Raw genomic sequence first — 126055 nt, 5'->3', positions numbered from 1 at the left:
TTCTTTTCCTAAGTCAAAATTGAGGTGGATATTTCATATACTGTTTGGAGCAGCAGAGAATAAGACAAATGCCCAGAGAACTCCCTTGTCGTTCAAAGTTTCAGTCTCCTTACTTTTCTCCTGGCAAGCCTAAAGCTCATAGTTAAACAGAAGATTGGCAGTCTGTACCAGTGAAAGTGGTGCAAATATTAAATACCAAAGAATGAAACTCAAAATAGCTCTTCACTGCACAACAGAAAACAAACAGTTCAACCCTATAAACCTGATTTATTTTCAGGTGCTTCCCCTCCCCAGAACTCTCTAGTTCTTTGTGATAGTTCGCCTGAGTATCAGCAGAAAACCACTTTGTTTTCCCATGCTCCACACTGTTACATAGTTTCGTGCCACTCCCACCCTGGACTGGGAACCTTTCTGTGCCATGAAACCAGAACTAGAGGAGCAAATGTCCATAAGTAAACAAAGTTCAGCTTCAGGCCTTACATTCCTCCAGAGGGCTTCTCACCTTAGGAGTTTAAGGCTTTCAGGGATGCTTTTATTAGACCCTTTAGCCCTTCTGAAAGAGCTGGAGGCTTTTCAGGTGGATGCAAAATGCACACATGACTGTAATGTTTTCCTCTGCATAGCTGCAAGACAACATTTTTCTTATCTAATACAAACTAACTATTCCAAGTTGTCTTAATGATACTTTTAGAGCTATACATAACAAGATTTACAGCTCTGTCATCTGCTGAGGGAATGCTCAGGTTTCTTCTTGAGATAAGCTAAGTGCTGTTTGTCAACTTGTGCTTAAGCTGACACCCCCCCGAGCTGCAGCAGGCACAAAACCTGCATGTCTTGGCTGGTTCTGGTCAGCTGCTGCTGGGGAACAGTAAAAACGATAGTGTGTCATGGTACAGGCTCTGCCTTGTTCCTCTGTGAATTACAGAACAGATCCTCCCGGCTGCAGCAAGGCGGATGTCTGCTCCACTCCTTTTGTAATGCTGGGGGCAGGGAGGAAAGTTGGTGATAGCTGTCACATCTGCTAAGCTGTCAGAGCAGAGAGGAAGCTGATCAGTCATTTTCTGCACCACCTAAAGAATGTTTTCCAGCTTACCTGGAACTTTAAATCCAGTGCTGACTCTATTAATGCTGTTCCTACCAGTTTGACCTTGGTTCTTGTAGTGTCTGATCAGAAAAATCCCTTCCCCTTGTGCTTTTTGCTCTTCTCTGAAAGGCTGTATGGGACCAGATCCATTTTCACGTGGGTTTTTTCTTTTCCCCCAAGGCTTGAAGATCATTTCGTGCCTCAGTTACCACCAGAAATTATGAATCTGATTTCTCTCTTGCAGTCCCATTGAGTGGATGAATCAACCCTGAGCAGTCAAACACAACTGCTCTAGAATGGCTGTATTAGAGGTTGTTTCTTGTATTTAATTTTGTTCACTTCAAAACAGTAGCATTAGGCTTTGTTTTTTGATAACTAATTAATTTCCCCAGTCTTTTGTTCAGGGAATATTCCAGGAATAACTTAATACCTCTGTCTGCAAACTTACAAGCTTCAGTTGCTCTTAAACCTATTTTAGTAATGTTTTTCATCTCTCCCTGCTCTCACATCCCTGGTACAGAAGGTGTCAACAGTCCCTCTGAGATGGGATTCTTAGTCTTTAAATAAAATTCAAAACTTAGGTATCAGAAAGGACTGAAATGTGCTCCTGAACTTCAGACTGAAGGAAAGACAAGGCACCTTGAGCTGAGTGTGCACAAAAGAGGTCAGCAGCTGTTTGGTGATTAAGCAGGGGTTTATTGTGGTTTTCTGTTGGGGCCTGCAGATTTCCTTAATGACCTGACACCAGTGGCCACTTGCTGCTTTAGACACCTCAAAGACAAAGCACTTTTTTCCAAATAAGTAAAGGTACTACTGCCTGTAATCACTTGTCTATTTGGCATCTTTTCCCATCCATGGCTCCAGATCTATATATCCAAATGCCTTTCCTTTATTCACTGTTGGGTTTGAATTCAGAGCTGTAGCCCTGCTTTCACAACTGTAGGCAGGCAAGCAGGAGCCCCAGGCAGCTGACCAGTAAGTGAGCTGCAGCCAGCCACATGCTGTCACTTCAGCTGGGACTTTTTTATTGTGTGGAAACACACCCAGGAGCTGGAGAAAAAAAGCCTTGTGGAGCAATTTCAGGATCACTGCAGTAGTTCTGACCTCCCTGGATAGAAGCATGGGGATGAAGGGCAGATTGGTGATCCAGGATACTCCTCACTCTGTCCTCCCTACAGGAACTGGGCCAAGCTCTGCAGAAAGAAACAGGAGAACAAATGCTAAACCTGCCTTGATAGGGCGCACAGAGCTGCTTAAAAGGGAAGTTTGGCAGTCTGGACATCTGGAGAGCAGGAAACATCTTCATCTGAAGTGAACTGACACCAAGTGATGCTGAAGATAGGGAGTGCCAAGGCTTTGGCAGAGTATAGAATCAAATCTGAGCTCTACATGTGCTACAAGGTAGAGATGTGAGAAGAGCAGGGGATGGAGGCCATCAGAAACCATAGCTTGGATGCCTTTGAAAGAGTGTAAATGACTTCATTTTTGATGCGAAGATCAATCATAAGGAGTCAGCAACTCTCCTGTGAGCATTGCCTCTAGGCTGGCCATACACTCACCTGAGAGGTCAAGGTGATGCAAACTCCAGTGAAGTGAGGGTTCCTTGTCCAGGAGAAGCAGCAAGATCTTAGCAAACAACACTTGGGGTGGGAGGGCAGCAGGGCAGAGAGACCATCTGTCAGCATTGTGCAAGGAGCTGCTGTAATTGCTGGGTCCTGAGAAGGAGCAGCAGGGCCTGTTCCTCCACATTTGGCTGTAAGCAAGGAGGTGCTGCTGCCCTGCCAGAGCAATCTCTGGCTGTAGCTTCACACAGGACCCAGACCCACCCTTAGATGTGGTCCTGGCACCCACAGCTCCTCCTTGGAGCAGATCTGGAACAGTCACCTTGCTTAGGGACAGATCATCTTTTAACTTGGCACTTATGTTCCCAGCCAGGTCTGTCTGGATGAGATGCTGCTGGGTCCAGCAGAAAAGCTCCTTCTGTTCCCCCTTCCCTGCCAGGAAGGGGGGATGTAGAGAAATTTGAGACAGAAAAAAAAAAACAGATCAAAACAAAAAACCCAAGAAATTTGGAGGTGGAAGACCCCTCTCTACTTTAAAACCCTGAGAGCAGGATTTGTTCCTCTCGTTTGCCCATGGCAGTGTTCCATCTGAATGTTTTCCATGTAAAATGTAACCCCTGGTAATGTTTATTTAATGGGGGCTGCCAGGGGTCATCGCTTCCCTCTGTCTGTAGAGCAGGAGCCTGCTCTGCCCGTGATCCCCAGCTTTAGCTGCTTGCCTGGTGGAATGTAAACAAAGGCACCAAATGAAGTACTTCTGTATAGGGGTCCCAATACCTATGGGATTTCTCTGCACACCAGCCTCACTGCTGCCCAGGTCTCCATCTGCTTTGGGCAAAAGACAGGACTTGTAGCCATTGTGGCAAGACCTGGGCCTTGGGGGCTGCAGAGTGAATCAAAGCATCACAGCCCCCCACCAGTGAGTAAAGCTGGGAAGAAAAATGCCATTTAGAGAAATTACCTTAAGACGTGTTACCCACACCTAATCCCTGTCCCTTCCTGAAAGGGATTGATAGTGCAGGAGAACAACAGCATCTGTTGCTGGAGGAAGAGCTTCCTGAAAAGCAGATGGAGAGGCTGTGTCCTGGGGGGACCCTCACTCCTCCTGCAACCAAGATGTCATCAGTTGTCAACAGGATGGAAAAGATGAAGAAGAAATAGAACAAGGTGCCTAAGAGATGGCACAACTGCTCTGGACTCTGAGTGTAGCTCTAGAGATGGAAGGAGCTCTTGGGGTTTGAAGGAAAAATTAGGCCTTGATGAGTTTTTCTTTGATCTTCCAAAGCTACTCTTACAGACAATGTCTCACTGAAGGGTCTTGGCTGCCAGGCTGGATAACCAGGCTGTGACCAAAGCAGGGACACCACGTGCATTTGGAGTTGCCAACAGCTCTGTCTCAGAATGTTGCTCCTTCCCCGGGCAAAGCCTGCAGCCCCAGGTGCTGCTCGGGCCAGGGCAGCTCCAGCAGAGCCTGCAGCTAGGAGGCTGGTGGCGATGGCTGGGTTTTGTTACACACCTTTGAAGCCTGCAAGGTGCTCCGGCATGTGCCTGCTCCCTTTCCATGGCTGCAGAGCCTCGCCCGTGCTCGGCTGTGCTGTGTGTGCGGCCCGTGAGGGCAGGGCCATATCGGCTCCTCACGAAGGGTCTCTCTTGGCTCCCCGGGATGGATGTGGGGGCTGATGCCAAGGCTCTGACCTGTCCCCATCCTTCACTCCCGGCCCGGGGGCGTGAGCCCCCTGTGAGTGCCGCTGGCCCGCGGGGGCTGCCCGGAGGAGCCGCGGCCGCTGCCCTGGGGCGGCGGGGAGGGAGCTCGTGAGGGGCCCGGGGATCGGGGCCGGGCGCGGCGAAGGTGCCGGGGCCGCCTCTCCCTCCCCCCGCGCCGCTTCCTTTTATATCGATGCGGCACCGCCGCCCGCAGCCACAACCTGCGGCCGTGACGCCGCCGGCAGCCGGAGGGACGAGGCTGCGCCCCGTGCCCAGGTAAGGGCTGCCCGCGCCCCCCGGGCGGGCGGAGCGGGGCGCGGAGGCAGCGGCGAGGGGCGGCTCAGCGGGAGCGAGAGGGAGATGGGGATCGCCTGAGGAGCCGGGAGGAGCCTGAGCGGAGCCGTGGGGTGGGCGCCCGTGGGGAGCCGCGGGGCGGAGAGGAACGGGAAAGGAGCCGGGGCAGCCCCCGCCCCGCTGTCCCCCATCCTCGGGCGGGAAGGCGCAGCCCCCGCAGAGGATGCTCAGCACTGCCCGGGCAGCCCCGCGCCTTCCCGGCCGCCTCCCGCGGGCAGGGTGTCTGTGGGGCCGCGGAGAAAGCACCAGGGCGGCCGGAGGCAGCTCTGGCCGAGCTCTGCTTCCCCCCGGGCACGGGGACTGCGAGGCCGCCCAGGCCGGGAGGGGCCGAGGCGGATCTGCTCCTGTGTGTGAGGGGTGACAGGCCGGGCTCGGGAGGTCCTGGCAGATCCAGCGAGCGCTGTCACAGCCCTCACACCAGCCCACACCATCTCCAGTCAGTGCCGATGGAAGCCGAGCAGCACACGCCGGGCTGGCCGGCCTCAGGAGGAAGCCATGGCTCGGTCCTGTGTGCCATGGGTGCTGTGTGGCCGTCCTGGGCTGGGAGCAGCGCCGAGCATGTTAGATGGAGGCTGCTCCCAGATGCTGGGTGCCAGGCCGAAGACTTATCATGCGTCCTTGTTCATGCAAATCTTGTGCCTAAAAGTTCAACCCAGCAGGCAGAAATGTGCTGGACTGGCTGGTGAGAGGGTGAGCACTTCTGCTTTGGGGGATCTGGTACTTCCTCATCTGGGCAGGAACGGTGGTGTGGTTGTGATCGTGACTGTGTGAAAACTACCCCTCTCTTGAGCAAGCTGTAGAGTTTCAAAAGGGTTAGTGCTGAAGCAGAATAGCACAGAGCAGCCCCTAAACAGTGAAGATTACCTGGCTGTATGGTTTGGAGCAAAGTTACCCTTCTGCCATTTAAAAATGAACTCTTATCCCTAATAACCATTTTTCATATACATAAAAATGTGTACATTCTTTAATTTAAGACCCAAAAAGCCATGAGGATGATGCTCATTCAGTGTTTTGTTAGATATGTAATTAAAACAGTAGAAAGGCCCTTTTTTAAAATTCAGACAAAGAAAACCCTGCATCTGCACCCCAAACTGAGAAGTGCTTTGAAGAGATGTGGGATTTTGGTGGAAGTTTAATGTCCTCTTTGTTTCAGAGCTTGACTGAAAACGAGGTTGGCAATGGCTGCTGCCTGTTTAATGTTGAGGAGGACAGAACTGATGCTGTGGGGAGTTGGGGAGTGTTCATGGTGCCTACATGTGCTCTGAAGGACTCTCTCAGATGCACACAAACACCCTGGGTCATTTCAGAGCTTGGCTTTGCTCAGGGTCATCTTGCCTTAGAGAGAGGCAGCATTGGCTGCATGGCTCCTCCTGGGTTCCCGGCTCAGCAGGGATCAGGAGCCTGTGCCTGTCCAGGCAGCAGGATGCTCTCAGCTGCTGCTGCAGACAGCAGTCCCTCCCTGCTGCTCGCTCTTGCTCTCTGGGAGCACTGCTCAGGCCAGGGGCCTCACCAGTGCATTCTCTGAGAGTTGTCACCGCTTGCTTTCCCAGGGTGGGTGATGTGGTTTCCTCCATGGCTCAGCAGGAGCCCCTGGCATGAAGGAGCTCTGGAGCAGGTCTGAGGCAGTGCTCTGCAGGGACACTAGGAAGCAGTCAGCATCCAGTAGAACAGTTGTACCAACAGGACTTTTAAAGACAATTCCAATAAAGTCCGGAGCATCCTTTTCTCTATCTGAGATCAATAGTTCAGGCTGCTCAGCAAAGAGTGTGTGTGATGGATTTGCAATAATCGGCACAGCACAGCTCAGGCTTGAGGAAAAAATTGTTAGGCCTCATTCTGTGCCTCTAAATGTGAGTGTGCCCAGCAGGAGCACTGGGAGAGGATGATGCACTGAGGGGAGTTAAAAAACATTAATACTGCCTCTGAGCATGGAAAGGCACAGCCACTCTCAACTCCTACTTATTTCTTTGTACTCAAAGGTATCAGAGGATACGCAGTGGCTCACAAAAATAAAGACTGGTATTTGAGATACTTCCTGTGCTTGTTGGAGGAGAACAAGGCCCAGAGTATTTTGAAAGTAAAAGCATATTTCCTGTGAAAAACTGCTGAAGTGACGTGCGAGATTGTTTCGGAGCTGGAGGCACAGGCGATGATTCAGGCCAGCAGCGCTGGCAGCTGGGCTGGTGTGGGGCTGAGGGGAGGGTACTGAGCACCAGCCTGTCTAAACCTGCAGATAGGCACAGCCTCATGTGCTCCTCTTGCTGCCCTGGGAACAGGAAGACAGGCTGTGTCCTGTGTCCTCTGGCTGCAGACAGCCTCAGGGGCTTGACTAGGGACTAGAGTTTGGTCTGGCAGCAGGTATAAGCAGACCTGCTCTGGTTGAGTAAGTACATGCTCCAGAGGCTCCATAGAGAACCAGTGCAGGTCTCTGGGCTACCCAAGCACAAAGGTGATTCCATTGTGGTATCAGGACTGCTTCTGTAAGCTGAAGGTCATTCCTGCATTGTTTTCTCTACCCTGACTTAGAAAGACTTGTCTCTGAGGTTAGTTCAGTCCAAGACCTGTCCTCCTGATAGTCTGGTTTAGGTTTTCATTTAGTGCTTATCATGGCTGCAAGCCTGCTTATCAGCTGAATCACTGCCCCCATGCAGACCTGCACGGTTCCACAGGGAGCTGAATCCAGCTCTCTGGCTCCCAGGAGCCTTCTCTCCCCTGCAGCAGCTCAGCTCTGAGGGAGGAGGTGGCTGGGAGCAGAACACAGCCCTGACAGTCTGCTGGAACACAGTTGCTGGAGCTGGTTTTCAAATCTGCAGCAGGGCTGTATCTCACAGTGGGTAGGAAGCACTTTGCATGGTGTCTGCAGTTACTCAGCTGTTGGAAACCTTTGTTCTGTGCTGCTCTGTGTGGAGCTTGATATAGCTTGGATTTTTTTTTCTTTGAGTTCTATTACTGTCCTTGCTGGGTATATTTTAAAACAAATACTACACAGATGAGTTTATTCCCTTGAGGTCTTTCTGCACTAGAGATGCTCAAACTGAGTGTATGTGTGACCTTGTGGTAATAGGTGGGATAAGTCTAATAGGTAGCTTTGGTTTCCATTCCCAGCAGTTTTTCAGGTGGTGCAAGCTGCTTTTCTATCATAAAAATTCATTTCCCCTAAAGTTCTTTCTAGAGCTGGGTTTGCTATCTGTTTTGCAACGATGCTCTGTGATTGATCTACCCCAGGGTATCTAGTGGACAAACTAATTTCTCAAAGGCTTGCTGGATAGAAAGGGAAAAAACCCAAGTCTTCTGACTGCAGCAGAAAACCAGGCATTTTATCTGAGTCTTGCTAAGATAGTCTTTGTCTCAACTGAGAAATAGGACCCCCCCAATCCCAAGCATCTGCCTTGTTCCCAATCTTGAGGTCAAACCTCCTGGCCACAACCCTCTCTATTTAAGAAAAAGATGTAGACACAAGTTGTAATCTGTGCTATGAAAATCTAATCTGTGACCTAATTTGTTGTGATACCATGAAGAACCTGTCAGCAGCAATCATCGTAACCCGTGGCACGGATGCACTGCCGGCTTTCCAAGGGAGCTCGCTCGCCATAGCCCCAGAGGAGAGGTGTCATGCCCAGTCAGTACATTTGGGCTCCTCCACTGACAAATCTGGGAATAATACAACTCTCAGGTCACTTTTGTTATTCTTTTAAATATAGAAATGGTATGGGCAGTCTTACTACGTGTGAAGGGAACCTCTTCTGAGGATCCCTGTGGAGCAGGCTGGTTTGAAACATGTGGGAAGGAATGAGGTGCAACCAAAACTGGACAGATTTCTGTGCATGCCATAATAGCTGTTTACCTGTCTGTTGTTCATTCTCCATGGCCATGGCAGCAGCTTGGATGAAACCAACTCATTGGGTGAGTGGTTAGAGGAGGGACTTGTCTGAATAACTTCTCACCAGTGGGAGCTGTGGTTGCGTGGGCTGATTCTCACAGGGCAAAACTGGCTGGCTTCTGGTACAGCCCCTTTGGGCCAAGTTTGTTGTCCTTTAAGAAGAAAAAACAAGATCTTTTTTGGTGTACTGCTGAAAATACAGCACTGTCAATCTTGCTCTGCAAGACTGGAGAAGGAAGGAAAGGTTTGCAGGTCAGGAATGCACATGTAATAGGCTGAAAAAGTGGGAACTGTACTCCTAGGTCCCTGCATGGCTACATCTGTCAGGGAGAAATCTTAACTAAAAAACTACTGCTGTATCAGAAACAACAGAGCTGGGCTTCCATTTTGATTGTTCTAGAAATTGCTGTTTGATTTTTTTTTAATATTATCCTTCAGATGCTTTACTTGAACATACTAAATTAAAATTTACAGGGGCATGCAGTCTGTTGACAGCTGCTAAAATCCATGTCTGGCTAGTGAGACCATTAACCCATTTGGACTTTGAGATCCAGTAACCTAGATCCAGTAAAATGCATGTGCATAATCTGCTGCCTCCCTTTCTTGCCCTCACTGGAGCTACCTGTGCTGCTGTTAAGGCATTAGATCTTAAGACATCTTTACTTTGAGCCTCCCTTTTATTTTCAGTGCTTTGTTCCCTAGCATACATTAGGTGTATGTTAGCATAGAATACTTGCATTCTGGTAGTAATTTGTGTGTTCTTTTTTTTTTTGTGTTTATGTCAGTGTACTTTTACCCACCATGAGCACTCAGAGCTCAGGTTTCAATGTGTTATTTGTTGATTTTTGTTCACTCCAGACTTTTCCCTCCACCCACTCACTTCCTCTCACAAATGTTTCCTCATTTCACCACTTTTTCACACCCATTTCTAGCACAGGGTTGCCTCCCACTGCGAGCAGGCTCAGCACTTCATCTACCTCAGCACTTCATCTACTATTCACCTCTGCAGGAGATGGGTGACAGTTCCAGGTGTGAGGGGAGGAACAAAGAGAAGAGAAGGTGTTTGTCCATGTCAGGGGAAAGGCACAGTGGCAGGGAGAGTGACTGGGTGCAGGTGTATTTTTGGGCAGCAGGACCAAAAGCATGTAAGCAGGGTGGCTGTATGGGTGGAGGGAATGAAGGTAGAGAGTGCAGGTGGTTTTATGTGTGTGCTCATGATGGGGCACAGCACAACCTCTGTGTGTGCACAGCTGGGAGACTGCTGGGCATGCTGGGCATGCTGGGCATGCTGGGCTGGGACCTCTGAGGTTTGAGGATGGTGCATCTCCAGGCCACAATGCAGCCTGGCCAGAGGCCCTCAGCGAAGCACAGGCAGCTGAGGTGGCACTTGTGATAGCTCCAAGTTTTAATGTGCAATTTTGTTCCGTCTGCCTTTTATTTTTAACAAAAGGTTTCTCACCTCCCCTTGGACAGCACCAATTTCTTAACCACAAGGAGTGCATCTGGCAGCTTACAACCTGTTAAAAAGAGGAAAAAATACCATGGTGAAAATAGCATGTCTATAGTTTTAAATTAGGTAAGGGCTAAAATTAGTAGGAACAGGCCTGTCTGTGTCTGTGCAAACCAGCAGAGAATTAACATTCTGAGCAAGGCAAGCAGAGGTTTGCAGCTCACACTTCCTTCGCCTTGTCCCACTCCTGTCCTTGCAGCTTCGCTTCCCCGCAGGGCTCAGTCACCAGTTAGCAGAAAGCTGCGCAGATACCACTAACCTTGTGCCAATACTGAGTGCTACTTTCAGCACTGTGAAGTGTTAGCAACAGGCAGAGCATTTTTACCACACTCCTTTAATTTCTTTGCTCATGCTGTGAGTGCAGCTTTGGCTGCATCGTGCTGAGGTCAGAGCCCTGGATGTGGCCTGAGTCCCATGCTGGGGCCCAGATCCACCCACCATTTCCTCAGTGAGATAGGAGCCCCCAAGACACCTGTTTTCTCTTCCCAGCTGTGGTTTACTTTCCTCTTCTGTAATTGTGTTTCTGTTAACAGGGCCGCAGTAAAAAACAGTTGCTGAATTATTTACCTCACTAGAATAACTCTCGGGTGGTTTGGTTCTTTGCAGACTATTTTTCATCTCACACCCTGGCGTCGTTTTCATTCGCAGCATGACCCATGCAAACAGGTTTATTGGTGCAAGCTAAAGTGTGCAGCAGACTGGTGGGGTGATGTGTTTGAGGGATGGAGAACAGCCAGAGCCTTCACCTCTCCCCCTCCTTCCCTGGAAACTGCTGTGCTAGGCCCTTTGCCCACTGCCTAAGTCAAACTCCTGGGAGTGAATGTTCTTTCCCCCTTAGCATATCCAGAGGAATCAGAGGTCACTTGGAAATCAAAATTAGGCAATGCCTTAGTGCAGCTTTGAAAAGTTTACTCAAAGGGCTGGCATTGCTCCAGTGTGGTGAAACTGGTGACCTCCCTCCTGTAACAGCACCAGAGAGGACTCTGGTTTGGCTCTCAGTGGTCAGAGGTGGCTGCTGAGCTTCACCCTGGGTGGCAGGGCTGGATTCCCACTCCTTGCACCATGCTCCCAACCAGAGCATGCATGGTGCAAAACCAGGGAGGGCTGGACTGTGTCAGGCTTGTCGCTGCCCTGAAACCTCTGCAGGTGTTGTAGTGGAGGCTTGTGAAGTGCCCAGGCTGCTTCAGGCAAGGGACAGGGACCATCCCCAAATGGGAAAAGCCACAGAAGGCCTGGACTTGGCTTGTTTCTCTGGGTTATGCATCCTCTGAACTATCCCATGGAGGCACAACTGGAAGCTGTCTCTGCAGGTCTCATGCAGCAGCATGCTCCTGGCAGTGGACAGCTATGTGATGCATGATTTATGTTCCACCAACTCTGTGTCTTGACAGATACACAGGGATAGAGTGATGGGGAGTATCTCTGCAAGCTCTAGGGATGATTTGGGCTTCCATGGTGGTTTGTCTGAATCAGTCAACAAAAATCATAGATAAAAACTAGGAGCCCCATTCCCAAGACTCTTTTGGCAATCCCAGAATTGAGGAGAGCAGGTCCTCCTGCCTGTGAATCCTAACTCCCACTGAAAGACTTGCTGATGACCAAATTCCATCTTCTGTGCTTTAGTGGGTTTGTCAGGCATCCTGCTTACATTGAAGCATTAAGAAATATTTACTGTCCATGTTAGTGTTCTCTTGTCAGTGCACTCTGAGTATCACAGATATCACTGGCAATGGCCTACTGGAATCCCTCAAATATGAATGAAGAAGCCACTCCCATCTCTATTTAAGGACTGGGACCATGTTTCTTTCCCAGGATTACTGCTTTGAAAGGAGATGGTTTTAGGAGCGCCTCCAAGTTGCAAATCTTATACCAGGACTTCTTGTGCCGAGGATCCACAGCTGATACATCCTGGTTACTGGTGTTACTACAATTGCATTTATGAGCAAAACCTGCTTTAGGTCCACTTGCACCCATTCTAAGTCTGCTGCTACCCCCTGTATGTCTGGACATGACATGAATCACAACACCTCTAAAATACATTTATGCATTGAGGTATAAATGCACCTAGGACCTGCAGCTGCTGTTCATACCAAAAAAAAAAGCCTTTCAAACTTTGTGAGGTTCTGTTTGGTCTTTTTTTTAAAAAACCAAACTACCTGGTGTGAGAAGCACTTGGTGGATGTACTCAGAACTCTTGTTCTGTGGGAAAGGACCTCCTGTGTGGGGACTGTGTCACCCCACGTGCTTTGCACAGGGCTCCCAGATTACATAGCTGGCACAGGAACAGTACATTCTTCCTCCTGCAATGCCAGTCAGTTTGAGGAAGCAAGAAAGGAGAGCAGGGGCCCAGAAGGACAGTACTATGTTCAAGCAAGCACGCAGAAAAGGACTGATCCTGATAACCTTGAGTGCCTGCCGAGCCGTCTGGCAGGCTAAAGCACTTATCCAGAGCCCTTGGAGAGGACCATCTGATCCAAGGCCACCAAACAGGTCATTCCCTATCAGCACATTGCCTGGTGCTGCATGGGTTTGGAGCTGTTCCTGGAAGTTTTCATAGACTTGAATATAGTTATTTGCATGTTGAACAGTGTCTGGGCTTTTCCTCTTCCTGTGAGCTCTGTTGGGCACTGCTGTACAAGTGTCTGCAAGGGAAGTTGTGTTCTCAGTCAGTGCCCAAATTGGTGTAACTTCCCCTGGACAGTGGCTCCCAGAACTGCAACCCTGTCTGCACCAGCCCTGCTGGGGAAGGGGAAGAGCAGAGGCTGCTCTGCAGGGGGACTTTGGTGAGGAACTTCCCCTGTGTTTGTTCTCCTCCCCGAGTTCCTCATGCATGAGATGATACGAGTCCTCATGTTCCCCGTCAGGTGACATTCACCAGCTGGGGTTTCTGCAACAGGGGATGCTTAAGTCCACTGGAGAGGGCCATGGGCTTCCTGTGAAATCCCCTGTGGAATAACAGCACACACCCCACCCACATTACTGCCCCTGTGTCCTGCATGCCTCAGCCTCTCGTCAGCCCTGCTGCTGGGAGAGCTTTGGGGGGCAGTTAGAGGTGTCCTTGCTTCTGGGGGAAGCCAGAGCCAGCCCCTGCTGGTCCTGCCTGCTGGGGTTCAGCACAGGGAGCAGATCCCCTTTCACTCCCCTCTGAAGGGAGCTGCAGCACCTGCTCAAGTCCAGGGAGACAGGAGGGAGCTGAGCCATGGTTCTGCCCCCAGTGCCCTGCCTGCAGCCATGGCAGTGCCCCCCAAGCCTTGGTCCAAGGGCAGGAGGTGTAGTTCCCACCCAGCTCTGACCCACCAACTTGCCAAGCTGGTCTTCCTCCAGAGTTGCTCCATATCTGCTTTACCCTCTTCTGCAGGATGGAGCCCAGACCAACATTCGGGCCTTGCTGTGTTCCCTCAAGGTTTGACCTGCTCTCTCTGTCAGCCAGTTGTGGGTGTGTTCTAAATATTTATTTAGCTCATCCTTCTCATATGTGCTGAATAGTTTCTGAGCTGGAAGAGCAGGCAGAACATTGGCTTGGGAACAAACTAAGCTACCCCTCTTGGTATGTTTTTACTTTGTTTTGTTTTCTTTCCTGCACTATTTTGTTGGGGTCCAATCCTGCACATTTCACTGACATCAATAAAACACTGACAATTTCCCCAGTGGATCTCAGCAGGATCAGAACTCTTTGGAGATGGAAGCATATCAGATTGTGTGAAAGAGATATTTTCAGAGGTCACTGAAATTTGGTCCCTTGTTCCAGAGCCTCCTTTTGCCTTAGACACTAATATTGCAAGTGCAGTAGGTGAATTTAGGTTCCAGCCCCATGGGAAGATACACTAGTTAATACAGAGAACTTTAGAAATTGTCCTTACTCTCTCTGATGTAATTTTTATCCCTTGAGTGTACAGAGATTAAAAGATAGTTGATAAGCATACTAAACATTCATTGCACATTTCTCTTCCAGTATCCAGCTGACCTCAAATCTAGAATGAAATGAATTTGCATTTGTTTCTAAAAGTATCTTATTTTGTGAATCAAAATGTCAACACATTTGAAAATGGTCCCACATGAGACATTTGTATCTCTTGGAGTTTAAATTGCTGGATCAATGTCCCATTAATACTAAGGGTGTTTAAAGGACAAATTCTCTGCCTACTGCAGTGAAAATTTACCCCGAGGTATGACATTTCACCTGCCACTGAGTATAAGACTGTTGAATATAATGGACCGGAATAGCAAGATCTGCACATGCTGCTAACAAAAACGGGTGAGCAGCAGATCCCATTACAGAAACCTTCCTCTTTTTTTTTTCCCTCCTCCTTTTTCAGACATTTAACTTGCATGCTCTTTGCAACCTAAATTACTGCACTATTAAGAAGCTGGGTACAGTTTAGTCATGTAACATATGAGTGGATAAAGAGACCCCCGAAAATCTTCCACTCAAAAGGGTGCAAGGAAATGAGAGCACCAGGGTACGTGCAAGGTCTTGTGGCACAAAGCCTGGCTCCAGCCAGAGCACAGAGCTATGAGCCCCTTCACATGCTGTCCTGGTAGCAGCTCTGATGATGGACAGGGCTTTGCCACAGCTCATCCCTGCCCTCACCATGGCTCTGTTCTGGGGGAACAGAGGACAGTTGGCAAGTCTCAACCCCCCCCTCCTCACATGAAATACGGAGACAACTGGGCAGAGCTATCAGCAAACTAAAGCACTGCAAATCCTCTGAAGCCAGGGGCCCAGTGAAGCTGAGCCTCAGGCGAGGCATGTTTACCCCAGGAAGTGCCAGCATAGCCCAGGAGAACATACCAGAAAATTGCACCACACTGTCCCTCCCTTGCGCTGCCACGGAAACCAGATGCCAGGATGGAAAAGCACCAGGAGACGAATCAAAAAGCTTCAAGTGCCAGAGAGCCCTGCTCAGCCCTACCTTCTGCTGCAGGCCATCTATGCTTCCCAGCATTCTCTGGTCTCCTGCCAATTCCCATCAACAGCTGTGGTTTGTGGTTGTAATGCTCAGCATTTGTCTCCTCTTTCTCCTAGCAGACCTGCCCAAAGCTGGATGTGCAGCATGTAGCAGTTCAAGAGTCCCAGGACTCCCAGAACTGGCCTCTAAGTATGAAAACAAATCTTTCTTTACTCCTTTATCTTCTCCAAGGCCTGAGACATTGCAAGTGTGGGTTTGTAAGGTTTCTGGGTCCTTCTGATGGCATTTGTGAGGAAAGATTACATAACACAGTGCTTTATAATACATAATTTTCTTTCTTTTAAAGAACAAGAAAGTGCCAGCAGTAAACCTAAAGCTGGATTGCCAGCCCAGAAGCAGCCTGCTTACTGCATTTAGCAGATGAAATGTTCTTCACTCCATCATGCTTATTCCCAGTTTCTGTGTCTGTGTATTGCTGTTGAGGCTGCAGCTTGGGTAGGAGCGGCTCCAAGATGTTAGCAAGTGTCTGTTAGGAATCCCACTCCCTGTTTCAGGAGGCCCCAGAAGTTCATTAGATGTTTAATAGCTTCCAGCCACTGCTGTGCTGGATGGACCTGAACTGGTGACCGAGAGGGGAAAGGTTCTCTCACAGATTTACAAACCCTGAGGCATCTGTTCCCCAGACACAAATTTGTCTAATTCCCCTAAACCACTGATGATCTGCCCTGAAATGATACTCCCATTCCCTTAGGAAATACCTTGGGTTGATATCAAGTAGATAGTTATTTTTGGATCCTTTCCCAGAGAGAGTGCACTGTATTGCTCTGAACCCTACACCCCAAATAAATATATCATCCTACTGTAGTAAAGGTTCAAAAAGTTTTATTGAAGGGGAAACAGATTATTAATAATTAAGGGTAGTTCACTGTATTGGTTTTGAGCCAAGCAAAGCTAATAGAGCTTTTTTTTAGAGCAGAGATAAAAGTGTATAATATTGAGACTGAATTGATTGCAGCATTTAATGCAACATAAAGTCAATTAATGAATTTCAAGGGTTAACTCTGCATTAAAGTGAAACATGAAGCCCACAAGCAATGTATTAAGCATTTTTAAAGATTGGCAAAAGCAAACAAGCAAACAAAAAACAAACCCACCCCTTTTTGATTAGTAAATGCCTGTATTTTTTCCTTCCTGAGGGAGAAACTCATATTATCAATTTTACTTCTTTTATCCTAAAGCTCTGGGTTGTTATATGTACTTGTGTACTTTTCCCTCACCCCCTTTTAGAATAGAATAAAGCCTTTAGAAGAAGGTGATCAGTGATTAATTCTAACAAAATCCTCCTACATCTGCCTGCAATATTCTCGTGGCAGGGATGGACAGAAGTGTCTCTACGCTCCCGTAGAGGAACAGTATTGGACAAACACTTTTGTAAGAAAGGTGCTAAATGAGGAGAGTTATAAATTGTTACATGTTTGGATCACCCCATGTTGTTTATTTACAATTTCTTAATTTAAAAGTATATTTTCTATTTCTCTGCAATAACAGAAGAACATGACATGGAAAAGAGAAAACAATCACTGGGTGATTAGCTGTACTAATGAGAATGAGGAAGGTTTTAAAACATTCTGCACTGAACAATTTCAATGTCTATCACAGAATAAACCTGCAGCCATTCCTTTTCACTGACAGACATTATATTGTAATGTTGTTCCTTTGCAGTGTTTCCCAAACCACCCACTTCTTCTGAAACCTTTGTCCAAGTCCCAATATGACATGAGGTCTTTTTCTGCACTGTGTTCTCCTACTCTCTGCCTTATTTCTTGGTAGCCATGCAGTCTTCCAGTGGGCACACGTGCCCCTCTTTGCCATCTGGCCACATTCAAGTCCTGAGTGCAGCCCCCTCTGCACTAAACCCAGGCTTGTCACACTCAGCTGCAAAACCTTTCACAAGCTCAGGGGCAGAGTCTGTCATCCAAGCAGCAGCATGTTGTGCCTTAGGACAGAAGTGACCCCATTAAAACCATTTAGAAGCATGCACACTTATGACTGGCTCACTGCCCTTATGCCTCTCCTTGCTCTCACATGGTTCCCCAGGCCCTCTCACATCCCTGCTTAAACTGGTCTTTGAGCAAACCACAGAAATTTTGTATTCTCTACATTTGCCCCTACCAGCCTTTTAAAGTAAAATTCAACTGATAAACAATTAAGATTAAAATAATAATGGCAACATAATGGGAGCATGAAGGAGCAGGTACCATTTGTCTTTTTTTAGAAGAGAAGAAAATATAATTGAAAAATAGAGTCCTGTGAACACTGTAACTAATGAATTGTAATTTTTTCCTGATTTGCATTCTGTGTGCCCTGCATTTCCCACTGGATCTTTTACAGTGCAAAACTTCTCAGCTCCTCCCTGTTTCCAGCTCCCTCCTTCTCTGCTAAGTTCCCAGTGCTTCTACTGCAGCTCCCCCAGTGTCTCTCTTACATCTTGCCGGGCAGGCAGGAGATGACCCAAGCAGGCTGACTGGGCAGTATACACGTGCTGTTGGGTGTCCAGCACCACAGACCTGATTTCCAGGGTAGTGCAGGCTGTGTGTCCTGGGACAGGAAGAATGGCCACCTGTCGTAGGCCAGGGGCTCACAGGCAAGCTGGAAAACAGCTCCAAGTGATCAGCCTCACTGCATAACACATTACTGTGCGAGACACTGTGCTGCTCCAGCTTTTGTGCCCAGGTTTGTTGGTTTAGGACTAGCTTGGTTGTAGAAAGCCAGTGTGTACAGCAGATCTCAGCATTTGTGTTTTCCTCTCATCTACAGCTTAGTCTTCAAGCTGCTAAGAGCAAGAATTGCACCAGTGGGTTTTTAAGGCATTGTACAAATATTTCCAATTTAGCTTTTTGCATATGAAATTACTGAAGTTTAATGGCCTCATTTTAGGCACTTAGAAGTTTTCAGAATGGGAGGTACCACTGCCAAGCTTCGTAGCCTTCTTGCTTAAAGTCATACAAGAAGTCTAAGGTCAGAAATATGGTCTAAGCTTCAGAGTTACAGCCTAGTACCTCACAAGAGAAGGCTGTTTTGCTTCTTTCAGGTTTTTAGCTTGTTCACTGCCTGAGGCAGGAATAATTTAGAATCGGGAGAATATGAGCATGTATTTAAAAAGTCCTGCTGGTTTGTGATGCAATCCTGCAGAGGTGGTGTGGTCATGGGGAAAGCTGTCTAGTCTGATCATTAACATAATAGGTACCTAAGCTGTGACTCCAGGAACCCAGATGTCTCAGACGGGACTGGATCCAGATTGCTATAAACAGGCACAGAAGGTTTCCCAGCTCATGCATGGGGTTTATCAGCTGGACATTAAAATATTATCTTTTAATCAATTGGGAAAACTCAGAATAAGTTTAAGCAATTACAATGTGCAATACAAGCTTTACTGTCTTTTCTTGCTAACTGAATATTAAACAGCTGTATCTGGTGCTATATTTAGCCCTAGGTGCCATATTCCTGCTCAGGAAAAAGGAAGAGAAAGACGTCTGGTGTGCAGTGTTGCAGTTCCTCAGCAGAGGAAGTGTTTAAGTGCCTGCCTAACTGCTTTGTTTCATCGAAGTGTTCATCTGCACCCAGTCTGTCTCTCACAGATTACAGCACAGGAAAGTCCTGGCTTTCCATTTCCTCTGCTAGCAAACTCTTCCTTGCAGCTAGAGGGACTTGTGCCTGTGGGACCAGTAAGGACTCTATTTCTGTCCCTCGAGCTGCCCAGGCATCTTAAAATGATTGTGCTCAAAGATTTTGCTTCATAACCCAAACATGCCTACTATGAGGGTGATGGGTGATGGGAATTTTTTATCCTACAGAAAAAGAGTGCTACCTAACCACTGCATATGAGGTCATGGGAGAACCTACAAGAAAATGTGTGTACTGATGAGAAAAGGGTTTCTTCAAAGTTCTTTACAGTCAGCAATTTGGTACACTAAAATGAATTTAATGTCTGCTGCCCTTTGGAGCATATTGATAGCATTGCAAGAAGGCAGAAGTATAAAGGTAAACAACAGATGACTGCATCAAAAGAATGTAATTTTAAAGAGGTAGATGTAGTTGGTGAGCTAGTAACCAAATCATTGTCTATTTTTTCTCTCATTATTCAGTAAGCTTGTACTCAATATCACTTAGATCACACACAAAGATAAATTTGGTTTATAGAAGTTCAAGTGAATGCTGCAGAACCAGTTGAGGTTTTGATTTACTAAATTGAATTCTAGTTTTCAGAGGGGACCAAACAGTCAGGTCCTTTCAAACTGAAATAGTGGTACAAGGGCCGAACAGCAGCACCAGTGACACTGCAGTGCTGTGAGGTGCTGAGCCCCTCAGCTCGTGGTTGTGCCACTGGAGCTCAAGGAACAATCCTATGGGGCACAGCCTTAGATACTGTCCTTGCTCTTGTCTTACCCAGCAGTGCCTAACGCTGTTGTTCCATGAAGTTCACGTTTACTCACTGAATTTTGTAATTGTCCCCTGAGATTGATGCTCTGCAGAGCCCTTCCCTGAGGTGCTTTCATTAAGTTACCTATTTCCCCAACAGAAGATTGCAACTTCCCCTGTGATGTGAAGAGGAAACTAAGAACAGCTGTAGCAGAGGAAACAGCTGAGGCAAAGTGAAATGGTCTCTTGACAACATCCCCTGGTAACACCTAGACACAGCCCCAAAATCACTTATGAGCCAAATGCTGTTCTGAGGGCTTCTAATAACAAATGGATTAAGCACTTTGGGGAAAAAGAAAAAAACCACCCACCAATAAACAAAATCCCTGCAATGATTACATCACGTCAAAGGATGGGATCAAAGTAAAATACCAGTCTCATGCTCCTGAGGTAGGCAGAAATCTCAATGAGATCAATGAATATTTGTTTCCATCAGGGAAGCACAACTGCGTCAAAAACTCCCAAATCAAACCAAACCAAAAAACTGGGTTCTCTTCCAGAGAGTCATGAGACAGTCTAACTCTCTGGGACATTGTCTTCCCTGTTCTCTGGAACATTGATTCTGTCCATTAACTGAATACTATTATGCTGCTGATCTGAAAAATTCTGTGGAGAAGAGAAGAAAAAGAAAAGATAATGTTTGTGAGAAAGTTCCAGTTCAGATATATATTTTATTTCCTCCTGTGGCCCTGGGGGTTTACTTTGTTTAATAAACTGGCTTGACTGGGACTAAAGGGAAGTCAAGTGAAACTCTGCCACTCAACACCACCTGATTTGCAGCCTCCTCTGACTTGGTGAAGCCCTCACTTTTAAGTAGCACTGACTGCTACTCAGAGTGAATAAATACAGCAACATTTAGGAGTTTACAGTGACATTTAGGAGTTTTGCTGGACAAAGGCACCTCTCAAATGAGCAAAGGTGATGGCCCAGCACCGGCTGAGGTGATCACAGCTTTTCCACTCCCCAAGCACAGACACACAGGTGCTTCTGGGGCTTTTCCTCCACTGACTGCTGTAAGTTCAAAAGTGCAGTCTGTGGCCATGACCTCCTAAACTTGGTGATGCTGGATTATCTCAGTTGCTTTGCAGGCCTCTTCCCTTGCCTGTGTGCTACCAGCATAGGTTCACCACTGCAGCCCCTCAAAGGCTTGTCAGTGCAATGGAGTCCAAGTGAGATCACTGAAGAAATTATGTATTTCACAAACTTTTATAAGCAGCTTAAAGATCTCAGAATCTAATACTGTGTTCTGCTCTATTCTGCAGCAGGTCTACTACTCTAATTTATCTTTCTATTTTCCAGTAGAGATAAAACATGATTAAAATAGCTGCAGTTCCTCTTTCCACCTTCCTCTATGCTTACTGGTCTGTAATCTTCTTTTAATGCAGGCTTAACACCTGACATTTTCTCTTTTTTCTTTCTTTTTTCTTCCCTGTCTCTCATATAGGTGAGCTATATTTTTGAGGTAAGGCAGCAAAATGTGAGAATGTGGGAAAAAAAAAGAGCTTTATTTTGTAAAATCTCCATTATTCTTGATCACGATCCAACTGACATGGCACTGAACCTTCCTGTGTTATTTGACTTAAAGAAGTGTTCATTAATTGAGAGCATGCTGTGTGTTTTAGCTGAGGTTCCCCACATGAAGGGGCCATGCTGATCGTTTGTAGGGAGCAACTGCATCACCAGATGAGCAAACTCTGAAATAATCTTGGACCTTGTAATGGCAAAAGAGGAGATGACTGATGCAATTAGTCACGTGAAGTGACTGGGGCATAGCATGAGGAAATGACAGGATTTCACCAGGTCTGTCAGCGTAAAAAGATTGAACTCCAGAAGCATTTCAGTTTTCCCACTTGCCACCCAAATATCAAAATGACCTTTTTTTGAGGTGGAGGGGGGAGGCATCCTGAGATTGTGAGTGCCTGTGTCCATGCAAGTGTAAAACATTCTAACTCTGGCATGACAATATCTGGAAGCACTTCAGGGATCCTTATGAAGTGATTTGACCTTGGCTTTTTGTTTTGTCTGCATTTCTGGAAATTTATGTAGATCATTCACATTTTGTTACAACTGTTTATATTCTGAAGAGTGACATTCATATCAGAGGATTTGTACTATCTAAGTGAAAGCCCTGGAGGACTGTGTGGTATAAATGTGACTGCCTCTGCACTCTCTCATCTACTACTGTGCCACTTGAGAATGTAGGGAAATCTGGGCAGGGGAGGGCAAAACCTGACGCTGGTTTTATCTGAACTGAAAGGTGCTATGAGCCACAACCGTGTAACAAGGGAGCCCTGCAAAGCTGCATTTCTTCCATTCTTCACATTTTCCATAAGAAGTTTCATCTTTAACCATTTCTTTAAAAGAATAATCTTTAGCCATAGGATGTTTACTTTCTATTTTCATCCATGTAATGGAAGAGCTATTGCTGTCCTCCCCCCCAGAACAAACAGGGCTGCTGTCAGTGGTCAGGGCACTCTATTGTCCCTGCTGAGTATACATGGCCAGGGTGATGGTCACTTCTTTTTCCCTTTGGACTCTCTCCCCTAGGCTACCATTAGGTTGAAAAGCAACCCAAGTATTCCAACAGTGCATGGCACCTAAGGGCAGCTTTGCTCCTGTGGCTTTATTTATCCATCTGGCCATCAGTATATAAAGTCAAGTCATCTTTTGTCACTGGTATATACACACATATATGCAATACATATACATCCAAGAGTAATTTTAGAGCTTATTAATCTCTTCTTAATGAAAATGCTCTGACCTGTTTTCTTTCCTGTCAGATATACCTACCTGGTACCAACTAACAAAATCCTCAGGCATTTAGCAGAATAGGAACAGTTATGTTCTGTTACCACTCTTTTATTCTATGATACTAACCAAAAAATATAGTCTTTAATTCTGTTTTATTGTTGTTGTTTTGGGGGTTTGTTTTTTTGGGGAGAGTTTTAATATTTATTGCAGTGATAACCTGGTAAAATAATTTTGCATTCAGAAGAAGCAATTAAGAAATTAAAAGTGAAGGCAGAACAAATAGAAAATTGCTGGGTTTTTTAGTCATGCAGCATTTTCTACAGTGTTCAATGATTTTTTATGCTTCAATTATTATGTGGGATGTGGATGTCTTAGCGTGCAACTGCTGTTAAAGCATCAGTGACGCTCAGCATCTGGGCATTCTTGTACTTGTGAAAGATGTGAGATCCAAATCAAAGGTATCTTACAATTTTGGAGAACACTGAGGACTATATATTATGATAAACCTGCTCATGGTTTCAGTAGGAAATTTTCTTTGTCTAACCGCACCCTGCCAAGCCCCAAGTGCTTTATAATGTTATGAGCAACAACAACTGCTCATCCCTGAGGCTGGTTTTGTGTAGCTCTTCAGTTCTGTGCAGAAGGACAAAGCTCTATAGTATGACAGGTGAGACCCCTGGTTTCTATTAAGCCCAAATGGTAACGAGTCCAACATTAACTCAGAGCACAATCCTGCTTCCCCTGAATGCAGTTCTGCCTGGTACACAGACCTGTAAAGCCCTGTAGACTTTAGAGAAGATGAGGATGTGGTGCCTCATCTCAGGAAGGAGTGTGCATCAATTCACACCTCAAAATTTGTATCCACTGCAAAAAAATCCTTTCTGTGGCAGAAGTGAAAAGCCATGTCAAGCATTTGTTCAGCCACTACACAAATTGCATGCAGCAGAACTGGAACTTCCATCATTCTGCTAAAGGTGCTGCTGTGAAAATCTTTTTTCATATCTCCTTCAACATCTCCTCTGTTTGCTCCAGCCTGTACAAACCTCTCAGAGCCTCCAGAGCTTGTCTGAGCACTCCCTTCTCCCTGCTTAGGTGAAGGTATGTGGTGCACCAGCCCTGGTCTTGCCTGACTGCTACCCAAGGACCAAAACTCAAGTGTGGTGATTTCCTTTGAGTTCACCAAACAGGTTTTGCAGCTGAACTATACTCACAAATAGCTTCCTTCATATCCCAGGATACTCTTTTAGTTAGAATACTTTGAAGTTATTATAGTCGATCCATATATCTTGAATCCTAATAAGTTAAAGACAAACTAAGTTTATCAGGTTAAGTCAACATATACATAGGTATGATAATAATAAGAGAAATACATTGACATATAAATAAATCTCTGAGCTATTTTCCATTTCTGTGCTTCCTCAGTGGGCTTAGGGGTACCTGATACTCACTAATATTTGGCACTTAACAAACTGCTATCAGGCTTCTGAAGAGGAACTAGTAGAAGTGGTTGGACTGTGAGGTGGTTGGTTTGTCTCTTCCAGACTGAGAAATACCCTTTGATTAGAGCTGTGTTGATCATGTTTTACTATTGGAGGGTGCAGGTTTTGCACTGCCCTGGCTGCTGCTGGGTCTCTGAACCACTCCCGGTGCAGCCTCACTGAACGAGCTGTGAACTGCCCGTGGTGTCAGAACAGCTCAGTGAGAAGGCCAGGGGAGACTTCATGGCAAAATTTAGAAAAGCATTGTCTAGATTCCAGATTACTTTAAGAAAACACAAAACAAAACAAAACAAAACAAAAAAAACCACAACCAAAACAAAGGCAAAACAAAACCAGCAGAACTTTTAATTTTTTTCTTTCTAAGTAGGTCTATGTGGAATTTTACTAAAGCAGCAAGCCCTGAAACAAGGTGTTTGTGCAATCCCTCTGCTTTGGCAAATTTATGCACAGCAGGAGAAGCAGTTCAGGGTGTGCTTTGTCCCTGTGTGAGGATACCAAAATCCAGGGTGTGATATAGAAGGTGAAACCTTCATAAAATCAGAGAATCATAGAATATGCCAAGTTGGAAGAGACCCACAAGGAAGATTGAGCCCAAATCCTGCCCAAATTATGGGCACAGAAAGCCCATAATTAAGTCCATGGGATGTGCTTAAAATATGTTTTTGTGTTTGGAGTCTTTTGGAATCATTTATGCTGGAGAAGACCTTTCAGATCATTGAGCCCATTCATAAACCCATAGCAAAGTCACCACTAAACCACAACCCCAAGTGCCACATTTACGTCTATATTAAACTCCTCCAGTGATGGCAACTCCACAACTTTTATGGGCAGCCTGTTCCAACGCTTGACAACCCTTTCTAAGAGGATTTTTCTTCTTGAATATCCAATCTAAACCTTCCCTGGTGACACTTGAGGCCATTTCCTCTTGTCCTGTCTTGTCACTTGGGAGAAGAGACCGACCCCCACCTGGTGACAGCCTTCTGTTAGGGAGCTGTAGAAAGCCCTAAGGTACGCCCTGAGGCTCCTTTTCTCCAGGGTAAATGTCCCCATAACACCATGTGGGGGTTTTGTGATTTTTCAACATATTTTGTATGTCTTTTGCATTTTTGGGGAGATGGAGGTGGAAAGCATCCCAGGATCAGCCTGAGTGCAATGGTATGGGGTTCTGGCACTGCTCACTGAGGGATGGAACTTTCCACATTTTTTTAAATTATTTCTTTATTTGTGCTTTGATCCACCTTGGAAGACATTTCTGAACGGCTTTAAGCCAGCAGCCCCGCTTTTCCCAGACAAGGAGCACCCCATCTCCCTTCCCAACCTGGCTCTGCCAACTGCAGACACTTCAATCCCCTAGCCCGGCCCTAGAAAAGCCCCGGACCCACACAGTTGGCTCAAGCACCGATGGCTAACGCTGATGGAGTGAGTTAATGAGCTGTGCCTGGGGCTGCGGGAGCACCGCGGCCCCTTTAAGGGGCTGCCCCACTCGCCGCCTCGCCCGCCCGCCTCTCTTTCGCTCCCCCGCCCGTGCCCGAGACACTGGGAGTCGAAGCAGGTGCATGCGCAGTGCGCCGGCGGCCGGGCGCGCTTGCGCAGTCACCTGCTGCTGGCCGCCCCCCCCCCGGTACATCCGGGTCAGCGCACGCCCGCCCGCACGGCCGGTGCCCGCGGTGCTGTGCGCCCGCTTCCCCCCCCCCCCCCGCTCCCCCCTCCCCGCGCGCGCTCCCGCTGCCCGCGCGCGCTCCCGGCGCGCTCCCGCCGCCCGCGCGCGCCGCTCCGTCGCTGCTCCGGCCGAGCGGGGAGGCGGCGGCTCCGTCTCCGCTCCCGATCCCGGTCCCGCTCCGGATCCCGGTCCCGCATCGCCGCGCGCGGGGCGGCTCGGTGAGTGCCGGGAGGGCGGGAGGGGCCGGGCGGGGCGCTCGCCGCTGCATCCCTCGCGTTCCCTCGGCGCCGGCGGCGCGACCCCCGCCCCGTTCCCGCGGGGCCCCCGCTCCCCGCCCGGCTCCAGCTGTTGCTCTCCCCGCTCCCTCAGCGCTTCGCAACTTCTCCCGTCCCGCGGCCGCTTCCCCCCGCACGCCGCGGAGGGGCCCCGGGGCGCGGGGGAAGCGGCGGCCGCTGCTCCCTCGCCGGGGAGCCACGCGGGTCACCGGCGACCGGCCGCCCTGCCCTGGGCTTCCCCGGCGGCTCCTGCTCCCCGTGGCGGGCACAGGGTCTGGTTTGCGCCCGGTGCGGGTGCGGGCGGCTCCCCGGGATGCAGGTAGTGCCGCGGGATGCGGGGTGGAGTGACAGTGTTCATGGATAACGGGAGGGGAGAGCTCCTGGAGGGATATCTGCAGTCCTTGCGAGTGCGGCTGAACATGCAGCGGGTTAAGCGGAATCCAGGGATTTGGAATGCAGTGCCAAATTTGTCATGGTTAAGGTGTATCCTGCAGGTTTGTGTGCAGCGCTGTGATGCTGGGGCTCTAATTCCAGGTGGGGTTAAGGTGAATTTGGAGTCTGTAACAAGAGAGTGTTGTTTCTAACCTATTCATTATATAGCCGATAAAATCAAAATTTAATTCCATTATAATTTTCTCTCATGTAATTCAATGATAAGGATGCCTGCAACTTAATTTTTTGTTACTTTTTAATCTGGTGTCATATCTCACTTGGTAAAAAAATACAAGAAGTTTATTCACAGAAACATTTGAGACTCTGAAGAAAGCAAGAGACTGTGTGTTATGAAGGTTTTTGAAGTTTTTTTTCTCTATCTGTTCCATAGCATCAGGATCCTGGATCCAAATGTCAGCAACAGTGTGACAGCTGTCATACTGCTGTGATAGTGGAGTATTGCTAACATGTAAAATCTGTCATTCTGAGTTTCTGGTAACATAGTATGGAAATACAAGTGTACATTAGTATGTATGTTAATCTTCAAACCAGTAAAACATTTTCTAGATTGATCTGATAATCTGGGTTCTTCCTTATTACTGTTTGTAGTGGTAAAAATTACAAAGTCTCTTTTGCTCAAATTCTCTCCCCCCTCACTGACGTAGAACTTTCTTTCTTTGTGCTTGGACTTTAAATACAGCTTTTAGTTAATCAGCATTTTCTGTTGTAGGGTGTGTGTTGGGCAGCCTGTGATTACTGTTGTCAAGGTTGGAACATGGGCTCAAACTTAAAAGCTTCCCCCTGACAAATATCTTTGTTCAGCAAGGTGTGTTGTTTTGCAGAATATATCTTTGGTTCTGTGTGGCAAGCTTAACAGCAAAATCCTAAACCACATGAATAAGATACTGCTGTTACATGAAGTTGGATTGTTTTTTGCCTGGCATACAGAGAGTGCTCTATTGTTGAAACAGAAGCTTTGAGTAGGAGAGAAGATAGCTTTTTATCCCAGTCAGACTGTCAGATTTGTTATTGCATATATTGGCTGTCTGAGAGTAGGGGCTGTGGAAGAAGTGATCCCGGGATTGTTCTAAAGTATCCCTGTCAAGAAGTACCATGATTATATGAAAGTGAGGAATGAATTTGATCCCATCTGTTATACAACTTCCATTTGTCATCAGGTGCTCTAGATTTTCTTCCTTGTTTGCAGTTTAGCTGGGGCCACCTGAGGGGACAGGTTATAGAAGAGTTTGTCTTCTGAAAGTCCCTGCCTCTTCCTGTGACAACCTTCCCTGCTCTGGCTGTGGAAACCTGGTGTCAGCCAGTTCTCTTCTTGCATACAAAACTATCCTGTCCCTTTATCTGGGTTTTTTGTGAGTCTTTCTCTTGATAAAGAGAAAAAAGGAATCCATTTTTTATTGTGTACCAGTAGTTATATATATTTCCAAAAGAATCGATTGTTAAATTAATTGAATGCAGTATTTAAAGACACTTACGGGGGCACCTTAAGGTATCTGTCACCAGACCTCTAACACTGCTTACTAAACACTTGGAATTAATACTGTAAAGAGACAGAAGGGCAGGGAATATTTGTATTGCAAACTACTGAATTATTGAGTAATACAGTAACAGAAATTGTCTCTGTCATTTGGAAAAACATATGTAGGGGCCACTTTGGATTTCTGCAGCTGCCTTGGCATGGTAAGCATAAATGCAGATTTTTTTTTCCTCTCGCTGTGTATCTTGGAGAATACAGACACACAAACAGCCTGCAGTCCCCTTTTTCTTGTTCCTGCCTGCCAGCTGGGGGCATAGATGGAACCAATGCATGTCTTGATGTAGTAGAGACAGGCAAAATTAAAGCCTGTGTGCAAGGAGTTGGATTTGTTTTTTAAGCAGGTTTGTGTGTGGCTGTTGTAGTTCATTTGGTTGATGTTTTTTAGGAAATGATGGCACTAGTGCAAGTCAAGGTTGTCACCTTTGCCTGTCCCACCTACAGGCTTGTTCTCTTTAATGATACCAAGAGTTTCTGCCATTGATGTAGATGGGCTTAAGTTGAGAAGAATGACTCCTGTTAGTTAAGTTAATGTTAGCTACCCTGAATACATTACAAATCAGTTTTATGAGACACATTAATCGTAAAAATGTTTGAAAATGCATCTTCAAAGCTGAAATATTTTAAGTGTTGTCAAACTGCATCTCATGGATTATCAGCTGTCAAGCAAATGTGCTACAGGCAAGGCATGCAGCTCATGTGAATATATGTGCTTAATCCACACAAGGCTTGAATGTCAGCGCCAACTCCTGTGCTTAGAACCAGGATGCAGAGAGTCATCCTGGTGGTCATTTTGGTCCAGCTGAATCCCTCCAGTCTGTCAGCATGGCTTCAGAGGTGATGGGAGTGTGGGGACTGGGGATATGAAGGCAGCTCTGCTTGTGTTGGAAAGCATTGAGTGCTGGGAATCCTGAAGCCTTGGCCCTGCATACCAGCTGTGGCACCTGAAATATGTGCATCAGTTAGGCAGGGTAAGAATTATTTCAAATAGTTTTCCAGCTGTTAATGTTGGCCACTTGTACCATTCGATGTTTTTTCTACTCCCATTTGTTTGCATATATCAAGAGCACTTTAAGAGGTGTGCAAGAAGACCATCCATTTACTTAAATTTTCCTGTGTTATTAATCTTTGGCTATATAAACTTTACTAAGTATCAGTATTTTCTTCCTTGTGATCGTGGAAAATTTAACACCTCTACCCAATACAGAGAAATCTGCATTTCTCTCCATGTTTACAAAGACAGGGACTTACTTGATTGCGTTTAATTTCAGGATCTCATATAAAATCACCTCAGTTTCCCCATCTGTGATTCAGGAATGTTCTCTCGAGTGCCACAAGTTGGCTGCTGCAGCTGGCAGAGTGTTTCCAACTGTCTAAAATTTGCTGAGAGCAATAGGCTCTTACATAGGCACTGTTTTACATTTGCAGTTCCAGTGCTTACTGGGGATACATGTATTGCAATCATATAAACAGCAGAGCTTAACAGAAACCAATGACAAACAATGAGCAGTTTTAGAATTGACTAGGTAAAGCTGAAAGTATTTTTAGCTGCAGCACTTTCTCCTGTGTTCCCCATCCCCTGTGGTTTTAATTGCATTCTGCTTTTTAGAAATGGCATTTTGTCCTCCCTGTCACGTGAAAGCCTGATGTATGGAGAGTACCTTCACTGTGGAAACAGTGAAACTAGTTACTGGCAAAGCATAATTGAAAGGTGTAGGGAAAATGATGCATTTTTGGCCTTTGACTCATGATCATTTGAGTTTCAGGATAGTTGTAAGACAGTCATGGTTGTGAGGTAAGGACTGACTCTGTCCTGCTCAGTATGTTTATGTGGCTTATGAACTCAGATCTGTTGTTATAACCCTTGTTGTCTGGTTATGCTGCCCTCTTCATTTACTGTTGCTCTTGAATATGGTGATATTGATGAAATGTTTAGTAATTGATTTCTGGTTAACTCTGACAATATCAATGTTGTTCATGTAATTGATTTGTAAAAGTATTTTTGGTTCCAGACTTATTATCTTTGAATGTTTTTTAGGATTGCTTTTTCAGCACCTAGAAAAAGAATTTTTTTTATTCTAGTACCTAGACTAATGTCAATACCTAAAGTGTTGACTAATTTGTGTGTCTTGGGAAAGGCTGTTTTTAATCTTCTTTGCACTAACCTAAAGTTCTGATGCTGCATTTGCAGAATGGTGTCTGACTGACCAAACCTGCCTTTTTATTTTTCTACTACATGAAATCATTGCAGGACTGTAGAAAAAAATTAGGACTAAATATCTCTGAAATTAGGAGATTGTACATAAGTACAGTCTTCAAGTGTGTAAAACTAGTCTTCTGTAATAATGTTTGTGTGGGAGGATATAGTTTTATTCGTCTACTCCTGTTCACTGAAAATGCTGTATGCTTTGTGGTCTTGATTGCTAAGTGTTCGACTGATTCTCTGGCTTATATCTGCAGCACTTGGGATTCCCAGGTGGTCCCTGTGCAAATAGTGTGACTGGGTCTGGGACAGCTTAGCTTGTGAGATTTGAGTGCTTTCAGTTTGGTGTGGCTGTAGCTACAGAAATAGCTTGCCTTGCAAAACAGGCCTTCTGTCTGCCACCCACACCAAAACCTAAAGCTTGATCCTGTAGGCAGTTAATACGTTTATCTGGGAGGCTGATTCCATCAGCAAATGCTTTACCTGAAATTGGTGTCCACCAGGCAAAAAAAAAATCTTATATTGGTAATCACTTTATATATAAGAAAGTGCAGCAGAACACTGTCCTAGATACATTTTTAAAAGCACTTTTTACTTCAGACTACAGGGCTTAAATGTTCCCCGGTAGCAGGAGGCAGTTCTGTGAGCAAATTCTGTTTAACTGGCGTAGTTCAAAAGACTCTTAAATTCAGCCATGAGGCAATTCTGGTTCCCCTTCAGTCCTAGATGATTAAATTAAATGGAGTGTTAGCGTGAGTAACTTTTTCTGGTGTACTACACAAGGTAATAGATGAGTTTCTAGGAGCCCTAGTTGTAAATTAGATGACTGGAAAGCCCCGTTTCTGTGTCTAGTGGCTGTAGCAGTTGAATAACTTCAAAAGTTGGATCTAATTGCGTATTCTCCTAGTCAGGTGTGGCACTGGATGATGGCTCCTTCTCCTTTTTATTACAGCAGTCTTGAGGGTAACATCCTCAGGGAAATGGATTTCTTGCCTTTTTGTGTTGCACAACAAAGGTGTTTGTTTCAGCCTCTGATGTACAAATCAGTTTGACCCTCTACTGAATAAAAAAAAAACCCACCAAAAACTAGACAGTCTTCTGAATTCTACCACTGTTATTCTGGGGGGAAAAAAGCTATAAGAATTAATAATAAATACAATCATTGCAGAGTTTTTTGTTGTTTTGTTGGTGTTTGGGGTTTTTTTGTTTGTTTTTTGGGGGGAGGGGGTAGGTTTGTTTTTGTTTAAACAGAACCTTCCTGTTTAGTGTCCTTGAAAGTGAAAATTCTTAGGCAAAATGCATTTTGGGCATGAAAAGACAGTTAATTTCTTGTTGTATTTGCACCTTTTATGTGCTGAGACATATGGTTACTTGAAACTGTTCCCTTCAAAGGTGGAAGTGAAATAAGTAACCACTAGACTCCATGAGGCTTCATTTCAAAGATAAAATTGCTGACCTTTTACATAAATGAAGATCATACAGACAAGAGAGAGCATTGTGTAAGGGTTGCTTATGGAAGCAGTTAATTGATTTGGAGTTTAGATTTCCTGCTTCTGTGTGGGGAGATGTGGATTTGTTAGCTGAACTGGCAATTGAATTGTAATGATGGTTTTGAAGTTTTTTGCTATAGCTACTTTGCTTGTTCCCATGTATAACTGACTGAAGTCATGTTCTCCTAAGCACTAAAATAGTAAATGCTTTATCTGTTCTTACCTTTGCATCTCAGAGTTCAGAACTAATTAATTCAGAAATAATTTCTTAGCAGAAGCAACAGAATAGCATAATCTAATTGAAGAACCTTGAAGTTTGGAGGGCAATCCTACAAGAACTTTCAACTAGAATAACAAAGCCCAATTTGTTTTTTTATCTCTTCTGAAGTTTATGGTTTTAGCAGTGTTCAAAGTTTTTATGGGGAAATTCACCATTATTCTGTAACTCTGGCTTCTTAATAAATGTGGGGTAGAATTGTGTCCCAGTAGGAAACGCACTGTAGTTGTGACTGGCAGTAGAGTCTAGTAAATGGCAGTGTAAGACGCTATTGATTAAGACCTAATATTTTGAATGTGACATAATATAGATGTTAATATTGTGTCAGGTTTTCAAAGGAATTTCAGTCAAACGACTTCAGTAACTGCCAAAACTGAAGCTTGGGAACAGATGTTGTAATGGGAGTCTTAAAATTTGACAGCTCTTCAAATAACTCCTAGTGTGCCTCTGCTTTAGAGCAGTGTTTTTGCAGGGCTGATGCCTCTAGCTTTGCTTTTCTCCCTGTCCCTAATCCAGAACGGGCCTCAGCTTGACCCCATTACAGTCCTATGAAAACTCATGCTCTAATAAACATGTATCCAGTCAGGCAGCATGGAAGAAGAAATGGGTTTGGATGGAGAGAACAGCTGAGGTGAGGAGAGATGGCAATTAACTAGGAGGACAAGCAACTTGCTTTGAATTGAAAGCAGGGAAGAATATGAATTAGAATCTGAGCCTGAATTGGGTGCAGGTTGATGATGATCTAGCAGAGAGATTGAGTTGTGAGCTCTTTGCCTGTGTGGAAAGTATTGGTCAGTACTGAGGAGTGTGTAGAAATGATGCTGCCTCTCACCCAGCATCTTGGGGACATCAAGGAAAATAAGGACTTGCTGGACAAAGAAAATGCATAAAAGAGAGCTGATGGGAAAGGTAGACAGGAGTAGTAAGGGTAGAAGCTAGGATTTTGTAAAGAAGGCAGAGAGGTCTATTCGACAAGGAACTTGTGAAGGTTAAAGTAGAGTTAGAAAATGTGCAAGGAAGGGACTACAGTGAAATAAACAGAATTTTGTGCATTGCTATTAGTAGCCAATGTGTCTTTACCACTTTAGCTTAATATGTATCTCTGAGTGGTAAAAACTGATTGTGAGCAAATGGTTCTGATTCTGGTCATGAGCCATGTAGTTACAAGGATGAATTGTCTGGGCTCATCTCCTGGTTAAGAATTTATACTATTTGGCTGCAAAGCAGTGCTCAAAAGTCCAGAAGTTGCAGAAAGCAAGCAGCCATGAATACATATTTGTAGGCCATTTCTTCCATCAGTACATTGCTTCCTTGCCCCAAGTGTCTGGTGCTAGTTCCGTCAACACAGTGTTCATTCAATACTATGTCTTCATTGCTTTAGGCTGCACCATGCTCTTGCTAGATTGCTCCAGAGAAGCAGTTAATTTCCTCATGGACAGTGGTGCTGCTTTCTGTAAAGTTATTTATTATCAGAATGGTCTAGTGAGATGAGGAAGTAGTTTGCTTCCTATTTCACAGGAGGAGTGAAGGCTCAGAGAACTTCAGATAGTTTTGCATGGTTAGAGATGACGGTAACCTGACTTCTTTTTGACTGCTTTACATATTGCAGCCACATCCCCATAGAACTTGCTACTTTTCTCTTACTATGATTCCCTTTTAATAATAAATTCTCACATCACACTTATTTCTTGTGTTTGTGGTCTCTGGGCATGTAGCTGCCCTAATCGAACTGGAGAGCAAGGCAGTGCTCTAGATCCTGGTTATTGCAGCAGCAGGACATGGCCATTCAGAAAGGCAAAGTTGTTTCTAGTTTCTTCTTTTGTAGCTATGTTGCTTGCTGAGAGAAATGAGGAAGTGTTAATTCCGGCATCGGGTGACTCTGGAGAATTTGTACTCTGGTGTTAGTAGCTCCTTGAAGCATTTGGTATTGATGCATTCCTTCTCTGTGCTGTATTCACACAGCTCTGGGGCCAAACTGGCACATGTTGTGAAAAGACACCTACTTGGTGTTTAAGTGTTATGGAGAAGTTGGAGTGCTGTTGCAGCCTTATTAACAGAATTGTGGGCAATGAATTCCTTCCTCTGCTTCATGGCGCGGGAAGGAGGGATGAGCTGTCTTTTCTTTTTCAGGTGGGAGTCTCTCAGTTGTCCACATTGCTCAGCTTATCTGTTTAATTTGACAGACAGTTCTGTCCTGCTGTCACCACTGCACTCATAACTTCTTTCTGTTTTGGAGACCCTTGTGGCTTCTTGAGTTTCTCTATAGAAATGAAACTGTATCAACCAAGGTAAGAAGTATAAAACTGCTGTTTCTTCTGTCAGTAGAAGGAGTATTAAAAAAAGCTTTTGCTACCCTCTTGGGGTTTTTGATGGTTTGTTTGTATGAGTTTTTAATTTTTTTTATTTATTTTTATTTTGAATCATGCTCATCACTCAGTTTTTCTTGGAAGCTTCTTTTTCAAAGAGAAACACTATGAATTATGTTCATTCTGATTAGAAAACTATATAGTTTAAAAAAGAAGAAAAAAGGAGTAATGTTTATGCCTTGGTAAAGAAAAGACCAGTAGCCTCTGCTGGTAGAGTCGTGGTGTTTTGCCTTTTCTTATGTTGGCTTATGTTCAGTTAATATTTGGCTGACCAGCTTTTCAGCTTGGAGGACTAGAAATACTTCTGCTATAGAATAAATGTGGTGGAAACTTGCTCTCTTGAAAGTGTGGCATTCATTGGTAGCAAATCTCTCTTCAGTCTTAGGTTAGAGAAGGGAATGATCATGGGAGTGCTTTTGATCTCAAGAGTCAGTCTGGGTTTCTTAGAAGCACAGCTGGCTTCTGATGTGATATTGGGAATGTGACAAACATTGGTCTTGAAACCTGAGGTACTTTCATGTGGAAAAGGACACATAAACAATGATTTTAAACAATTAGAACCCCAGGTGCTGTTTCTGGCCTTATGTAGGCTTTTTGTGTGTTTAGTTATGTGATCTGTCAGCTCTGCCCACCTTTACCTCTGTGGGTGGATTTATTCAATTTAAGTCTCTCCAGTTCAAGTAAGAATTGTAGTGACACTTTATAAAAGAACATGAAGTGCAACATGCTGAAGCACAGCTACGTGTGGGTGAGTCAGGAGAGAGCTGGAGTAGCAGCACTAGAAAGAAAAGGAAGTACAGTCATGACAAAACTTTATTTTAAAAGGGGGGAAAAAGCAACCAACCTAATGAAAAAAAGCAAGTCAAAAGCCATCTCTCTCCAGAGGATGGAATGCAACAGTGATATAGTTTGTATCTTGGTTACTCTATGTGCATAGGGTTTTGAGTCTGTATAAATCTGTAACACCACACATGCACCCATTGCTTGTTGTGTCTGCGCACTGCAGGGAGTCAGCTGGACTGTGTCTCCAGACACTACTCAAGGAGGGCCGTTTATATCTAAAGCAAATTTGAGCTGATGTAGAACCCACATGTACTTTAGGAAACTAATATTTTAATTGCTGGTCAAAATACTTAGTGGTTTTTAAGCCCCTGTTTTGGTGTACAAGTGATACAGCCTTTGTTCATGCTCATGTTCCATCTGTTGAGGGCAGGTCCTCCCTGCCAGGGGACAGGCATGCACACATTCCCTCACCAGGGCACTTTGTGTTGCTGACAGTTGTCAGGAAATAAAAAAAGCTATGTACAATAAAGTTCAATTTCTCGCAATGTGTTGGATTTACAACACTGCCAGAATGGTTCAGTACTGCATGATTTTGTGGTTTTGATGTATATGCCATAGTTTCAGTGGAGGAACTAAAAATCACTCACTAAGTTCCAGTAATTTGTCTTTAGCTTCTACAGTTACATGGCTTTTACTTCCTCAGAGAACATGTCATCTTTGGTCTTAGCATTTTAGCATGTTAAAAAAGAAGTTGAAAGTCCAATGCTTTCTTTAAAATGAAAAGCACAATTGTTGTGCTTAGAAATGGTCTATTTCCTGGTTCTGAATCAGTCTTTAAAAAAAAAAAAGGCCAACAAAAAAAACCCCAACCAAATGTATTTACTTGATAAAATGTTGTTCTGCAAAAGGATTGGTGTTTTGTTTTTGTCATGTGTTGTAAATGAGCACAAATTTCATTTCACAGTTCAAGATACTTCTTCATAACTTAATCATGAGAAAGATAAGGTATTTTATGTTGGTACTTCAGGGTATCTCTTTTCAAGGACAGTGCTCTATCTTATGCTACAACTTTTTGAAAGTCCAGAGACAGAAGAAAATTGAAGACAGTGAGTGAAAGCCTTGTTTGATATGTCTGAGCAGTCATCATAGGGCTTTATAAATACCCTAATTCCTTGAAGTGCTTGTGCTTCTGTGTAGTTTTTTTCTTGATTTAAAGCTGGTTTATTTAAGGTATTTTTTTTCTCCTTGCCTTAGGCAATCCCAGAGTATGAATTTCTACACTTCATCTGCTGCCCTTCACTGCAGGAGGGCACCTCATAGAAGTATTTTCTCTCTTATCAGGCGGTTATTGTGTGTAACATCATCTCTGCCTTGCTGCTGTCAGCTGTGCTCTGCCTCAGGAATTGCTGAGGCTGCTCTTGCAGGGCTGGCTCCTAGAGGAAATGTGGAGGCTGTGTCCTGCCTGCAGTGCTGTAACACAAGTAGCTGAAAGCTGGGGTTCATGCTCTTGGTTTAGGTCTGCTCAGATAGTTTCACTCTCACTGCTCTGTCCTTCCTTATCATCTTTTATTTAGCACTTACGTAAAAGGCTCTTCTTGCTTGTACTTCAGGAAATATCTGACATAGATAACATTCTTTGTGTTTTGTTTTGCTCTTACCAGCCATACTTTTCTCTACTTTATGCTTCCCCTGAATGCTCCTATACCAGAAAGTTTAGAGTAACTAAAAAGAGCTATTAGTAGAGTCTAATTGAGTAGTACAGTAGGTCTGGTTGTTATACTGCTTTTTTCATTTAGCATCATTAATGTTTGTAATCATCTCTGTAAAGCTGAGGCTAGAACTGCCTGTAAAGGAAGTTGTTTGAATTTTTCATAGAAATCATAGAATGCTGTGGGTTGGAAGGGACCTTAAAGATCACCTAGTGCCAAGCCCCCTGCTCCTGATGGAGAACCTGTTTATCAGTTCTGAATTCAGGGCCAGGCAGGCCAGGAGTCCAGAGAGGTTTTCTTTGAATTGTGTTTTGGAATTGGGGATGGCTTGTTGAATAGGACATGGCTTCCTTTCTTTCTTTTTTGTTCTTTCTTCCTTTATGCTGGTTCTCAAGGTTTCTCAGTACTTGTAATTGGGGCAGACTGTAGTAGTCTGCTTTGCATTTCTGACAAATACTCCTTTTGGGTCTGGGTAAAGTCTATAGTGCAGAGGCAAACTTTTCTTCTTTGTGAGGAGCCATGAGACACTACTCTTTTCCAAAGCAGTGCTTCTAGGGGAAAAAAAAAACTTTTGCAGTGAAACTGATCTTCAAGGTCAATACTTCAAACTTTTCTAATATCATTTGAGAAGAACTAAATTCAGCATCTACTGCCTGAGATTTTACACTGGAATACATGTATGCATTTCTTGGTTATATGGCAGGAATTCTAAAAATCTGTCTTGGCTTTTGTTGTTTTTCTTGAGCAAGTTTGAAAAAGGTAGGCTTTTTTTTTCATTAGGCAGGTGGAGTCAATATCCTTCCTCCTCCAAATTTTGTAGGTTGCTTACAAAAAGAAGCCTGTAGGTGAAGTTTGTCTCTGACACAAGAGCCCTGTCCTCAGCCTGGAAACTCAGTGATAGTTCCTCTTTTGCCTGTAGCATCTGTGACAAGTAGTTGACTCTTTGTACTTTATGAAGTGGGACTGATTTAATCTTTAAATAGAAATAATATGGTCATGGTTTTGAAACATGCTGCATTGTTGTTTTAATAGCTAGCTACACTTCAAAGAAATTGTTTTGGAAAACACTTGTGGAGGTTCAGCCCCAGAACTATCCCATCTTAATGAGACTTGCACCTCTTGCTATTGACTTACATGTATTTTATCTAACCTGTGTTTATAGAAAACTGCAGCACATATAAAGATTGAAACAGTAATATTGGTACCTTTGACTTACCCAGAACAGAAAAGATGGAAATGTGTTATCTAGTCCATTTGCCTGGTAATAGGGGATCTGTTCTATCTGTTTATCATATTTATAAGAAAATGATTATATTTGCATTTGTCTCATGGACCAGCTTCTGACTCACTGTGCATATTCTACTACATAATACTTGGAAATATACTATTTAAAATACATCAATATAAAATATATATTTAAACACATGATATTAAATACTCTGGGATATGCAAATTTTTTTTCAGAATTCAGTAACTGAGTATGCAATAGAAAAAGCTGTACCAGCTGATCTGAGATTTTTTTTGTTGTTGTTGTTTATTTTGTTTTTGTTGAGTGAGATGCTCTAATCCCAGTTGCTTAATTGTTCTGGTCATACAGATGTGCAGGGCAGGTGATTTGAAAAGGTCCATGTATTTCAGTGTGATGAAAAGAACTGCAATTGTCTATTGCATAAATAGAAGTAGTCATTTAAAGCTTGGACTTAGCTAAGTTCACAGTTCTGCTTGCCCCAGCCTGTGTACTGGTTGGGCCACACACAACAGGTTTGTGAAACTGGTCCGGACTTCAAACAAACAACTTGTGGGCCTGTAGTAGTTTTAACCAGTGAACTTAGCCATGTTAGCCCAGTGGTGTTGCTGCTGGTAGAGCACAGGAAGTAAGGCAAGAACTGTTTCATCTCTGGCAGTCCTGGCTTAAAATATTTTATTTAAAGTGCTAGAGAGAGCAAAGGAAATAAATACAGATCTTAATTTTATACTTTTGAACTTGCTGTGTAAAAAGGCTTTGTCGTTCTAGCTAGTTGAACTATCTGCTTTCTCCCATGTGAGGGCGGTTGGGTTTGTTTTTTTTTTTTTATTTTAAAAATGCATTAAATAGAGTAATTTGTATTCCGAATGAGGAATTTGTCTGCATTATTCACTCATAAATGTTAACGCCTTTCATTTATCTTGGAAATCCTTTGAGAAAGTTGTCTGGCGGTGAAGAGCATCAGGTTTTGCTTTGAACAGGAAAAATGGTGTGCAGTTCTCTTGTCTGACACAGCAGAAGATGAGCCAAAGAATTGAGCTGTGGCCTTTGGCAGTTCTGTATCTTCCCCTGAATGCGAGGCTTTTCTGTTACAGGTTTTATTTTTTTCCTTTTACCATGGTTTTTTAGCTTTCTAAAAGGAGACCTAAGGATGTGACTCAACCTTGCAGAAGGAAGGAAACATGAAATGTAGGCTGCTCTCCTGTTCTGAACTTAGAGCAGACCTTTGCAGAGGGCTCTGTATTGTTGCTAAAGAAGTGTGGAGCTGCTGTACTGTGCATGACAGACAGGGAGAGCACAGCAGTGTGAGTGTTCTGGCTTCATGGGAAAGACACTGCATGTAATGACGTCTTGTGTGTCACTGCAACAAAAGTAGCCTACCCTCTCATTAAAATCGTCTCAGTCCAAAGGAGTATCAAATCCCATTCTTCCTTCCCCATGTTTTTTTGTTTTGGGAACAAAATGTTCTATATCCTTGCTGGTGTGAGAGGAGAGTTTGAGGTGGTAGAGTCAGGTGTGCAAACAGGAGAAGTGTGGATAGGAGGATGATAATACTGCTGGTTCTCCATTTTTATAGATACTTTAATCATTTTGTCACTTAAGAGGTCTGAATATGGTTATTCCTGTCATCTGTTGTTCCAAAATAAATTTGTATTCAATACAAATTTAGAAACCGAAGTTGCTATCATTAATATTAAACTTCTTGGTTTATGGTAGTTTTCTTTGTCTAAAATAGTATGCTAGCTAAGGAACAGAAGATGTCTTTCTTTATTCCACTTTTTTTAATATAGTCTATAGTCCCAGGAAAGATACCTTCTTCATGGCATTACTGTAACTGGTTTTGCTTTCCCCTGACTGGGAGGATGGAAAATGAACTGAAGTAAAGTTTTATAATAAGTAAAAAAACAAGAAAAAACTCCAAAAAGTCAGCACAAATCACAACTGGTGGTACCTCTGAGCCAGGGGAGAGACTTGCACAGCCACACAATGCAGTTTCTCATGGCGACTGAGGCCAGTGGTGATTCCCAGTACTTTGGTAGTAGGAACAAAATTTTGGGAGGCAACTGAGACCTGGTTGATGGCCGATCCAGGACTTCTGCACTACATTCTTGCTCTTGGTCTGTTGTGCTCCACCTGGAGCTACAGGGTAAGTGAACAAGGGGAGACCTTCAGGGAATTGAGATGGAAGGAGAACAGGTGGCAGAAGATGGACTTTGTTAAAGCTGCAACCTTATGGGCTCAGTGTTGGATTAATGATCTGTTCAGGTGCCATTTAAAAAAGTATAGTCATCCAGGGCTTTAGGAATAGATCAGAGAAATTCCTTGAAGCTTCTGTAGATCAGCCTTGTTCTGATAAAGGTTGAGGAGTCCAAATGAACCAAATAAAACCCTACCACACCATCACTGCCTTTTTCTGCTTGTTTGCAGAGATTGTGTCTGCATGGATTTCAGTAAATGGTTGACCTAGTTTCTTGACTAGCAAACTAACATATATGTCTGCTTTTTGTAAAAGCTGGTTATAGACCAAGCTAATGTAAGGTGATTGGAAATCTTTGCATGTAAATGTAGTTTACTAAACTGAATACCTTAGACCTTGATTTTAAGGACATTGAAAGGAAATGTGGTAAAGGTATATTTAATAAATGATACAGCACTGGCTGACAGAATCAGGAACTTTTCTTCACAACACTGGAAGTTGGCACCCAATTATCAGGCAATATCTCTAGTATAAATCAGGCTGTTTTTTCCCCCTCCCCTCATACAGTACCTAACTGGGCTGTGACACTTGCTGTCCCTATTGGTTGGAGAGGCTGAAGATGTTCATATCAAATGTGCAGGGGTAACTTGTAGTTCAGGCAGTCTCTGCATTACCTCTGAAGTGGTCCCAAGGATAGTTCCCTAAATACCTGCTGTTGGACTAGGTGAGTACTTTGTGTGAACCATTTTGACTGTTTATAAGTTTCAAAAAACACCCATTTTTATTACGTGTGAGTGTAATAGGTAATAGTCTGTGCTCAGTGTCAAGTTCCTTTAACATTTAAAGAGAAAATTCAGGGCTTTTCTTTGTCTTAGGATTTTAGCAAGTATGGAGACAAAGAAAGGATATTGCACGAAAAAATCTCATTACAATGAGGATATTCAGATTTAAATAATGCTTGAGTTTATAATTTTTGAAAAATAGGAAGATGTCTGTACTTATTCTTGTATCAGTGCTGAAAATCAATCTATTTAAAGCTAGTGGTAGTGCTGTTGTGATACTGATGGTGAGTTGGTTTTGACACCAAAGAACAGAGAGTGAAGGAAGCCAATCACTTTTTGTTATTAAAGGCCACTAGATACAAAATCCTGTAACTTGAGAGCTGTTTCTGAAGTAGCCCTAAGTGAGGATCTCATATCATTCCTGTGGTAGTCTTCAATACAAAAGATGCTGAATGATTATTTATGTATCACTTTTCAGGGTGGAAGGTGATTTTCTAAAGCTGCTGATGTGGGGCTGTAATCAAAACCCTCATCACCTACATACTGGCATCAGTCAACTTGTTTGCATTTCTGCTCTGCAAATCCAAATTTTGTGACTGGGTTAAGCTTCAATTGGATTTTTTGGGTTTTTTTTTTTTGCTACTGTGTACAGCAGGAGGAGCAGGTTAACCTGCTGAATGGAAAAGAAACAAGTTCTCCCTCTTTTGTTTGTGTGATGCTAACAGTGCTAAAAGTGGAGGGAGAGAAGGGCAGGAAGAAAATACTTGTTGATTAACAGCTACTGTAGTTCTCAAACAGAGCTGCACTTACCCTGCTAGTATTGTTTAGTATGGGATTGTACAATTCTGTATAAAGGTAGTGCTGTATTTATTGTGTGGTTACTTTTTCATGCCAGTAGTGTTTGCTTTATTTTGTGAGAATACTATAAAAACTGAATTGTTGATACTGATCTGCACAAAACAGAACTTGGTGGGTATTGCTGCATGAAAGTGGGATTTTTCTGCTACCAGATGTAGTTCAGGGTTTTTAGTTGTAGTGAGTCCTGTTAGTAGTTAAAATATTGTGTAAACTGACTTTTTGTAGCTATTTTGGTGGCTTTGCCTTTTTTCTGACATTAATAGGCTGCGTGTAGTTCAGCATGTTACATGACAAAATGAAGAGTAAAGGTGCAGCAAAAAAATAAAATAGCACAACCAACTTCCCACTACACCACAGCTTCCTACCCATCCCCAGCCCCCCAAGCTCCACCTTAGGGCTGCTGTGTGTTTGATTCCCCCAGCCCAGTGCTGACTGAGGGAGCCCTGCACTTCCTGTGTGGTTTTGGAAAGGTGTTTTATGCTTTCCCTCCACTCTTCTCCAGCTGCCAGGCTGGGTCAGTGACAAGGCTATCTCTACATCCCATCACATCTCCTGGGGTGCTCTCCTCATGGTATTGAGTTGCTTGAGGCTCAGGTCAGTGTGGGAGGTGTCAGGGATGCTGTAGTCAGCAGTGAGCAGCTCTGGGCAGTGAGAGCAGGCCAGTGCTGTAGAGGGAGATGCCTCTGCCAGAGCCAGTCCCATGGGGACATTCCTGGGACCATCCTGGGTGACCAAGAAGCAATCCAGTACATCTCACTGGGCAGTGGAAGGTCTCCTGCTGGGTTCCCAATGGATGTGGAGGGCAGCACAGTGTCTGAGTATGTTGCTGCCCAGAGCAGCATGAGGTTCAATAGTGACAAGGGCAAGGTTTGGAACCTGGGTCCAAGCAAGCCCTGCTATCAATGGGATAGGGATGGAGGGTTCAGAGCAGCCCTGAGGAGAAAGACTTGGGGGTGTTGGTTGATGAGAAGCTCAACGTGAGCCATCAATGTGCACTTGCATCCCAGAGCCATAGTGTCCTGGGCTGCATCCCCAGCTGCAGGGCCAGCAGGTCAGGGGAGGTGGTTCTGTCCCTCTGCTCTGCTCTCACGAGACCTCATGTGGAATACTGTGTCCTGCTGAGGAGTCCTCAGCACAGCAAAGGCATGAACCTGCTGGAGTGAGTCCAGAAGAGGCCCACAAAAACAGAGGGATGAAGCCCTTTTTCTTTAAAGGCAGGTGGAGACAGCTGAGGTTGTTCAGCCTGGAGAAGAGAAGGCCCTGGGAGACCTTAGAGCACCTTCCAGCACCCAGAGAGAACTTGTGAAGCAGATGGGGCCAGACTTTCAACAAGGGCCTGTTGCACTAGCACAGGACCAATGGTTTTAAACTAAAGGAGATTTAGACCAAGGGAGAAATGTTTTGCAATGAGAATAATGAAACACCAGCACAGGTTGCCTGGGGAGGCAGTAAATGCCCCATCCCTTGTAGCATTCAGGGCCAGGTCTGAGCAAGCTGATTGAGTTGAAGATGTCCCAGCCCATGGCAGGGTGTTGGACTAGATAATCTTTAAAAGTCTTTGAATCCAAGCCATTCTGATTCTGTGCTTCTTGGCAGGAAGTGATGCATTGGGAAAATCTGTTTTGAGATGTTTCTCTGATCTGGTGATGTGTGTTGATTTTGTCTTATGCATTCATGATCTGAGTTCTGTTTTTGTTCGGCTGAGTGGTTCAGAATCAGAAAAACAACTTAAAGCAAGTTAATTTTTGGACTTGTGAATGTTTTGATCTGTTGTGTAGCTTTTGCCCTCCTTTACTATTAGGAAAGAAGCAGTAGTTGCATAAACACATAGCTTATTCTTCTCAACTGGGAGAATTGAAATGAACTTTTCTCCAGCTAAAAATGATGAACAGTTTGGCCTAATCTGAAGTCCATCAGAGGCAGTCAATGACATGTTGTCAAGGAAAGCTAGAGTTTAACTCATTATGCTTTATATATTCTCTGTGCTGCCAGGAAAAGTAGCTTGGGAAACTGTAGGCATATGTACTGCTGGCAGTTATGGAATATCCTAAAGATCCAAGATTTTGTTGATTTGTATTTCATGTTAAATATAAGTCCTACCCACCAAGAAGTTAAGCAGGACATCCTTCCAGGATCAGATTTCTTTCAAACTAATGCTGTACTTCTGATCCTTTCAGAAATTGTTCCAAATGTGACATGTCTCTGCACTGTAGCCATTATTTAAGATCTTGGTTTACTAACCTGTTGTCTCAAAGCAAATTTGTGTTTAGTACTGATCTCCCAGATACTGCTGACAGACTGTTCTGTTTAAATGAAATTGGGAATCACAGTCTTTGTAGTTGTGTCATATTCTCAAAGAAACACAAACTCTAAACTGTATCATAGTATAAAACTGATCTAAATTGTGCATCTAACTGAAACAATAATTTGGCAGTATTTGTTGACTTTTTTTTCAACTTACAAGGATTTTGATTGCTGCCTAGCAGCTTTTTGTGCACGTTGTGTGAAGATGAGCAGGAAGTGATGGCTGTCCCAACTGCATGGCAGCACATTTTGCTGGCTACTGTTCAGGTAACTGACACAGTCCTGTAAAAGGTGTCTGGGGAAATGAAAAAAAAAATTACACATACCAGTGAATTCTTTTTGCAGTTATTTGTGTTGTACAAGGCAAAAATACTTTTTTCTTCTTTTTATCTCAGTATTCATTAGGCACCACTTGGTTAGACCTGACTTTAGACATCTAGATATAAAACTAGATGAGAATGGACTGTATTTTTCTTCCCATGATACAGCTTGAAGTGAGGTTAAGTAGGAGGTCTAGCCTCAGCTGTATGAAAGATAGGTTAGATAGGTATGAAAGCTAGAAAAAAAGAGAAGGAAACTAAGCTAAAACTCAGCTGATAATAAATCTCTGGTGCGTAAACTCAGAAGATAAGACAGTCTCACTGTGTAAGTGTTCATGGTGGCACAGCTGAGTTTTATGGGGAATTTCTGAGTACCTGACAGTCTCTGTGGTGTTGCAGTCTTTAAAGAGTAAAGCCAATGGGAAAGAAACCTTGATTTATTCTTAGGAGTTGGGAGGAATTGTGTTGAATAAACATGAAAAGTAAAACTGAAATCTGTTGGGGTATGTGACTGTAACATGTTGACTGACTGTAATGCTTTTTGTGTCAAGTGCTGTGTGTGCTTGGGGTTGGAGTTAGGCTGAGGAATTGGTGTGAATGGCAATACCTTTGGAATTAAAGGTGGTTGATGAAAGTTGCAGTTTTAACTCTAATCTGTAAACAAGAAAGTTGAGATTCTTTTTAATGGTTAGGTGGTGGGAAGGTGTAAGTGTATACAGATATTAAGTCCTGCAAGTACTTGACAGGCAGAACTCCTCTGTTGTATCACAGACATTGATGGAATTTTGACTTTGGTGAAAAGACAGGCTGCTACATAACCCATAACTACAGCTGCTTTCTTGGAACCAGTTACATCATTTACAGCATGGCTTTAACTGTGTTCCTGGCATGACAGCCTTCCCCCTCCTGATTTTTATAATTTTTTTAAAATTTCCTGCTTGCTCAGAGCTAACTTTTCTGTGCAGTACAGCAATAAAAGATGTGTCTTCCTGTCTCCCATGGGAGATAATGGGGCTGGTGATAAAGTGGTTAATATTGCCTCCTACCACTACCTCTGTCCAGTTGCTCCTTCTCAGCTTAAATAAATTTGCAGTAGTTCTGTTCAGAGTTTATAGTTCATTATGTTCATTTTCAGTTTCAGTGGTTTTAAGTCTCAAAGCCTTCTATGTCAAGACTTTTCCTCTGACAGTATCAGGCTTGTAAAGAAGTAGCAATAATTCTTACTAATCCAACCTCAATAAATGGTTGTCAGTGACAAGCTACTTGTGAGGACCTGAATGGGTTATGTCTGTAACTGTCCTAAGAAATTCTGGCATCCTTCCTGCTTTTAGATGTTTTTCAAAGAAAGAAAAAGCTGGTAATTCAGGCCAGTTAACCTTATTTTTGTTGGGAGGAGAAGTGGGCATTTTCAGGTCTGATGACAGAACAGATCTTTAAGGTAGGAGCCACTTACTGTCTTGCAGATACCTTTTAAAGGATATCCTCCCATCAAAGTTGTGAAGGCAAATGCTTTAAATAAAAACTTGGAGATAAATTTAATCCTGTGATCTTTGTCACAAACAATCTTCACTGTCAGAGTGATTCAGGAGTAACATGAGATTGATTGCCCTGATGCCTGCCTTTGAATTCTGTACAGTTGTGCCAGTTTAAAATTAGTTTTGTATGTACTTTAGGATATAATGGGAGACTCCCTTCACCTACAAGGAGGTATTGAATTCACCCTTTTTCTTTGCCTGTACCACAAAATTGCCTTAAATGTTTGTATGCTATTTCCTCAATGAAAGCATCCAGAAATGGCATTCCTTGATTTTTATCTCTTTTTCTGCCATGGAAAAGAACAAACTGCCAAGACTTCTTTGCCAATTAAAAATACTCTTCTGCATTTCTTTGTAATTATAGCTACCTAGAGACAGTGTAAATTAAAGAATCTTTAACAGTACAAGTACATTAATCTAGACTGACTGAACAGATACTGGGACTTGCTTAACTTCCCCTTTTAGTCAAGTTACAGAGGTAAGCTGAAAGCCTGCCTGCTCTTAACTGTGATGCAGTACAGCTATAAAAATTAATGTTTGGAGTAGTTCTGAGTTAAGAGATTTATAAGAACAAGGCTGGTAGCTGCAGATACTTCTTCATTTTCCCCTCAGGTAAGTGCAGAGTTTATTCATATTTGAATAATTTGCCCAGGGACTTACTTCCATATACAGAGATTTCTCCCAGACTTGTACTATTTGGCCTGGTCTCTTCTCCTCAAATGGTTGTAGGACATTTTTTGTCTTTCTTAACTAAGCTGTGGATCTGGAGTTGCTTGCTTTTTAATAGTGTGTATTTTAGCCTCGGAGTATCAATTCTATAAATAGGGAAAAGTAGACTTGGTTAGAATTTTTGAAAGCGGAAGCAAGGTCTTAAGGGTCAGTCATTTCAGAAGTGCTCATTTTCTATTAAAATATCCAGCTAGGCATTTTTAAAGAGTAAACAGACCAAAAGTAAGTTTTTTATTCTTCAGCACACTAAGGAGAAGGCTGGAAGTTATGAATTTGCATGTTGGGAATGGTGTTTATGGTGTTGACTTTAAACTGTGTTGCAACACTTGAGTGCTTTGATTTGAATATGCCTGATAACAATGCTTGCACACCAGGGAAGCCTGGTGAGGGTGAGGGAGCAGGCAGCCTGATGGCAGATCCAAAGTCATGAACAGTCACATAGATAATAGGATGTATTAAAGCATTATTAATACTCAAGTTTTCAAAATATTTCATAGTTAAGAAAACTTCTGTGGAGCTCTGATTTCTGATGAAAGGTAGCAATAGATTTGGGTTAAAACATTGCACTATTCTGTTGCTCTCTGTAGAGCAGTTTCTCTGTGTTGACTTAGGAAGGGTGCTGATGTGACTGAGTGTACTTTAGAGCAGTTTTTATGTAAAGAGTGCATGATGTTGAGGGTTCTCATGTTTTTTTCTCATTGTAAATATCTAAAGTAGTGTAAGATGCAAAATGTATATCCTGTATTGAAGTATTTTATTTACTTACTAGGACTTGCAGTGGAAAACTTTGACAGCCATAAAATTGATGGTGTGAAATATTAATTCAATGTAAACCAGAAATTCTAGAGCTGTCCTTTTGTGGGTGCAAGACATCAGCTTTGTGGGAGCCCAGAGTGCAGTAACTATAGTGAAAAGTTTCCATCAACAGCAGCATTCTGAAGAGTAGAATGTATCAGGTATAGCCATCTGTGGGCTGGTTTCTGGCTGTGTCTCTCTTTCTGTCGCTCTCCTCCATCCCTTTTTTGTCCCTATCTGGTCTTAAGTACATTTCTTTTCACCTTGTGGATCTTTTGAACATCCATGTCGCTCTGTGTGTGATATAATTCTGCCTGAGTTTGTGTGCTGAGGAGTGATCCTGTTTGCCATTCCCCTGCTCTTGCAGTCACACGTCTCAGAGGAAATAAAGTCAGCGTTCTGCCTTTGGGCTGGCAGAATTAGGGCTTATTATGACAAAAAGTAGGAAGAGCTGCAGTTGGAAGGAGGTTGAGAATCACTGCCTTTAAGCAGTAGCTTTTATTGTCTAGTAGAAAAGTTATAGCTCTGTTTTCTGAAATAAATCTGCTTCAGTGGCTTGGCAGTACCCCAATGTACCTTTTTGGAACAGTGATCCTTGACATAAGTAAGTGCTGAAGCAGCTCTTTCCCATTGCAGGCAGAGTGCTTGGTGGAAGAAACTAAAAGTTTGTAAAATACTGTTTGATAATTCCTTATGATAATCAAAACTTTGGTAGTGTGTAGAAGGGTTTAAGGTAAGGAAGACATTATTTCCTCAGAGTTTATTTTCCTACCACGTGTTGCTCTTGTGGTGCCGTGTGTGTGCACAAAGGCAAGCACATGAGGCTCCAGAAATTGCCTCAAATACGAGATTTCTCAGTGAATCAGTTCTTGTTATTGTTGTATTCCGGTATTAACAGGATGTGATACCTTTTAGGGCAAGTTCTGTGTGCCTAAAATTACAGGTTTTGTATCTTCTCTTGTGATGTGTTGTATTTGCTGGTTTCAGAGTAGGCAGATGAACATAGCTGCTCGTGCCCTCTGCTATCTGTTAGGAGTGTGACATGGAACCAGAGTCAGAGATGCCACCTGTCTGAACTATCCTTGTTTCCTTGCCTGGCTCTTGAGAGTGTTTTTCGTGGTCTCATGAGCTCTGTTTTGTCATAAGCATGGTGTTCATGATCATGGAGGATAGTCTGGCTGACTGGCAAAACAAAAAGATGGTTTTACTTTTCCAGGTGTGGTTTATTCTTCACTAGTTCTATAGACTTGTTATAGACTCTTGTTGTATGAGAGAGGATAGAATTTGTGGATCTTGTTAATGGTCTAAGCTCAAATTTCTTTTGCTTGAAGGCTTCTTCCATGGGAGCAGCTTATTCTCTAAATTAAATATACCTACTAAAATGCAAATTATGCATTTATGCTCATTTTTCATCTCAGGAAATTGTTCCAGTGTAGGTTCAGTGTTGTATTTTAAGTGTGTTCTAACTACAGGACATATTAGGACGTTCCTCTCTGATAATCCAGCAGTAACCAGTGCTGAAGTTGGTTGATCTGGATGAAACTTTTTTCCCCCAAGCACATTGCTTAACATGTGCATCTTTTCCCATTTTTAAAAATTATTTTTGTTATCTTTGTGATAGGATAGTTTGATCAGCAGTTTGGAACACTTGAGTGATTTTATAATTAAAAATAGTCTTAATAAAAGATTTTTTTTTAACTATAACATGCATATTTGAAATGAAGTTACTGTTTATGTCCAGGATTAGACTGGACTGTCTCAAATGATTAGTTAGCTTCTTACTGTCTGTAGAGCCTTAACTTAAAGGCTTAAGAAACTCAAGTTTTCAGCAGTAAAACAGTAACTTCCATTATTTTTCTGGCTGATGGATGAGAGTTTAACAGGAATATCTTTGCTGGATTGGAGTGCAGTATCTGATTTTTGGAGTCTGTATAGCTTCAGCAACTTCTGTCTGTAATGTGATGTAGTGCAGAGATTTTGGAGGTATTTTGCATCTGTGCTTCACGTAGAGTATCCTCACTGACTGCCTGGAGAGTCACTAAACAGCCTCTTCTGTGCTTATGCCTTTATCCATTGCTGCCCTTACCAGCTCTTGCTGTAGCAGAATTCAAAGACAACACACCTGGCTAAAGTCCTTCTTTTCTTAATGTTGAATGTTTGGCCTTATCATGAAAGAAGATAAGATAAGGAACTGAGGTATGGCAGTGTTAATTACCTGAAAGCAAATAGGAAGTCATAGTAAAAACCAGGGATCAAATGCATATTTCTCTAGTTACTGCAGCAACTGGACTGAGTTTCTGTAGCTGAATGACTCCTCATAAAACATGTTTATATGATAGAAGTAAAGTTAGTAATAGGATATGGGACTTCTTTAGTTTCTCTGCAGTGATACATTAACTGAAAGTAGATCCAAGTGAAACCTTTTCATACTTTCAGATCTGGAAGATCTTAGTCATTGTTGGTGACTTTGTTTTTCGTACTGATACTTGTATTTTTAAGAAAATAACAATTTGCACAAAAATGAGATGGAGGCCCAGAAGGCCAACATCCATTTCTAGATTTGAGTGACACAACAATGAATAAGTTAATATTTGTCTTGTTACTAAATTATTGAAAGCCAGATTATTTTTTATTTAAAGACAAGAAAACTACTGGAAGCCTCTTGTTCCTGCAAAGGGGTTTTGCACTGCTCTTTGTGAAGTCACCCCTCCTTTTGTTAGTGAGCTTTCTTTGGTGCTTATGACAATACCATTAGGCAAAAGAAATTTTCTAGTTCAGCCACAGTGAGAATCATATCTTTATTAGCAAGATTTATCGTTATGTAAGTCTTCATACTTCCTCTGTCTTGTTTTTGTCACATTCCAGTATTCAGAGATTGCTGGAAAATGTCTGTTGCTGGAATGGTCCTGCTATAAGAGATTTCTGCTATAAGAACACCCATAAATCATCCAGTTCTTTGGCAGTGTCTTTGCCACATAAGATGTCCCTGATAAATTGTGTGAGTTCATGAATGGCAATACAAATAATTCCATAGTAGGTAATGTTTGTTTTAGCGCATGCTGGGCATGGTGACCCTCAAACTAAACACTGTGGAAGTTAACTAGCTTTACTTACTCTGAGACTCCTTCTGAGAGAGGTATGGGAGCTTTCTGCAGTTGCACTGAGCAAGGCCAGCAAGGCTCAGTCAGTCCTGTTAGCGCAGATGATTTAACTTTTCTGAGTGTTCCTAATTGTCTGTGTGTGTAGCCTTCTTCTGTCAGCAGCCAGACACATATATGGTGTGCAATTAACTTTTGCATCTGTACTAAATCCAACACACCCTGTAGGCACTGAATCACAGTTCTTGGACAGGTGAGCCCTGCAGCACCACGTGATGGATGCAGCTCCTTGCTGGAGTTCCACATCCATGGTGGGTGTGCTTCCCTTTGTACCTCTCCAGGCTGGAGCTTGTGCTGGGCTTCCAGCACACAGTTCCTGTCACACTCTTCCCATTCCCGCCTTTCTGAGGAGCTCTGGAGCCTCTGCCTTTGGTTTGGTTAAATATTAACCTCGTGTGTGGCACTGCCCATGCTCTGGTTGCATGGTGCTAAAGGGCCCTGTGGCTTTCTCATGGAGGAGCAGCCTAAAGCACGCTCTGCCTGTAGAGCAACTCTCTCATCACGTGGTTTGATGGAGTCCCTGATCTGAATTTGGAGATTGTAGAAGCCAGGCACCGTAATTTCAAGTCTGGTTACACATATTAGTACAATTTATCCCCGGTTTTCAATGATACTCTTGAAGGTGGTGGTCCTAGGACTTTTTTCAGGATGCTTGAAGTGTTTGTACTGATGATACTCTTGTTGAATGTACTGGCATCTGCCTGAAATAAGTGGTAACTGGTCGAAGGGAAGCTGCTACCTATGCATATCTGTTGTTGGCATTTTACTTAAATACAGCAGCTTTGTGTCTACCAGAATTATGCTGGCCATGATTTCTCAGTTTTGTGTGATACAGTTAATTCTCTTCATGTGTGTATTTAAGTTCAGTTTCGTGGCTGTATATCTTCATGGAAAGTGGTTCTTCAGAATCTGTTAGTCTGAAGTAAGTCTTTCTAGCCTTAGAATAGCAAAAAATCTTCATAGTGTGACACATCTCTAAATAAAAAAAAAGTTGTTTTGTTTTTGGGGTTTTTTTTATTAGTATTTTACTTCTGTTCCGGGGTAGAGTTTGATTTCAAAGCATGAACTAACTGCCTTGCTGCAATCTCTAGAACATGTGTGTGAATATTTGAAGTTTGAAGTTTGGAATATTTGGAGTTTGTAATTTTGCTTAAGCAGAAAAATGTAAGACTTGTTCTTGAATGCTTCCTTTGTTACTCCAAATACAGGGTAATATAGAAAAAATTGTTGTGCTCCTGTTTTGGCTGAGATTGTAGCTTCCACATTAAATGTAGGAAAAATGCCTCTGGAGATGATGGCATCTACAAGTACCCTTTGAACAAAGATCTTGTGCTATCTCAGTACATACTTAAATGAGAGGACACGGGAGTGTAAGAATGGCTTGAAAATTCATCAGATTTCCTGTGCAGAAACAGGAGTCCAGTTGCCTTTAATGTCTTGGTAGTGAGAAGCAGATGTGAAAACTGCGAGTCGACAGACTACCTTGTCAGGGTGAGACTTTCTACTCAAGGTCTCAAACATAAGCTTTGCAGTTTCAGTTTTTTTCTTTTTTTAACAAATATTGGATCCTGAAAAGATCATTCAGACTGCTTAAGCTAAGAGCTTAAACTATTTACTCATCAGATAAAGCTAGGTACTGTAAACATCACTAAGAGCTGGAATTAATGCCTGCCTCTCTGTAGACTAGATAACAAGCTTGTCTAAATCCAGCTGATTAGAAAATGGGGGGGAAAAGGATATATTGACCAACTACCCAGAGTAAGGGCTTCATAGGATCTTTCCTAGGTTGTTTTCCTCTTTCAGAAATTTTAAATTACAGTCTTGTTGGTATAATGATGGGTAGAAGGGATACCTGATTCTACCCTCTATTTAAGGATTCCTAAATTGATTGTTTGCCTGAGAACCAGCCTCCCTCCCCGCTGAAGCTGGGATGCTTTCTAAGTAAGACTATGAAGGATGCTGAAGCTGGGACATGTTATGAATAGGGGCTTCAGGTGTGTATCCAGGAAAGACTAAGCACAACAGAGCCTGGTGAGAAGGAATTTTTATGGAGTGGGAAAGTCTTTTGTGTTTAGTCTTCACTTAGTACAGATCTCTGTCCAAGGGAGATCTTAAACTGGTCTTGCAGTTAGGATATGCAGCTTCTATCCTATAATTAATTACAAGCCTTAACTTACTGAAGAGTTTGTGTAGCTTGCTCATAACTGAAACAGTTAAAGCTCTTAGAAAGCAGAACTGGTCCACTGGCTCTGGTCACAGGAGGATCTTCTTTCATTGTGCCTCTGTAGGCAGCAGAACAAAACAGGACTGATCCAACAATAAGTCCATGTGTTAATTCCTGGTTTCTATAATGTCATTCAGTGCCTTGGTTGGGTGTTGTGTATCCAAGGAGAAAACACACATTAACTGAGATCTGAGGTCAAAAAATTTGTGGCATCTGTACTTGAGAGGGAAGAAATATTCCAGATTGTGCCTTGTGCCTGTTTCTCTGTATGGCAAAAACGTTTTATGACAAAAGAACTGCTCCTGAGATTCATTATAAGAATTATCAGACTTTCTGCAAGGACTCTGCACTTCTGACCAAGTTTCTGTAAGTTACATGATACGAAATTAATTGTCCTCCTTCTTTGTATTTATCAAGAACATCCTCCCATTAGAAATAGGAAAAGATTAGTCCTGTCTCAGTCTGTCCATGCGTACTTGCCCTTTTCACCCTGCTATGGAAACCTGCTCCATTAGTAATCTGGAGAACATGTCATCTGTGTCCTGCCTCTTCATCTCTGAGTTGAGTCACTCTAGGACTTGAGTCACTCTCAGAAGAGTAGTTCTGTTTCAAAAGGGAACTGGAGAAAATATTCAGCGTGTTATTTCAAGTCTGGCATCAAATATATTCTTCTCTGCTCACAGTTAAACTTTAATCCTGTCTAATATAAGAGTATTCAAATGATTGGCATATTTACTGCTTCCACATTTGTCTTTGAAACAGAGGCATATGCTTATTGTATAGCTAAATGGAATAAGTATTTAGCAGTTTCAGTTTAGTTAGGTTTTTACACAAGAGCTGCTTTCTTATTGCTGCATTTGTAGTAAATGCAGATACAGGTTCCTGAGCTCCAAGAAGCTGAGTAAATTAGGGCTTGAAGGTCAGTAATAGTCTGATGGGAGTCAGAACTTCTGCAGTGTGAGCAAAGTCTACTGGAATTGGAGCATACACTATTTCCAGTTGTAATTAATAAATAATAAAACAAAAAGTGATAAGGATAGTCATCTACTAAATGTCAGTCCTTCTGTAAGACTTACAGTTATTTTGAAAACCTGAATTTTTAAGGGAAGTTGCTAAATTGTGCCACAGTACTGAGCTTGAAGTACCAAGTCCAGTGTTCGAAAGCTGCAATACAGCTCTGACAGGAGAAAGTGTTCACAATTGGAAATCCTTTATATGACTTTGGAGTAATTATTGGAGGAAAAGCTGGTCAGTGTTCTGTTTAGTAAATTGCACTTCAGAGAATACATTGTGTTGGGCTGATAATACTTTAAACCTCTGCCAAATGTTTGCCATAGGACAAGGGAAGGTTATGTGTGTCTTCCATCTCTGTCTTTGCAACTCTTAGTTAACTGGATGATCCTAGTTTACTCACAAAATAGCTTCTAGTACATGAATAAATACTAGAGGTACATTTTTAACCATAGTTAGTGGTTTTGCAGCTCAAACCTGTAAGGACTAGCATGTTTAAGTCCTGTAACTCATGCTGTTCTGATGAATGAAAAAAAAGGAATACTTAGCTGTTGAAAATGGTGTCACTAGAGTGCTCCAGTGTTACATGGAAGCAGAGCTGCAGGCTTCTGGAGGCGAATAGTTTTAACCTTGGAATGTGTCTTTGCATCAGTGTTATTAACTGCATGATGTACAGTTGAAGCTCAAACTATTGAGTTTTAGAGTAATTATTTGATCTTAAACACTTGGTTTCATTTCTGTCCTGGAAATAAAAGGAATGACAGCTTACTTTCTCAGCTGTGCAGAAGTGAATAACTGGGGATTTTTGAATAGTTCTCAGACTACCAATTCCTCAAATCACAGGAGAATTTCCTCTTTCAACTGAAAATTAAAGTTTTGGCAAAATATGTTCATAAGGGAAAAAAGTAGCCTGTATCATTTCAGCAGGATATAAAATTCTCAAGTTTTCTTGCTGTGGACCTATTAGTGAGTTCTGGTATTTTTATGTTTTCCTGTTTTTGTGGGACACTGATTTTGTTGCTTTCTGCCTCTTTTTTGCATAGCTGTTTACTATGAAGTGTAGCCTGCCAGAAGCTCTGCAGGGGTTATTTTGACTGCTCAATGTGTGTGCTGTCTTAGTCTGACACCAGAATGGTTTGTAACCTACCATAAGCCTTCTGACACTTAGTTATCTTTATGGATCTTTATGGCTTATTTTTTCTTCAGCTCATTTTGTATACTCTGCATTTCAGATGTGTCTTAGGATGGGCTGTTGTGTCTAGCAGTCTGTTGTGATCTGTGTTAGGGAGGATACACCACCTTAAATCCTCATTACTGTCTCTCCTGTGCTTTCTGTGTTTTGGACTAAGCAAAATCAAGTGCAGGCAAAGATGATGTGTGTTATGTGATTTTTAAATGTGGTTCATATCTATACACACCTAGCCTGTATACCTAACGTACCTGTTAGGTATACAGGCTAGGTGGAGTTACTCCTAAATGGAATTCAGAGAAAACTTTTGAGCTGAAATAGCCTGCATGTTAAGTCGTGAAATCTACATTTGTCTGAGCTTTTGAAGATTCTGTGTAGGTTACCAAATAAAGAGGAAATAAAATGGCATCTCAGGCCACCCCAGATGGTCACGTCAGTAGTATCCTTGGGATGTGATTGTCTGACTGGAGCAAGGCAGAGACCTGGAGTGTGGGCTGTTGGGTCAGCAGTTGAAGGCTTGGGCAAAATTCAAGGACAGACTGACCTCTGCATCTCAGCCCTAGTCATTCCTGTTACCTGCTTGTGAAGACATGTAGCCAGTTCTGACATGGGCCTTACATGGGCTGTAAGCCTCAGTCTTGCTTTAAATGGTAGCAAAGACTGCAAAATTACTTAACTTGAAGCTCTGTGTAGACACTGCTATATCTGACAATAACTGCCTGTTTTGCCTCAGTATTTCAGCAAGCTGTCTTGATTAGAGTGCCCTGAATCCCTCAGTAAAACCAGCTAAGCCCTGTGTTAGTGGCTTTATCCTTTGCTCCCGAGGACGTAGCCATTAATAAATTTCTCAGAAGTTTTCTTCCTTGTAGCTCAAATGAGTGTGAAACTTGGAGGCTTGAGAAGCACTTGCTGTGCTTCTGCCTGTTGAAACATGTACCCAGGGAAAAGCAAACACTGTGCCATTCACAGAAGGCTTTTTGCATCTTTATGGTTAATGGTCTTCTTGAGCATGAATTTTGTATGGAGAACAAGATTTAATCAGGTGCTGTGCTAATTCCACCTTGCCCTTAAGTGACAAAACTAATGAAGTAAGGGATGGTCACTTACATCAAGAGTTGAAGTCTCCCTAATTTACCAGGAACAAGTAGCTTTATTGTCTGCTTCCTTCTTTTGAATTCATCATCCTACAAAACTATGCCAGCACAGTGTGTGGAGGGCAGGCAAGGATATCTCCTGGGAATGAGCTTACTCTTTTGTTGTTCACCTGCTATTCTCATTAGCCTGTCAAAGAAACAGTGTTAATTTACTCCACAAAGGTCTATTGAAGTAAAGAAAATTAGTTTGTGAACAAATCTTGTCTGTAAACTAAGACGGCAGCTAACTTGGTTTTTCTCAGCTATGCTATTTATACCATAGGTTACAGTTTGGGGATGTGTTATTTAAAAAGAAAAATAAATCTCTCTTGACACGTTTTATGGACTGAATGGGATTCATCTAGATCATATATAAGGAATTGTTGCCTTGAAGGCTGTAGAGATCTTCCAAAGGGGCCATGTTTTCTGCAGCTTTTTTCTGCATGTGCTCCCCTTTCAGCAGCCTTGTCCTTGCTGTGTGCAGTGCTCCTGTGCAGCAGCCTCCTTCCTCTCCAGTTCCTCCTATCACACCAGGCTTAATTCTTTGCCCTGTGCTGGCAGATGATGTGCTTCCAGTGCTTTTCTGGATGTTTCCATCATCTCCTCAATCCACTGTAACATATGGCAGTTCTGCCAGGTGGGATTCTCCCATCCAGAATTGCCCCACAGCTATTGCTGCTGGCACTGGCTTCCCTTTCTCCTGAAGTCAGGCTGCAGGAAGGGGTTGGCAGGGAGGAGGAACTACAGCGCTGGAAGTGCTGAGCAGCCGGGAGTGGGAGCAGGACTGGAGAGGGCAGAAGGGTCTCCAGTGAGCTTAGGTATTCTTTTCAGTCAACCAAAATCCTGCTTGTGATTTCAGTAGTTACAAGAAGATTTAACCATTCGAATTTGTAAACGTGATGCCGTGTGTCCTGACAGTGGAACAGCAGAAATGTAACAATTTTCCTGTTTAATGAAATGATCAATCATGCTTGAAAAAAAAATCCATTTTTGGTACTGAATAAGAAGCTTTTCATAGTGCAGTGTAGCAGGGTAGAAGGAAGTGTTTTTGATTGAGTGTATTGAAGGAACTTGTTGAGTTTCTTAAATGGTCACTCAGGCAGCAAGACTTTCAATTCTGTTATGGACTGTAGGCAGTGATAGAACTGCTCTGCTGTGCACTTGCCAGGCAGCATGAATGAAAGGATCTTATGGCTTCCATTCAGTTTATAAGATAATTGTTAACCTGTACAGTTGTCTGGCAAGAGGTCTGTGAATGAAGGGTACTGAATGGGGTGGTGGAACAATTGTTTAAACAAAACCTATGCATTAATGCAGTGAATGTATTTTGGGTGTTTTTTAGATTTCCCCTTCTGCCAGAAAGTGAAATAGTGCTTCTTACAACATTTGCAGGAAAATAAACCAAACACCAACACATTAACTTGACAGGCAGTTGCTTATCTTAGGTACTGCCTTGACACAAATTAGCAAAAGTTATCATTAGTTAATATTACTCTTTTTTTGATTTTGCTTTTCAGCTGTCTGTTGCAATTATTTGCTTCAATGTAGCTGTGAATAGGATCCCTGGGTTTTATTTGGCCATTATATTTGGCATAGTATCTCAGAGTCCTTGCCTTTTCTCCTAGCTGTGCTCCTCAGGTTGCAGGTTTTTCCTTTGCAGAGAGGGCAGGAGGCAATGGGGGGCATCTTTTGGATGGTAGTTTTCACTGTGACTAAAGTCATTCCCCAGCCTCAATACTTTATAACTCTTCTTCTTCCCTCCACCCTTCCCAAGCTGTGGCAAATCAGTAATATTATGGTGTTTGTGATTATATATTTAACTGCAAAGCAACATATTTTTGTTAAATGTCCATTAATCAGGATTACCTAATGTAAAAGGAACTGCTGATAACTGATTAAATACAAATTAATGCTGAATATTACATGCCTCTTCAGCTGGATTTGAAATGACATGACAGGGATTTTATAATTCTAAACCAAGTTTGTGCTAAAAACAGACATGTTGCAGAATATGCTTGACATGGCTTTAAGAAGCAGAAAGAGAATTGGAGAACAAAATGGGAAGATAACTCTATAAAAGAAACTTTGAGATGTGAGATACTAAAAAGAAGGATTCTGGTGCCAGGAATACCTGAAGCAGGAGCAGCAGTGGTTTTACTGGATACAGTTTAAGTGACAACACTTCAGTACTTAAACACTTAAGTATTTAAATTAGCTGAAATCCTTGAAAGAGAAGCAGCCTACAAAACCCCAAAGGGAAAAGACTTATGAACCTTTCACTACAACAGAAAGGTATCAGTTCTGGGCAGTTCATCATTCATGTACTAAAAAAGGTAGGCTGCTTGCTATATAAATCTACTCCAAATGAGCTGAAATACCCTCCATGTGCTTGCAGTGGAATCTCAGTGCTGCATTTCCATAGGAAATGCTGTTTTGTCTAAGCATACAAATACTGATTTTTCTAAACCAGAAGCTTAGTTTTGAAGCAGAAACTGCTGGTAACCCTAGAGAAGTTCAGATAGCTAAAAACTTCTGTTGGTGGCATTTTTCTTTAGCTGATGAAAACCATAGCAATGAAGTGCTTTTCCCTGTGTGCAATATATGTGGCACTGTAAATAAAGCTTGAACTGAGACCTACTTTTTTCTGCTGCAATTATGTGTAACTTGGCTCCGTAATGCAGAGATGTAATGCTCTATTTTTTGTGCTGTAACTATATGTAACTTGGTAATGCTGAGCTGCAATGCTCTATTTCTGATGCTTGTGATCATGGCTAGCTAATAGCCTTACTGCCTCAGAAGACGTTGTAAGGATGCTTCTCTGTTTGCTTGTAATGTCAATTCCATAAAATCACCAAGTGTTTTTGAATTCTGCGTGTCTCATTTGCACTCCTAAAGGATTATGTAGGTTCCTTGGCACTGCAGGATTAACTTTGATTTACCCCTGGCACTGGTTTATGTGATTGAAATACCATGTATTGTTTATGTTTAATGGGGTTCTTCTGTTCTTTCAGATTGTGAGGACGAGCTGCTGCATCGATAATCTGAAGAAGGGAGTTCTCTGTTAAGACTGCAAGAAGATACTGCTAACTGGTAAACACTTGCTTGAGTTTCTTTGCTTGTAGAATATTTCTTTGTTTTCAATAATATTTTAGGCCAAGGAGTACAAAGTATTTTGATCTGTTGAAAGCAGGTAGTTCATGCAACATTTTTTCTTTCTGTCTGTAGCTCACCAGACAAAAGACTCAGTAGCAGTGGATAATGTGTGGGCATTTAAATTGGAATACAAATTGATTAAATTCCTACTCTCTCAATGGAAGGAAAAAGACTGTTGTTTTGTTTTTTTTCCTGTAATGACATGTTAGACATAGTGTGTTTGCTTTTTTAGCTGAGACAAATAGGATGTGTCTGTACTGTGTTCTGTATAAATACTATTTGAAGTGTGATAGTGCAAACAGTGGTACTTCAAATATAGTGCTTCAGAGTCTGGAGAGAGACAAAGGAAAGCCTTAACAGAAGTCCACATGCTTTGGAACATGCCATTATAATGTGCTTGTAATTATTCAATGGATGTTTGTTGAGGTCTAGTTTTCACTGTGAATAATGTATGATAATAAAACTAAGAATGTCTTGTGATTCCCAGACACATCAAGTCGTGTGCAGGCTGCTTTTGGGTACAGAGCAATAATAGGATCATCAGTGAGGAGCTATGACCATTTAATAGCAGTTTGCCAGTCCTTAAGTTAAGAAGATGTTGAGCTACAGTATTACACAGCAATCACAAGGGAACCTGAGAATTTAGGACTTTTGAATGTCTTGACATAGGTAAATCATATGTGCATTGATAGTTGGTACCAGAGTTACAGCTCACTTCTCAATTACTTAATATTGTAGATGAAGTAGCAGTTTTCCTCTGTAATTATAACTTAGTGTATACCTTCCATCAAGCTTGGATCTCACCTTTCTGTTTAGTGCTGCCACTTGAGCTGCTGGGCTCATTAAATTTGTGTCAAGAGAGGGTTCTTTGCCCAGATGGGGTGATGTGGCTGGGTTCAAGGAAGAACATGGAAAGAAGCACATCCTAGCCAAGAAGAAAACATTAAGCTTTCATGACTTAAGCATTTACAGATGCTTTATTAATCTTCACTTGCCAGTTCATTTGCCTAAATTTTATAAGCAGTCAAGGATAACTTCATAAAGTTCTTTTGTGTAGCTGTTGCAGAGAATATTAAAATGCTTGGTTTGGTTACTCTGCCAAACCTAGATTAATGATAGGAAAGTTTTGAAAGCATATAGTAGTCAGCAATGTGCATCTGTCAGAATGACATAGTAAAAATAAAGTTGTTTTAGTGTGTTTTTTTAATATAAAGATGACTTTCATAGTACAGCTATTTCTGAGCGATAATTTCAAGAGTTTTGTTGCCTGTAAAATTGCAGTTCCCGAAGCTAAAATACATGTGAGACTCGCTCCTAAATACTGGGTTTGAAAGTGTATGACCTTCAGCTTTTAGGAGAAAAAAACCTCTGGCATGTAGTGTGCCACCATTTGAGGTACCAAAGCACTGTAGTGCCACCATAAATTCTGAACCACATTATCATCATCTGATAGTAGCTTTTAGGATAATACTTCGGATTATTCTGATTGTATATGATGTGAATTAGTAATGTGTATCTTTCACTAAATTTGGGTGTATAGCTTGCCCTGTACAGAAGACTGAAAAGCTCATAAGTCTAGAATTGAAGTCTTCTGTCTTTTTCCCTACTTTGGCTTCATTTTCCAGCCCATAATCTCCCCATCTTCCTCAGAGAGAGAAGTTTAACAGGATGGCCATGCTGAGTGAAACTGGGTAGTTCTATGAAGTAGTTCTTTGTCTGCAGCTGTGGTAAAGTATTTATCTTAATTCAGTATTTCCTTTAGGATCAGTAAGTCTTTTTTAGCTTGGGGTAGTGCTGCACAAACTTAGTTTCACTGTTTCCAGCAGTAACTTTGATTTGGAAAGGCAGGAGCTGAGAGCCTGCTGAGCTCTGCTGTGTTTTAGACCTGACCCAGGTTCTCAGCACAGGCCCCCAACTCTGAGACTGTGCTGGAAAGAGAATGTGACATGTGGGTGCTGCATCCCTTGGGGCAGAGTGTGTCTGTGTCTGGGTCTTGCATGACTGGTGCCAAGATAAAAACTCTAACCCAGCTGGTCCTTGATGTGGTGCAGACCAACCCAAGTGGTTTTGGAAGAGGTGCATGCCCATTTTATCCAGGTGGTGTTTCTTTTGCTTAAGATGTTTTAACTGTCCATTATCACAGCCACTGAAGGATGAGTAACATTTCAGTGTTTGCCCTATTCTTCTTGTATTAGCTGTTCTTTTTCATTATGCTAACTTAACTAGTATGGGATTATTTTTCCAGAATATCAGTTGTTCAGAAAACATCTTAATAATTGTCTTCTGCATTCACATATAATCTCTGATAATTATTCACTCTCATTTTAGCGTTATCTCTTACATGCAGCTTGAACTTGTCTGCATGCTTGAAGATTTAAAAATCTTTCCATGCAGCTTAGAATTGTTCCCCTGTAATGATGGTGGGGAGATGTTTTGAGCAAACTGATTAACATGCTGTGAAGTCTCTGTTCCAGTACTGATATTGCATTGATATTGTGGGTGGATTAACAGGTTTTTCATTTATGCTAATTTTAATAAATATGAAAACACCTTCAGTATTACGTTTACAAAGTGAAAGCAAATGCATACCTGCCATTTTCTTATTAATTTTGAGAACTCTTTGTTGTGGCTTGTATAGCTCTTATGAAAGTAACATTTGTCTGGCTGACACATCTTTAAATGTTTTGCTTCCTCTTGTGAAGAATCTTTAAAACTTCTTCAATAACAATGTCAGTGTTTTCGTGCAAATCCCTTAATATGTGTTAAACTTAAAAAGAGCAGGAAAATTTGTTGTCTTTATACCTGTGTGTGTAAAAAAGGTTTGAAGTGAAGGATCTCATGCAGAAGAGATACTGTATATGAGTAAGGCCCTATTCCATGGTTTACAGAATTCTGTTTGATTTTGACTGGTGGGAAAGTTTATATGAAGTTAAACATGCTGCAAGAAATATGAAGCTTGGTTCTGTTTTGTTTTGCTCAGTGCTAAATGTTTCTTCTGTTAGACAAGGAAATAGGTTTTATAAATGTGTAGCTCTTAATGGCTGCTTTCAGAAGGGTTTGTTTGTTTGTTTGAAGAAACCCATGTAACCAACACAGGAACTGGTGATATTACAAATACTTCTAAAAGCTTTCAGTGCAAAGCCCACCAGATACCAACAGCAGGGTAATGTGGAAATATAAGGGGTAAAAGAATAACCGGCCACAGTGATGTTACAGAATGTAAATATGTTAAGAAAAATTGCCTTTCTGACAACTGAAACCACTTGTACTTCCCATTTGTGCCACAACTTAATCCTCTTTTGATATTGGTGCTCTAAATATATTGTTGTAGGTTTGTCTGTAAATTCAGCAGAGCCTCTTGAATTGATTTCTCATTCATGTGAAAGTGGGTTTGTGTTAAATGGCTCTTAGTACATGGAGGTTAAGTACTTGTTGTGATTTTGACACTCAAGATAATGTGGTAGAAATTCTGATCATGATACTGATATTCTACCAGCATGCATTTATTTTGCATTAATGGTGGAGTCTAAGGGGAAAAAAAGAGAAATGGCTGACTTGTTTTAGGCTGAACTGAACTGTCTTGTACTTATTTGTGGTATTTTCTCTTGGGGCTTGTTTACTGTGCCTCACTGCAATAGCACAGGAGTAGATTGAGGTGTTAGAAGCTTTTATGCAATGTGTGTATTATCAATGTAAATAATGTGCCTGTACTGAGGGAACATAATGTGGTATCTTTTTTTCCACAGTAGATGTAACTAAGTTAAACCTCGAACAAAGACTGTAGTAATCTGCAAATGATCAGTGACAAGACTTTTTCACTGTAATCAAGTGGAATTCTTTGTTGAGCTCTTCAAAAATATCTTTCCTTTATGTGTAGTAGTCCTACTGCAACAGTTAATAGAGTAGTTTAAGAATAAGTGAGTTTTGAATTTGGTTTAAAGGCTTATTTAGTAAACTGTGCTCTGCTTGAGACTTCAGCCATGCTGATTTGTTTATGAAGTTAAAGCTGCTATTTTTCTTTACCTATAAATAGTTGCTCAGGACAACATGAACTGTTTAATTCTGTTTGTTCAATGAGCCTTCAAATCAAAGGCATTAATTTAAGGGTTGTTTTGACTTTTTGAAAAACCACTTTTAAACAGGGCAGCAAAATATGTAAACTTTTCTCATTGGAAAGACATTTGAACTGAAAAGCTGTGCTTGTTGAGACAGGTGACTGTGGAGGTTCATATTCAGTTATAAGTGGTCTGTTCTATTAGGTTAATGCCAGATGTTGCTTATTTCACTTCCTGACTTAGAGAAGAACTCTAAAATACTTGCTAAAGGACAATTCTAGATTTTGTGGAGGGAGGGATGTTGTTTTTTTTAACTCTGTAGGCACTTGAACTATAGACCTAAAGTCCTTTAGTTCTTGTTAGTCTTCAGCTTGCTGCTTGACCACATAACTGCAGTTTTATTATTTAGAATCATAGAATGTCTCAAGTTGGAAAGGACCCACACAGATCTTAAAGTTCAGCTCTCTGCTCCTTGCAGGACTCCCTACTGCTAAATCATATGACTCAAGAGCATTGTCCAGACACTTCTTGAGCTCTGTCAGGCTTGGTGCCATGTCCACTTCCCTGGGGAGCCTGTTCCAGTGACCAGACTGTGAAGTGAAGAAGCTTTCCTTAATGTCCTGTCTGAAATGCCTCTGATGCAGCTTGCCTCCCTTTAGGTGATCATGGAATTAATTTGAGAAATTATTGAAAAGAAATAGTGTGCAGCTGTTGAGACTCAGTGCCATTAAATTACAATGCAGGAATTAAGACCTTGTTGTATAGCAGCTGTTTTTTTGTTTATTTTCCTGCCTGTTGGACAGAACTGTTGAATACACACAACAGTCCCTAGGAACTAAACCTGGACATTCCCATGCTATCTCTCTCATGTTTGTTACCTGTATTCTGTAATTCTTGTGTTTTTCCATCTCACGAGCTACCCAATAACCATTTGAGATCTCAGGTTAAAATACCATGGTTAGATTCTTCTTTTCTGCACAGCTAATGATTGATACAATTGCTTTTAGTATTCTAATCATTCATGTTTTTACTGGAATAATTTCAAAACTGTATTACTGCAATGTATAGCTGATTGGAAAAGCTTCTTCATACCCTGTTCTCTTCTGTTTTTTAATTGTAGCTGCAACAATTATTGCAAATCTTTGTTTAGGTGGAGCTCCCAGAGCTCCTGGACAAGCTGGAGGCACTCTCAAGACTCAGTGCTCTGTGTCAGTTCCTCTGGCAGGAGCTCTTCTGTCCTCCTTGACAGAAATTGCTGCTTGTGCCAAGGCTCTCATGGAGTCACCCTTTGGAAAGTCCTCCTTTTGTGGATGAGTTACAACTGGAAGGAGCTGCCTCTGCTGAGATTTGCATAGTGGGGCAGCCCTGGGGGAAGGAGTTCAGGTGAATTGCTTGGCTGTCACCTAGAAACTGCTCAGCCCTGAGCCTGTGACAAAATTTATTGATGCTGCTGTCCATAGGAAGGGTTTTCAGGCTTTTAAAAATCTAAACTGTGTTCTTAGCAATCTGAAATAAACACATCCGTTGTTTCTGAGCAGCAGAGATGCTGTGTGGGATACTTCCATAGCTGTAGCACAATCAGCTTAGGTCTAAGTTCATCTTAAAGTTTTACCTATCAGAGGGGGTAGCTGGGGCTAAAGCTCTCAATTTTTAGTGCTGTTGATGAACAGTTGATGGTTAGAATTCACTAAAACCAGTAAAAATATACTTTAGGTGGTGTGTGACTGACTGTAACTCTTCTGTGGCAGTTTTTTTTTGTTTGTTTGTTGGGTTTTTTTGGAGTTTTTTTTGTGGTAGAAGTTCCTTGCTGTTCATATGACCTAGTATGGTCCTGAGGAAAGTGTTTGTTGGGGTTTGTTTGTTTGTTTGTTTTGTTTTGTTGTTTGGTTTGGTTTTTTTTACCCGGAGAGTAGAAATCTATAAGGAATAAGGACTCCTCTGTTTGAGCATTAGGGAATAGGGCTGTGGGTCTTGGTGTTGCTCAGAGCTGCTCCTACACCACTACTAATGTAAATGGGAAAGCCCTGCTGGCCTTTCCTTGTCTTACTGTTTGTGTTTGTGCAAGTGGATGAACACTGCTGCAAACTTCCTGGGACAGGACATGGTTTCATTTCTGTTTTGATGATATTGAGTCAGAACTCTCTGTTAAACTCTGTCGTATTCCTCATAAATTATATCATCTGTATGTCTTAGATAAATAAGCTGTTGAATCACTTGAGTGGTATTCAGGAACACTTCACAACTGGGTGTTAACAGCATAAAAACAAAGGAAGCTTCTACTGTGGCAAAACAGTGATGCCAGGTAGTCATGAGGAAGTTAAACATGCAGTGGCAAATGCCAAATGCCAGTATCATTTAAAGGTGTAGGAATGATATCCCATATCTCTTCCTACCTTAGGAATATTTCAGTAGTGTTTTTGAGGAGAGTTCTTAAAAATTCTGCTTGTGTTTTATATCCAGTACTAAATCACTTCGGGGTTTGGATTTATGAAAGTTCAAAAGAAATACAGGAGATAATATGTTACCAAAAGTAGAAAGTTCAGTTGTTTGAGTAATTGACTATTAGACAGGACTTCTGCTTTAAGAATTCTTGCAATCTTTTTTAATTATTTTTATTGTTTTGGTTTTTTTTTAACCAGAAACTGTGTCATCTGGACTAAAGTACCACAGCTCTACCCCCTACTCCACTACAAAAAAAAGCAACCAAACACAAACTAAAACACAACTCTAAATTAAACAGCTAAAGAAGTCCCATCTCTGCTTTACTAAAATTCCTTATTTGTCTTCTGGTTACCCAACCTTTTTTTTTCTCAACTTATTTCTATAAGTCAGAAAGCTTATTTGACAATAAGTTAAATATTTGGCAATATTTAACTTTTTGATCTTATTAAAAGAAATCCCTTGTAGTTGATGTTCAACTTGCAGGGGGTTTTTTTCTGTGTAGAGCTTTGAGATGCAAAAATGAAGATTATGATAGTTTATTTTACTGTTTCCACTAAGCCAAAGTAGTGGTTTGTCCCAGAAACAAACCATTATGTGTAAGTGCATGAAATTATAAATTTTCATGCTGAATACTAGTTTTGTGTGAATATCCTCTTCTGCCATACAAGCTTCTGAAATACCTTTTCATTTTCCCTTTTTTTCTTATTTCTTTTCTGAACTTGTTGGAAGGGGTATATGTATAAAACCTTGTGTCTCCCCTATTGGTCTACAATGCAGCATGTAAACTTTTCTGAAAGCTTTCAAGGAATCTTTTAGGTTGGAACAGACAAGCAAGGTCAAATCCAACCATCACCCTCCACTGCCAAGTCCACAATATAATGTGATATATTAACTACAAAAGGTATTAAAAAAAACAAAACTTGAAATTAAGATCATATGAAGGGAAGCTGCTATGCAACAGTAACAGCTTAGAGATAATGTATCCTGTGAAAGTGTAATAATTAGGGAAACTGAAATAAGCTTGAAAAATTATAATGGAACAGTAGACCCTCTGATACATTCACAGTCCCTTTCTGTCATTAAATTACAAATTTAAAACATGGATTTGAGTGTAGCAGGTAATGTTAGGTACTGTGGCAGCATTGAGAAATTATACAGGATAGGGAAAGATTTAATATAACGTGTGGACTTCTAAGATGCAATTTTCCCTCACCAAGATAAATGATAATGAATGGAGAAGAAAAATTTGAGCTGGAGCTTTACAATCAGAAGTCAAAAAAGTGGTTTTATAGCAAGCAACCAATGCATTTGCTTTTTGTGAAGAACTGAGGTCACTTTGCAGTAGTGGTAGCCTGCTTGGCTAATCTTAGTCTCATATACAATTGCCATACAGATATAGAAGGATCTTTGTCTACAATCACTGATGTTAAACACCAGAGTTCATCCATTTAGCACTGAGCCATGGGTTCATCCACAGATGCCCTGAAACTCCCTTTGAAATATGATCCTAGCAATGAATTATTTTTTATAGCTTAGACATCTGTTATTGTTACTGAAGTAAAAATCAAATTTTATTACTAAACATTTCTGAATTTTCTGTTTTTATTACCCACAATATGTGGGATGTATTTGACTTGTGGCTCTGTTTTGGACTGGGCTTGCTTTTTATGTTTTAGTGGGTGCTTCTAAGGGTAACAAGTTTTTTAAAGCTGTTTCCACAAACTCTATTTCAAGTCTAAAACTGAACCGAGAAAGCAGGAACATCTAAAAATTGCCAGGGCAGGTAGACTTTGAGCTAGATCCTGTTCTCTTCTGTATCCAGGGGCCGTTAGCATGAATGAACTGAGAACATCTGTGCCACGGTCCACAGCTGGTTCACATGGATTTCAAGGTGGTGATGCTTACCCAGAGGACTCCCAGTGCAAGCTTGAATTGCAAATCAGGGATTTAAACATTTGCTCTGTCAGAGTAGCAGTCTGCTGTGTTTTGAGAGCAGCTTTAGTCTGCGTGCCCAGTATTTCACATAGAGTACATGAATCCCATGCAAGCTTTTGCTAGTAAGTTTTGTAAGCTTTGTGACGTTCATACTTTCTGAAGTTCCCTGATGAGCTCAGATACCAGTTGAGTAGACAGAAAGTAATTTAGATTCTTGGTGCAAAGTTTGTTGGTCGTTATTTCTTACCACTCAGTGTTTTCAGAACGTGAATGTTGGAAAGCCTGAAAAACTCATCATTCTTGTAGCAAATCATGACTGACAGTCACTGACAGTCTGTGCCTGAGTGTAGAGGCTCCTTAATTAGTTCAGCCAGAGCTGGGCAGAAGACAGTGGTTTCACACTGGAAGTTAATGGTTAGCTGTTCTCATGTGAAATCTGTTTTCACGTATTGCTGAGTTAAGCAGCATCAGTTCAATATGAGGTGGATGCCCAAAGCACAGGGCTTACTCAGCGGTTAGCCAGTTTTCATTGAGGTTTTTTCCTCCAGTTTCATCATTCACAATGATGCCAAGTTTACTTACTGCATCTCTTTTATCTGGGTACCATTTGACTTGTCAGCTGCAGGCTTTTCCTCTGACAAACTGAATGATGCTTGGTTTTGTTTCTGTTAAACTACATGTAGATGGTTCACTGTCCCTCTCTGATGGCTCTGGACAATTTTCCATTTTGGTTCTTCAACTGTTGTGACAATTCTTTGAATTTCTGTTGTAGCTGGCCTGAGATATTGGCATATGCTTTGGCCTCTTTCTGCTGTGGTGAAGTTAGGCTGCAGTTCAAAGGAAGGGGTTGTGTGGCTAAATGAGATCCCTGGGATAGGATGCATTAATCTCTCTGCTGTTTGACTCCATGAGCTGTAACCCATTGAGTAAAGTTAATTTTCCTGCCCAGAACTTTTTTTTCTCTGTAATGTAGCATTAAATATTTGACTACCTCAGAATCACTAGGAATTGAAAAATGCTGGGTATGAATTATTCAATTTTCACTACCTATTAAGTTGTATAGTTTACATGTCTCATCTTGTGCCTCTTTGTGGTATTTCTATAATAATCTGCAGATCTAAACCTTGAGGATATGTCAGAAGGAAGCTCAGAGGTTTTGCAAATCCTCTATCCCAGCATGAAAACCCAAATAGTGAATGTTGAACCTGAAAGAGTTCTTCATTTAGAAACTCTTTAGTCTAAATTAAGGTGTATCCAAAGTGCAAAAATTAATTCTGTAAAGAATCCAGTTCACCAATCATTTCACATCTGTCTATTTTTAATGCATCTTTGCTGGTGTTCCTTCCTGACTAGAGATCGGCAAGTCAATTTCTTATCCATTTAGGCAGTGCTTTATTATATTGCTCAGTGCTAACCTCTAAATTTAAAATACTGTGATGTGAAGTCACACTATGTAAAAAAATCAAATACCTGTCAGCTTGCCAGGATAAACCAAGCATCCGCAGTGCTCGGTGTGAGCTGTTTTGCTCAAAGGCTTGTTCATGGGTACTAAAGGATAGGAAACCAGTTAATGGATTCCTGTGCTAACATCTCTCTGCCTGTTATTGATGATGGTCCAACTGACCTATAATTCTCAACTTTCCTGGCTGCATCCCTTTTGCCTAATGGCTTTGCTGTTCTCCTCCTGCCTTCATTACCACAGGAGTCCTAGGAGGCTTTGTTAATTATTAACTTCCACTCATTCATTGAAGCCTTCAGGACAAGCCACCTGAGCATCAGCGCGTTGTTCTTGCAGGTGGTAAGCGCTTATGCCTCTATGTGTGCAGCATTGTGTCCAGAAAGATGGAAAGACCTGACCTCATTTTTTTCCCTAATAATTCTATCAGTTGGAAATAGGTGTATTTCTGTAGAAATGAGCTAGTACCATTAAAGGACACTTTTTTTAAAAAGTCGCTAAGCTAGCTGCTCCAGTGGGCTTTTTTTCCTTTCATTTTCAAATTTATTTCCATAGTCTGCTCATTCTAATGAATTTAGGCTTCTTGTTTTTGTTTAAAGCTCAGTCCTATCTGACTTTTCTTTCACTCTTTTTCTGGAAATTAGCTTCTTAGAGTAGTGTTGGGTCGCGCTTTGGTTTCAGTTTCTCTTTGCAATGCCAGTTGTGTTCAGCCCTGACTTGCAGGGGACTAGCAATTTCCAGAGTTTTATTTTTGTTGTGCTGTCTCAAAGCACAAATTGAACAGTTCTGAAGTCATGAGAAGGGAAAAAAAAGCCCCATATTTAAAATATGCTCAATGAGAGTGGGTGCATTTTTGGGAATTGCAGTAGCTCCTACCAAGACAGTGCTGTTAACCATGTTGTTGTCCTGCAGTACTGGCTGTTGCTTATTTCTGAGAAAGTAAGAGGAAGCTGAAGTCAATAGGAAAAAGGCAAATGCAGCTGCTACCCAAACTTAAGCCTGGTCAAGGGGAAAACTTTGAGAGAGAAGTGTGCACTGAGAAGAATGGAGAGTTAAATTTCTACAATTGTAACTGTCTGATGGGTCATGGTTTTGCTTATGTTCAGTTCTCTGGGCTGTGAAGAGTCATTCTCACTAAAGTCTCCACTCTGCTTTTTGCCTGTGCTGCTGTGTATCTTCAAAGCCTTCCCTAGCTAATGTTGCACTATTATTTCCTGTGAAGCTTTCAGTAACTGTAATACTCCAAACCTTCTCCTTTAAACTGTACTATTAACATAATTATTTCACCATGTTATGACAGTGGTAATGATGTGTGCAGCACACTGAGGCTGTCCAAGAACACTAGTTTTCTTTGTTAAGCAAATGATTTTCAGTGACTTGAAAATGCCTTCTCTGGAGGTCAGCATGCAAGCCTTGAATTTTTTCAAGTGCACATTTGTGTGGTTGGTTTAGAATCTTGTGTGATTTTCTTGTTAAAGCAATGTGAAATGCAAGCAGAACAGTTTGCCACTGGTATTTTATTGCAGCTTTGACTCTTTAGTTATTAAATTTATTCTGGAATATATGTGTTTATGCATTGTCTAATATGGCAGCATTTTTCCCTGGAAGCACATTCATTGCCAAATAATAGCATTCCCTATTTATTTGTATGCCTAGAGATAAAACACAGTTCTGAATTACATTTTCTTAGCATATTTTGTAGAAGTCCTGGTGGCCTATGGATCCAGGACTGTGTTTATGAAGTAGATACATAAGAACAGTATGTCTGGAACAGATGTGAGTTTGCTTTTCCAAGGTCACATTGCATTGCATTTAAGACTTTTGGTGTAAAAGAATTAATTTCCATAATCTCTTTTTTCTTTTTAAAACAGACTGGAGGCCAAGAACAGAGTGCAGCACTGGCTGTAGGTAAGAATTGAAACTTAACCTGCTTGAGAACTGCTGACAAATAAGCAAAATTGTAGTATGTTAAAGGACAGAAAATGGGACTCTTTCAATATTAGTCATTTTCCCTGCAAGAACTTGCTTTCCCTCTTTTCCTTCAAGAACTCTTGAAATTTGTGGTGTTCTCTGGGAGTCCTGATCCCTGACAGAATTTATGTCTCTGTGTTTAAAGATGCTAAACCAGGCTGCAAGGATTTGGTTTTTGCTTCCACAGGGCCTCACCATAGAGCCTGGCGAGGCTGATTTTGAAAACTCTTCACCAGAGTGATGTGAAATCTCATTGCTTCAAAGAAGGCATTTCCATTATACACAAAGTGGTTTGGCCACTTGTGTGAACTTACCCTAGAAGACTGTGCAACTTCTTGAGCTATTTGAAGGAGGAGATAATGTTTTGGTGGTTTTTCTCTCTGTCTTTTTAGTAAAGCTACTGTGTAGCTGAACCAGATCCCTTATGCCAGAAACCAGTACTCTGAACCAGCTTGTGAGACTGAAGAGGTAGCACATGCTCATGTGAAGGTTATAGCTCTTAGTTTTATAACCTACTGCTTGTCATCTAAGTGTCTGTGTTATACTTCATGTTTATTGTGCTTTGCCAGCACAGCCATTAATCTTCTGTCGCGTTGGGAAGGTGATGGTACCAAACGTGAGGTAGGATTTATTTTTCTTCTGTTTTTGATTAATCATCAAAAAGCCATTGAATTCTGGGGTGCTGGTTAGATGGATTTGTGTTGAGGGTTAATCCAGGCTAGATACAGGTGCCCACCAGAGCCACTCTGTCACTCCCTTCTGAGTTGGAGAAGGGAGACAAAATACAACAAAAAGCTCATGGATTGAGATGAGGGTGGGGAGAGATCATTCACCAGTTACTGTCACAGGCAAAACAGACTCAGCTTAGGAAAATTAGTTGAATTTATTACCATTAGAATTAGAGCTCCTTCCCCCCACCCCTTCTTCCTTACTAGGCTTAATTTTATCCCCAGTTCTTTGCCTCAGCCCTTCCTGCTCAGTCAGGGGAGATGGGGAATGGGGGCTACAGTCACTTCATCACAGGTTGTTTCTGCTCCTGCTGCTTCCCCCTCAGGGAGAGGAGCCTTTCCCTGTTCCAGTGTGGGATGTCCCTCCCACAGGACACAGTCCTCCAGAAACTTTTCCAAGATGAGTCCTTCTCAAGGGCTACAGTTCTTCATAAACTGCTCCAGTGTTGGTCCCAACTGCTCCAGTGTTGGTCATGGGGTGCAGTCCTGCAGGAACAGGTTGCTCCATGTGGGTCCCCCACAGGGCCACAGGTCCTGCCAGGAGGACCATGGGTCCGCCATGGGCTTCCCACAGGGTCACAGCCTCCTTTGGGCATCCGCCTGCTCCAGTGCAGGGTCCTCCACAGGCTGCAGGAGGATCTCTGCTCCCATGTGGGAGTAGCATTAGTACCTTTTTCCTTTAATAGCTTTTACTTACAAAGTCCTTGAGGGTATTGTTAAAGCTGCAGTTGGAACTAGTGCAGACTTTTAATTTACAGCATTGTGTGCATTTACAAATTAAACATTATAAAAGTCATTAAAGTGAGTCAGACCATGGGTCCATGTAGGCGAGTCCAGGCTCCAGGATCACCATCTTTCTTCCCTGTGCATGTGTGCACTTGGTTTTGCACATCCTTTCACAATCTCCACTTACTCATCTACTAGAGCAATGCTGCTTCTGCTCAGGAAGGTGAGAGTCATCCAGAAAAGCTAGGAAAACTCAGGTTGCATTGCTGGGAATGATCCTGCAGGAAGAAGAATGCTGTCCAGCGAATTACTACAGCACATGGCAAATAACTTCTGTTTTCTTTGAAGAAACTGTGGACCAGCAGTGTTTCAGATATTGAAGGGAGAAATGTTTGTAAGTCAAGATGCTTTGGTGTCCAGTTCAGCAGAAGCTGGGGTGTCTCTCCTGATGCCTTCAACCTCTCTAGCTATGCCAAGACAGAGTTAGCTGCCAGATGCTTGACAGCATCAGAAACCATCAGGGGATCACCAGGGTTTAGAGTTGGGAGGGACTGACAAACCCTACCCAAGCAGCATATAAAGAACTGAAGACTATGGAAGAGTTTGGTAAAGTTTTAAAGAGTGGGACAAGCTGAACTAGATGTTGCTGTTGAATAAGGTTAAAACCTGAAAAAAACCTTAGTATTCAGTAAAACCTAAACCTTTGTGTGAGGAAGTGCTTAAGGAATACTAGGAACAGGGATACCATGTATGTTGCCATGATATTTTATGAAAAATCCTTTTGCTGGGATCTTTTCTCCTGAGAAGCTGAGAGGCCTCAGAAACGAAATGTAAACAATAATTATCTGCTGCTGTGGAATGCAACAGGTGCATCTTTGATTGGTCTCATGTGGTTGTTTTTAATTAATGGCCAATCACAGTCCAGCTGTCTCAGACTCTCTGGTCAGTCACAACATTTTATTATCATTCCATTCCTTTCTATTTCTTGCTAGCCTTCTGATGAAATCCTTTCTTCTATTCTTTTAGTATAGTTTTAATATATCATTTTAATATAATATATATCATAAAATAACAAAACAGCCTTCTGAAACATGGAGTCAAGATTCTCATCTCTTCCCTCATCCTGGGACCCCTGCAAACACCACCACACATATATTTGTGGTTCTTCTAGTATGCATTTTCAGCTGGATTAGTTTTCAGAGGCACATGTGATTATTAAAGGTGTTCAGTATTCTTAATGTCTTTCCGTTCTGCCCATGTACCTGGTTTTCCCCAGGAACTGCTGCAAACTTCTTGTGAGACGAGATGAGATGGACCTGTAGAGTGCACAGATGGACCACTGCAGAAAATCATAACTCTGCATGATACTCTGTGTATTTGTCACTGATCTTAATGGATTTCAGGTTGTATGATATCACTGAAGAATAGAAATGTTTCTCCATATTTCCAGCAGGTGGATGAGAATGAATTGTCTTATATTATCTTAGCCTTACTGGGTACCTTTAGTTTGATTTTAAGGTTAAAATAAAATTTGAGATGATGGGAGAAATGGGATAAAAAATGATCATATTTGCACAGCTGTAAATCTGGACCAGTAATCTATAGTGGACCACCAGTGACAGAAATCTGACCCAGTCTGGTCAGGTGGGGTTCTTTTGTTTAGTTGGGATTTTTTTAACACTTGCTTTCCAACAAGAAAAACTATCCAGGATCTGTAAAAGTATTCAGTTGTCTTTTGAGAGGCTCTGAAGAAGTAACTGGATGTAACAAAAATGACTGTAGATCCTTGATCCTGCAAAGAGTTACTTTTGAAACTTCAAATAAATAAACAACCATGTAGAGACCGGTTTTATCCCTCTGCCCTGCCTAATGACTGCCTGTTTGTTACTGTTTCTGAAAACAGATGGGATGGGAAGGAGCATCATCTTGCTACTCATCCTCTGTTGTACCATCATCATCTTGATGTGCTTCATTAGCCTTCTGTATCCTGCAAATATACTGTGTCTGACTGGTGTCTCAGAAAAGGAAAGTCCACAGAATAATCAGAAAGCTGTGCTGAATTGTGGAAACCTGCCCTTCCAGCTCCATGATTTGGAAGGCCATAGGCCTTCCTTTCCTCCTTGATATTTCAGAGCTGCTGTGTCACTGAACTGAATTCTCAGATGGACAGTCAGTGTCAGGTTCATATACACAAGGTTTGTGGTTTAGCACTGTGACATTGCATAGAAGTCCCTTGAGATGGAATTTGTTAATGGCTATTTATATCCATCAGCTTGATGATGAGATATTTTGCCATGACATTGCTAGTGCAGGATTGCAAGCCAAGGCACTGAAGGGATGCAACATTTTTGGAACTAAACTTGGAGAAAACATTTTACCTGAGTGTTGCAGTGATGTGGGTGCTTGCACTCCTTGTCCTGGTGCATTGGATGGCAGCACTGCCAAGGTTCTGGGATCCTCAGTGCAGCTTCACCCAGCTCTGATACTGACACGTGTGGCAGTCTGATAGATGGGAATTCAGCTCCTCTGAAAGAAAACTGTTTCCAAATCAAGGAGGCTGGAAGAGAAAATGCTGTTTCACATGTGAAATACCAACTGGAAAATGGCACATCAACTGGACTAGTTAGGAACTGAAACATACTCCTTTCAGCTAGGAACTGAAAACGTACTTCTTTTTTTAGCATTTAGATAAAACTTGCAGGTTTGGTTTTGGGGTTTTGAGGCTTTTTTTTATTTTTGGTTGGAGTTTTGCTTTTTTTATTCATACAGAGGTGATTGGCAGGAGAAGGACTTAGCATACATATTATTGTTGGATTTGGGTTTTTTTGGAAATGAGAGCTTGAGGCTTCTTAAATTATAGGCTGACATCCTGGAAATATGAAACTTTCTTAGTAATGTGGTAGTATAGCACAGTTCTAAAGGCATGCCATCTTTCATAGAGTGAGCAGCTTTTCTCTAAAAGAATAAAAAAAGTCTAAATCTGCCACAGCTCATACTGAATGGGGGGGGGTTGTATCTTTATGTACCTGATAAAACATTCCCAGTTTACTTTGAAAAAACTCGAGATCAGCCAGTGTTACTAGGATAATGACAATATGAGTGCAGTGTTTGGGCAGAGGGTCGGCGGTGCCGGGCGCTGGGATCCCCTCGGTCCCGCTGTCCTGGCAATGGGATCCCGCCGGTGCCGCTGTCCTGGCGCTGGGATCCCGCCGGTGCCGCTGTCCTGGCGCTGGGATCTCCCGGTCCCGGGCTGCCCTGGCAATGGGATCCCCCGGTCCTGGGCTACCCTGGCGCTGGGATCCCCGGTCCCGGGCTGCCCTGGCGCTGGGATCCCGCCGGTCCCGGGCTGCCCTGGCGCTGGGATCCCGCCGGTCCCGGGCTGCCCTGGCGCTGGGATCCCCCGGTCCGCGCTGCCCTGGCGCTGGGATCCCCCGGTCCCGGGCTGCCCTGGCGCTGGGATCCCGCCGGTTCCGCTCCCCGGCGCTGGGAGATGCAGCGGTAGCGCAGCGCCCTCTGCTGGGCAATCGCAGCGCTGCAGGCGGCGCAGCGCATCTCCGGGCTAGAGTGGAAGCAGAGGGGGACTTACCCTCCAGTGGAAATGTCCCTAACTGAATGAAAGGGGTGCGTTTTCCCGATGGCTGCGATGGAATGGAATTAAAAAGAGCATTTTGCAGAATTGAGTTAAAGCATGTTGGGCTTGTGTCCTTTTGAAAAAGGAAAGTGTAGTTTTTTAACCCCAGATTCATGCTTGGAAAAATTTTGCAGTTGCTTGTTGAAGAGTAAATCAGAGCAGATTTCTGGGGCATAGTCTCTGCCCTATTCAATACCAGTTCTGTTTTAAAAACAAGCGTAATTCTTCCAGACAAATTGGGTTTATTCCAGACTTGTGTGAGCATGCTTAGTTATTTTATTGTAGCCCCTGTCAAATACGTTATTCAGTGTCAGCTGTGCCACTAAAATGTTCCCAAATTAACAAGGCTCTAAGACTACTTCTAAAGAAACTGTGGATTCTTCAGTGCCTTTCCCTTGATTTCCTCTAAGAGGAAAAATGGACTGAATAAACACTCCTCTGACCGTACTTTACAATTCTGGTTTTGAGGAATGTGAGTCTATTCACTAGTCTGTTTTCCCTGGCAGACCTCCATCCTCCTGATATGACAAGTTTTGAATTCAGTTTTGTTCTAAAGGAGACTTTATTGATGATGTGTGATCTCAAAACAAAACCAAAAAACCAAAACAGCTTCAGCTAAAACAGGTTATTGTATCAAAGTCAGTTTAGCCAAATGAATGGACATCAGAGGCAGCTTCAAACAGCTTTTCAGTAGTCTGAACGCTTACTTTTCTGTACAAAAACATTTCTTATCTGACTGTATCATTTGTTTTTTCACTTTTCAGATTGGATGCTAATGATTGAAGCCCCAGTAATTCAGTGATACAGGCTGCTTTAGGGGGTTTGGAGGGGGATTTCTGGCCTGCATGTATTTAAGTCTTCTTGTGCTTGGTTTGCAGTCCCTGGTTTGTGGCCACTGGGTGTCAGCAGTGCAGAGCCTGTGGCTCTGGGCGTGGGTTTGGACTGGGAGTCTGTCCCAAAAGTGTCTGTAAAAACTGCTGAAATCTTAATGCTTGCTTGAAAAGCTTGTCCATCAATGAAGGAAAACTATGTGTTTTGTGCAGAATTGGGGGTGGCTCTGGCACTTTACTCATATGTTTGATTCAGCAGATTTACACAGAGGACACAATTTGAGCTGTACCTTTAATATTAGTGATGTTACTAGAGCTATGATGAATCCTGAAAATGAAGCCAGCTTATCCAAAATATAGCTTGCTTCAAGCTAATGGCACCAAGCTTCTCTTTCCTAAATCTAATGGTGATAATGAGTGGTAGCTACTATTTTTTTAATATTGACTCTAATTATTTATTTTCTCATATGTATGATATTACTTTGGCATTTTGTATCATGGCAGATCTTTATTAATTTAAAAAAACACTAAAATCAATAGATGAGATTAGAATGCGTCAGAAGGCATCTCTGCTGCTCTGGCACTATTCAGAAGAGAAATAAATATGCATTAGTCTAGGAAAAACATGTTTGTATCCAGGGAGAATGTTGCAACCATCAGAAAAGAGAGATTCCTGCAGTGCATTTTACCAGCCTGTTTCCATCTCTGCAGCAGTCTCTAGCATTTCAGGTTGAGGACAGAAACGTTCTCCCTGGTTGTGAAGCTTCGCTGCTTCATTGGCAGAGAAAGGCACTCGGGCTCCCATAGGCTGCCAGGCTGTGATGCCGTGTGTTGCTAAGGGCTGCCTTGCATTCAGCTGATCTGGGCAGGCACCTATCCACTGCCTCATTTCTTTTTGCTTTTCTATTTTTTTCCCCTTCTCCCTGTTCATGGCTAGATACTGTTCAATAAGCCTTGAAACAGGCTGATAGGATTATCCTTCTAGAAAAACAGTATAGAGAAACAGTAAGTGTTTTGTTTATGTAGTAACACTGCAAGAGTTATAACATGGTGATATTCCACTATAATGCTAGACTTCTAATGCTATGCATGTTTTTTACTTACTATTTTGCCAAAAATATCTCTGAATTGGAGGCTTATGCTGCACTTACATGGCCGAATGAAAATTTAAGACTCAGATCCCTGGAACAAAACCTTTGTTCCTTCATTAGATGTGCTTTCCATATAGTGTTGTGCTTAACTGCATATGAGATTTTCAGGGAGTTTTTCATACTGCAGTTTTCAGCTTTCATACTGCAGATTTTAGTATTGGGAATGGCCTATACATACATGTCCGAAAGGTAAGCTAAAGCAGATTTTCTTCAGGGATCACAAACAAATGTTTTAATCTATTTATTTAACTGGTTTTTAAACTAGTTTGAACTAGGAAAAAAAAGCCAATAGAAACACCTTGGTAGTGTTTTACCTGTAATAAGAGCAAGTTCTCCAGCTACTCACCAGTTGCAAACAACGTCTTTGTTAATACAATTTTTCTTTCAGGTGTGAGAGGGGAAATTTCTTTGGTGCTCAGATGAATTTACTTGCATCAAGTATTTCTATTACATTTCCCCTGGGCTTAGCCTGGGGGCTGGGGGGCACTGAAATGTGTTGGGGATGTTTTCCACAGGAAGGGCATGCGTGCAAGGCTTGTTTTGAAAATATGCCTTTGCTTTCCGCTTGTCTGATCAGGGCTCTCCACGCAGCATCATCCAACCCCATAAGGCTGCAATGGGCCAGATCACCCTAATCCAATGTGGCATTCCGTATGTCTTCCTCTGCAAGTAGGTCAAGTTTAAGCCATGTTCCTGGCTTGTGCTCCCATTTCCCATAACCTGCTCCACGTGGCTCAAGCATTGTGCTGGAGTGGAGAGCATGCCAGCAGGGATTCTGAGCAGCCTCACAGGGACAGTCAGTTTTTGGACAGAAACTAGTGGTTTTGTTCTGCTCTGATCTTGTGATGTTGCTTTTGTGGCAGGAGAAAACTTCAGTGGCTTAAATGTGTGCTTTTACTGAGTCTTAGGCTGTTAGTTTACCTAATGAATTGCCTCTGGACGCTGCACTATGAATTTTTAAAATCGGTAATACCTCTGGGAGAGAATCTGGTTTGCAGGTTTTGAAGTGTACTAAATTCTGAATGAAAATACCAAATAAAATTGGATAGAGGTTGATGCTCTGAAGTTGCGGAAGAACAAATAGGTAGTGACCTAAAGTGTACTTCAGGCTGGACATGTGAATATTTTGATGTTGGTGATTGCAATATGCAGAACTCTTCTTGGTAAGGATTACAGCTTCACTGTGCATTTTTTTCCATTTGTGCTGGAAAAGCTATGGGTGAAAAGGTGATTTAGCACCCACAGAGGTCACCTCCAGTCAGTGCTCTGAATTAGCTATTTAGCTCCAAAACATACCCCAGCTACAGGATATCAAAATCAACAGTAGGGCTTGTTGATGGCTTTAGTATTCATTCAGGCTTAAGTCTTTCTTGAACTAGAGCTGATTGATGTGGCAGTGTGCACAAGAAGGGTGCAGTAAGTGCTGGGAGATGTTCTTCACCAGTCAATGGAAGCTCAATGTCAGGGCCACCTAACTGGAACCACATCTGACTTTCTAAACTAGTAATTTTACTTACTCAGATGAAATTTTTGGACTTGCAAGGAAATTGTAAGAGAGCTTGGTAAATTAATTCTGACTGGGCATGCCACTATTCGGTTAATTACCAAGGTAATTCACAGAACTACCAAAATCTTCCTGCTGGTGATACTTTTACAGGGCATCAAATAGGAGAAGAGGTCACTGAAGCTAAATGTTAATAGCTGGATTTGTAGACTGCTTCTCATGCTATGTGGAAATTGTCATCATCTTTAGTATTAGATCCAGTAGCACTCTAATCTTTCATGTGTTCAGTTCTTTCAGGTGGGCCCAGAAAAATTACAAATGATAGGCCATCTTGAACAAACAAAAGTCTCTAGTAAATCTTTTTTACATGTAGCAGGGGCCTGATGTATCTCTGAGCTAGGTTGCTTTAGTCTGGATTGGTCCAGGTATTTTGCTTACACAGCACCTTCTCAGAAAGGTCAAATTTAATTTTCCTCTCTGCAGTGTTCCCTCAGAGTACAACAGGTCAGCTCTGCCTGCTGCTCACCTTACCTTCGGAAGGAAAATAATGTACAAAAATGAAGGGCTGTCTAACCTTAGCTGTGGCATATTGACCTGCAGCTCCTTCCACAAATCTGGGAAGTTCCACAGAGGGCACCATGGCCTTGTTTCTAAAAGGTCATTTCAGAGCTCAAGAAGGGCATGCTTAGCTTTGCCAGAAGAGTAGATTCTGACCTTTTGTCTCTTGCATTAATTACCTGAAATGTTAAGCTGAGAGAAAGCATCCTCCAAAAAAGTGCTTGAGAAATTACAACTTCTCAATATCTATCTAAATTGAATTTTTAAGCTCTTCATAGCTTAAAGTCTTTCTGGATTGCAGCTGGGAGAAATGGTTGTTTTTACAGTTCTTAAAACACAGGAGGTTTTTCAGTTTTAAGGATGCTTGAGATCCTCAAGTAAATATTACAGTGCATCTTGATTCAAATTTCAGAAATACTGGGTTTGTCCAGTTTCAGCTAGATTTCCATGCACTCCATAAAACCTGAATATACAGTGACTGTTTTGCTGCTAAGAAAGCAAATGTGATTGCACATCTAGTGTGCAAAACTCTGATGTGACTAAAATTTATCAAGATGTTTTCAGTACAGTGAACACGCAAAGGGAGAAGTTTTTTGGAAACTTCATTATGAAAAGATGTTCAAGCAGCTTTGTGTTCATGTAAATTGAAATACATTCCTATAGAACATCTTGTTATCTTGCTGCTGTCGTATTTGAATTAATCTATTGTCATCAGTTTCTCTCCTTTACTCTTCACTGAGGCTCTTCACTGAGCTGTTACCTTTAGATCGGTTGCATCTTCTGCTTGAATATCACATTGACTGTTTCATTGTAATGCCAAAACTTTTATTATGCTTCTCTATTTGTTAAACTTAACTCCTGGAAAAGAAACCACATACTCTTCCTGTCAAACTTTCCTGAGGGATGAAGGTATTTGTATTGCAAAACCGAGTCCCCAGCTCCCTACTCGTATTAGGAGGTGGTAGGTGCTCAGTGAAACAATCTGTTCTGCAGTGCCTCCTGCTCTTCTGTGAACTTAACTTCAAAATATTTCAAGCCTATGAGCATGACCGTGCTCTGACCTTCACAAGTAATGTTATCCAATATTAAGCCACGTGCATGAGCCTGTAAACTCTTTGGAGTCTGGTTAATATCAAAAAAAAGGCAAAACCTACACAGAGGCATTTTTTGAGATATGGAGAATATTTTGTTGGAGGAGGGGATGGTGCAGCTGAAGCACAGCAGTAATTGCAGGTATAGGAGTTCTCTTTAGGCCATTATCACTATTCACTGCCACGTGTTTGCTGCTTGATGTTAATGTTGCATTTGAAATATATAATGTGCTGTTCTGAGATTGAGGTTTGGTTTTTAGACCTGAATCTGTAAGCTGGGTCACCATTATGCAGCTTCTACTTCTGATTTTTTTATTGGCCCTGTTGAAAATATTTGTTTAAGGATGCCTCTGTCTGCTCCCCAACAAGAAGAACATTCATAATCTGGAAAACTCTGAAATACAAAGTGGCTTATTCAGTCCTGTGTTACAGAACACGCTTGAGAGATATGGAAAAGTAATTTCTCTGCTTTCTACTGTTGCATATTTACACAGCATTGGTACACTTGCAGTTTTGAAAGAGTTTGCCATGCTATGGGGCAAGAAGTCCTGGAGAAGCTGCCTCTTTGACGATTCATGTTTTAATGGATTAGTTTTTTGAAGAGTCTCTCAGCTGGACGCCCTAATTTAAAAATGTCTTGACTTAATAGGTGCTTCTCACAGGCTGAGAAGTCTGATCTGAATTTCTAGGAAATAAGTTCAAGTTACTAGGAAGCAGGTCTTGCATTTCCTTGAGTTTCAAGGAGAAGGTTGAACATGTGAAAAAGCCAGCACACACCTGGTAACTGCTGTGTGCAGAGTCCCCTGTGGTCACCTGGGTTACACTCCAGGTCACAGTGCTAAAAGTCTGGATTCTAAACAGGCATTTTGTCATTGTGTAGAAGTTGTGAGAGGAAAGACTTGGGTTATTTTCAGCAGTTTTGGATTAATTGCCCCTTCCTTCTCAAGCTTTATTTGATTGCTGAATCTTGCAGATCCCACAAAATAAATCGTATGCTGTTCTAAGTTTGACCAAGAAATCTGCCAACACAGGTTCTGAAAATTTGTTTTGCCAAACAATTTGGTTTGAGTTCACATTGTTTCAGTTTCCTTGACTCCTAATAAAGCAATGATTCTTGGTGTCATGCTATCTTACCTCCAGGTGAACATGATTCTTCAGTAAAAGTAAAAATCAGGAAAAAATAGGGAATATACTTGTTTGTTGATATAGTTAGACTAATTTGAAAATTGATTTTTTAAAAATATTTTTTGTGCTTAAATTCAAATGTCAGATTGTTCATGGCTTATTCTTAAATAATTTGAGATGAGATTTTTGGGTGTGTCTTGCTTGTCTTGCAGCAGCACTCTAGTGAGCTCTTGGCATTTCAGAGCAATGGTTAGTAGGTATATTTTCAGCCTCTGTAAAACATGGGAAGGTTAATGAAAAGGCTGCTTTGTTATGAAATGCAGTTTTCATACTCCTACTGTAGGTATTGATTTCTGAAACTTGTGGTAACATTTGAAACTGTTTTAATAATTTATCTGATTTCAAGTAATCTAACAACTATTTAATTTTTCTTCCACTTTTCATTTCTTTTAGCTGGGATGTGACAGCAAACATAAGAAGAACTGTTGAAACTTGATTTTTCTCCTGGTTTTGGAAAAGTCTAGTTTTTGTTTTACTTGTAACTCTGTGATTTAATGGGAAAATTGTTCATTGGCCACAGATGAATACTAACACAGATGAGAGGCTTTCCGAAATCTGTTTTGGATTACAGTGAGGTAGTAAAAAAGTGCTATGATGACACCAGTTCCATTTGAGGTTCCTTTTGTCCTAAACAATAATGGCTTTGTCTGGCACTGAATGCTGCAGTTACGCAAAACAATTTAAAACAATTTCTCAGTCATTGTAGGTCACATGTTCTTTATATGTATTAAACAGAGATGAAAAAGATCCAGTAATTCACATCTTTGTTTTTGTCAAAGATAACTTTTCCAGTTTTTCAACAATCACTGCTCTCTCAGAAGAAGGGGCATGGAAATGCACTGTACAGTGCACAGGTTCTGCTCCCCACCTGAAGTGAATCCAGAGTGCAAAACACAGTGGGAGCCCTGCTCCAGTGAGACCCAGGCGTGTACTTAAAATAGGAAATGGTTATTGGAACTAAATTATTTTGCCATTTTTATTTTTAGGTTTGCTGGCATGGGTAATCTCATTAAGGTGCTAACCAGGGACATAGACCACAATGCAGCACATTTTTTCTTGGATTTTGAAAGTAAGTCTCTCAGCCCTTCACAGCTGGTGCATTTCAAATGGTAACAGTAGGGTTGCTTATACCTGCTGCAGTGAAGGCCAGGGGACTCAATTGCAAAGTTGGAATTGGAAAGACTTGCATGTAGTTTTTGTGTTCTTTTTTTTTTTTCTCGTTTTCCCCTTCTCCAGTAGTAGCCAAGCCACCATCATGCTGCTGTGTCAATTTTCTTTCCATGTGCTTAGTCATTTCGGGTCTCTGTGGTCAGTGATGTCCATCCATCTGCCTGCAAATCAAGTAATCATGAAATGAAATTCTGTCAGTATGCCATAGTAATCTGTGCTGAGCAGTTGTTCACTGTAATCCTCTCGTACACAAGAGTGAGTGCTAAATCATTCCTGATCCTGCTTTGGTCATTCCTCGTGCAGTTAATGTGGGTTTTTTTACATCCAAAAGTCTGAAGTGAAACTGTCTGAATTTCACAGATGTTTTAAGCACCTTATGTAAAAGGTCTGTGGCATTTCTTTGTTAGCATTTTCTGCACACTGAAATGATGTATCATGATGTGGTTTTCTGTGATGGCTTTCTGACACAATTATAAGGGCTGACAAAATTAAAGCTCTTTCCTTCTGCTGTCCCATCAGGTTAAAATCTAGCATGGCTAATGCTTTCAAATCTGGTACTTGGCCCTCAAGGCTGTACTCCTGCTCAGGACACTGGTGCTAGGGTGTACTGGGACAGAACAGTCCCTGGCAAAGGCTTTGGTTGGATTCTGCCCCTTTGCTAAAGGGGCAGCTGTGAGGATGTTGGTGACACGGTCACTTCTTCCAGGAAAGCTGCACTGCTGGGGTCACCAGCTGTGCCTCCTCGAGGTGGGGATGTCCCTGCACCCAGCCTGAAGGACGGGTTCGTACCTGATGGAACTCTCTGGTCTTCTTTTCCCACTGCTTCAATCAACTACATTTGGGCTGTTCTTTCTTATAAAAAGAAAATTTTCTTCTCTCTCATTCTTGTCTTGGCAGGTACCTTAACATGGGGAACCTTCTAAAAGTTTTGACATGCACAGACCTTGAGCAGGGGCCAAATTTTTTCCTTGATTTTGAAAGTGAGAAGATGATTTTATATATCTATTACTCTTTGCCTGCAGTAGACTGCATTTGTCTTGTACTAAATGTATGTTTTCATTTTGCCATCCTTCTAACTGCTTTGCATGCCTGAGCTATGGATAATTGTTCAGCGAACTTTGGTAGAAAGCAGTAACCTGTTCTAAAATATCCTCAGGTCCTAAAATGTAAAATCCTTATTTCAGAAAGGGCTTTCAAATTACATTTGACTGTAGAAACCTGATTTGGTTCTTCTTTTTCAAACAAAAAGTCTGCATACTTTTAATCAAAACGTTAAGAATAGTTGTAATTATTTGAAGACTCACTGAAGTTCCAACTGACTTAATCAAATTTGTTAGTTTTATCCCATACTCCTTAACTGAAGAACTGAAAATGAAACCTGATTCTCATCACTTCCAATATGAATTAATAATGCTGCATAGACAGACTGGCTCACAACAGCTATTCATAGCTCCAGCATCATCATGTTAAAGGTTATATGTGAACCTTACTGGATCTGGCACTGAAATTTAACCTCACGCCTTCTTAAAAGGGAGTCTCAACATTTACAGAGATTAAATTGATTTTGAAAAGAAGAGACATGTAGCTTGTCTGATCAATGCCAGGTGTTCTAGAAGGTTCACATATGTCAGTATTTCTGCTTCTGGTTTTTGTTGCATGATACAGTACAGCCTAAGAATGGCAGGTAAGTGTTGCTGGCTTCTGCTATGCATGTTTAATTACTTTCTTTTGGGATGTGCTGTTTCTTTAGCCAGCTGTACATCAGCAAGCATAAAATAAGAAGATTAATGTTCCAGTACATTTTGACCATGTAATAGAATACAATGGAATAGTGTAAGAAAAACAACTGATGAAGTATTATGTTATGGATAATTTGAGGTGCATTAAATCTTTTTTCCCCTGAATTGTTTTTCAGTTGTTTGATGAATCAGTAACAGGTTTTAATATTAGTTATAATATGAAAGTAAATGCTTGAAGAAATATGGTTTTGCTTCAATGACATTTAAAGTTACAACTTCTCTAAGCTCTTACCCTACCCTGTTGTGTTGATTTTTATTACTTGTCTCTTCTGAATATATTGTTATTGGAAGATGCTAGCCATACAAATTATTCATAAAGGGAAGATTACCAAGGCCTGTGTTCAAAAATCAGAAAGCAAAATTAATCTAAGACCAATTCTTGTGTATCATCACATTAGGTGAAATCTAGTGAGGCAGGAGAACTCGTGTATGAGGCCATTGGAGTTATAAAGCTCCAGCTTAATCTGCAAATATTGAAAATTTAATTGGAGTAAAGTAAATGCATATTAGCTGAATAGAAGAGGCATGGTTCTTAAATTGCAATAAAAATGCTCCTTTTTTTCTTTTTAAATACAGATTTTTTAGCTATCAGTTTTGTTTTAAAATGCATGTTTTGAGCATGAACAGGATTTGGCATGAGAGTAAGCAGGTTGCTGACATGAAACGCTTTCATATGCAGTCAAATTAGGTGACTTATATTATGGCTGAATTGTTAGACTGTTCTTTGTTCATTTTGGACCCTGTTCTGCATTTGTTTCTGCTGCTATACTGTGTATCCATGCTTCTTTCTCCTCTGTTTCAGATAGCTTGCCTTGACAGGATCTTGGCTTTGACACAGCCAAGATCTTTCTTCAAGACTTGGCACTTAATCTTGTGATACTTAATGTTGTGGTTTTGTGTGGAAGGACAAGTAAGCTCTGTATTAAAAACAAATTTGCCAATTCTCTGTTATGCCTGACTCAATAATAGGCAGTTTGAAGTCTTTTGTTCTTAAATCCATGTATGTGAGCAGGCTTCAATGTTTCTTACATAGTACCTTAAAGAACTAAAACCTAATGTTCATAAAGCTTTGTAGTGCCAGGAACTTCAGATTTTAGACTTCTAACCATTATTATTCCCCAGATGTTTATCTTGGTGCTAGATACCAGTGATCGGTGTGACTGACTATCAGAATCCATGTTAAAAATATGCTGATCTGTAGGCTTTTCCTTGCCTCTGCACTGGTGAAGCTGGTGCTTTCTTTGGTCATTCACCTTACATGTTTGATAGAAATAGTTCTCCTGAGTATTCTTGTAAAGTCTGTGCATTACCATCAGAACACAAGCTAAGTGCAGAGGTCAATATTGTTTACATAAAACACCTCAAATGTGGGAAACTTACAGCTCAACTTTTACATTGGTGTCTTTACTGACACAGTTGTAAATCTTTTCCAAATTTACTGATTGGAATAGTAGCTAAAATACAGTGTACTTTGAGATGGTGATATCAAACTAGTGCTGACAGTATCCTGCATTATCTCCAGAGGACTTGGCCAGGTTTCAGAGGAGCCACAGAGACAGCATTCTCCATAGTAATGCCAACAGAGATGAATAAATTATTTCATCTCCAGCAGTCTGGCATTTTTTCCCCTTGTTTGTGAGTTTTGTCCCAGACAGTTTCAGATGACTTGATATGTTCTTCCCTGGGAAAAATCTCAGCTTAAATAGTTTGCTGTGCAGTGTAAACTTTTAACCCCAAATTTCTCTCCCTACTAGTTCTGTAGGCTAGCCAAATATTATTTTAATAGTCACTAAATGTGTGTGTTCCCCGCATGCAATATGTTGTCTCACTCTTGTAGTATTTAGTTCACATAACAGCGTTTGTATATTGTTTCAAGTCTCCTCTTCTGTCTCTAATACATTACTGTGTGAGCATTCTGAACTCTTAAGTGTATATTGCATCTAGTGCAGCAACATTCTGATTAAACACAAATTAATTTAAACATGAACTCCCATTTACTTGCAGAACCTCAGTCTTTCTTACTATTGCATTAAAAATAGTAAAGTTGCCCTGAATAACGAGGGCTCAGTTGCTGTGGGCACAGTATCAAACCTCAGAACATCTGGGTGAGCTGTGTTGTGCTTACTGGGTTTGTTCTTTCTGTGGAAAGCATTGCTGATAAAGGCACAGCCTTGTTATAACCTTGTAGCAGGAACTTAAGTGGACAGGGGAGAAGGGAAATCCATGAAATTGTATATCTCCTTCATCCTTCTGTTTGGATGCCTGACACTGCTGGCTGCTTTTTCTTAGCTGAGTAACTCCAGAAGTGCAGCTCCCTCCTGCTCTGTGCACTCCACCTTGGGGAAAAGGAGTTCCACAATTAGTGATTCCCAAGTGAAGGTCCTGTAGCCTGAGCCCTCAGGTGCACACTGAGGGGTGCTATTCCCATAGGATGGGAATGCTGCCTCCATATTTTCAAGATGGTAACAGTGCTTAGGAAGAGGGACCTCTCCCTCTTTTTTCCCAGTGATGGGCTTTCAGAATACAATGCCCTGACCAGCATTGGGAAGCAAATAAGCCGGTTTTGCTCTGGGTCAGCCAGCATTAGGCCCTGAAGATCTTTTATATCATGCCTTTTAACCCCATTCTAATAACATCTTAAATGTTTTATGAAGGGATTATAGAATCATTTAAATTTGCTTTTTAAGTTTGACCTCTCTTTTAGAGATGGCAGAGGAAATGAGTTGGGACAAATCAAGTTTACAGATGTTTTTAATTGGAGAGGAATAGATTGACCAAAAATAAAATACATACCAAAAGAAATAACTCTGTACCTACTTGATTTTCAAATAGATTGATGTCTAGTAGTTTGTAATAATCAAAACAAACAAATAAAAAACCCCACCACCCCAACAAATTAAGTATCAACCATTGGTTTAAGTTTACTGGAACATTTTAAGGAAATGAAATACAGTGGTTGGCTGTTTACATGCTGCACTAAGAGGGGTGATGATAGTGTTGATTTGCCTAGCCAGCTGTCCAGTGAAGACCACTAAATTTGTATCTAGGATATGATTTTCATTTCTAAACATGGAGAGTCATAGTACTGCAGCTGTTCTGCTTCTTGGTGGGTTTTGAAATGAGGAGCAGGAGTTCTTTTGGGCCATTCTGCTCTGCCCCTCCTAGTATGGAAAAATGAACTCTCCTTACTACACAGGGTAAAGGAAAAAATGGCATGAAAAATTAAATAGGCAGGAGATGTTCTCAGTGTGAGACAATCCAAGTGACAAGTCTTGATTGCATTATTTAACAGCACAATCTGGAATGCTACAGAGCTTCACGTCTTAGTCTGTATTTCACTGTAACATTTCATGTTCGTGCATGAACTGCTGCCAGTCAGCTGGTGCTTCCCTGTCTGCTCTTTTCCCTCATTTTTTGTCTTCATTTCTTACAGCAGTCTTCAGCAGCTTTCAAAATTATGTGACCTTTGTGATGATCTGAAAAACACTGGCCACTTTTACTCGATGCCTAATCAATGTGGTGCTCTTTTATTTATTTATTTTAAAAGGAGTGACCAGATTCTTTTTAACCTGTGCTAATTCTTGATGTTTTTCAAAATACCAGTTAAACTGTTGCAAGGTCTATATATAGGCATATTTGCTAATAATGCCTACTCTTTATGCATTAAACTATAAAAATAAGAGGTATTATGCAAAAATTACAGCAAAATCCAGACAAGCAATGTATATGAAGTTTATTTTCTCCTAATACAAAGTTTGTTTTCTCTTGTGTTTTTCTAGTGTGTAACACTAAGATACTGTGGAAGTTTTATTTCAAATGTAAAGATGTACCTAACTTCCATCAGAAGTTGTGCATATGGATCATGGACAATGTCTAAAAAGACATTTTCCAGACTCTTCAAACTGCGCAAAGTCATGAGGATATATTGTCCTTAGATAGTTTCTGTCTGTCCCTATGAAAAATAATCTATTGGTAATACCCTCATTTTTGGCATTGGAAATAACAGACTAAAATACAATGATATTTATTCCATAACATATTTTGCCCATGTTAACAGAGAAGTGGGGTTTTTTTACAAGAGCTTTAGTAGCTAACAGGTTTTTTTTGTTTTTTTTTTTTAAATATGACTCTAAAAGGAACTAACCTTATAGCTTCCATCAGCACTCTAAAAAAAAAAATTGGTTCAGGTAAACCACGTCTGAGATACTTGCCCTAGGTGATTGTTTTTAAAGGTTAAAACCTTTTGTTGATTCTTCTCAAAACATACTTCTTACAGAATCACATTTCTTTAAAAATGTGCATGTAGCTTTTTGAAATTATGACCCCATATACTTTTGGGAAGCCCTTAGTTAATTAGAAGAAAATGGGAGACAGCTTATATCTTTAAAGACAGGGGACAAAAGAAAAAAGGCCTTCACAGGCTCACACTAGATCCTTTTTGTTCTCAACTCTGATTGTGTGATGAGTGCAGTAAAGAATATGTTTTGAGAATTAAATATATTTAGAAGTAAAATATATGACTCCTTTACCAAGCAGTTAAAAATGAGGCAGACAAGATGGAAAATAATCTGATTCAGTGTTTCTAGATAATAATAGACATGGACACCTCCTGTGCTATCTGCAGTGAGTGTGTCTTTTGAGTGCTTACCTAAGTTTCTTCCAGTGAGCCTCTGCTGCACCCCAAGGTGAGATATATGATAGTCATAAAGACAACTCATCAGGATTTCTTCTCCTCACTCAGTTTTAAATAAATCAAGAAGATAGAATCCAGGTGATTTTTTGGGATGGTAAAAGAAGAGACTACTAAAATGAAAACAATTAGTCTCTTGGAGTTCCTTATACATTGTAGTAGCTCTTCAGAGAATGAAAATTCTTGATGAGTTGCTGCATGAAGAATTTGTCCCATAGATGATGGTGTGCCTATTGAATTCCATGTTGTTGTTAAAAATAAATATATATACATTTAATATGTTCTGCTGTTTAGATGCCCAACCTACAGAATCTGAAAAGGAAATTTATAATCAGGTGAATGTAGTGTTAAAGGATGCAGAAGGAATACTGGAAGACTTGCAGTCATATAGAGGAGCTGGCCATGAAATACGAGAGGTGAGCTAGAGCGTTTTAATTGTGCACAGCCTGTGGTTGTTCATTGTCTGATCCTAACCAAATACTGCTGGGGTTTAACTTTGCTTGCAGGAGCTGTTTTGGCAGAGCATGTTGTCCTTTAAAATCACTGTCTTGAATTTCTGCTCTGGAATGTTTCTTTTTAACAGCAAAACAGATGTTGCTTGTTTCAGTCATATTAATCCACATATGTAATAGCAAATGATGCTTCTCAGAGTTTTTGGAGTATTATGAATATTGATTTTTCTTTGTGTTCCCACATAAGCTCTTCTTCAGTTAATAGTGAATTTGGAAAGAGTGTGGTGTGACTACAGTGCAAAACTGAATAGTGTTGACATCCTCTTGTATGGTAACTGGAGAGGCCTGGTTTGGTAATCCTAACACAAAAGGCATCTCATTTTCACTCCCTTTTAATTGGCTTTTCTTTACTAGAGTAGATATTTGGAACAGAAGCAAAGTTCCTGCACAGAATGTCATTCAAATTTTCCTTTATTTAATAAAGAGTGGAATAAATATTCTCCCAACCCCCTTTCTTTCTTCCTCACATGCAGCATTGGGGGCTGCTTTGCTCATGGAGGAAGGAGTTACTCACTGTAACATTAACATATCCTTAAGAAATAGTATTAGATAGGAGGAGTCTCTGTCCACTCCATAGCAATTTGAGATACTCAAAGCTATTCAGCTTTGAAAGTTTTTCTCTCCATGAAAGTAAGAGGGATGACTGTGTCACACAAAACCCTTAGGAGGGGAGATAGATCACTGTCCATGTTCAGGGACAGGCTGTAGGATCAGGCAGGAATGTGTGTGTGCAGATGCCATGGAGAAATGAGAGATACTCCTCTGAGAAGCAGTAGACATGGCAGGAAGGAAACTTTCTAGGACCAGAGAGGAGTGTGCTGCAAGCCACAGCCCATGGTTGACTGAAACTGTTCTTGAAATCAAGAACTTGACAGTGAAAATGCTGCAGGAGAGTTATGAGCATTTTTATTTCTGTTTTTTTAGTATATTTTCAGTTGCTAACTGGAGAGGTTGAATTTAAGGTATTAAATGTCTGGGAAGTTTCCTGTAAAGACAAAGTCTATAAATATATCCTTCAGAGCTGTGGTATATCCTATGTACTGGTGGTGCTTTATGTTGTTGATTGTGCTTAAATGTTCCTGCTGTAATAGTTAGCTTGAATTTCACAGCAATTTTTTTTTTCTTTGCAAATTTAGGAATTAGTGATAGATGCCAACATTAAGATGAGGCTTTGATCACTAATTTTTTTCTTTTTGCTTGGAGTAAGCACAGTAAAGTTGTTAATTTTAATTAACTAGGTCTGGTTATGTAAATTTTCTTATCTGAGTTATTTGATTTTTAACCATTTCTTTATACTCTCTCCAAGTTGTTTTCCTGTTCAGGATGCTTACTTTCAACACAAATTTTTAGACCTTTTTGGAACAGACATGGGTTAGTACATGCTTGTCTCTCAACTGAAAACTTCTTAGTAGGTAGATATTTAATTATTAGCTCTTCAAACAATTGTCTTGCATAGGTGTTTTGGTTTTTTGTGTTTTGTTGTTTGGGGTTGTTTTGTCAGCAGTGCATCAGTTATTCCCAATCCAAAAATATTTTTCTCCTCTCTTTTTCCAATTTAAGGCAATACAGCATCCAAATGATGAGAAGCTGCAAGAGAAGGCGTGGGGTGCAGTTGTTCCACTAGTAGGCAAACTAAAGAAATTCTATGAATTTTCTCAAAGACTAGGTAAGTGGAAAGGTGCTAACTTGAGGGTTTTTTGTCTTAATTTGTTAGTATATTTGGCATATTCAGATGTGATCACATTGAGGTCATCTCCTTTGTGGAAAAGAGCTGATATTGCACAGATTCCTCCATACACTGGATGACAGCAGTCTTGCTTCAGTGGATATTTGAGAGGGGGGAGAGAATGGGATCATCCTTATTGCTCTTCCTCTACTCCTTTAGTAACTCAGGAAAGCAGTAACCAGCTGATTGACTAGAAATTAGTGAACTAAATAATCAGGAATTAATTCTGTCAGTGTTTCTGATACCAAGAGTACATAAAAGAGACTATTTTTTCTCCCTAAATATCAGAAATAATTTGCTGTGTGGAAGTGCCTGGTCTTGGTTCATACACGTGCAATACTTGATATGGTGCTTCATGCCTCTTCTGAAACTCACTGATGTGATGGCTATGCTGATAAAACCTATGAGACTTGTTTTTTCACCAGCTTTCTGTTGTTATCTCACTTTTAATCAAATTTACTAACATAGCTTGTATAAAACGTGCTTAAAACATGGAAACTTGTTGCAGGCAAGTTCTACTTTTTAAAATGGGTGAGGTATTTTTCTCAAGAAGATGAACAGGAAGCTGGATTACAAATTTATCTTAAATAAGGTGTGACTTCTGCTTACAGCTATGTGCCTCTTGAATTCTGTGTTCTCCTAGAGGCTGAAATCTGCTAACACAGGTTATTGAAATATGTTCTGCACAAATTTTGCAGACAAAGCTTGAGTAGAAGTTCCAAGAAGTTTTTTTTGTGGCTGTCAGTGCTGATGTGACCTGGTCTGTGCAGCAATTTGTACGTAAATATGACAGCAGTTGACGCATAGATGAGCAATTCATGGAGTCCCTTTATTATTAATCACCATGTATTTTGGCAGCTGTGTATTTTAAGTCTAGCATGCAGAATACCAGCCAGTGCTGATCCAAGGGGCAGTTGTGTGTTGCAAACTCCTGTCCTGTGTTGCAGAGGCCGGGCTGCGGGGCCTGCTGGGCGCCCTGACGAGCACTCCGTACTCCCCAACGCAGCACCTGGAGCGAGAGCAGGCTCTTGCTAAGCAGTTTGCAGAAATTCTTCACTTCACACTCCGATTTGATGAGCTCAAGGTAAGAGCTTGTGATCAGAAGAGCTAGAAAAAGAAGCCGAGTGTGTTTACTGAAGCAATCTGGGTTGTGTTATGTTCTGGAATAGAATGTGCAGTGGATACTCAAATATCCAATATGCTTGGCTTGCTCTTGTGACCTAGAGTAAGATTAAACTGGAAAGCAGATGAAGTATCATATTAGCTTTAGGCACTTGTATTTCAGTTCACATTAATCATGTTTCTACACCCAAATTTGGCATATCTCTTGGGATAATGCTGCTGCTTTTAGCTTGTGCGCACCCATAGTCCAGCTATTTTCTTGCTATGTGCAAAGAACTAAACTGAAATGATAATTAATTTGCTGGTCTGATCCTTGGAGTCAAATTAGCAAAGCAATTTTTTTCAACCTACTAATTTCCAGTTTGTATTTAGGAGATTGTTCCTTTTCTCATTCCTGTTAGAGCTTGTTCTGAATCTGAGAAAAAAAGTTTTATGTTGTGCTTACAAGTTCCAAACATATCACAGGCCTTTTTGCTTCACTTCAGGAAGTTGAATGTTTTCTTGTTGAGTGTATTATATTTTACGAAAATTGTCCTTACTTTTCTTGAATTTGTCACAACTCTCTTGCTTCCATATCTACATAGATGACAAATCCTGCTATACAGAATGACTTCAGCTACTATAGAAGAACTCTGAGCCGTATGAGGATTAACAATGTCCCAGTAGGTAACCCTTGGATAAGATCAAATTAATTCTGCTACCACCTCTCTTCTCCATGTACAGAACAGCTAAACCCTTTCTTCTGTTTTTTAGGCAGAGGGAGAAAATGAAGTTAATAATGAGTTGGCAAACAGAATGTCTTTATTTTACGCTGAAGCAACGCCAATGTTGAAAACCTTAAGTGATGCCACAACAAAGTTTGTGTCAGAGGTAAGAGTATAAATTTATGGCTTGGATAATGTGCTTCACAGCACTGCAGGGCCAGACATAATGGGCAACACAACCTCCCCCAGGCCTAATCTGGCATCTAGGAATAAAACTTGGGGTTTGGAGCCTCGAGAAATGTAATGTGTCTTTCCCAGATGCTGTAGAGTTAGGGACTCCAGCCAGGCACTTTGTGTATACATCCCCAAAATTTAATGAATATTGTCACATCAGCAGTGATGGCTTTTCTCAGGCAGGGAGCTGGGACTGGTATTTTGCCTGCACTGTGGTGGTGGTTTAGAGCAGAAATTTCAGAAAATTGAAAGGGAAACAGCTTGATTCTCTCTGCTTGAAATAGGGAATGGAATTGAAATGTAGCTTCCTCTTCTCCTTCCCAAGACACTTTTGTTACACTGTGTAAAGTCAAGTATATTATTGCGAAAGGGAGAAGGAACCTGAACTTGAAAAGTATTTCAGCCTGAAATACTTGACACATCCCTATTTATCCTTGACTACCTAAGTAAATACTGGTTGTAAAATCTAATCACTGCAAGTACTGTGCTTGCCTTCTGGTAACTGTGATGATTTTTGGCTTACGTGCAAAGAATGCTCACTATTTCTTAATAGAAATAATTTTACATTACATGATTCATGCACGGTTACATCTGTCTTTTAATGTTTTTTTTTTTCTCCTGAGTTCTGCTTTATGCTTGAAATGCCTTAATAAAACTGTCTTATTTTACATTTATTTGTGATGGTTGTCTGCCACAATTTTAAGTTTCACTGTTAAAGCAGATTAATATATTTGGCTATAGAAATTTTTGTCTTTGAAGGAGCAGGTTAGATGATGATTCCTTCAAAACTTTCCAAAAGTCAGTCATGTCAAGGATGTACTTCCTTGGCTACAAACAAGCAGGCAAAATCCATGTGGTAGCCTTCGCTGTGCAAACTGGTAATCTATATGATAACATTTAAAAAAAACAGTGCAAGACTACCTGACTTACCATAGTTGTGTTAATGTTTTTAATTGCTCTACATTGCTATGCCAACAGATTACTTATTTGACTTAGGATTTGTAGTATAATATTTCACAGTAATTGAGTTGTGGCAACTGTTCACCTTCTTTTGCAGAATAAAAATTTACCGATAGAGAACACAACAGATTGCTTAAGCACCATGGCCAGTGTGTGCAGGGTCATGCTGGAAACCCCGTGAGTACCAACACTGCTTGGGTTTGGTGTGAGCCACTCTCTGTTTCAGACCTGATGTGTGATGCATGAAAGAAATATAATTGGAGTGATTAGGAAGTGTGATGTTTCCTTTTTACCAGCCTAGTTGTTTGCACTGACGTGAAACCACCTTGGTTAGTTTTGCCAGCCACGGAAATCGTGCGGTCTACTTTTCTGAACATATTAATATTTAAAAATAGAATGGCTATGGAAGCTAGACAACCTCTTGGCACTCTTTATAAGTGGTTTTCTCATGTATTATTCAGAGAAATAGGCTATTTGAGCGTGATTGCCTAGGGTCTCCTGAAAGAGGGGCTGTGGGCAATGCTCTGGACGTTGTGTCCTTGCTGACTGGCCTGGCTGATTGCTCTAAAAAAATGATAGTGCTCCTCTCAGGGGAATTAAGAGACAACTTCTAGGCATGAAGGCAGTCAGTTGTCTTCTGTTTGTTTGAGAGGCACTGGGAGTATGACCAAAGTCACACTAGTCTTTGGTTATTTTTTTAAATCTGTTTCTTCTGTGTTCTAAATTGTTTTCTGTTGGTAAATAAGTTTCTGTCCAAATACCACAGGACGTTTGTTTTGCAGTACATTAAGAGCTCCAAGCATTTATAGTCTTACTCTTCTTAGGAATTAATTCCATTTTAAAAAGCAGTTAAAGGTTGTCCAGTTGCCTGCCTTTTTTTTCTTTCTAAGTCAGAAGTCTGGGTGTGTATTAGAAGGTGGCAGAGAAAAGTGTAGAAAGCACTGGAGACCAAGTTAGTATGTATTGTTTTAATCTTTTTCAAAATTAAATTATTTTAAAATTTAAAAATTTTAGAAACCTATTGTTTTAGGTTTGAGAATTTTTATTAATCTTCAGGTAACTTTGTAAACAATCATCTGACTTTTGGCAGGTTATTGAAAGGAATAAAGAAAACTACCCAAAGTTTGGTGTTTGTAGGTTTGGTTGGGTTGGTTTGGTTTTTTTTCTCTGAGGATTTATTATAGAATTTTTCTCTTTAATCTTAATTTGATGTTACTAGTATTTACTGTTATCTTGTGTTTCATAGATAATAAGCTGTGTTTTTACATTCCAGTGAATATAGAAGCAGGTTTACAAATGAGGAAACAGTATCATTCTGTCTGAGGGTAATGGTGGGTGTCATCATACTCTATGACCACGTGCATCCGGTGGGCGCTTTTGCCAAAACTTCAAAAATTGATGTAAGTTTACTGTTGCTAAATAATCTCCTGAGTATTTAAATTGTCTATAGCCTCCTTTTCTGTCTTGCAGATTCTAGTAGCAGATGTATACATTGGGTTGGTGCTAAACTCATAACTGTGAGCAAAAATGTATATTTAAGTAGTGAGAAACACAAACTAGGCCTTCAGAGACATGTAAGTGGGTCATGAAAAAATCTGTTTTTATGTAATTCAGGTAGTGTCCAGAAATACTTGTAAGCAGTGGTTGTAATGAAAGATCCAGATCAGAAAGTAACAATGGCCCCTGACTTGTTCCTCACTGACTGGTGAATAGCTCAGTTCACCATCCACCACACCTTGGGTTTCTAACTTTCTACTGTTTTTGATAGTAAACCTGTGGAATACATGCTGTCACTCTGTGGTTTTGTGGTTATTTCAAAGGGAGTATTATCCTACTACGTTAACTACAGTTGGTCATTATTTCACTGGCTGAATGTAAAATTCTTAATGGATTTATGATAAACATGTATTTTTGCTTGCAGTTCCATATTTTTTAAGGCTGATAAAGCAGAGCTTGAAAGTTGCATTTGCTAAAGTTCTCATAGAGTGGTTTGGGTTGGGAGGGACCTTAAAGATCATCCAGTTCCAGCCCCCCTGCCACGGGCAGGGACACCTTCCACTAGACCAGGTTGCTCAGGGCCCTGTGCAGCCTGGCCTTGAGCGCTTCCAGGGACGGGGCAGCCACAACATTCAAAGCCATTCTCCCTCATCTTATCACTACATGCTCTTGTAAAATGTCTCTTTCCAGCTCTCTTGTAGCCCCCTTTAGGTACTGGAAGGTGCTCTGAGGTCTCCCCAGATCATTCTCCATACTGAGCAGCCCCAATTCTCTCAGCCTTTCCTCCCTGGAGAGGTGCTCCAGCCTTCTGATCATCTTCATGACCCTCCTCTGGACTCTGGCACAGCCATGTCATTTTTCTGCTGGTGACACAGAGCTGGGTCCAGGTGGGGTCTTACAAGAGCAGAGCAGAGGTAGAGAATCACGTCCCTTGCTGTGCTGGCCACATTTCTTTTGCTGCAGCCCAGGACAGTGTTGGCTTTCTGGGCTGCCAGAGCCCTTTGCTGGATCATGTTGAACTTCTCATCCAACAACTCCCCCAAGCCCTCTGGGCTGCTCCCAGTCTATTCCCTGCCCAGCCTGTGTTTGTGCTTGGGATGCCTTGATGCAATTGCAAGACCTTGGAGTTGTTGAGCTTCACAAGGTTCACAATCCCACTCTCCAGCCTGTCCAGATCCCTCTGGATGCCTTCCCTCCCCTCCAGACTGTCAGCCACACCACTCAGCTTGGTGTCATCAGCAAAGTTGCTGAGGATGCACTTGATGCAGGTTTTTAAGTAGCTAAGCCAGTCTGTGATAGGAAGATGTAATGCTGAAAGCTTAATTCCTTTTTAATATCCAGAAAATGTCTTGACACTGCTGCTATTTTTAAATACTTATTTTTGATCTTTTACATACTGAATATAAAACATTCCTTTAAACTCAAAAGGTATTAGCATGGAAAAAACTGTAATTTTTTTAACTCCTAGATGAAAGGATGCATCAAAGTTCTTAAAGACCAGCCTCCTAACAGTGTAGAAGGCCTTCTAAATGCTCTCAGGTACTCCTTTTTGTTTCTTGAGTATTTTAATGTTTGGATGTGAGTTTTCATTAATTGTCCAGGGCATTTTTTTTGCAGCAAAGTATTCAGTGACTGTTACAGGGAAAGGTGAATGTAATTATTGCAGGCTTTTCTTCTAATGTGTCTTGAGACAAGGATGTGTGAAGAAGCCTCTGTGCTTTAACAGGGTTGTGAATTTGCAGTTGTTCATTCTAAGATGACCTTTTCCATGCACACAGGTTAAGAATGAGTCAGTATGGCATGGTAAGTAACTAGAAATTGTTCCTTTTCAGAAAGAACTAAAGGCATGAGTCTCTGCTGCAGAATAGATGAGACAAGAGTTTACCACATTAATTGGAGAAGTAAAGAAAAAATAAGAATTCAGTATATTAAAGCTAAAACCTGCTAATTTTGGGGTGTAAAGCTGTATCTGTAGTCAGTCACATGTTCGTTGTGTGGGTGTCCAGCATGGGAGAAGTGGCAAAAAGTGCAAAAATATGATAGGCAGGTGAAGTCTTTGTTCTTCTCCATGCTTGGAAAAGTGTCATTACTTTGGTAACAAATAACTGGAACTGGGTGTTGTTACTCGTGTGCCTGCTTGGAATGTGGAAGCTTTAGTTTGTCTTGTCTGAAATTGTGCAGTTGTGGTTTGTTTTCATTATCTGTAGTGAAGCTGCTTAAATTTCATTTGCCCTCTTTTTATGTTTTGTGTCATGGTGTGGTAAATAATGTGGTATTGTAAGTGGGTTCTTTTGCAAAGTTGTTTCAGATTATTAGTTAAAATTTTAAAAATCCATGCCTAATTTGAAACATCATGTGATTATTTCCTTGCTAAAATCATGTTCATCCCTAAACTTCATAACATGATCAGTCTTTGAGATGGTGGTCAGTAAAAACACAGGTTTCCAGAGGGAAAATGCTGCATTAGCATTTATTTCTGACTAGTTTATTGTGATTGCAGCTGCCATTATCACCAGTCTTTATTAGTAGCCCATTTTTCCCATCACTGCTGACACTATGAAAGTATGTGGAAGGTGCACTTCAGGTGCTCACTGCATTAACTTCTGGTTAATTACACAATTAACTTTGTGGTTAGCAGTGTAAATCCAGTCCATTCTCTCAAGCTATGCTTTCCCTTTCCATGCATGGATGCTATACAGTCCTGGTTTTGTACATTTAATTACTCTCTGGGTAGGATATTTAAATCTTTTCTATACCACGTTTGGAATTGTTAGGAAGAGATTCAGGGGTGAGCTGCTGTGTGCTCATGTGGTGAAAACAGGTTCATGATGTGTCATTGTGACAAATTAAGTCCTAATCTAAGTCTTTGATTCTGGAGGAGTGAGAAGTCCTTAGGTTTTTTCAAGGGACATATAATGTGTTTCAAAAACAAATGGAAGGTGGTATAGGGTTTTGGAGGGAGATCAGCTCTTTGTAATTTCAAATTCATCTGAGTATTGTAATCATGTTCAGATTTTTCATGTGGGCAGAATACCAAGTGCAATAACTTTTCAGGATTTCAGAAAATCTTAGGCTGCTTGTTTGTTGAAAGTATAAATTACCAAAAAGTGCTGAAATCTACATTATTATTAACTTCCAAACTAAAAAGTCATTATATATTTATCAAGTGAACAAGTAAAATAGTACTGCAGTTGTGGATAGCAATGAAAGTGCTAATTTAACATGTTAAATTTAAATTACAAAGTAAGTTTTATTTGCTTTTAGATTAGTTAGGAAGGAAGAGCAGAAAAATTATTCGCACAAAAAGTCTGCAATGAGGATATCTTCTAAAAATAGATATAGCTAGGTTGTTTGTAGTGATTTAAAAGTGTGCTATTATCCTAGAGAATTTTGAAAGGGTAAGGAGCTGAAATAAGCACATGTGTATGCTCTTCAGTTTTAGCAGCACAGTCACTTAACTAAGCAGGAAATTAGGCTGAAAAGTGATTAAATCCATTGTCATTGAGGGATTCTGGAAAGTTTGATCGCTGGAAGTTTTGATGAAGAGTTTCTCAAGCTGTCTTATTTGAAGATGTTTCCTGTGGGCAGAGCCCTCAGAGTTGGTCTGATGGATAATTACCTGTCACCAGTGCTACCGTGAGCTTATTGTGAAAGGCAATGTCCAGCTGAGGCTTATTTTGTGCTCCCCTTGGTGCAAGGCTACTAGATTCTAGTTCTGATTGGCAATATCATTTTCTGATCAGAATGTCTGACTTGTGTTCTCAGTGACCATGGAGTGGGTGATGATCCATGGCTGAGAGTTTTGCTCTGGTACAGTCAGGTTGAGCCATAAACAAAGAAATTACACATTTGTAAGCTAAAGTGGAATAGCATTTATGCTCACCTTGACTTTGTTTCTGTGTTTAGGTACACAACAAAGCATTTGAATGATGAGACTACCTCCAAGCAAATTAAATCCATGTTGCAATAACAATTACCTGGAATTCGCACCTGCTGTAGACAGTATTCTGCAATGACTGAGATGCACAGATTTTTTTTTAGTGATTGCAACTACTATCTTGTTCATTCTTGCTTTTTATTTTCTTTCTTCCTGTTTACTCTTTTTTTTTAATCACTTCCTTGTACCTAAGTAAGCTCAGACTTCTTTTCTGTGCCAAATCAATGAAAATTATCAATTCTGGAAAGTATTTCTACTTTTCAGAATAGCCATCCTAAGTGGCAGCTAATTATGCGTTGCATTTGGATTTCTCTGTACTGGGGAAAGATTTGTGACTTGAACTAAATATTTTTAAACTTGTGGTTTTTTCCTTTTTTTGAAAAACTAATATTTAATATTGCTTCTTCTGCATGGCAAGACTGCCTACTTCTGCTATTTAAAAATCCCTTGATGACTTCATTTTCTATTGCAGCTTATTTTCATGTGCAACCATGAGGAAACTAAAAGCAGATTTGTTTAAATTAACTGTGTTTGTACAAAATGGTACCCAACACAAAAGTTTTTTTAAATGAGTAAAAACTGTTTTGTTTAAAAGTTATGTTTGCATTTTGACTCATTTTTGTAAGGATGTATGTTGTATGTTTAACCTTTAATAACTAACGTTAAACTGTGGTGTGTGCGTAGCAAAATTACGTATGCATGTTCATGTCAAATGATTGGCTGTGGAAAAGATAATAAAATCAGCTTTCATTTTTCTAAGTGTGGTTTGATTTACCAGTATTTTGAGTGAGATGTCTTCGTGCTCTTTGGATTTTTACAAAAAAATAAATTTATAAATTTTATATAGTGAAAACTCTGCTGTTTCATTACCAGTAACCAGTTGCCTAAGCCACTGATTTAAGCCTGGTGTGTTTTAGGATTCTTGCTCTCCACTCTGTGCTGCTTCTCTCTCCCTGAGAATTATTACTCAGGTAGGGTTTGTGGTGAGGAACTTGATGCAATCCATATAGATCCCAGTGGACATTGCTGAAGAGCCTACATCTGGGCTACCCATGCTGCCTCCTCATACAGCCATCAGAAATTACTCTGCACATTGGGCTCTCTCCACACCATTGGTGGGGAGATGAACTCCCCTTGCTCTCTACTGGTGTGTTCTCCTATGGATCTAGGTATTTGTACTGTGTAAAATCTGAATTATCACAGCATACTAAATAATGGTTTTTCTTAGGGAAACAATTTATAGCAACACGTTTTACATAGGTTGGTGAAAAAATTAAAGCTCTTTTAGGAGGGAAAGGATTGAAGGGGGAAAGTTACAGCCCTTCCAAAGGACCCTGGCAGGTTGGAGAGATGGGCAGAGAGGAACGGTCTAAAATTCAGCAAAGGCAAATGCAGGGTCCTGCACCTGGGGGGGAACAACCCCAGGCACCAGCCAGGCTGGGGACTGACCTGCTGGAAAGCAGCTCTGTGGAGAAGGACCTGGGGGAGAGCAGCTGTCCCTGAGCCAGCAGTGCCCTGGGGACCAAAGCCAGGGGTGTTCTGGGGTGTGTTAGGAGGAGCACTGCCAGCAGCTCAGGGAGGTGATCCTGCCCCTCTGCCTCACCTGGAGTGTTGGCTCCAGTTCTGACCTCCTCAGGACAAGGCAGACAGGGAGCTCCTGGAGTGGGTCCAGCGCAGGGACTGGAATATCTCTCTCACAAGGAAAGACTGGGGGAGCTGGGCCTGTTCAGTCTTGGAAAGAGACAACTGAGAGGGGACCTCAACAATGTCCTTCTGTCTGTAAGAAGGTGTCAGAGGACAAACTAGGCTCTGCTCAGTGCTGTCCAGCAATAGGACAAGAGGCAATGGGCAGAAACTGATGCACAGGAAGCTCCACCTGAATATGAGGAAGAATTTCTTTACTATGTGGGTGACTGAGCACTGGCACAGATTGCCCAGAGGGGGTGTGGAGCCTCCTCGCTGGAGGTATCCAAGAACTGTCTGGACACAATCTGGACACAATCCTAGGCCATGTGCTCTGGGATGACCCTGCTTGAGCAGAGAGGTTGGTCCAGATGACCCACTGTGATCCCTTCCAGCCTTAACCCATTCTGGGATTCTGTGAGAGCAAGAATTGAAAATGACTAGAAAACTCTGGGAAATGGCATGTTTTGCACTGATGAGCAAACATGAGCGCTCCTCGTGTGTGGGTGGCACCATTGTGATTATGCCTAACATGAGTTGTCAGGTTCTGGAAAGAAGACTTGAAACCTGCAGGCAAGTGTGACAGCCCTCAGTTTTATTTGGTGGACAAGTAATGTTTTGTAACTTTGCCTAGCACGCTGGCTCCTGGTAGAATGTATCAGTGTGACCATGCTTGATTTCCTATGGATATTCCTTCTGCACCATCAAGAAATGTTTTCCTTTTTATCTTTTCTTTGTTTTGAAAAGAAGAGATCTGCAAAATTGTAATTCATGACACTTGAAGACTTTGGAGGAGGTTCAGGTGTGTACTGTGTGTATCTGTATGTCCACCTCTCTTAGGGCAGTACATTTTTTCTTTCTGGCCAAAGATGCTTAGCCAAGGTCTCTGTCACAGAGAAACCAGCCCATGTGCTTTGCTGGCCACAGGAATAAAATACTCTTGCTTTGACATGATACTTTTCTAGTCCTTTTGGCAAAATGACAGTTGAATCAAGCTGAGGAGAGACAAAACTGGATTTGTTTGGGGTTTTTAAAAAGGAGGAAAAAAAAATCTTTCCCAGAATCATGTGAATGCTACAAGCTGTATACAACTGACCCCTCTGCAGAGATCTGAAAGGGAAACTGTCCTCATCAGCTCATCACCCTGAAGAAAAAATAATAATTTAGTGTCAGTCTTGTTGCTGTGAATACAGTTAAGGAATAATCCCAGGAGGAACAAATCATGCTCCTTCCAGTATTACTTTTTGTAAGTAAAGCTTTCTAAAGGAAAGCTAATTTACAGAGAATGGGTTTTAAGCGCATCTTTTGTATTTGACAGTTTTTACTTCTGATTTTATTGAAAAACACTTGAAACAGTAAATTAGGCCTGAGTGCTGTTGTGGCAGAACCAGCCACAATACAGCAGATTTCTTCTTTTTCTTGCCTCAGTGGCTGCTGCCTAAAACAACACAATTTCTTCAGTCAGCTGTTTTGGACAGATCTTCCTTTCTGCTGCCCTGACAGCATCTTTGCTTTTAAGCATAGTTGTTCTTGTGGTCTGAGAATAATTGGAGCTTTCCTTTTTTTCCTCTGGCATTTGTGTTTTGCAGTTTCTCTGTGTATGCAGCTGGGACAGGAGATTAGAGCTGGCTTGCCTTGGAGTTGTCTGGCCCACTGCTGCACAAACTTCCCCATTCAGGAGGTTTCCAAGAAAACAGGCTTTGCCAGTGCACCAGGCATCAGCTGTTTGAAGTTCTGAGCTGGAACTGCTGTGTGTTCCTGCTCAAGCTTTGATGCTTGTTCCTTGCAGAACCATGCTTTAATCTTGCCCTCTTTCTTTTATCTGTGCCAGTGGACAGGAGAGCAGCTGGCAGGCCTGGCACTAAATATGGGTCACTAAACAGGCTCCATGTAAGTTTTGGGGGGGAAATTTGCACTGTTTGGATGGGGGGCTGGGCTGGCTAGCACTCAATGGTTAAAATAAATGCTGGGCTCAAATTAGCCACCCTCCCTGTGCTGTGAGTTAGTGTAACCAGCCTGTAGCCCTTGTGGATGAAAGGCCTTCTCCTCGTGGTGCTGTGTCTCTGAGTGTAAACACTGTTGCTCCTTTCTTGCAAGCCTCAGATTCCAGGCACAGATGGATCTCTGGGGAAAAACTCTACAGTGGTGTGTGTGATGTGTGTCACAGACAGCAGAGACTGCATGGCTGACAGTGTGTGCCATGATTGGAGCAGATCTGGAAAAGAGGACCCTGAAATGGGCTTTGTTCATGTGGGCTTGGAGCATTCCTGTGCAAACATCTCATTCTGGATGAACTGTCCTTCGGCTGTTTCTCCTGGCTTGCACAGCCAATGCCAGCATGTCTTTTGGAGCAGGGATGTGATTACTCTTCAGTCTGCTGCTTCACTTGAAGGTTGCTCAGCTTCCTTTTCTTTGGGTTTGCTAAGGTTGGTGTTGTCTTTCTGTCCCTGCAAAGACTCAGACTGGTGAAATAACTAGCAAGGAGTAGTTAAGGCAGTTGCTGTGAGTTTAAAGCTAATTGTGGGATTTGAGGAGCATGTCAGTAGGAAGTTCACTGTGATGGTTCCATGGATGCTGCAAACACGTGTGGTCACAAGTCCTGTTGGATGCAGGAGGCATCCCTGAGGGTGCCTTTTTTGGCTGTGCTGATGGGACTGTTTATTTTTCAAAATCTTGTGAAATAACTCTGTGAAGCAGCTTTTGTCAAAACAGAAAACAAGCTCTAAATTACCAAGCTGCTTGCTCTTTCTTGCCCTTTTGGACTTTTTACCAGCCTTAGGAAAGTGTTTTGAGCCCTTCTCCAAGCCCAGTATAATGCCTGCTGGCAGATCAATAGTAGCAGCTCAGGGGCTGTGGAGCAAGGACTAAAGCAATCCCAGTATAAAGTTCATGGTATTGATTTGCATATGAATTTTGTAATGAATTGCTATCACACAGGATATTTAAAAACTGGATGATTGCAACCAACTTGGTGTGATCTGGCCAGTGGTCTGGTTCCCCCTGTGCTAATGACCCTTTCAGGCTGGTTTCACCCTCAGTTTCATTACTGGCTGGACAGAGTTACCTCTTCTGTCAAGGTTACAACAAAGGGCTGTACCAGATCAGGTAGAAGCTGGCCTGTCTCACATCTGTGCAGTGCTGTGAACACTGTCACAGCTGTAGCAGTGAGAAGTGGTCCTTTGTGGGGTTCTGTGGGCCACTGATGAAGTTACCAAGTTACCGCACATGTGTTGCAAATTACAAGATTTGGCCAAGTGGTAGAATCGAGTTTTGTCAAGGTGATCTGCCAAATTAAGCACTGATCTTTCTGATCTCCTGGACATAAACAGGGATACCACGTGCTGCAGAAGGATGTCAGATGCAGCTGACACTGCTGAATCACTTGAACCCTTGGATGTTTTATTATGTGGATTCACTGCTGTCATTATTTCACCAGCAAGTGCTCGTGTGCATGGTAGGCTGGTAACAAGTTAGACAGACTTGGTGTGTCCTGAACATGCTTCCTGAGGCTGCTGTTGTATGTCAGTGGTCCTGGAGCTCCCAGGGCCACACTTACTTGTAGGCTTTCCTCAGTTTCCCTGCTCAGTCATGTGTTTTACAGCTGCAGCTTCACTCAAGACCCTCTATTTTCCTTTTAAAAGCATTCATCTTACCTGTCTTATAATGCACGTGTGTTAGTGCTGTCAGTTATCTTCGATGTGCTTCTAAGGAATTATTGAGGACAGGTCTTAGGATGGCTCATGAGACCTCAATTTGTGCAAGAGGAGTTGGAGAAATTCAGGAGGTCTGTCTGTCTTCTTCCCAGTCTTCAGCAGTGTGCTGTGAACTGCAGCAGTCTGCTACCCCCTGCAGGCTCCTGCCCCAGGGCTCTGCATTCCCTGCTCATGCTTCAGCGCTGTCCCAGAGCCAGCACTTACTGCAGGGATCAGAGGTGTCCAGCAGCTGAGGGGAGGAGTTACAAGCACCTGCTGACCATGATGGTAAAGTGAGATACAGGAGTGCTGTGGCCTGTCCTGGTTCCTGCTGTGGGGTTGCCTCGTTAGAGGTGGCAAATTCCTGTTTGGAAAATCCCTAGAGGAGTGGTTCTCTGCATTCTCCCCTTCCTTCCCATTCAGGGTGTATCACAGATGTCCCCATCCTCAGAAGCAGGGAGAGCTCCTGCTGCAGTCATGGTAGTCTGTGGTCATGGTAGTCTAAGACAGCCCCAAGTCAGAGCTGGGCTGGCAAGAACAAATATCTGGTCTGATCTGTGGCCTGCCCCATCTCTTCCTTGGATGCAGGCAAGGAAACAAATGAGCTGCTTATTTTGTCCTTGCTCCCTATGTTCCTGCATTGTGTGATTTCACATGTGCCTATTGTGTCAGAGTGGCTGAATGGTGGGCCAGAGTCCAGGCTTGGGAAAGGAGTCTGTGCACACATCCAGCTCATCCAGTGGGCTGGAAACACACCCATCGTGTGAAGGGGCACATGAGATGTGTCCAAGGGCAGGGTAGAGAGAGATGAGATGTTGCAGTATAAAACTGATGTCCCCATAACCAGCTCTGTGACCCCTGCTCAGTATTGGTGTAATTGAACGGTGTGGGAGTGCTTTACTGAAACATGTGGCCATCCTAGCTGTGCTCTTTCTGGCTTTAAAGCAGTTGCCTTTATCCTCTTTAGTACCCTTACTGTTGTTTTTAAGGTGACAGATTCTACCTCCAGTACTGTACATCTTTGAAATGACTTGTAGTGCTTAAATGTGAAATGCCACTTGGAGGCCCAGGCTAGAGCTGCTTTCTTTTTGTGGCAGCTTATTGACTGTTCTGGCTAGAAGAGGGATGATTTAATGCCATTGGAAGGAAAGTTGGCTGATGTCACAAAGAGTTTCCTAACACTTCTCTTATGCTAAAGTGAACATCTTGCAAGAGAACTGTAAGAGGGTGGCTCCTCAGAGACATTCAGTCTGGATTGCATAAAGGGCAAGAGATGTCCATTAGGAAATGTTACTGCACTGAAGTGGCCCAGACTGATTGACAGGTCTTTTTCATCTTAAATTGAAGTTTGCACTGGAAATTATGTTTATGAGGTATTCCTGGCAGTTCGAGGTGTCAAAATCCAGAAGCTGGGAAGCATTGGACCAAAACATCCTCTACAGAGCATCAATAATAACTGAAAATATAACTTTGGCTGGAGTGGCAGGAAGCTTTCTTTTGTATTGTACAAACCAAAAACTGCTCCCAGAAAAGCCGCTGCATGTTGGGAAAGAGAAAGCAGCCATCCTGAAGATGGCAGTGATGCTCTTCTCAAACAAGCCCTATTTATTGGCTGAGCGCCGCTGTTCTTTGAGAGCGACTGTCCCACCCGCAAACTCTCCCTCCTATAAATTACTGCAATATTGCTTTTCCCTTCAAAGACTCAGTGATCCATTGCTCTCTTTATTTCTCTCCCCATTTTGACACATTAACACAACTTGCTTCATGCTCTGGCTTTGCAAATGAGGAGCAATTGAAGTAGGAACGTAATTGTGTGTCTGCTCTCAAGGAGGGAACGCATTTTGAAACAGAACGGTCCTGAAATCCAAAGTTGTGCCTCTGCTGATCTGCAAGTCTCTAAAGGATTTTGAAATATACTGTTAATCAAAAGCTAATTAAACATTTTAATTAGTTTTTATAGTGTGGGTTTTGTTATAGAAGGCTCTCTCTAGGTTCTTGTCATGGGTAGCTCTTGCTCAGGAAGCAGAGCAGGAAGGTTTCAGTCAGTTGCTTAGCTGAAGGACACTCAGCCTCACAGGCACCATCATCTTCACTGTCTGCCCCTCTTCATCTATAGCAGGGAGAGCTGTCTCTTGTCAGTGAGGCTTTGGGAATGATGCTGTTCACAGTTCATCAGCTGCTTCCCTCCAGCTGAATGTTTGCTCCCTACTTGGCTAGCTCACAGCCCCTCCCATGCTTTGGACTCCTATTTACCCTTCAGGTCTGAGTCCTCCTCTCTGCAGCCCCAAATAGCTCCGCAGCAAAGGGATGGCTCATCTGGGGCTTGGATCTGGAAACCCTTAACAGAAAGATCCAAAGAGAGAACAAGCCCACCCCATCTGCTCAGGGGATAGATTTATTCTGCAGCCTAGGGAAGCTGGAGATCAAACCATGAGAAATTTCTGTGGTCGGAACCTAGATCAGCATTTGCAGTTACTACTATAAAGTGCTCTGTGCATCTCTGTGTATGTACATCTCTCTCATCACCTCCTATGCTGCTCTTGTCAGCACTGTAAGGTTACAACTAAACCTGTGCTGCAGGTGAGGGAGGAGCTGATACTGGGCACTGCAGGGATTTCTTTAGCCTGCTACACCTCCCTGGCACCCCTTGGCTGGGGCTTTTGCTGGATTCTTATTCCCCAAAACTGTTTGGTGTTTCGGGAGTTTTTTTGTGTTCTAAATAATGACACTAACAACAGCCACAGCTTGAGACTGCATACAATGCAGGAAAATTTCTGGGGTCTGATTAACCTGAGGCTGGGAGTATCCCACACTCAATTTCTCCTGTAAAGGAAGAGTCCTGCTCTCTGAATCCTCACTGCATTTTTGGGTCTGAGCAAGCGGCCAAGGCTGTGCTGAGCCATCCAGAGAGTGACTGGAGCGGCTGCGTAAGGGGATCGGAATTCGCTCAGTCTGCGCCGCTTCCTCGTCTGCAAGGCCATGGATGTGAAGGAGGGCTGCTGGAGCGAAGCACTGGGCTGGGTTCTGGGGACACACCGAGGAGTGCCAGGGGCAGCAGACAGCCTGAGCCCCTCTTCAGACACAGCCTGATGCTTTGGTAAACCACACAATGCCTGAGCATCAGGGAGCGGGGCTCTGGACCTAAAACAATGTGTGACCAAGTCATCGATGAGATCTGAGACTCCCTTTTTAAGGAGATTTTTGGGCAAGGATAACAGATATGCTGATAGGCACAGATATGCTGTAGGTGTAGGCTGTAAACAGACAAATCAATATTGTGTGATTTCTGAGGGTGCTAATCAACCTGTATTTCTTCTTCAGGAGTGATTTGGCCACTCAGCAGTTCTGTCACCTCCTCTAATCAACAGCCTGTTGCCTGAAATGCCCATTTATCAGCAGGCAAACAGCATCAGTGCTTACTGAACACCAGGTTTCAAGCACGAGATTTGAATTTGGGCGAGGAGGAAGAGCTTGTAACTCTTACCTAGCATCACTGGAAGATCAAAACCAATCAGGATGCAGAGCAAATGGTGCTTCCCACCCCATCAGTGTCTATTAGTGCTGCTGACCATTGGGTGCCATCTCACAGAGGAGGAATTTTTCAAGAAAATGCACAAAAATAATCTGAATTTTTCACAGGGAGTCTCACACAGTGAACAGCAAATGAAATGGGCTGTCCAGGATTGGTGTTCCTAGATTTGCTGAGTCCCTCAGGAATCACCTTCCTCTCTCTTTTTTGTTTTGCTCTCTGAATGCAGCTACCAGAGCAGCTCATTAGGCTGGCTCAGCCTGAGTGCAAGTGCTGCAAGGGGAGAGTGTTGTGCTGCATGGTCTGTACCAAAGCCAGACCAGTGCTCCCAGCATTCCAGCTGCTGAGCGGTGTGCTCAGCCCCAGCTGGCTGGCACCACTGCTGTGGAGACAGTGGCACATCATGGTGGCATTGTCAGTGTATGTCAGTGCTGCCACTGTACCCCTTCTCTGCTGGTCCTGGCACTGCCTGGAGTGCTTTGCTTGCCATGCTTTGATCCATGGGCTTGGTGGATCCCAAAGAAACCTGTCTTTTCTCCTCCAGTTCAGCTGTGGCTCAGCAGGGCCCCAAAAGGAGCCCCATCAGGAGCCCCAACAGGGACATTTGACTGGGCATCTCTGCTGAGGCTCCTTGCTCTCTGTATTGGCACTGTCTGACCTGCCCAGCTTGGGCATTTCTGCACCTCCTTCCTGCAGAAAGAGCCCTCTCACCCTTGGAGAGACAGTGGCTGTAACTCTGGCACAGCTTGCAGCACATGGGGGGCTCTCACTGCCCCCAAAATGCTGCCGTGTGTCACTGGACCAGCACGGGCTGCTCCAGCACAGCTGTGCTGGCACCTGCCCTGTGTGCTGCTTTAGCACAGAATCACAGAATTGTTTGGGTTGGAAGGGGCCCAGTTCAACACCCCGGCCCCTTGTACTAGACCAGGTTGCTCAGAGCCCTCTTCAGCCTGGTCTTGAACATCTCCAGGGGTGGGGAGTTCACAAACTCTCTGGTCACCTGTCTGCCTACCTGGGGCATTCCTCAGCTTGTACCTTCTCCAGAGGTATGAGGGGAAAGATTGCTGGGCTTGAGCCTATAATACTCCAGAAATCACTAGGTGCTGTAGACAGAAGGTTGTGGTTTACCATCAAATTCCCTTGGTGACCTGGTACAGCAAAAGAACATACATTTGGGCAGGAGGTGAAACCATCCTGTGCTGAGGTTGTGGATCTGAGGACCATGACCAGCCTTCACAGCTGTAAGGAGGATCTTTTGGCCCTCCTCTGTATAAAACAAAACCAGCTGCTTCCACAATAAAGCACTGCCCACGTTCCTGCCTGGGCAGGCTGAAAGCAGAAGGGGCTGTAACCTGGGCACACACAGAGATGTAACCATGTGTTACATGACTCATTTGAATTGAGGGACCCAGTCAAGGCTGGAGAGCTCTTGCTTTGGCTCTTAAAGAATGGGTGGTGAAAATTTGTTGGGGGGAAAAAACCCAAAACAATAAATGGATCCAACACTGTATGGAGGAAAGAGAAGTAAAGCAGACTGCACATTAATAATTAAATTTCCAGAGGGTTGAACAGGTCATATTGTATACCAATGAGTCCTATGGTCTCCTGTATTGCTTTAGACAGTCGACCTGTAAAAGTGTTTAAGCTTGGGTCCCCTGCCACAGGAAGCTCTTTTCTCATTCTACCTTTCCTATATGCTAGAAAAACACTTTAATACAGTTTTCAGCATCTAATTTGTATACTTATATGAGGGTGTATACATATATATATATGCATATATAAAATCCAGATTTTGTAATGGACAAGCTATTAATTACAGTTCCTGGGAGAAAAAAGAAAAGGTAGCTATGGTAATGATTTTCCTGTAACAAAACATCTGGGTTTAGATAATAATATATTTCTATAGTTACTGTAGGAAATCAAATGTTTGTAGCAAGCTAAGTATAAGTTACAATTGCTTTTCTAGGAATTTAGGAGCTGCTAAGCTCCCTCAGACCTGCAAGCCTTCTAGCCCAGGATTTTGACAATGACCAGAGCAGAGCAGACCAAGGGTGTTCCAAGAAACCCTGCAACAAGCAGTTAGGTTATCCCTTATCTCAGAAAAGTTTCCATTCCTCCCCTTCCCTCTGTAATTAGAGGTTAGCTAATGCCTCTCAAATCATGAGAGTTTACATCTTTCCTGAGACTTCATTTCAAAAATAACATTAAATATTTACTGCCGTAACTCTGGTCATGCTTGTTGCTCATCAAAATGTCTAATCGTGGTTGGAGTCTTGCCAGGGCTTTGTTATCTTTCAGCCTCATCCCATTTTCCTCTGCATGATAATCCAAGGATGGGTGAGAGCTGTAGAATGACCAAATAAAGAATGGTAAGTTTGTGGAAATTACTGGAAAACAACAATTTTTTTCTCTATATAGTTTTTCCATTTCATGTAACATTCTGTTGCAGGAGCATAAAAGCACAGGACCACCACATTTTGGAGTTGTTTTCCATCCTGATAACTGTGTTGGTGGCAGTACTAAAGCATGTTACCCAGAGGTGGCCCCTGCTGATGGGAGCTGCAATGTGCTGCTGGCTCAGAGCCTCCTCAGGTGCTGGGGTTCAGCACCTTGGCTGGACCAGTCCCCTCCTCACCCTTCTCATGTGCTGAGGGTGGTTCTTGGGGACAGAGCTGCAGATGTGGCCATGCAGAGGGCAGACAAGGGGGCTGCTGGTGACCCAGGCACAGAGCTTTTGGGCACAAGGGATTTGTAGGGCCTGGGCACAGCGTGCTGGGGAACCTGTGCCAAATGAGGCTGTTGTAAGTTGTGCCAGTATGGAGGCAGATGTGGCCCTTGTGGGTGACATAGGCACCTTTGGCATAGAGGAGAAGCAGGGTCAGCACAGAATTCAGCTTCATGGAGATGCACAGTGGGCTGGACACACCTGGTGTGCCTGGGGATGTGTCTCCAGTCAATTACCAAAAATCATCCTTGTGCTGAAACGGGGCACAGCAGCCCCCAGCAATGTCAGATTTTCCTGTGAGCTACAGGCTGGGGCTTTGTGTATCAGGTGAGAGCAGCCTCATTCCAGCCTCGAGGTTTGAAGTGACAGTGGCTCTCTGCAGCTGGCAGCTCTCTGGAGCACAGAGCTCTCTGAGGCACCTTGGTCCCTCTGGGATGAGCCCCATGGGGCTGGGCTGGTGTCTCTGCCAGGCATGCTGATACTGGGATGAGAGCAAGGCACTGGGCAGTGAAACAGGGCTCTGCTGGGATGATCCCTTATCACTGACTCCCTCTTTGGAGTTAGTGATGGATGAGATCCTGCTGATAAACTGTCTACTGTGATGTTATCAGGATAGATCTCAGTGTTAAAAGCTCATTTTTGATGTGGTGGATTTTAGTTTCCTTCCTACTCCTATCAGTGATAAGACAGTGAGGTTTAGCTGGGATAAATACTCTGCTGGATTCTGCAGCCAGGGCTTTCTTTTGCCCCCTCATTTGCTTTAATAGCAGGCATTATTATAAATGCATTACTGTGTTCAGGAGGGAATTGTGAAACTGGCAGTTGAGAATTTCTCAATCTCTCTTGTTAAAGCTTTTGCTGAGGCTGAGTCAATATTTAATCTTGGATCCATCCTTTCCTGTATCTGCCTCCATGGTAAAAGCTGCTGAATAGCAGGGAAAACAAATTTTAACTTCTTTGGGAAGTTCAGTGAACATTCAGTAAATATTCTATTTAGTATGGAGGAAGCTTTGCATTTGGAAGGAAAAATCATTGGCACTTTCCAATGTTGATAGGTGGATCTTCAAAAAACAAAGCATCTTCCTAACACTCTACTAATAACAGTGGTGTGCTTGGTGTATTTGAGTGCAAATCAAGGTACCTCAGAACCTTTGATTTAGAGATTGAGCACTCACAGTGCTAGAAGCTGTAGAAAGGGGTAAAAAATAAGAGAGCAGCTGTTCTGGTGATCAGACCAATATGATTATTGATTACAGATTGGAATACAACATGGAAAAGAAGAGACAAATGAACTGGAAGAGCTGACTGGTCATAAAAGGAAGTATTTCAATTTCAAAAATGACCATATCCTAATTCACAACTTAGTGGTTCTCAGGTGGCATGATTTACAGTAGGGCTGCCCACATATAGGGGGTAGGAAATCATTTATTTGCTTGCTGTGGATTGTTGTCCTGTTTTTTGAAAGTTTTTTAAGCCTTCTGATGTTTACATTCTAGTAATGAACTTTTCTTTATGTAAATTACTTATTGTTTTGCATTTGATGAACTGTTCATTTGTCCAGTGTCATTGGAGAGGTGGCACTGTCATCCTCCAATCCACTGTCACTTTTGAAAATCTATGAATGTTGGAGTCAGAAATTAAGCACCCTCTTTTTTACCTTGGAAAGTCCAGTGTCTGCATCGTTTTATTTCATGTCCTAGAGAGACAGTGGATGTTAAAACCATACAGTGCTCACATCCAAGAATAACAGTTCCCATTCAATGGACAAAAAGGTTAATGTGTGGTACCAAAGAAAAGCTTTAGGGAGCAGGAAATTGAGAACAGGTCTCCCAAAGCCATGTCATACCACCCTAATCATTGTTTAGGATCACACTTGTCTCCAGGATTCAGTTGTTGCTCCAGCAGCAATTTATCCAGATGAGCAAAAAGCACCAGGCTCTTTTCCTGCAGCTGATTCAGGTCCTGCTGCTGTCTCCAGCACTGTGGAATTGCTCTTTGTCAGATTCATGGCTGGTGCTTCCCTGCACGGGGGCTGGTGCAGTGAAGTGCAAGGCTTTGGCCTCCATGCCCAGTGCTCCTGGCAGAGTGGCTGAGGTAGCACATAAAGCCATCCTCATGCATTTAGATGTCTTCATCAGCAGAGAGAACTGTTTGGGAAGGAGACATTTAAAAATCTCTTTGTTGGGTTTATGGGTTCTTTAAAGCTACTTAGTCATTAGATAGCAGGTTAAAATTAGTCCATATAAGATGAGGCATCAACAGAGTGTTTTCCCAAAGCTCCTTATTAGCATTGATTTTTCAGTCAGAGAAGAGTCGGGTATGGAAGATTAAATTAACGATGTGCGGTCGGTACGGTTTGCCGGAAATGCCTGGCATCTTGTGCAGGGATCTTCTCACGTGGTTTTTCATGATACAAGAACTAAAGATTCAGCAGCAAGAACATAAAAAGGTCACTCTCATTTTAGGGTGTTATTTTGACTGTGGTGAAAACTATTTTTCCCCCTCTGTCTTTCATTTCACTAATAGACAGTGGATGACATGACAATGATACTCATTTTTCAGAACTTTATTTGGAGAATTTCCTGGTGGTTCTGGTCTTCAAAATCATCCAAACACTTAGAAACAGTAAATTGATTCTTTCAAGAAAATCCAGTAAGAATTTTTTTTTGTTGTTATTTGGTTGATTGGGGTTTTGTTTGAAAGCCATGTGTGAGGGAATGCTCTGCAAAATGGTGTGCTGGAAGGAGGGGATGCATTCCTAGTCCTTGTGTTTCACTGCTTGGCTGTTGCAGACCAAAGGGCTGATCCAACATCTTGAAATTGATGGGAGGAAATTTTTCCCTTGGCATCCGTGGGCAGCAGGGAGTTGGGATGGGAGGAGGCAGCCTGGCCAAGGCTGGAGCATTCCCTGGTACCTTCAGGTATCTCTCTCCTTGTGACTATGGTGGCTGTGGTCAGGTGTGGCTGTGGTCAGGTGTGTCAGATCAATCTACACAGGCACATAGTGATAAAAAAAAGAGGGAATGGCTTTAAGCTGATACAGAATAGGTTTTGATTAGATATTCAGAAGGAATTCGTGTGGGGGTGTGAGATGCTGGAACAAGTTACCCAGAGAAGCTGGGGATGCCACATCTGTGCAAATATTCAAGGACAGGTGTGATGGGGCTCTGAGCAACCTGGTCTAGTAGGAGGTGTCCCTGTCCATGACCAGGAGGTTGGAACTATATGATCTTTAGGATCCCTTCCAACCCAGACCATTCTGTGATGATTCTATGATGATGGGTTTATTGCTGCTATTTTCTGAAGGGCAACACTTGAGCCAGCACAGGTGCAGTTATAAACTCATGGCATAGACCCTTGGGTTGTAAAGTGTCTGCAAGACAAGGAGGTCACAAAACTCCTGTGAATATATCCTGACCTTTTCCACTTTCTTTTTTTCTACACTGGAAGCAGCAAGGACTGGATAGCCTGATGTCTGTGTATTTGTGGTGTGAAGTGATTGGACCATAGAGCTTTACTAAGGAAAACCTGCAGGCTAGTTTGTTTTGCACCAGTGAAATCACCAGAACTGTAACCCTGTGCAAAGCTGTAATTAAAAACTGCTTAAATGAGAAACAATGATAATAATAATAATGATCTTTGCCTGACAATTGACTGGTTACCAGTGTTCTTCATAGGCATTGTCAAAGTCCTGCTGATAAGTGAGAGGTCCTCTTTTTGGATGTTTGTTTTTCCATGAATCATTTCACAGAGCCATTTCCCATTCCACAGGCCAGTTCCAGCCCATATGGGTTGGTCCACACCTTGCAGGCTGCAGACCACTGGGGATTGGACTAGTGCATCATATGGGGGGAGATCTCAGAGGCTGTGGGGGAACTGATGAGGTGACTCCTCTGAAGGAGCTGGCCTGAAGGTGACCATGGAGGTGACCTTAACAAGGAGCCAGCTCTATTTATTGATGGTCAGTGTGGTGTTGATGTGCTGAGCCCTATGGCGGTGGCGGCCTCTCTGGAGAGAGGGAACAGCAGCTAAGGAGATTTATGAAGGAGGAACTTGAAATACTAACTGTATCTCCCCTTTAAGTTTTTTTTTATGTCTTCAGACTCTCTTTCGGGGGATTATGCAGGTTTTCAAGCCTAAATTTTGCCTTGTGGAAAAAAATATGTCCTAATTTTTGTTTCTTTGGATGCTAACATGCCAAGCTGGGGTCCTTGAGGAAGATGTGACCCCTGTCACAGCAGCTTCTTTAGCTCTCCTTCTTCCTTTCCCCAGAATCATGTGTTTGAGCACTGCAGAACATGTCATCAACACTAGAGCAGCCAGTTGCTTTATTCCAGTTGATGCCATCATTTCATAAATTAGATCAAAAGACAACACTGGGTCGTTCTGTCCTGACTGAAGTGATTAAGTAGATCTGTGCTATTAACTGCAGTTATCTTCTGAAATGTCAGACTTCCTGCCAAGATCTTGCATAGTCTTAAATAAGAATCTGCTGGCTGAGGATTCAAACTCTGGATTGGAGGCAATCATTTGTAACTCCAATGTGAAAATCTGTGTATCAAGCTGCCCCCTTGCACCACTGGATCCTTCATCTTGCTGCCCCTTGGTGTTGGAGTTCTGCACAGAAAACTCCTGTGCCTAGCAGTTCAGTATCATCTTTATGGTTTCTTTCCAGCTGAGATATCACACAGCTGACAGTTGTTTATTGAGAGGAAGCAGTGGGGAGAGAGGAGTTCTAAGGAAATTAAATATTCTTTTAAAATGGCAAATCTTCTTCTGCATATTCACTCTGTTATTTCAGTGGCTCCCCTAGACATCTGGCAAGTATTTTGGCTGTGTCTGAAACATTTTGGAGAAGGAAGGAACCTTGGCACTGGCTTTAAATGCAGTAAGACGCAACCGAGAGGAGAAGAAATCGCTGCTCTAAGGAGGGAGAGCATTTGCCGCATTGCAAAATGGCCCAGGGAGCTTTTCCTGCAGGCTGAGATGGGATTAACATCCCTGCAGCAGTGCTTGAGCTGCCTCCTGAGTGTCTGGAGATCGCTCAGGACCTGCTGCCCCCCTGCCGTGGCAGCGCCGCCGTTTGCATTCTTCATCCACAAATGGATGCTGAATCACACGTCGGCCTTTCATAGCTGCTTTTAGGAGCTGAGCACATAAAACATTAGGAAACTTGCAGGGCTGTAATAAAAGCCACTGGGGATGTTTGGTAAGACAAACTATTAGAGGTTCATCCTGCATAAGTAGTGTGTGTGTATATATATATATATATGTGTGTGTGTTTGTGTGTGTGTGTACATATAATGTTTGCTTCAGATGAAGTGCACAGACAGAAAGTCAAAGCTTACTGCCCTCTTCCAGTTCAGGGCAAAACCTTTGATGTTGCTAACATGTGAAAACACAATCGATGCTGAATTTTGTGTATTGGGTTTTATTGTTTTCTTAGGATTGCTTTGCAGCACAAATAAAATGCTGAATCTTTACAACTGCAACGCCCTTTACATTGACAGTGTAAAGACAGGACTCCCAGCTTTTATTTCCCTTGGAATTTCAAATGTTGTCTTGCCTATTGCACTAAACTTCTCCGAGATCCAGTTAACTTTATTGCTACAACAGGAATATTCCCCTGGTGCTGTGAGGCTGCAGGAAGCAGGTCAGGCTGGTGGAGCAGCAGGGGAAGGACAATGGAGTTGTCTGGCCTGTGCCCATGTGCTCACCAATCACTGCTCCAGGACATTTGCTGTGCTTAGCATTGCCTTTGCTTCCAGTGGAAATTCAGAACTGTGGCTGTTTGGAACAGTGTGTTGACTTGCAGGCTGTTTGGTGTAAGGTCACTGTCACTCAGTTCCTGAAGTGGTTCAATGGTGAGGTTCAGCTGGGTTTGCTGGGTTCAATATCCTGTCTGGGTGTCTTCCTCAGCAAAGAAAGAGCATCTCCTGGCTCATCACTGCCAGAGCACCTCAGCTTTGGAGCAATGACCATGGGGCCTGGGACAGATGGGGATGGTAACTCCTCCAGCCTGCATCGTGTTAAGGGAGTTCTTCCACACAAGTCCTACAGGATTGTCCTCTCTCTCCAGGTGAGGATTTTCCATTTGTAGGTAAGAGTGCTGAACTGTGCTGGGCACGTTTCTTTCCTTTTAATTCAGTGCTGTGCCAGGAGAATTGGCCTCTGGTGGGCTGGTGTCAGTGGCTCCAGGCATTTCCCTTCCTGGAATGCTGCAGCCATATGGACACAAGGACACATGCTGCTCTCACAGCTGGTGGTTTTGCTGCAGCTGATTTTTTTTCCCTTTAAACTTTCAACTGCCTGAGACAATACTCAAGCTCAGAAGCAGTGTGGCTGTGATGATCCTTTGCTTGTTGGCTGTAAGAATTTATTTGCTTGTTTATCACCCACCCTTGCAATACCTTAAACCCAAGGTCAGGACAAGAAAAGATTAAAAAGCCTATTTTATAGTGTCATGTAAATACCATCAGAGGCATTATCCCAGTAGGATGTTAGACCTCAAATTCTTATATTGTATTTTTGCATAACTTTGTCAATGTTTTCTGAGAGTAAAAACTGTTGTGTCACATCCTCAGCTGCTACAAACTGGCACAATGCCAGTGAAGTCAAAGGGGAAACAATAATTTACATCAACTGAGTTTTCTGACATTGTGAGTGGTGAAGAGGGGACCCAAATTGTTTCCCCACATGCCCTATACTGAGTGACCTGCTGTGTCCAGCTTCTGCATGGCAGATTTATCATTTTCTTGTGCTGCTTGGCAGTTTCAGTCTAACCCCATTTCTCTATTTCCTTCTGCCAAAAGCAAAATAAAAGAAAGAAATTAGCCAGGTCTCCATCACTCTGGATGCATCTCAAAATCCCTTGGAAATAATGTTACTGCATTCTAGTAATATTTGGCATGGATTTTTTCCATCAGTGGTGTATGTCTACTAATTATGGGCTTTTCAGGCAGTTGCAGAGGGCTGTCTGTGGGAGTAAAGAGAACTCCATGCATCTCCATTACAATTTGGGGTGGCAGATGTTGTTTTCTGAACTATGATAAAGAACCCTAAAGTTCAGTAGGAGATGGGGTTATCATTTTTGCATTGGGGGTTTTAACAAAGAAGTGATTATACATATATGGGTGTGGGTGATATTTTTTTTTCACCTGTTTCTCTGGTTTATCATTTACATATCATCTCCGGTAAATTTCCTGTAAAAAGTTGTTTCTTGGCAATGGAATTATTTTAGCCACAAATTTATTTTCTTAAAATCATTTGTCTACCTTTTTTTTTTTTTGCTGCATCCTCCCATCAGTTTCTTTTGCTTATCACAAACAGAATCATTCCCAACCTCTAACATTAATGATATCCAAGTGTGGTGAATGAATTTGGTGCAAATTTTCCAGATTACTACTGATTTCTCTGACAGAGGGCATGGAGAACATAACTCATGAGCTGTGAGTGCTCTTTAGCCTTTTGTATGGGTAAAAGTTTTTTGTGGGTCCAGGTACCACAGTGATGGAGCACAGATGGACACCTAGGTATGAAGCAGGGAGCAGCAGAGGTGCCAGGATCTGCACTTTGCCTAAAGGCTGTTGTGGCTCTGCACCTTGGTGACAAGTTTTCACCTCTTTCATGCCAAATTGTGTGCCAGTTAAAGGGAAGAGCAAAGATCTTGTTTCTCTCAAGCTGCTGGTGTCAAATATGGGACCTCCCAACATTGGGCTGACAATGGGGAGAACATATGGCCTCAGATGGGGTCAGGCAGAGGGTGAGGCTGAGGGAAATCTGCTTTATTTCAGCCTCTCTTACCTGATTTGAGCCTCATCACTATTTCAGCTGAGAGATTGAGACACAGTGAGACATTGTATGAGAACCTGAATCTCTCCAGGTATCTTTGATGAAAAAAAGCTGCAGTGTTTCCTCCTCAGCTCAAGTTGACTTGGGAACACACCAGTTCCAGATATGCTCAGCTTGTGAAATAATGAGTTATTTTTTTGCATTCAAGTCCTGTGGGAGAAGAGAAGGCAAGTTGTGCTGGGTTTAAAGTGCAGTCTTTTCACGTGCTCCCTTCCCTCCTCCTGTCCTTTCCCCAAACTGGGAGCCCTTTTTACTCTCCTGCCCTTAACCTGAGCTCTGTAGGACACCAGCTAAGGGAACATGCTTGCTTTGTATGGTGAATTAATGAGTTCAAATGGTCACCTTACACAGCAGAGATGTGTGGGAAAGAAAACCTGTGTCAATGTGAAACATGTGTGTGCCTGTCCAGAGGATGAGGCATCTGATTCATAAATCAGTGGCAGGGAGGTAAGGAGAGATGTGTGGGTTTGGGAGCAACTGCCAGACTTAAATGGTGCATTTTATTCTTTTTCATCTTAAGTCTCCAAAGAAGATCATATTTTTGACTTAACATGTTTTCTCTCTGTTGCTGGCCAGAGTTTAAAGCATCCAGAAGGTCAGTGTGTTCCCATTTCATGTCATCTTATGATTCCTGGTGATGCTGTGGGCCCACAAACCCTTTCAGGATGTGCAGAGTACTCATTTGGGGGTACAAAAGCAGTCTGAGAACTGCAAAAGCTGTCTGAGAACTGTGTCTTGAATGTCCCTCTGGGTGGGTTGAAACTTGGAGTGTTAATGGTGCAGTGAGTGGGACATGAGGAAATTCAAAAACTGCCTATCTGTGCAGGAAGGATTTCCAGCAAAGACCCAGGAATATGTTGTAGGGGAGGATGTAGAATGTATTGTTCTGCTTGTATCAATTGTCCCTTTAATAAAGACTCCGACTGAATTTGCAGTAGCAGGAAGTTCTCCCATTGCAGTGAAATCTGTAACCTGTGAAGGAGCTCCCTGGGGCAGGCAGCTCCTGGAGATGGGGTTTGAGACCAAAAAATAGCTGTGGGACTGAGCCTGTAGTTGGCAGAATCTCCTCTTCCCTTGTGTGATTTCATGTTACTCATTGTAGCTGTGGATGTTGAGGAGAGCCCCAAACCTGAGTGCTGGACTTGCCCGTGGAACCAGGCTAAGATACGAAGAGCTGGTCTAGGTCAGAGAGAATATAGATGGAAAGAAACCTGTCCATTTTTCCAGAAGACAGCAATTCCATCTGGTATTTTAGAAAGGCCTCTGTTTTTACCCTTGGGCTATCTGCATTAGCAGTCCCTGAGCATTGCCTTCTGGGCTGAGGGAGAGTGAGGCTGTGCTGAAGTAAACCACATCATGTCTTCCCCCAGACTGCAAAGGTCAGGCTGGTCCTGCCACAGCTCTGCAGTTTGTGTTTACGCCATCCATGACGTTTCCAATCCCTTCAGCACTTGTGGTAGAGTTTCTGCAGCTCTTCATTGATTACTCACTCCAACTGGCCCAGCTGAGACATCAGCAGGAGGAATCCTTGGAGTGCAGCCAGCTCTGGCTTTGATTTTGCACTCGTGTCACTGATGTCAAGCCTTTGAACAAGACCCCTGCTACAGAGTGGGGCAGATGCATGCAAGAAGAGCCTTCTTGCTTTGTGGAGACACCCAGAGTCACAAGATCTCAAATGGGATGCCAGAGTGCAAGTGTTTGTTGTGGTCCAAGCCATGACTTCTTTCTTCCTCCAGTGACGCAAACTTGTGTCATTCCCGTTTGGTGGTTGAGCATGTGCAGGGGCAGATGCTGCCCACTCCACCATTCCTCCACTTGTGTCTGTGCAAACCCAGACATGAGGGGCTCCCTGCAAACATGACTAGGTGGGGTCACTTGGTCCATGGGCTGCTGGAGCTCTGAACCAAGACCTGTGGGTCTGGAAATCTCTGAATGAAGACTGGGAGAGTGCGGGTGTGTAGCATCTCATGGAGCTGAGACCGGCAGGGACTGGTCCTTAAACTTCTCCAGCTGCAGTCAAGAGCTTCCCAGCAAGAGCTGAACATTTTCCATCAACATCTGTAAGAGCTGTGGGGAAGAAAACATACTCTGAACTAGTCTGTGACAATAACACCGCTCCTGCTCCTTGGTTTTGTTGTAGGTGTGTGTTTTTTAGGGCAGGACTGTGTGTGAGAGTGGCAGTTCTTGTGGAATTGCATTGTCTTACAGAACACTAGCAGTGGAAAATGCACCTGCATTGCACATGCAAAGACATTTCTAATGTTGAAGAATATTCTGTAGGAGTGATTATTTTCCAGGGGACACTGATTAGTCCTTTCCTTTTCCTGACAATGCGTGACTCCTTGAAAACATTGGTCTGATCCTGTGGTCCTCCCACTGGGCAGGTGAAACAACCTCTACAGAAAAACTTTCTGATTTGGAATGACAAAGCCTTTTTCTCTGTGAAAATCAAAAATTTACTATGTGTAGATGCTTCCAAAGGGAGTAGATTTCTTTTATTTTTATATTTTTCCCCCAGTCTTTCCTTGTAGTGGAAACTTTCCTAGTGTTTTACTGGTTTATTATGAAGATTTCTAGATGCTACAGCAATAATGGAATTTCCCTGCCTTTACTGTGCTTTGTGCACACAGTTGCATGCAAACTGAAGGTCTGGCTTGATATCCTCAGCAAGACATGGGACAAGTTCAAAGGCCTGTTAAAACCCAAGTGGAACTCTGAGACATTTGGCCCTGTCACCTGCAGCTGTGAGGCTTCTGTGCAGAATAACTCCAAAACGCTGAAGGGGATGTGGCTATGTCTTAAATAGCTTTCCCAATAGAAACCTTTGCTATTGTATTTGGGAGAGAATGCTTCTACAGAGCCAAAGCACCATATGCTTTGATTTGCCATTATATGAGTTGGAAAATATAAGTAGAATTACATAATGTTACATAAACATTTTCCTTGCCTGACTGATTCATTTCCCCCTACACACATTTTAAAATATTGGGGGTTTATTTCTTCAAGTCCCAGATCTGATACTTGAAATAACTTTTTTTTTTCTGATTCACAGAGGTCATAAAACACTAGATTCTCTGCTATTATAAATTAATTAAATTACAGAGCAGACCAGAGAGTTACTACAGGTGCAGAAAGGCTTTCTCTGCCTTCCTAACTTCTCCAGTCTTATTGTGTGGCATGACAAATTTCTGACAATTGACTTACCAGCTTTCCAGCAGCTATGGCCAGTCATTCTTCTTAGTGAAAATCAGACAATCCTTTTTTAACATGGAATTAATGAAGTGATGAAAATTTACATCAGCAAAGGATTTATCACAGAGCCTTACTACTGAATTAAAGGTACTTATGCTTCTATAAATACCAACCATTGTTGCTAATCCAAGACTTGAAGTCTTAATTCTGTCACTTTATAGCTAAGCTGATAGAGAATAAGAATGAGAGAGGTTTTTAAATATTTAGTTAAAAATGCTTATTTTGTTCCTCCAGTAAAGAGAAATGATTACTTGAGCAAAAATTATGATCGTGCTAATTTGTGATCTAAGAAATCTAGCAGATTTATGCAGAAGGTTTTCATTGTGTGCAATAAAAAGGTATTCTGATATCCCTAAAACTTTCTTTTATCTTTGCATCTGCTATACAGAATAATCAAACATCAAATACCAATATGCATAGGGCCAAATGGGCCAACGAATCCTCCTCTTCTTCACTCACCCTGAAGTCTTCATTTCACTGTAACAAGTGAAAGTCAGAGGTAATTCCTATGGTCTGACACCTGACTAATCACCTGTAGTTTAAATGAGACTTTGAAGAAACTGTGTGGTCATTGTGAACCTACTCAGGAAGTCCTGAGTCCCAGAAATAGCATTCCTAAAATATATACTGAGCAATTATTCATTTTTTTCAATTGGATGGGTGCGTGCTGCAAGGTGTTGCTATTGTAAACTGTTCACAATTCTCTCCTGCTGTGTTTAAAAAAAACCCACACCTGGATTTGTGCTCTTCCCATTGGATGTTGGCAATGTCTTGGTAAAGTGTCCCTTGGAAGAGAGGAAGAGCCTGCAGGTGGGCAATGACATAGAGACCAGGTACTGCCTGCACTTCAATGAAGCCAGATCAGGAGACAGTGAGTGCTTCTGCACTAATAATCAAGGACAAGTCCCAAATGTCATGACTAAACTATTTCTTGTCTTCTTCCAAGAAGAGAGAGCATATACAAATAGTCCAAAAATACATGGAAACTTACTGAGAAAGCCCTTCGTGTAGGAATGAATGTTTCTTATTTTTATATTGGGGTGGTGCTCTGAAAAGATGCTTCTGAGTGCCAAGAGATGGGAGGATGATGTGGGAATATATCCACTGGCAGCCTGAAGTAACTTGGAGTGTGATAGGGAATGCCTGGTCTTGACTGTGCAGTCTTATGCAAGTTTCCACTGCCTCACTTTCTTTTTCTTCCTCAAATAAAAGCAATCACTCTTCCTATGAACACATGTGATTAGAGGTGAGTATTTAGCAGCATTAATTCGTGGTCTTTGTGAGAGCTCATTCCTTCCTCACCCTACCCCAGAGCATTTAAAACTTCCCTCTGCCAAAATATAATAAATGGCAGGTCTGGCCCCTAACGATTCCTCACCTGGGAAGCCAGGGATGAGGGCAATTTATCTCTTAATGATTAAACCTGCAGGAAAAAAAAAGGGTGAATTGCCTGAATGAAATTACTGCCCATGCATTATTCAGCCTCCTGTGGGGGGTTCTGCACCAGCATCCCAGGCAGGTGGGTTCCCCTGGGATGGGCAGCCCGTGCCAAGCCCCTGGGGAGCCGTGGGGCTGTAGATGGCAGCAGAGGCTGCGGGATGGGAAGGCTCAGGCAGAGCTGGTGTCAGGGGCTCCCAGGGAGATGGGGGTGGGTGCTGGATGGAGCTTGGCAAGCCCATGGGGAGAGGAAGGGTGCTCACCCCGGCTGGGGCTGAGAAGAAACCATCAGAGAGGATCCGCCCTGCAGACAAGAGGAGTGTGAGAGAGAGAAGGGGAGAGGAGGGAGAGGGAGAGCTCTCTGCGTTGGTGTGTGCTTGACTGCCCTGTCTGGACTGCCCAAATCCCACCTGTGCTTTGCTATTATCAGTCCCTCTCTTGGCCCATGTACAAGGCTGGTGCTGTGTGCAGTGCCTTGGGGGTTTTGCTTCCCCCCCAGGTGCAAAGGGACCTGGCCACTGCTCAGGGACAGGAGAGGACAGTGGAGGAGATGCAGCAAATCATCTGTCATGCTGCTCTTCTTTGATAGTTGCTAAATTACTTTTTTTCTCCAGTTTTAATTATAGTGTCCAATTGGATATATAGATGTTAAAATTTAGGTTGTGAGTGCAAAGTATGGGGTCTTCCCTGTCCTGCACCTGTAGTGTCTCAGCTTCTGGGGCTGTGTTTCCCTTGTCTTCTCAGTCAAAGAGCCAACAGGTCGGACAGGGTGTTCTACAGTGAACTTCCTGACATGTGCTCCTACAAAAGACAGAGTTCCTAGCTGAGCTGGGACTGATGATCAGTGTGTCACATGTGGCACATGAGGCTGCATAAGACTCAGGAGCATCGCTCTTGCCCATCGTGCTTGAGGGGTGAACTCTGCTGGCTGTCCTGACTGAGGGGTCAGCTTTGGTGCATTAACCCCATACTATACCTTCCCTGCAGGGTAACCAAGCTGGGAACCATCTCATCATTTAATCTCAGACCATTGAGAGTTGCAGGGGAATACATCCAGAAAAATGCTCCTCAGTGAACTCAGATGATGGCCTGGGGCTGATCCTGGTGTTCCTGGAATTGCTGCTGGGGAGCAGAGGGAGGTTACCCACTTGTCTGCTA

At 42.2% G+C, this 126055-nt stretch overlaps 1 protein-coding gene across 5 annotated transcripts; it reads left to right on the top strand.

The window, feature by feature from the left end:
• The first annotated feature begins 4507 nt into the window (after positions 1-4507).
• FAM49B (family with sequence similarity 49 member B) lies at positions 4508-101488 on the top strand. 5 transcript variants are annotated; one of them, XM_030965878.1, is made up of 14 exons: positions 25461-25611; positions 58973-59051; positions 70874-70910; positions 83364-83446; positions 84445-84527; positions 90331-90452; positions 92109-92214; positions 93222-93358; positions 93981-94058; positions 94150-94266; positions 95392-95471; positions 96568-96694; positions 98260-98330; positions 100698-101488. In XM_030965878.1, the coding sequence occupies exons 5-14, from the start codon at positions 84455-84457 to the stop codon at positions 100759-100761; spliced, it is 975 nt and encodes a 324-aa protein (XP_030821738.1). In that variant the 5' UTR covers positions 25461-25611; positions 58973-59051; positions 70874-70910; positions 83364-83446; positions 84445-84454; the 3' UTR covers positions 100762-101488. The 5 variants fall into 5 exon arrangements, with proteins under 5 accessions (XP_030821721.1, XP_030821738.1, XP_030821713.1 ...); XM_030965861.1 differs by lacking the exons at positions 25461-25611; positions 83364-83446 and adding an exon at positions 4508-4626; XM_030965853.1 differs by lacking the exon at positions 83364-83446.
• The last annotated feature ends 24567 nt before the right edge of the window (positions 101489-126055 follow it).

This window comes from Camarhynchus parvulus, chromosome 2, assembly GCF_901933205.1.
Source record: "Camarhynchus parvulus chromosome 2, STF_HiC, whole genome shotgun sequence".
In the NCBI taxonomy this organism is placed as follows: Eukaryota; Metazoa; Chordata; class Aves; order Passeriformes; family Thraupidae; genus Camarhynchus; species Camarhynchus parvulus.
Note: the sequence above shows the minus strand (reverse complement) of the source record. Positions and strands in the feature narration are given on the sequence as shown.

Excerpts from the sequence above, each read along its gene's own strand:
- FAM49B (XM_030965861.1), top strand. The coding sequence starts at position 84,455 with ATGGGGAACCTTCTAAAAGTTTTGACATGCACAGACCTTGAGCAGGGG. Across the intron at positions 90,453-92,108 it reads CTGGCCATGAAATACGAGAG|GCAATACAGCATCCAAATGA; the intron begins GTGAGCTAGAGC and ends TTCCAATTTAAG. Across the intron at positions 94,059-94,149 it reads TGAGGATTAACAATGTCCCA|GCAGAGGGAGAAAATGAAGT; the intron begins GTAGGTAACCCT and ends TCTGTTTTTTAG.